The sequence below is a fragment of the Sorex araneus genome, chromosome 3 (assembly GCF_027595985.1).
Source record: "Sorex araneus isolate mSorAra2 chromosome 3, mSorAra2.pri, whole genome shotgun sequence".
NCBI lineage: Eukaryota > Metazoa > Chordata > Mammalia > Eulipotyphla > Soricidae > Sorex > Sorex araneus.
The window spans coordinates 186018205-186162383 of NC_073304.1; the positions used below are offsets into that span (position 1 = coordinate 186018205).

The 144179-nt window shown below is 43.2% G+C and overlaps 3 protein-coding genes, 1 non-coding gene and 1 pseudogene across 4 annotated transcripts in view; 3 read left to right on the plus strand and 2 right to left on the minus strand.

Annotated features, from left to right (window-relative positions):
- The first annotated feature begins 2661 nt into the window (after nt 1-2661).
- On the plus strand, nt 2662-6421 carry ASGR1 (asialoglycoprotein receptor 1). The gene is made up of 9 exons (XM_004605209.2): nt 2662-2960; nt 3220-3309; nt 4483-4599; nt 4699-4794; nt 4866-4937; nt 5440-5526; nt 5610-5761; nt 5837-5943; nt 6015-6421. The coding sequence occupies exons 2-9, from the start codon at nt 3243-3245 to the stop codon at nt 6169-6171; spliced, it is 855 nt and encodes a 284-aa protein (XP_004605266.1). The 5' UTR covers nt 2662-2960; nt 3220-3242; the 3' UTR covers nt 6172-6421.
- On the minus strand, nt 6205-69139 carry LOC129403509 (uncharacterized; annotated as a pseudogene).
- A 12364-nt stretch (nt 69140-81503) lies between these two features.
- On the plus strand, nt 81504-96579 carry LOC101545207 (asialoglycoprotein receptor 2). Its single transcript, XM_055132207.1, has 9 exons — nt 81504-81627; nt 82034-82182; nt 88469-88588; nt 88744-88839; nt 89467-89538; nt 89701-89787; nt 89872-90017; nt 95635-95735; nt 95979-96579. Exons 2-9 carry the CDS (start codon nt 82059-82061, stop codon nt 96136-96138), a joined length of 906 nt encoding a protein of 301 aa, XP_054988182.1. The 5' UTR covers nt 81504-81627; nt 82034-82058; the 3' UTR covers nt 96139-96579.
- Nucleotides 96580-126350: 29771 nt separating this feature from the next.
- Nucleotides 126351-126475, minus strand: LOC129403987 (small nucleolar RNA SNORA31). Its single transcript, XR_008629605.1, has one exon. It is a non-coding gene; the product is annotated as a small nucleolar RNA SNORA31 (small nucleolar RNA).
- A 16919-nt stretch (nt 126476-143394) lies between these two features.
- The window catches only part of LOC101545472 (C-type lectin domain containing 10A), a 2431-nt gene continuing 1646 nt past the window's right edge, over nt 143395-144179 (plus strand). Inside the window, exons 1-2 of the mRNA XM_012931897.2 lie at nt 143395-143461; nt 143868-143984. Of these exons, the coding sequence (XP_012787351.2) occupies nt 143395-143461; nt 143868-143984 (184 nt within the window). The remainder of the gene's footprint in view (nt 143462-143867; nt 143985-144179) is intronic.

Genomic DNA, 144179 nt, shown 5'->3' on the forward strand with positions numbered 1-144179 from the left:
GATTCCATGCACTGTTGCTGAACCATGCTATGGGCTGTGGGGAGCTTGGAGGAGCAGCGAGTGACCTCTGTGACAACCAGCAAAGAAATGCAGCCTCTGACTCATGCTTGCAAGGAACTGATTCTGCCAGCAACCTGACTAGACTTGGAAGAGAATTCTTTGCTTGTAGACAGCCATGTAGTTCTGCTGGCACCTTTGTTTGGCCCCAAGCATGAAACCCAGTAGACTTTTGTTTGCCCTTGGAACTGTGAGCAAATAAATGGGTGTTGTATGTTTTTATGTCTGTGGTATGTTATTAAGCAAATCAAAAATTAATATATGAAGCTTTGTCTCTGAGCACCTTACATAATTCAAAGTGCATATTAACCCCCACCCCACCCCCACCTCCTTTTCTTTAAAAATATTTTTAAATTTTGTACACCTGGTGATACCCTAGGGCTCATATGGGGTGCTGGGGATTTAACCTAGGTTGGCCATGTCCAAGGCAAGTACCCTACCCACTGTACTATCTTTCCAACACCCCCTACCCTTTTTTTAGTTTTGTTTTTGGACACAGCTGGTTGATGGTCAGGGTCTACTGCCTCTGTGCTCAGGGTTTACTCCTGGCTTCATCTAAGGCAAGCATCTTACCTTCCATACTATCTATCCAGCCCACAGTTTTTTTTTCTTTTTGGGTCACATCCGGCGATGCACAGGGGTCACTCCTGGCTCTGCACTCAGGAGTTACCCCTGGCAGTGCTCAGGGGACCATATGGGATGCTGGGAATCGAACCTGGGTCGGCCACGTGCAAGGCAAATGCTTTGCTATTGCTCCAGCTCCCCCCCCCCCATTCTTTTTTATTTATTTTTGATTTTGGGCCACACCTGGCAATGCTCAGGGGTAACTCCTTTCTGTGCTGAAGAATTACTCCTGTTGGTGCTCAGGGCACCATAGGGGATGCCGGGCATCAAACCCAGGTTAGCTGCATGCAAGGCAAATGCCTTACCTGCTGTATACGCCCTAACTCTCTGGCCCCTACCAGCCCATACTCTTAAAGGAATAAATGTAAAATGTAAGGAGGGAAAATTTTGCCAAGTGTATAAACCATTGTGGCACCATTCATCTTTTATTTTTTACTATCCCAGAATTTTTTTCTGGCATTTTTCAGGGCCCTTGCTTATAAATGAGCAGCTCGTGTTCCGTGCTTTTTGTCTTTCCCAGTGACAATCACTTCTGACCCCATTCCGCAGTTAAGGGATTTGGAGGCTATTTTCAGCTCCCTAATCAGCGACTTTGGGCAACGTGGTTATAGGGTAGAAGCCAGATTCCAAGAACATTTCATCCCAGTTTAACAAGCAGAAGAACGTACAGATTACAAGCATACAGCTTTTTCCAGTTCCACACTCCTGTGGGCAGCATCTGCCACTCTGGTGCTTCCTACTTCTTCAAGGCTAAATGGCACCCAACTGAAATGGCCCATTGGTCTGCCTGAATAAACTGAATTACACATGGTGAAGTCACAGAATGCTACACAACAGCCCAAGAGTCACCAAAATGACTGCTCACAGTCCCAGTGCCTTAACTGCCAATAGGGTGGGGACCGGGGAACATTCAAAGTAGATGAGGGCTGGGGAGGTGGATCAAAGGGCTGGTGTATCGGGTTTGCACGTGGGAGCCCTAGGTTCAATCCCCAGCACTTTGTGTTCCCCCGAATACTACGGGATGAGATTCTCAAACCAAAACAAACGTGGACTTTCCCATGTTTTGGAAGCCATTCTAGAGTATCTCATTGGGTGTGAAACTCATGACTCAAATTTAGTTTTCTCTAACATGGGAATTACGTGACCACACGTTTAGGGCCTAACAGAAGACTTTAAAACATCTTGAATATGTCCAATTTCTGAGTTAGTGTAGTTTAGAGACACACACTACTCTATAATACAGTCATCTATGAACCCCCATGGGACTGTGAGGGTAACAATCTGTATAGGTGTCTCACCATGGGATCTCATTCTGGAGACCATGTGTAGATCGTGAACTCAGTCTGCCTCCCTTCCATGCTCCCTAAATTCAGGGTAACTCAGTCAAGTCTCACCTCTAGGGCTCGTTTCTTTACTTATCAACCAGGCTGTGTGTGGATTAGGAAGCACAGAGCCTCAACACCAGCACGAGGGAGTTGAGGGGGCCAGGGAAGTCCATGAAGGTATGTGGAGGCAGAGTGAGGCGGGAAGCTAGCTCTCATGACCCTCGTACTGCTCGGAGGACTTTGTTCCCGAGGAGTGAGAGTGCTCCCCAGCAGACTGAGCTGGGGAATTTTAAGCTGGGGTTCAGATGTCAGGGTCACAGGCCCAAAAGAGGCAAGTCTAGAGATCACAGCCCTCTGATTCTAGTCAGAGGTATCTGGACACACCAACAATTCTGGGAGGGCCTGAGTACAGTGGGTGGGGCATTCGTGTTGCATGCAGTCAACCCTGGCTCCCTTGAGCTTGCCAGGAGTGATTCCTGAGCATAGAGCCAGGAATAAGCCCTGAGCACGATGGGTGAGGTTGCAAAACAAATGAAACAAAAAATTCTGGGAAATTCAGAGGCTAGAAGTGAAAGGGGAAAGAAAGAGGTGGAAATACACATTACACCCTTCCCTCCTGGCCTAAGCACCCCCAAACTGCAGTGATAAGTGATAGGCATGTAGGGGTGGGGGGAAAACAGAGGGGACTCTCTCTCCCTAGGGAACCCATCCCCCACTCCAACTCCCGCTTGTCCTCTGTATTCCAAATCCATCACTACCTCTGTTTACTGTCCAAAGTCCCGGGCACCGGATATGCCAGTTTCGACCTGCTTGGACACGCAGACTAGGGGTGGACCTGCCTCTTTACCTGTTGCCCTCTGGGGTTCTCCATACACCCCACTTTCCAGGGTGCAGCCCCTTCCTTAGTCTGGGATCTGAACAAGACCTGAGATTCAACCTTTCGATCTTCAGCAAGTAAAAGGGGAAGAAAAGTGGGGACTGAGGTGTGGGTGGGAGGGGTTGGAGGGGACCCAAAGTCCTGAGGTGTTTGTGTGTGTGTGTGTGTGTGTGTGTGTGTGTGTGTGTGTGTGTGTTTGGGGTTGTTGATGGGTTTTTGTATGTCAAGCCTGGGAATGAATCTAGGGCAAGAAGGAACTCGATGAAAGTTCCAATCACTTAGAAAGGGGTTGGACCCTGTACCCCAATCTTAGCCTTAACCCCAAACTTGACCTAGTCTCAGGTTCAGTCAGCCCTACCATGACAAAGGAGTATCAAGATCTTCAGCATCTGGACAGTGAGGAGAATGATCATCAACTCAGAAAAGGTGAGGAGATGTACCTCAACCCCCATTTCTGGAAGGTAGGTGACTCTCCCCCTTTCTCTGCTTCTGCTTCATTCAGAGGTCCCTGGATCTATATCTGGGTATATATGTAGGATAAGAGGAGACTGTTTATGTAGACCTGGGGTTTGAGCCACCCCTTGTGAGGGATGTGCAGGGGCTGCAGTCTCTCTTGCGGTGATACCTCCTGGCCTTCTTCTGCCTGCTTTCCAGGACCCTGGGGACAGCATAGAATCAGGGGTATGGGGTAACTAGAAGTTATATTCCTTGATTCTTTCTTCTTCCAACACCCCATGAGCCTTTGCTGTGTCTGTTAGCATGAAAGTGTAGCAAGTATGTGTGTACAGGGCTTATTGCAGTTCTACATTTGGTGGGGGGACGTTTGTGTGACAAGGCAGAGAGCTGGAGACTTCCTACATCATAAAGTTGCCTTCTCTTCATTGGAGAGAAGGTGTGAGCATCCCGGGCTAAGTAAAGTTCTTGGGGGGTGGGGGGTGGCAGATGCTCTTTGATGAGGGGACTGTGGGGAAGAGAGAGTGGGGAGAGTCCCCTGATTCCAACTCACAAGAAACTGGGCTCTATGGGCCCCAAGCCCATCTTCTCTCCCTACATGTGCCCGATGGGCTATGGGATTCTTGGGCGGGGGAGAAAGAAGCCTCCTTAGCGGTGCCAGGACTCCCTTCTCCACCCCCACGCCCATGCCGCTGTCTGGCTCACTCTCCTCCACCAAGTCCCAGTGACACAGTCTAGCCACTGGGTGTCAGCAAAGGCCGGGCCTGTTAGGGCTTGGGCCTGTCCAGGGTTGCTCCTGACCCTTTTCTATTTTTTTATTTTTATTTATTTATTTATTTATTTTTTTGCTTTTTGGGTCACACCCGGCAATGCACAGGGGTCATTCCTGGCTCATGCACTCAGGAATTACCCCTGGCGGTGCTCAGGGGACCATATGGGATGCTGGGATTCGAACGCGGGTCGGCCGTGTGCAAGGCAAACGCCCTACCCGCTGTGCTATCACTCCAGCCCCTCCTGACCCTTTTCTGTTTGGTCTCTGGGGTCACAAACTGCCTGGGCCAGAACAGCCTCCCCTCCTCACTGAGTACCAGAGTTCAGGCTTCTTTTTTCCTGATCCCAGCTTTCCCGCCCTGCTCTCCCCGACAGAGCCGCCTTCTTCCCGGACGCTCCTCCGGCGCCTCTGCTCCAGTACCCGGCTGCTGCTGCTCACGCTGGGCCTCAGCCTCCTACTGCTGTTGGTCATCAGTGTCATTGGATCCCAAAGTGGGTGCCCCGATGGGGGGGAGGGGAGGCGGGAGACAGGGCTGCGAGAACTGCAACGGTCGACACGGTGCCCTTTGTCCCCTCCACATCCTCTCCCAGACTCCAAGCTGGAGGAGGAACTGCAGACTCTGAAGGAGACTTTCAGCAACTTCACCAAGACCACTGAGGACGAGGTTAAGGACCTGCACATCCTGGGTAAGGGGGCTGGTGCCGAGGGGCTGTGGTGGTGCAGGCATGCTGGGCCCCTGACCCTGTCTCTTCCCCAGGAGAAAATATAGGCAGAAAGATGAAATCTTTGGAGTCACAGGTGGAGAAGCAGCAGCACAGCCTGAAAGAAGGTCAGAGAAGAAAAGGGGCCCCAGAGCAGGTTTCAGGGCCACCCAGGTTTGTGGGCGGCTCAAACTATGCCCTAGGGGGCCCAGGCTTATTGTGGCACTGTGCCGGGGCTCACCTCGGTGGCACTCAGAGGCCTCCGGGACCACATCTATTGGTGCTGGGCTGGTAGTGCGGGGTGGGGGGTGGAGAGTGGAGCCAGGGATGGAACCAGGCTCAGTGACTTGAAAGGTGTTACCTCAACCTCTGTAGTCTCTCTCTGGCCCATAGATGACAGAACCTTGCTGCTTGCCAGGGCTCCCACTGATTTTTTTTTTTTTTTTTTTTGCATTTTGGTTCACACCCGGCGACGCACAGGAGTTACTCCTGCGGTGCTCGGGGGACCACATGGGATGCTGGGAAAACCCAGGTCACCACATGGAAGGCAAACGCCCTACCCGCTGTGCTATCGCTCCAGCCCCCTCCCACTGATGTTCTTTCCCTCCGCCTCTGCCTGCATCTCCCCAGATCACTCCTCCTTACTGCTCCACGTGCAGCAGTTTGTGACTGACCTTCGAAGCCTGAACTGTCACCTGGCTGTCCTCCACGGCAATGGTGAGGGGCCCCCTACCCAGCCCTCCGGCGCGCTTCACCTCTGCAGCCTGTTAGCCCCTTTTCCTCCCTCTGCGCCCCCTCAGCCTCTGAGAAGACATGCTGCCCTGTGAGCTGGAAGGAATATGAGGGCAGCTGCTACTGGTTCTCTGTCTCTGTCAAGTCCTGGCCGGAGGCTGACAAATACTGCCGGCTGGAGAACGCCCACCTGGTGGTGATTGGCTCACTGAAAGAGCAGGTGAGGGCCCTTGTAGGCTCCGCAGGCAAACTGAAGCTCTAAGGCGAGCTCACCATCTCCCTTCTTTCTCCTCAGCAATATATCCAGAGCATTATGGGCCCTGTGGAAACCTGGATAGGCCTCACTGACCAGAACGGGCCCTGGAGGTGGGTGGACGGATCAGACTACGAGAAGGGCTACAAGTGAGTGTGCGCCTCTGCCAGCCCCCTGAGATAGGGTCTCAGGGGCTTGGCTGAGGGTTCTGGTCTCTTAGGAACTGGAAACCAGATCAGCCTGATGACTGGTACGGGCACGGGCTCGGAGGAGGGGAGGACTGCGCCCACTTGACTATCGATGGCAGATGGAACGACAACGCCTGCAAGAAGCTCCAACGCTGGGTGTGCGAGACGGCGAGGAACGGCACGGCCTAGAGCCACCTGCATTTGTGGCTATAATTTATTTCCTCAAGGATCTGCCCGGGGCCGGAGAGCCTCCTGATTGGGGCCCCCCTTCACCTTGGAGAAGTTTTCATCTAGGAGATTAGAGAAGGGAAACGATGGTGTCTGAGGAATGTCAAGTGATATTTGGAGGAGTGGAGAGTGAAACCTATGAAATTATTTTTGCAGGTTATTTTTGCCAAGTTTTTTTTTTAATTGTCAAATGGAGAGAAAATATACTAAAACTCTACCAACTGTCTGGTTATTGGGGGTTAGGAATTGGATATGAGTTGACAGGCATGTTGTATTGGTTGCCTTGGGTAAGCAACTGTGAGGTGTATCTAGGCTTTGGATTTGATTTCTAGGTTAGGACTCTGGCTTATCTACAGGTGTAAATTAGAGCAAGGCTTTCTGCTGTTTGAGTCTCAGCTGCAAAAGTATCATTAGCAAGGACTGCCCTACCTATGGCAATCTCCTTTCAAACAAAACTGATGTATTGAGGTGCTTTAAAAGCTTTGCTTGAACACTCACAGTGGGTAGGGCATTTGCCTTGCATGTGGCCGACCCGGGTTCGATTCCCAGCATCCCATATGGTCCCCGGAGCACCGCCAGGAGTAATTCCTAAGTGCATGAGCCAGGAATAACCCTGTGCAATGCTGGGTGAGACCCAAAAAGAAAAAAAAAGCTTTGCTTGAAATTCTGACATTTATTGGTTTCTGTACATGTGACACAGTGACCTGAGAAGCAGTGGCCAGAGACAGGTGGCAAATACAATGATGCAAAGATAAGCCCACAGTCAAGAAGCAACCAATATGCAGAACACCAGCGCTATGGGAAGGGAGTCCCCAACAAAATCTACAAACCAAGATGGGGTTCACAAGACCAACAGATCTTTTTCAGGGGGAGGGAAGTATACCTGATAATGCTCAGGGCTTTCTGGTTCTGTGCTTAGGGGTTGCTCCTGGCGGGGTTTTAGGGACTGTAAGTGGAGCTGTGGATTGAATCCAGTGATCTGGCTGGCATGTTGTCATGGTTGCCCTGGGCAAGGAGCTGAGACCATGAGGAGTGTCTGGGTTTTGATTTGATGCCTACGTTAAGAGTCTGGCTTACCTACAGGTGTGAGTTACAGCAAGGCAAGTGCCATACCCACTCTACTGTGGCACTGGCCCCAAGACTAACAGTTTTTACAGACATGGCATCATTAACAAAAGTTGACAAAGTATTAGCCCACAGATAATGCCTCAAGTAACTCTGAAAAAGATTTATGCTTTGACTAACAAAGTTAGAAAAAAACACAAAAGGTTATTAAAAAGTATGTAAGAGCATATACATTTCTCACCATCTTTCTAGATCACTTTGATTACAAGAAAATCAAGACGAAAAAGCCAAGTGACTTAGAAATGAATGAAACACTACATACTGAAAAGGTTATATCTCTTGTTCTGCCTCCCTTGAGGGCCCCCACATCTGTACCACCCCAACCAGTGCCTGGGGTCTACTTCTATCTCTGTACTTGGAGTTAACTCCTGTGTTTAGGAGACCCTATAGTTTGGGAGTGGAACTGAAGTCTCCTGATGCAAAGCATGAGACCAGCCCACTGAGTTATCTTTCTGGCCTCTGTGGTGTGCGTGCGTGCATGTGTGCGTGTGTGCGTGTGTGCGTGTGTGCGTGTGTGTGCGCGTGTGTGTGCGTGTGTGTGTGTGTGTGTGTGTGTGTGTGTGTGTTGCTGAGAATTGAACCAGTGCCTCACAAATGCAAGGCAAGTGCTCTACAACTGAGCAGCATCCCTATTGGTCCTGTGTGTTGTTTCCTAGGAGGAAAACATTAAAAAATAAGGCAGATGGCCAGAGAGTACTGGGGTTAAAGTGTTGACCTTGCGTGTGATCCACATGGTCATACTTGGTGGTCACAAATAAAACAAAAGCAGGGGGGAGGCTGCATTGAAGTAAACTAAATTTGACATCAGAAACTTGAAAAACAAAACTAAACAAAATATATCCCCTAAAATGGAAGGAATTTATTTCACTTTTTTGGGGGGGCCATACCTGACAATGCTCAGGCTCTGTTCTCAGAAATCACTCCTGGTGGTGCTTGGGTGACCATATGGGGATGCTGGGGATCAAACCCGGGTTGGTGATGTGCAAGTGCTTACCCACTGTACTATCATTCTGGCCCAGGAATTTATTTAATTTAATTAATTAATTATTATTTTTTTTTTTTGCTTTTTTTGGTCACACCCAGTGATGCACTGGGGTTACTCCTGGCTTTGCACTCAGAAATTACTCCTGGCACTAAATTACTCCTGGCAGTGCTCAGGGGACCATATGGGATGCTGGGGCTCGAATCTGGGGTGACTGGGTGCAAGGCAAAGGCCCTACCCACTGCACTATTGCTCTAGCCCCAGGGATTTATTTTAAAACTTAGGGCCAGAATCTTCCATAGCCGCCACCACGTCTACTCATAGCCTGCTCTTCTGATTCAATCTGATTCAATCTGACTAAATCTCCAAGGAGATGCAAGCCAAGCAACTAAAATTCATGCACACAAGAGTCCCCCCATTGAGAACTCCAGGCACCTTTGGGAAGTGGTGGGCCAAGCCTGGGGAAGCCACACCCGTTTCCCACCGCTGCTGCCATGCTGACAGTTCAACTCCACTGGGTCACCAGTAATCTCTGCAGAGACACCAAACCATGAAAATTCCAGGTACTCCTGCGTCCAGGTAAAGAACTCTGGAGTCTTCTTGGAGTGAGAGTGGGCAGCGTCCTTCTCAGCCCCTGTACTTCCTGCAGCCCTGGCAGCCACGTCCACCTCCCACAGCCATCGCCATGTCAACTCATCAACCCAGTTCTACAGATACTGAAGTTTCTGAATCTCCAAATTCCACGATTTTGAAATTCTAGTAGGAGCACACCAGATTCGATGGGAAAGTGACATAGAAGCCAACTAAAATCAGCGAATGAAAACAGTAGCAGAAGGCTCAACTAGCAACAAACAGCTCAGTAAACCCTTAGACAAGGACTTAACAACCCCATAGTGAGACATAACAATTTTCACATATTTTCTTTTACTAAAGTATTTTTGATAATTCCACTAGCCATTTAGTTGTAATAAGCAATATAAAATATTGTGTGCCTCTTAAGGGGACAGGTTTGGGTAGTTGGGAAAACGGTGGAGGAAAGGTCACTCTGGTTATAGAATTGGTGTTGGAATATCAAAAACTCATAACACCTGTACTATGAGCAACTTTGTAAACCGTGGTATTTAAATAAAATGTTTTATCTAATAAAACAAATTAATAAAAGTTAGGGCCAGAAAGATGGCTCAAAGGCCTGGAACATTACCATTGCATTGCCATTGACCCGTGGGGCTGCATGTCTTCCAAAGACCTCTGAGAGTAGCCCCAAGCACTTCTCTGTGTGTATCCCCAAAAAAACAAAGAAAAAAATTACTTGAAAATTGAAATGTAAATATGATAAACACAGAAAAATTGTTACTCTTGGTATTAGCCTTGAACATGGCTGATCTGCTTGGATCTCCAAACCCCAACAAATATGAAGAAGGGAAAATGTAAATTAAACACAGACATATACACTAAATAATATTTACTTTTTTGGTTGCAGCGATAGTACAGTGGGTAGGGTGTTTGCCTTGCATGTAGCTGACCTGGATTTCATCCCTGGTGCCCCATATGATCCCCTGAGCCTGACAGGAGTGATTCCTGAGCATAAAGCCAGGAGTAAGCCCTGAGCACAGCTGGATGTGGCTCAAAACACCCCTCCCCCCCAAAAAAAAAACTTGGGTGAGACCACACCTGGCAGTGTTCAGGGTACCATGTGGTGCCAGGGACCAAACCGGACCTTCTGCATGCAAAGTACATGTTCGGTCTTTGAACTATGGCTCTAGTCCAGAGATGTAGATTTCAAAAGGATAAATTTTACCTAAGTACAGATGTAGAAAAATTATGTAACTTTTCCATATTTGAAACAGAATAATAAAGACAGTACTTTTCCTGTTGTACTTTTTAGGTTAATTCCCAAGAAAGTTTATTTTGGGGTCAGAACTATAGTACAGTGGGCAAGGTACTAGCCTGGAACATGGCTGGTCTGCTTTGATCCCCACACCCCACATAGCCCCCCGAGCCCACCAGGAGTGATCCATTCATGCAGAGTCAGGAGTAAGTCCTGAGCACCACTGGATATGGACTTAAAATGAAAAAGAAGAAGGAGAAGGAGAAGGAAGAGAAGTTTATAATCTCAAAGCTTATAAAGAGAAAAAATGAAAATTAATTTAAAGGAAGACAAGAAAAGAGAGAAAAGTAGCAGGTAGACAAGAAAAAGAAGAAATGAAAGATTCTCTATGAATCCAAATATGTAGCAGGTTAGGTGCAATGCAAAAGACTGTATTTTCTTGTTTAAAGATGAGAAATTCCAGGCAGAAAAAAATTTAAGTTCAGGGCTGAATCGATAGCACAGCGGGTAGGGTGTTTGCCTTGCACTCGGCCGACCCGGGTTTGATCCCCGGCATCCCATATGGTTCCCCGAGCACTTCCAGGAGTAATTCCTGAGTGTATGAGCCAGGAGTAACGCTTGTGCACCACCAGATGTGACACAAAAAGCAATGAATAAATAAATAATAAAAAAATAAATGAAATTTAAGTTCATTGGGTCAGAGATAAAATATAGAGGTGGGGGCTTTCCTTGCATGAGATTGGCCCTGGTTTGAATCTGGGCACTGTATGTGGTCCCCTGAGTACCAGCAGGAGTGATCCTTGAATGCAGAATCTGGAGTAAGCCCTGAGCAGTGTGATGTTGGCCCCCAAATAAACAAACAAACAAACAAAATCCAGCCACATATTTAAGAGACACATATAAAACAGAGAGGTTTAATAAAAAAAATCAAGCAGATTTTAAAAATAAAATAATATAAATATAAAATATTTATATTATAAATATAATATTAATTATAAATATAATATAAAACATTAATTATAATATAAAATAATTTTATAAAAATAATGTTCATATAAAGCATGTTTTATAACAAAAAGTATTATTTAAAAGATAATAATAAAATAATACAAAAATATACTAATAATAAAATATTATAAATATAATATATATTATATATACTATAATATAAAATAATAAAAGTATTATTTAAAAAGGATCACTTTCTCATGACAGAAAGTTAAATATAAAGATACACCAGTGTCACTGTCACTGAATAACATTACCAAAGAATAAAACAAAAATTTTGAAGAACAGTGGGTAGTGTATTGCTTTGCATGCAGTGGATCTGGGTTTGATCCCCTGAACCACAGATGGCTCCCAAACCCTGTCAGGAGTGAGCCCTGAAGATGTTGGACACGGAGCGGGGCAGGAGCAACTCCATCATGCCTGATACCTGCTTCACATTTTGTTTTACTTAAACCTTTTTGTTTATCTTAAAACCCTGCTTCTCCCCCCCGGCCATCTGCAAGGGAAGGACAACTGGGCTGAAAACTTGGCCTTGGCAAATAGTTTCATAACCGCTATTCACTGTCTATAGAAGCCACCCAGACACAAGCAAGGTGGGTAGCTGCCAGAATGTTCTGAAAACATGTCTAGATCACCTATCTGTAACTGCTTGTTTGTACTATTTGAAAATATGTTTTCTTCTGAATTACAAAACTTGCTTTTCACTTTTTTTTTTGTTAAAATTCATAAGTGCAGGCTATGATGTTAGCGCTGACTATAAAATTTGTGGCTTTTCCCTTGTTTGGGGTCTTGCTTGGGCCTGTGTGCCTAAAAGCTTGACCCCAGCTAGCTGGCTTAAGAAACTCCACTTGTGTGTTACATTACTGGCTGAACTCTTTGTGTGGGTCGGAGAGGGGGGAATTATTGACACTGGATCCTAATAAGGACTGTCAGGTGTGACCTCAAAACAACAATAAAAATGTTTTTTGAAGTACAAGCTTCATAATAACTTATCCTTGGTTGATTCCTAGCTGCGTATGTTCTCTGAGCACTGCTGGGAGAGGGCCCTGAGCACCAACATTGGAATAATCCTTGAAGATCCTCAGGTATGGTTCCAAACTCAAAAACAAATAAGCAACAAAGTAAACAATAAAAATTAAAAGAAAAAATAGACAAATATACTTTCATAGTGAGAGATTATAATACATATATCAGTGATTGACAAATAAAACAGAGAAAAAAGTCATTATAGTTAGACCTGGGATAAGCCTCAAGCAGTAGGTTTGTTTCTAGGTGCAGAATATCCCCTCCTCCAGGCACTGCAGAATACCAGCTCTAGTGCTCACTCAGCCTATCTAGTACCTCTGGGTGTGACCCAAAAACCAAGACCAAACCAAGATCAAACCAAACCAAACCAAACCAAAAGCACTGGGAGAAGTTCATCATCTATTTGTGATAGAATCTTTTAGAATCTTTTTGACTTTTTTGGGGGGGGGTGGGGAGGAGGGAACAAACCTGGTGATGCACAGGGTTTACTCCTGGCTCTGCACTCAAGAATTACTCCTGGCTGTGCTCAGGGGACCATATGGGATTCTGGGAATCAAACCCGGGTTGGCCGCATGCAAGGCAATCACCCTACCCGCTGTGCTATCACTCCAGCTCTCAGGATCTTTTGTTGCTCTACTCAACAATAGGTCTCATTCCCCTGACCCTGAAAGAGCCTCCAATCTTTGGGAAAGATGAGTAAGGAGAGGCTGCTAAAATCTCAGGGCTGACTTTAATAGAGACGTTACTGGTGCCCACTTGAGTAAATCTATGAACAACGGGATGACAGTAATACAGTGATACTGCTCTATCCTGTTCTCATCATTTTTTAAAAAAATCACTTGAGAAAGGATGAGAAAGACTGGAAGTTGGACACATTTAGCTTACATTCCTTTGATCAGAACTAGTTCCAGGGCTGCTGTCTAATTGCAAATGTGACTCTGGAAAGTGAACTCTTTATTGTAGGTGGTCAAATTTCAGCTAAAACAAAGGATTTTTATGTAGAGCAGGAGCCTGCAAACTCTGGCCCTCACTTAACTATATAGTTTTTTTTTTTTTAGAGTTGATTTCTTTCTTTCTTTATTTTTTTTTAATTTAAATTTTATTGAATCACCATGTGGAGGGTTACAAAGTTCTCAGGATTATGTCAGTTATACAGTACTCAAACACCCTTCCCTTCACCCGTGCCCATATTCCATCACCAACCACCCCATTATACCTCCCGCCCCCCCCCGCCCCCCCCAGTCCCCGCCCTTGTAAGTGATAAGTTTCACTTCGTTTACGCTTTATCTTGGTTACAGTCCATGTTTCAACACATAATTCACTATTGTTGCTAGGGTTTCCCCCCAAAAAAGAGAAGACAGTCCCACTGTCAAGGAAGCATTTGATGGCTCTCCATTGCTGAGAATGTAGAGATATTAAGTCCCGCTGTTTGTTACATAACTTTTCTATTTTTTTCCCCCCTCGTCCCGCGCCACCGAGATCACGCCTGTTTAGTAATCACCACACTGCCTGACAAAGGGAAAACAAACCAAAAGAGATGGTTATTTCTCGTCATCAGCCGGCGTGGGGCTCTGGCTTAGTTGATAGTCTGGTAGAATGTCTGCAAGCAGTTTCTGGAACCAAAAGTAATACACTGGTATCGACCCCGGCTCAAGATTCCACCAGCGTCCCGCTGTTCCAAGTACATAATAATTTATTCCCTTGTATCCGATTCCCACGCCACCAGGTCCGTGTCAGCTTAATGGACATCATACTATGGTTAACGCCACGCCACGTTTCTTCCCGAGAAAGAAGGATATTTCTTCTCAGCCGGCGTGGAGATATGGCTTAGTTCAGTCTATAGAGATGGCTACCACTTTGGTGGCCTTCAATATTTCAGCAAAAGACTTACTATTCTTGTTAGGATTTCCCACCAAAGTCCGACCCGTTAAAAGGGAACCATTTCATATTGGTGATGATTAAATGACAATAGGTTGCGCGGCCATGGCAGCAGCCTCGTGGCTTTGAATTTCTGTATAAAGTCCAGGGAAAGTACAGCCAGAAATTACACGTTGCTACAAACTTTAACCCTATTATGGTCCCCCCAAAGTCCAACCCATTACAAAGGAACCATTTCATATTGCTGATGATTAGATGACATTAGGCTGCCGCGGCCGCGCAGTTTTGGGTTTCTATATAAAGTCCAGGGAAAATTCTGCCTAAAATTCTATCGCTACAATCTTTTACCCTTTAACAAAAAACTTAGTACTATTGTTTGGAGTTTCCCCCCACGTTAAGCCCTGCCAAAAAGGAACATTTACACGTTGCTGACAATCAAGAGATATTAGGTCGAGCGGCTGCTATTGCAGCCGCGCGGTTTGGGATTTCTATATGAAGTCCAAGGAAAATTCTTTTGGTAATTGCATCACTCGCTGGCAGCACCTGGGCCAGAAGCTCCCAGCACACAGTTTGGAGGCATTTTGGGGGCGCCGCTCGTGTCCAAAGTGGTTCAGTTGCCTCCGGGGTCGATCTTGCGCGGGGCTGCAAATTAACTATATAGTTTTATGGAAGCGTAGCCCTGATCATTTATTTATATACTATTATTACTGCTTACATGATAAAAGCCCAAAGTCTGTAAAGTTTAAAATTGACCTCCACATGATCCAGCAATTTCACTTATTAGCATCAACCCCAAGGGACCAAAATCTGTATTCAGAAAAGACATTTGTGCTTCTCTGTTCATTGTATCTATATTCACAAGGCCAAAAATCTTGAAACAACCTGAATGTCCAAGAACAGAAGATTAAGTAAAGGAACTATGGCACATATTCACAATGCAATACTACTGGGCTATGAAGAAAGACAAAACTGGCTTTTCCCCAAGCCTGTGTTCTCTCTTGAATGCATACTTCTCTCTTTCTCCCCTGAGTTTTTTTCTGGAGAAGCCCATGTGCTCTCTTGAGCACTTCTCTCTCTCTCTCTCTCTCTCTCTCTCTCTCTCTCTCTCTCTCTCTCTCTCTCTCTCCTCCCTCCTCCTCCTCTCACATCTCTCTCTATATATTTATTTCTATAAAAACTATTTTATTGGGCTGGAGCCATAGTACAGAGAGGGGTCAGGGTGATTGCCTTGCGTGCCTCTGACCCAGGTTTGATCCTTGGCACCACATATGGTCCCCTGAGCCCACAAGGGATGATCCCTGAGTGCAGAGCCAAGAAAAAGCCCTGACCACAGCCTGGTTCCCTCCAACCACACCCCTTCCCCCTGATAAAAAAAAAAAAAGAAAGAAAAAACAAGAACAAACAGGGGCTGGAGTGATAGCACAGCGGGTAGGGCGTTTGTCTTGCACGTGGCCGACCTGGGTTCAATTCTCAGCATCCCATATGGTCCCCTGAGCACGGCCAGGGGTAATTCCTGAGTGCAGAGCGAGGAGTGACCCCTGAGCATCTCTGGGTGTGATCCAAAAAGAAAAAAAAAAAGAACAAAAAGTTGTTTTGCTTCACACACACACACACACAAACACACAAAGTGAAACATGCAATTTTCTGTTACTTGGAGGATCTAGTGGAGTAGATCATGTGGAGTGAAGTCAGAAGACCCAAAAGCCAAAACCAAAACAAACAAAACAAATCTGGGTGTGGCTACAAAACCAAAACCAAAACAAACCAAAACAAACAGGAGAGGGAAAGATCCAGAATGCTCTCTCTCATGCATGGGATATAAAGAAGTAGGGTAAGGGAATAACAAATGCTCAGAGAGCCTGAAACAACAGAACCTGGGAACTGGGTCTACAGAAGTGAGCTTACAGGGGGGAGGGTCGGTGGGGGGTGGGGTCACTCCGGTGGAGTGTTTGGTACTGGAATACTATGTATGAAATCCTATCATTAACAGTATTGTAAGTTATGGTACACAAATTAAAAAAATTTTTGTGGGAATATTTTAGATTTTATTGTAATTTATAACACTAGACTTTAAGACCTGATCAAGCTAGGTATAAGGGGAATTTTATTCATTTTTAATTAAAGTTTATTTTTATTAAAACATCATGGTTTACAAAGTTTCTCATACACAATTGTTTCAGAACTACACTATTTCAACACTAATCCCACCGGCAGTGTGATCCTCCTTCACTAATGTCCCCAATTTCCCTCCCACTCCCCAGTTTGCCTCCTTAGCAGGAACATAACAAATTTAATTCATAGTTCTTACGTTTGGCTGGGACTGGAGCAATAGCACAGTGGTAGGGCGTTCGCCTTTCATGAGGCTGACCCATGTTCGATTCCTCCGCCCCTCTCGGAGAGCCCGGCAAGCTATTGAGTGTATCGTGCCTGCACGGCAGAGCCTGGCAAGCTACCCGTGGCGTATTTGATATGCCAAAAACAGTAACAATAAGTCTCACAGTGAGAGATGTTTCTGGTGCCCACTCGAACAAATTGATGAGCAACAGGATGACAGTGACAGTGACAGTTCTTACGTCATCAAAAAATGGCATGTTAGGACTGGAGAGATAGTACAGTGGGTAGGGCACATGCCTTGCACGTGGTTGACATGGGCTCTATTTCAAAAATCCTATATGGCCCTGGAGCACTTCCAGGAGTGAGTCCTGAATGCAGATCCAGGCTCAGTGCAGTGCCAGCCTGAGCTCTCACCTGCTTAGTTAATCTTTAAGTATTTAAAACTGACACAAAAATCTATTCTTAAAAATATATAGAAAGTCAGGTTGGGGGGGAAAAAAGCAAAAATCAGTAACAAGGGAGACCATATTTACCAGATGTTAAAATATATTACAAAGTTTTATTCATAAAATAGTATGATAATGATAATAAAAAATTAGGCAAATAAATGAATGAAATGCAGTAGGGACCTCAGAGAGAGAACGATGCATAACTGCAAACTTATTATTTTTTTTTCAGGAAAGACATTACTAAGAAAAACTGGTTCTCTATATGAAGAAAAAAATTCATACTTTTCACCTAATATTACATTCAAAAGTAGATGTGACTAGGTTCAATAAAAATATAGGGTCTGGAGAGAAAGCTCAAAGGGCACATTCTCTGTATGCAAGAGGCCCGGGAATTACAACGTTCCCCCAGCACTTCTGGGAGTGACCCTGAGCCTGGAGTAGCTCCTAAGCACTTCCAGGTGTGGCTCCAAAAATTTTAAAATAAATAATAGAAGAAAAATAAAAGAGACAACATTAAAAATTTTTCTTATTTTAAGGGGCCAGAGCCCCTTACAGTACAGTGGGAGGGCATTTGCCTTGTACATGGTCGATCCGGGTTCAATCCTGGTGTACCATATGGTCCCCTGAACACCATCAGGAATAATTTCTGAATGCAGAGCTAGAACTAACCCCTGAGCATCGCTGGGTGTGACTCAAAAAAAGGCAAAAAAAATTATTTAAATTTTATTTGCTTTTTTTTGGGGGGGGGTGTCACATCTAGTGGTGCTCAGGACTTACTCCTGGTTCTGAGTTAAAGATCACTTCTTGGGGGCTGGAGAGATAGCACAGAGGGTAGGGCGTTTGCCTTGCACTCAGCCGACCCGGGTTCGATTCCCAGCATCCCATATGGTCCCCTGAGCACCGCCAGGAGTAATTCCTGAATGCAGAGCCAGGAGTAACCCCTGTGCATCGCCAGGTATGACCCAAAAAGAAAAAAAAAATCCTTTCTGCTTGTAACTATCTCACGGTGGTTCAACAAAATTATTAAAAAAAAAAAATCACTCCTGGGGGCCGGAGCGATAGCACAGCAGGTAGGGCGTTTGCCTTGCACGCGGCCGACCCAGGTTCAATCCCCGGCATCCCATATGGTCCCCCAAGCACCGCCAGGAGTAATTCCTGAGTGCAAAGCCAGGAGTAACCCCTGAGCATCGCTGGGTGTGACCCAAAAAGCAAAAAAAAAAAAAAAAAAAATCACTCCTGGACTAACACTCAAGAGTAGTAGAGATAAGGACCAGGAACTCCATGGTTTGGAAACTGGCGTCACATGCTGGGGGAAAAGGCAGCTCAGATAGAGAAGGGAACACCAAGTAAAGGATGTTGGGAGGACCTGCTCGGGTTGAAAGATACATGCCGAAAGTAGACTATAGACTGAACATGTTGGCCACTCAATACCTCTGTTGCAAACCACAACACCCAAAAGGAGAGAGAACAAAAGGGAATGCCCTGCCACAGAGGTGGTGTGGGGTGGTCGGGTATGGGATGGGGGTGGTGGGAGGGATACTGGGAACATTGGTGGGGGAGAATGGGCACTGGTGGAAGGATGGGTAAGTGACCCATGTATGACTGAAATGCAAACACGAAAGTTCATAAGTTTGTAACAGTACCTCACGATGATTCACTAAAAAAAAAAAATCACTCCTGGAGGGGTTTAGGGGACTAGATGGAGTGCTGGAGTGCTGAGGATCGAATCTGGGTCAAATCCATGTGCAAAGCAAGCACCCTACCCACTGTTCTATGGCTCTGGTCCTAGACTTTTTTTTTTTAATTAGAGTAACTGAAAAACTTTGTAAATAAACCTTCCAAAGGACATACCAAAAAGCCAAAATAATTGAGCAAAATTAAAAGCATCAGCTCAGTAGCAATGTGTTGGGCTTCTAGCAAGTAACAGATGGCATGCTTGAAATGAGTAATTAGAGGATGTTTGACTAAAGAGACTATTTACAAAGGTGTGAGTGGGGATTGGGATATGGCAGGAAACAGGGCAGAGACCTAGGTCTCCTGGTACTGAGGAGTTATTAGTATCTGCAGGAACCTGCAGGCAGGGAGAAAACTACCTGGAGAGGGACTTCTGAACAGGATCTGTTGAGTCCGACAGTTCCTGTGACTTTTGCTTGTGGGAGGCTCTGGCCCTTAGCTGCTCTGCATGGATGAAGCTGGGGGAGTCAATATCCTTATCTTGCTCCTCTTCCTCACTCTGATTTTCTGACAGAGTTGAAAGTCAGAGAGCAAAAGAATACTCTGACATATCCATGTAGTTTCAATTCTGAGGTCACTGAATCTGGAAGGACAAATGGAAGACATTTTGAACAGAAGCCTAGAGGTAAAAACATAGGAAATCTATTGGCACTGAGGAGAATTTTTAGGGTCTTATGCATAGAAGACATTTTTTTTTTTTTGCTTTTTGGGTCACACCTGGCGATGCACAGGGGTTATTCCTGGCTCTGCACTCAGGAATCACCCCTGGCCGTGCTCAGGGGACCATATGGGATGCTGGGATTCGAACCCGGGTCGGCCGCGTGCAAGGCAAACGCCCTACCCGCTGTGCTATCGCTCCAGCCCCTAGAAGACAGTTTTTAAAAAATTCTTTTATTGATTCACCATGTGGAAAGTTACAAAGCTTTCAGGTTTAAGTCTCAGTTATACGATGCTCAAACACCCATCCCTTCATCAGCGCACATATTCCACCACCAAGAATCACGATATACCTCCCCCCTTCCCCCCACCTCCCCAGCCCCCCACCCTGCATGTGTAACTGGTAAATTTCACTTTACTTTCACTTTACTTTGATTACATTCAATATTTCAACAAAAAAATTCACTATTATTGATTTGGAGTTTCTCCCCCCTAAAGTCGATCTGCTGAAAAGAAAGCATTTGGTAATTTGTTTTCCATTGCTGAGAATGAAGAGATATGAGGTCAGGAGGCCGCACTAGAAGCAGCATAGTTTTGGATTTCTGTATTTTAGTATTTTAGTAACTAAGTCCAGAGAAATGTCTGCCAGGAATCGCAACATTGTAAGCTTGTACCTCTCAGCTACTTTATATTCCACATATGAGTGCGATCTTTCTATATCTGTCTCTTTCTTTCTGACTCATTTCACTCAGCATGATACTTTCCATGTTGATCCACTTATATGCAAATTTCATGACTTCATGTTTTCTGACAGCTACATAGTATTCCTTTGTGTAAATATACCAGAGTTTCTTTAGCCAATCATCTGTTTTCGGGCACTCTGTTTTTTTCCATATTGTGGCTATTGTAAACAGAGCGGCAATAAACATGGAAATGCAGATGTCATCTCTACTATACCTTTTTGCCTCTTTGAGAAATATTCCCAGGAGTGGTATTGCTGGGTCAAATGGGAGCTCAATTTCTAACTTTTTGAGAATCGTCCATATTGTTTTCCAAAAGGGCTGAACCAGTCGGCATTCCCACCAGCAATGAAGGAGAGTCCCTTTCTCCCCACATCCACGCCAACACCGGTTGCTTTTGTTTTTTGGGATGTGGGCCAGTCTCTGTGGTGTGAGATGATATCTCATTGTTGTTTTGATCTGCATCTCCCTGATGATTAGTGATGTTGAACATTTTCTCATGTGCCACTCAGCCATTCGGATTTCTTCTTTGGAAAACTTTCTGTTCATTTCATCACCCCATTTTTTGATCGGGTTGGCATTTTTCTTCTTGTGGAGTTCAACCAGTGCATTGTATATCCTTGTTATCAACCCTTTATCGGATGGGTACTGCATAAATATCCTTTCCCATTCTGTGGATTGTCTTTGTATTTTGGTCACTGTTTCTTTTGAGTTGCAGAAGCTTCTTAGTTTGAGATAGTCCCATTTATTTATCTTTGTTTTCACTTGCTTGGCCAGTGGTGTGTCATCTTTGAAGATACCTTTGGCTTCAATGTAGAAGACATGTTTGTCTTGAACTATGTCATTGTAAGTGGACAGGCACTACAAGAACTCCATCTTGTTCTCCAGAGGATATTAGATTCTTTTGCTCACCCATTCATTCTGCTTTTCTTCTGATGCTGAGAAATATTCTTGTAAACTATAAGTTTAGTGTCAAGCTAGAAGTCGATGAGGGATAAGAGAAAACAAACAAACAATAGATGTCTGATTACTGATGGCCTCACATAGGTCAGGACTTAAAATTCCACTCACAGGACCCAAGAGAGTTTAGGGGTTTAAGGTTCTTGCAACCAACCTCAGTTCAATCACCTAAAATGATCCCTGAATTTATGCGGCTTGAACAAAACAAAACAAACCCAAACATTCCCACTTTTTCTTTTTTTTTGCTTTTTGGGTCACACCCGGCGATGCACAGGGGTTACTCCTGGCTCATGCTCTCAGGAATTACTCCCGGTGGTGCTCAGGGGACCATATGGGATGCTGGGAATCGAACCCGGGTTGGCCGTGTGCAAGGCAAATGCCCTACCTGCTGTGCTATCACTCCAGCCCAAACATTCCCACTTTTGATCCTTATTCCCTGGAGGAAATTTTATGTGACCCTGGGAATATAGATATATAAACTAGGTATACAAGTCAAGCATTTAGGGAGAGAGAGAGAGAGAGAGAGAGAGAGAGAGAGAGAGAGAGAGAGAGAGAGAGAGAGAGAGAGAGAGAGAGAGAGAGAGAGAGAGAGAGAAAGAGAGAGAGAAGTGGGTAGAGCCTTGCATGCACAAAAATGGTCCAGTAAAGTTTCCTTAGAGGGAAGTGTGCTGTATTTCAATCTGGAGCCATTAAGCCCTTGTAGAAGAGAAATTACTAATGTTTGTTACCATGTTGTCAAACCCAATCAAATGTTGTGTGCTATTCTTGGTACATCAGTGGTGTAGAGTATAAGAGTTCCAGGAATTCTAAAATTTAGAATATGATTATACGGCATATCCATTCATGGATGAGGCTTGTCTGAGCCTGTGGAGAGTGGCCGTGAGGATGGTGGCGATTTAATTCTGGAGGTTTTCAGCTGCCGAAGCTCTGTTAGGGCAGGGAGAGAAACTCAATCTGTCCCCCTCTGAGTTGCCCCTGTGAGGACAGCGTGGCATGGGGGTCTGGTCATTCTATATTGCTCTTGAGGAAGACTTTAAAAGTGATTTTCCTTCCACAGAAATGCAAAGAGAATGGTTTTCCAGTTCTTGTGCTTCCTATCCCCATTAAAAAAATTGTTGTTTCTGTAATACTATGCAGGATTTTGTTAAGAATGATGTTCAGACTCTCAGCTCTGTGCTCAGTGATTGCTCCCAAGTGGTGCTCAGGGGTCTATAGTGCTGACTATTGATCCCAGGCCTCCTACATGCAAAGCTTATGCTCAACTATTTCTCTAGTTCATTTTAGCGATGTTAATTCTTCCAATCTATGAACAAGGAATATGTTTCTATTTCTTTGTATTTTTCTATTTTCTTATAATAGTGATTTATAATTTTCTTTATATAAATATTTTACCTCATTTGTTGATTCCCAGGTACTTGATTTTTTTCTCAATTGTGAATGGGAGTAAAACATTTTTTTTCTTCTCTTCAATCTCATTGTCTGCATATTGATTTTTGTAGCCCACCATTTTATTTTATTTATTTATTTTTGGTTTTGGTCACACCCAGAGTTGCTCAGGATTGACTCCTAACTTTGTGCTCAGGGATCACTCCTAGAGAGCTTGGGGGACCATGTAGGGTACTGAGGGTCGAATCTGGGTTGGTTGCATGCCAGGCAAGTACTTGTCCTACCCACTGTACTATTGCTCTGGCCCCATGTAGCCTGTCATTTTATTATATAGCTTTGTTGTCCTTGGATTTTGGTAGAGTCTCTAAGGCTTTATATAATTTCACCTGAAAATAGTGATAGTGGATGGAGCAATAGTACAGTGGGTAGGGCATTTGCCTTGCATGCAGCTGACCCTGGTTTAATCCCCGGTATCCCATATGGTTCCTAAGCACCACCTGAATAGTTTCTAAACACAGGGCCAGGAGTAACCCCTGAGCATTGCAGGTGTGGCAAAAAAAGAAAGAAAGAAAGAAAGAAAGAAAGAAAGAAAGAAAGAAAGAAAGAAAGAAAGAAAGAAAGAAAGAAAGAAAGAGTTTGATTCTTTTCCTTCTATTTTCTTTTCTTTTTTTTTTTGCTTTTTGGGTCACACCCAGCGATGCTCAGGGGTTACTCCTGGCTCTGCACTCAGGAATTACTCCTGGCAGTGCTTGGGGGACCACATGGGATGCCGGGGATTGAACCCGGGTCAGCCGCGTGCAAGGCAAACGCCCTACCCGCTGTGCTATCGCTCCGGCCCCTCCTTTTCTTTTCTTTTCTTTTCTTTTCTTTTCTTTTCTTTTCTTTTCTTTTCTTTTCTTTTCTTTTCTTTTCTTTTCTTTTCTTTTCTTTTCTTTTCTTTTCTTTTCTTTTCTTTTCTTTTCTTTTCTTTTCTTTTCTTTTCTTTTCTTTTCTTTATTTTTTGTGGAAGGGGGAGTAGGGAGCTGTTCCCAGGCAGTGCTCAGGAAGGCCTAGGGGTCCCACTGGGAATTTCTGGCAGACTGGGCTAGAGGTTCAATGCAAGGGTCCAAGGGTGTGTTGTTTCTTAGGTCCTGTAGTACTGGCGATACTTAGACCACCTTGGAATGCCTAACAGTTTTCTGTGTGCGTGGGACTAGGACTAAACCCAGGGGGAACATATGGTTCTGGAAATGTGCGGGGTGTGTGCCCTAACCTCAGTACCTTCTCACTGCCCTTAATATCTCTTTCTTGCCTAATTGCTCTCTCAGGAATTTCCAATACTATGTTGAATAATAGGATGAGAGTGTTCTTGTCTTGTGCCTGATCTTAGATGAAAGGCTTCAGTTTTTCACTATTGAGTCTGTGGGTTTGTGGACTTTTACTATCACTGTCACTGTCATCCTGTTGCTCATTGATTTGTTCGGGCGGGCACCAGTAACGTCTCTCATTGCGAGACTTATTGTTACTGTTTTTGGCATATAGTAAAAGCCCAAGCCCATAGCCCGTATATTGGATATGGGCTTTTACTATATGTAGAAAAAATTCTTTAATCCCCATTTTAATGATTTTTTAAAAAAAATGTAAATGGAGGGATGGAGCGATAGCACAGTGGGTAGGGCATTTGCCTTGCACGCGGCTGACCCGGGTTCGATTCCCAGCATCCCATATAGTCCCCTGAGCACCACCAGGAGTAATTCTTGAGTGCAGAGCCAGGAGTAACCCCTGTGCATCGCCGGGTGTGACCCAAAAAGAAAAAAAATATTGACTCACTGTGAGATAGTTACAAGCTTTCAGGGCTGGAGAGATTGAGCAATGGGTAGGCAGTGTGCTTTGCACATGACTGACCTGGGTTCAATCCTTGCACCTCAGATGGTCCCCTGAGCAACTCCAGGAGTAATTGCTGAGTGTAGAATCAGAAATAACTCCTGATCACTACCCGGTATGACCCCCCCCAAACAAACAAACAAACAAAAAAACCCAAACAAACCCTCACAAACAAACAAAAAGCAAAACAAAAAACTAAAATGTACTCAATAATCCTGATTCTGGATATATGTACAAAATAAATGAAATCAATATCTCAAACTGATATCTGCTTCCTCATGTTCATTGTGGCAGAACTTACTCAATCAAGATTTAGAACAACCTAATGTCTGTGGATGAATGAATAAAGAAAATGTGGTGCACACACACACACACACACACACACCAGAATATTATTCAGTCACAGAAGGAAGGAAATCATGGCCAGAGGAATAGTGCATGACTTAGAGTGCTGGCCTTGCAAACATATGGCCACAGATTTTTTTCTCTGATATTGCCATGTGACCCAGCAGCTCTGCAGCTTGATCTTGGAAGTTCTGCTGTTTGTGATCTCCAGTACTCAGAGCAATTTCTGGTCTTACAGCAGCCACATTGGTGTAAGCATGTCAAAGGGGCTCAGCTCTTAATTCATTCTGCAGCCAAAACTATGTGTGAGCACCTTAGCAGTAGGGCACATGTCAGGCATGTACAAGGCCTGGTTTAGATTCTTGGTGCCTGCCCCTCCCAATTACTATACTGTTCACTTGAAATTTTGCTAAGAGAGTACCTCTTAATTTCTCATCACATACTCAAAAGATGGTAACTATGTAAGGTGATGGTGTGTTAAGTTGATTGGTCAATCCCTTCATAACATTTATTTATTTATTTATTTATTTTAAATGTAGGAATACTGCTATTTATTCAGCCACTGATTAAGCTGACTGAAAGCAGACATGAACTCCACATTCATCATCATCATCATCATCATCATCATCATCATCATCATCATCATCCCGTTGATCGGCGAATTTCTCGAGTGGTCTCAGTAACGTCTCCATTTGTCCTAGCCCTGATATTTTAGAAGCCTCTCTTTAATTCGTCCTTTCCAATAGTGCCACATTGGAGGCTCTTTTAGGGTCAGGGAAATGAGACCCATCATTGTTACTGTTTTTGGCATATGAATACGCCATGGGGAGTTTTTGAGGCTCTCCCATGTGGGCCGGAAACTCTCAGTAGCTTGCCAGGTTCTCCCAGAGGGAGGAGTAGGCTAAAAGATGTCTGGGAGCTTGGTGTTATAGTCTCTGGAAGTTGGTCATTGGTGGGATTACACGGTGCCGGGGGCAGTCCCTGGGTGTGATCATCTAGCTACTGGAAAATGGGGAATCTGGGCAGAAGAGCAGGCTTGGAGGTCTCAGCCCCAGATCCCACATACCTGGGTTCCTCTGCCAGTTCCTTCATGCATGAGGCTCATCCGAACGTGTGGAGAGGGGCCTTGAGCATGGCTGTGGCTAGGCTCTGGAGGTCTTTGGCCAGGGGAGCTCTGCTTGGGGCAGGGAGGGAAACTGAGGCCCACCTACTCTGAGGAGCCCCAGGGAAGACAGTCAAGTGCGGGGGCAAGAGACTCTCTGTGTCTCTCTCTTCCAGAAGCTTGGTTTATTAGTCTCTGGATGTTGGCTGTTAGTGGGGGCACAGCGCCGGGGGCAGTCCCTGGGTGTGACCGCCTAGCTACTGGAAAATGGGGAATCTGAACTCCACATTACTTTAAAATTTTTTTAAACTTAATTTTCATAAAGTTGTTCACAATAATTATTTACATTCAACATTTCAACACCAATTCCACCACCATCACATCTTCCCACCACCATTATTTCTAATTTCCCCATCACCACTCAAGACTGCTCCATAGGCAGATGCTAAATAATTTATTTTGTATTGCTTACTATGAATAGTATAAGATATTGTGCAGTCATGAAAGCAGTGCCATGCTCCTGGAATTCTAAAATTTTTAAATATTTGGGGCCTGAAGGCATCTCTGTGGTGTGCTGTTGTTTTCTGAGATTCATTTATGAGTCTCTGAATCATGGCCCTAAATGCCTTTAAATGGCCCCAAGAGGCAGTTCTTGGTCATGACTGCCAGGGAACTGAAAGGGTGGGGATACAGGGGGAGGTCACCCATTCCTGACTCCATGAAGCCTATAGTTTTCAGTCACCAGTCCTGCATAGCTGGGTTTTTCAGAAGATTCATTCTCATGTGTGAGGGGCTCAGGACAAGCCTGTGAAGGTCAGCCATAAGTGTGATGGTGATTGGGTTCTGGAGGTTTGCAGCCACCAGGGTTCATTTGGGGCAGATGGAGGGACACACCTGCCCCTTTCTGAGGTGCTCTGGTGAAATCAGCCTGGCACAGGGTGGTGAGACATCTGTGCAGGGTGTTGCTCTTTTCTGAGATTCATTTGTGAGTCTATGAATCATGGCCATTAATGCGCTTAAATGGCCTGACTTTGATCTTTTTCAAGTTTTATTTATGGGTCTCTGAAGCAAGGCTGGTAAATGAACTTGTATTGCTGAGTCAGAGGTGTTTTGTGGGTGTGATTCCCACACAACTAACTTTTGGTTGTTTAATTTCTCAGGAAACTTGGCCCCAAGTTGTTGGGGTCTGGCCAGAGGCACAGCGGCAATTTTGGGGTATCAGGAAGCCTGAAGGAACCATCAGGCTGCTCATGCACTTGGCTCATAGGTACAGGTTGACCTGCTGGGCGGCACCACATGTCCCCTTCATAACATTTATGTATATTAAATAATCTGTGCTGGGCCAGAGGGATAGTACAGGGTTAAGGTGCTTGCATTACATGTGTCTGGCCCTGGTTTGATTCTCAGCACCACGTACACTCCTGAACACAGCCAAGAGTGAGTGAACCCTGAGCACAGAGTTATGTGGTACCAGGGATCAAACTCTGCCTTCCTGCATGCAGTAGAGCCATTGAACTATCTGATTCCATATTTAAATATATAAATATTTAAATCAACATACATACTTACATGACATATGTTCCAGATTCTCTAATGTATATATTATATGTATGCTCCAGATTCTCTAATATATATGTACATAGTTCTCTAATATATACTCATAATATATAATATATATTAAAGAATCTGGAGCATATACATAATGTATGTATCTATGCATCACTGTATCACTGTATCACTGTCGTCCCCTTGCTCAGCGATCTGCTAGAGCAGGTGCCACTAATTCATCCCTGTCACATTCAGGGTCAGGGGAATGAGGCCCATTATTGTTACTGTTTTTGGCATATTGAATATGCCACGGGTAGCTTGCCAGGCTATATATATATATATATATATATATATATATATATATCACTGTATCACTGTCATCCTGTTGTTTGTCGATTTACTCGAGTGGGCACCAGTAACATCTCTATTACACTCAGCCCTGAGATTTTAGCAGCCTCTCCTTACTCATCTTTCCCAACAATTGGAGGCTCTTTCAGGCTCAGGGGAATGAGACCTATAATTACTGTTTTTGTCGTATCGAATACGCCATGGGTAGCTTGCCAGGCTCTGCCGTGCGGGCAGGATACTCTTGGTAGTTTGCCGGCTTCTCTGAGAGGTATGTATATATCTTTTACTGTATTTGGGATATGAATACGCTGTGGGGAGCTGCCAGGCTCTTGTGGGGGCAATAGACTCATAGTAGCTTGTCAGGTTCTCCAATAAGAAGAACTAGGCTATTAGATGTCAAGGAGTATCCTGACTTCTGGGAGCTTGGTTTTATAGTCTCTGGATGTTGGTCATTGATGGGATTACTTGGAGCACGGGGGCAGTTTCTGGGTGTGACTGCCTAGCTACTGGAAAATGGGGGATGTAGGTAAAAGAGGCCCAGTCCCGATCCGAGCAGCCTTGGAGATCTCAGCCCCGCACACCTGGGTTCCTCTGCCGGTTTCTTCATGTGTAAGGCTCATCCGAACATGTGGAAAGTGGCCTTGAGCATGGCTGTAGCTGGGTTCAACTGTCGAAGCTCTGCTCAGAGAGTGTGTATATATGTATATATATATACATACACACACACACATATAATATGTATCACGATCACGATAGCCCCTTAAACACCGATTTCTCGGGCGGGCCCAGTAATATCTCATTTTGTCCTTTCCCTGAGATCTTAGAAGTCCATCTGGGCTTGGCCCTCCCAACGATGTTACACTGGGGACTCTTCAGGGTCACGGGAATGAGATCCAGCTTGTTACTGGATTTTGCATATAAATACACCATGGGAAGCTTGCAAGGCTGTCCCATGTGGGCAGGGAACTCTCAGAAGACTGCCAGTTTCTTCCAAAGGGAGAGGCAGGCTAAAGATATGGCGCGGCCGCTTGCGGCCACACGCTTCTGAGAGCTTGCTTTTAAGTCTCTGGACATTGATTGTTGATGGGATTACATACACCTAGGTTCCTCTGCCGGTACCTTCATGCATGAGGCCTGTCTGAACGTGTGGAGAGGGGCCTCCAGCATGGCTGTAGCTAGGTTCTGGTGGTCTTCGGCCGCTGGGAGCTCTGCTTGGGGTGGGGAGGGAAGCTGGAGCCCATCCCCTCCGAGGGGCCCCGGGGAAGACAACCAGGCGGGCAAGAGACTCTCTGCCATAATAATATGTATATATAATATATATTGAGAATCTGGAGCATATATACTAGATAACAAAATATAATATAATATAACATATAATATATACTAGAGAATCTGGAGCATATATAATATATGTATAGATGTATATATATTTAAATATTTTTAGGTTCAGTATATAAAAATTTCTCTAAAATATTTCAGCAACGGGATGTGGGAAATGAATAGAACAAAGAAAACTCATCATATGTTAATCTTTATGGTGAATGATGGGGACGTGTGTAGTCATTATACTATTCTCTCAACTTTTGTACAAATTTTGTTCACTAGGGCTGTATCAAAAGAAGCAGGCCTAAAGATAGGACTGAACTTAAATACTAAATCTAATAGACTTTTTATAAGTGCAGTCTGGGGAAATAATATTTTGGGTCTACAGAAAAGACTGACATTGATTTAGCAAAAATTAGAAACAAACAATAGACTTGAATAAAATATTTGCAATATTTATAAGAAGTACCTCATATTCAGAACAGAAAGAGCTGAAAATAACAAGAAAAAACATAATCTAACAGAGGAACAGGTTATTACAAACCGTTGAAACAGGTTATTGCACACAATTGTCATTACTCTTAGGTGCTCCTTCATTATGTGGATACTTGAAGGGGTAAAGGTAGCCAAAAGAGCCGCATTCTCGGCTATCATCTTCCTGGGTGGAGAAGGGAATTGAGCATACACTTTAAATATTTAAAGACTTTATTGCCAAATCCTCTCCTTCTGACCTCCTGACTCCTTTGTGAATACTTTCTAGCTCCTTCTTTATTGACTGAAGGTGCGCCATGGGTTGGACGGTTGCACGGTTGTGAAAGAGTTAGAAATTGGTGAGCATGTTTAAAGAGGGGCAGACACTGAAGCCTGAATAATCCAGGATTATTTGGCTTACAACATTACACTCATGGGCTTATCTTTGGTATGTCTGTGTCTGTACATGTATGTGTGTGCGCACACATTCTGGGCAGTGGGGTCACAGGAGGGGAAACCATATCCATCAAGATTTTGTTTCCCTGGGCTGGAGCAATAGTACAACGGGTAGGGTGTTTGCCTTGCACGTGGCCAACTCAGGTTTGATTCCTAGCATCCCATATGGTCCTCTGAGCATGGCCAGGAGTAATTCCCGAGTGCAAAGCCAAGAGTAACCCCTGTGCATTGCCGGGTGTGACCCAAAAAGAAAAAAAAATTTGTTTCCCTTATTCTGTCTGGAGCCCAAGTTAACTGTTGTTATTCCTTGCCAGCTGCTGAGAGGAAAACTACCCCATGGGTCTTATTGTTTCCTAAAGTGACATCAGGCCTGGCTGGTTCCACTGCCACCTGAGAGCCGGTCATTTGAGAGAAATGGTCTGGGAAAGGAGCTTTACTGACAACAAGCTGACACATTAGAAGATGTATTGCTGATACTTAACAGCCATTATATACATAAAATATCTGAAAGCAGATAGTCAAGATGTATATGAAAACAGCTGAAAAACTCTTGGGAAGGTCATTGAAATTTGTAGCAACTTGTTCCTGGGTAGGGATTCTCAATAGTACAGTGATGTCAAATTTCTATAGATTAATGTAAATCTAAGATTTTTTCAAATCAAATTTCTACGTAGCACTGTAGCACTGTTGTCCTGTTGTTCATCGATTTGCTCGAGCGGGCACTAGTAACGTCTCCATTGTGAGACTTGTTGTTACTGTTTTTGGCATATCGAATACACCACGGGTAGCTTGCCAGGCTCGATACTCTTGGTAGCTTGCCGGGCTCTCTGAGAGGGACGGAGGAGTCGAACCCGGGTCGGCCGCATGCAAGGCAAATGCCCTAAACGCTGTAATTCTTAAAAAGCAGTTTGACAACACAAGCCTAAATTTATCTTGAAGAATAAATGCTGGAAATGTCTGACAGGTTAGTAACTATTTAGAAAAGTAAACTTTAACAAGTAATTGAAACATACTTGACACTGGCAGAGAAATGATAGGTAAATCAAAGAGACAGAATAGACTCTAGGAACAGATCCAGGGATTTATTTATTTATGTATTTCTTTTTGCCACACCTGGAAGTGCTCAGGGGTAGTTACTCCTGGCTTTGCATTCAGGAATCACTCCTAGTAGGTTCAGGGGACCATAGGAATGTTGTGGATTGGACCCAGGTCAGCTTCACACAAGGCAAGTGACTTAAACAACTGCACTATCTCTCTGGCCCTAACTATTTTATTTCTAAATTACAGAAACCCAGTGGGAACCAGCTTGAATAGAGAAGGGAATTAGTCAGTATTGTGGAATATCTTATGTGATCTCTAAGTAGGGGCACAGCTGTATCTCAAGAATCAAAATGGGACTTGGGGCTTCGTAGGAGACCGAGGAAGTTCTTTCAAAGCAGCTGCCTCATTCTTCTCTCTTACTGATGGTTGGCTTCTTTTCTGTTCTTTAGTTCACATCCTTACCACACTTCTGAGATCTATAGTTTACATATTTATTTTTCCTTTGCCTCCATGCTTCTATTCTCATGGAAGACACTGGTTCTCTCTTAGTTGACTAAGGCCCAAGGGCTGGGTCTTCTCATGGCAGCTGCCACAGGGACCACATGGAAAGGAAGGGAATGGTGACTGAAGGATTGGAGGTGTAGGTGACAAACCAAACAACAATTATAATGCCCAAGTACATGCTTTTACAATTGGGTTGTTCCAGTCAGGATCCAAAGTTCCTGAATTGCATATGCTCAAATATACTCAGAGAGTATGTCTCTTACAGCTTTCTTATTTTGTTTTTGTTTTGGGGGCCACATCCAGTGGTGTCCAGGGTCTACTTCTGACTCTACTCAGGGTTACTTCTGGTGGTGCTTGGGGGACCGGGACCATGTGGTACTGGGAATTGAACCAAGGGCTCCCACAGGCAAAACCTGTGCTCAGTCTGTTGAACTATATTTCTAGCCCTCCTACAGATTGTAAAATCTAGAACAGATATCCTACCATCTTTAAATATAACTTATGAATTCCTTTTCTCTTAATTTTTGTTTTATTTTGGGGGGTCACACTTGGCATTGTTCAGGGACTACTCCTGACTCTGCACTCAGGAGCACTCAGAGGTACTCGGGGGAATCATATGGGATGCTGGGAATCGAACCTGCAAGGCCCTACCCACTGTACTATCACTTTGGCTCCAATTTTCTCTTAGTTTTTATTGTGATTTCTGATCATACACTTGGTTGTGGTATGCTGGAGGTTACACTTGTGGTCCTGGGATCCCAGTGTCAGTTCTGGGGATCACACTTGATTTAGAGGGCGCTGCAGGCGATAGAACTAGTGCACTAACACATGTAGAGCAGGTGCTCGAACACTGAGTACCTGGTCCCCCTTCTCACTTGTCTGCCCTCATAATTTATTTGTTGAAGCAAATGAGTGCTAAGGGATGTAATTTTGATCAAAATTAATAGTGGCATTTATTTGGTGATCTTAGGTTTGCAAGCTGGGGAGTATAAACTTAGCTTTCAATCTAAATTGTGCCCTCCTGCTTTTTTTTTTAAAGTTTTTTTTTGGGGGCGGGGGACCCAGTGATTCTCAGGACTTACTCCTGGCTCTGCATTCAGGAATCACTCCTGGTAGTGCTGGGAATGGAACCTGTGTCTGCCATGGAACTTAGAAACTTGGAACGTGTGTGTGTGTGCATGTGTGTGTGTGTTTTGGCCACACCCAGTGATGCTCAGGATGCTCAAGTGTTACTTCTGGCTCTGTGTTCAGCAATTACTCTGGCAGGATGCCAGAGATTGAACCTGGGTTGGCTGCATGTAAAATAAACACACTGTACTATTGCTCCAGCCTGAAACTTGGAATTTTCAGCTTAATCTTTCCTCTCCTGCCTCCCCTCCTGGCCTCCATAGAGGTGAGAGGGTCAAGAATGAGTTAATAATTGATTGTGGGGTCATATGGAAGCTCAACTTCTAGTTTTTGAAGGATTGTCCACATTGTTTTCCAGAAAGGCTGGACCAGTCGGCATTCCCACCAACAGTGAAGGAGCATCCCTTTTTCTCCACATCCACGCCAGCACTGGTTGCTTTTGTTCTTTTGAATGTGTGCCAGTCTCTGTGGTGTGAGATGATATCTCATTGTTGTTTTGATTTGTATCTCCCTGATGACTAGCGGTGTGGAGCATTTTTTCATGTGCCTTTTGGCCATTTGTATTTCTTTTTTGAGGAAACTTCTGTTCATTTCTTCTCCCCATTTTTTGATGGGGTTGGAGGTTTCTTTCTTATACAATTCCACTAGGAAGGCTGCTTCATGAGTGGAGGGGAGAAGGCAGATGGAATAGAGAAGGGATCACTAAGAAAATGATGGCTGGAGGAACCAGATGGGATGGGAGATGCATGCTCAAGGTAGATAATGGACCAAACATTATGACCTCTCAGTGTCTGTGTTGCAAACCATAATGCCCAAAAGTAGAGAGAGAGAGTATGGGGAATATTGTCTGCCATAGAGGTAGGGGGAGGGTGGGAAAGCGGGGTATACCAGGGATATTGGTGGTAGGGAATGTGCACTGGTAGAGGGATGGGTGTTTGATCATTGTGAGATTGTAACCCAAACATGAAAGCTTGTAACTATCTCATGATGATTCAATAAAATTAAAAAATTAAAAATAAATAAATAAAATCTTAAGAAAATAATTGATTGTGCCTACTGAAGAAGTTACTACAAAAATTCTCAAAGGACTGGACTGGGGTATGGCTCGGGTGGTAGAGCATAGGGTCCTGAGTTTAATACCCAGCACTGTGTGACCCCCATTGACCTCTCACCAGGTGTGAGCTATGACTTTTGAGTATCATTGGGTAAACATCTATAAGTGGCCCACAAATATAAATATATATATATATGTGTGTGTGTATATATATATATATATATATATATTCCCACACCTGCCAATGCTTAGGGAGTGAAGGTGTCTGAAGTGAGGACAGTCTTATGGGACTGGGCCCCTAACCCTTGGGGTCTATAGTCCAGGTAGTTAAAGGGAGTTAATGATTTTTTGATGTGTATATGGTGCTAGGAATGAATTCCAGAGCCTCACCATGCAAGGAATGGACTCTACCATGGTTAGTGCTTTGCAATGAATTGTAGGACACCTAGATCATCTAGTTGGTGTTTTCAGAATTGGAGAATGGCCTGGGGTGGAGAAAAACACACATATTTGGGTCAAAAGTTTTGTGAATAGGAGACAAAGCTTTTTTTTTTTAATTGTTAAAAATAAAACTTTAAATAAGTGGAGAGAAGATGCAGTAGAAAGTTCTGGACCACTCACTACTCATTTCAGTGACCTCATCTCTTCAAGAAATATTTGATGATAGAAATAACTTTATTTCTTATGTGCTGTATTTCTCAATTTTGAATGCCTGGAACATTACTTCTCAAAAAATGTAGTTCCAATGTTACATTTAACATGAGTAGGTTAAGAAATAGAAAATTGCTAAAGAGAAACTTTGGATATTCCTAATGTTTAAATAAAAGGTGAAGGAAACTTCATATTTTAAAGCTGAATTAAAAAAATAAAGTAAGAATCTGCGAACTTCAGGCTAGAGCAATAATACAGTGGATAAGTTGTTTGTTTTACATGTACCTGACCCAGGTTTGATCCCTGGTGCCCCATGTGGTAGCACAACTACGTGTGCCTCCACCCCCCCCCCCAACCAATAATCTGAGAGTTCTTTACTTCCCCTAAAGTGACAGGCTTTGTCATGGAATAATAAACCAATTAGTCAAAGCAATCCCAGAAAAAAAAAAGAAGATGAGAGGCTTCATTTTCTCCATCTTCAAACTGTACTATAATTAAAACAGTGTGGTACCAGAATAAGAACAGACTCTCAGATAAATGATGAATAGAACAGAGAACTCAGAGATAGATCCATAGGTATATGGACAGTAATCTTCAATAAAGGAGCAAAGAGTGGAACAAGGAAGCCCTTTCAACAATAGTGTTTGGAAAACTGGTCCAAACACATGCAAAAAGTGAATTCAGATCCTTTTCTAGTACCATGCACAAAAATTTAATCAAATGGTTTAAAGATATCTTACTGCCAGGTGTGACCCAAAAAATAAAGAAACAAAAAAATTAAATTAAACAAATAGTTTGGAGTGATAGTACAGTATATAGGGCTCTCGCTACACATGAGGCCAATCCAGATTCAATCCCTGGCACCCCATATAGGCTTGAGCCTGTCAGGTTTGATTCGTGAGAGCAGAGCCAGGAGCAAGCCCTGAGCATGGCTGGTGTGGCCTCCCCCAAAAACTTACCCCAAAATATTCACATGTTTTACTATTAAAGACCCCCCCTTTTTGGTTGTTTTTTTGTTTTTTGAGCCACTTCTGGCAGTGCTAAGGGCTTACTCCTGGAAGTGCTTGGGGGATCACATGGGATATTGAGTATCAAATCCCATTTAGCCACACATAAGGCAAATACTACCATTGTACAGTGGCTCTGACTCCAGAAATTCTCAAAAGAGCCATGGTAGGTATTTCACCTATGTGGTAAAAAATCCTTCTGTAGATAATACCTAAATGTCCCTGAACAGTAAATTGAGTCTGATGTGTCACCATTAGTTGGTTTTCTTAAAGCCCTCCAATAAAGGTACTATTTTCTAAATATCTTTAATATAGTACTTACCTGTATCACAAATTAATTCTATACTTATGTTTTTCAATTGGAGTACTTATGTTACCATTTTTTGTCAGAATAATAATAATAGATATAAATAACCCTCTGCAATCTAAAATCTACTTAAAGTACATATGAGAAACCAAAAAAAGGTTATCTTTAAAGGTTAATGAATTCAGTTTATTCCCACATAGCACATAGTAACTATGTGTACATAATAAGCTTTTAAAAATTATTATATTTTGGGGCTGGGATGACAGCACAGTGGGTAGGGCATTTAACTTGCACTTGGCCAACCTGGGTTTGATTCTCAGCATCCCATATGGTATCCTAAGCACTGCTAGGAGTTATTCTTGAGTACAGAGCCAGGAGTAACCCCTGAGCATTGCCAGGTGTGATCCAGAAAGAAAAAAATTTAATTTATAAAATTGTTCATGATGATTTGTTATATTCAATATTTCAATATATTCAATGTTTCAATATACACCAATCCCACCACCATTAAACCTTCCCATCACCATTATTTCCAATTTTTCCAACTACCACCCAAACCTGCCCCATTAGCAGGCCCTAAATGATTTATTGTTTATTACTTGTTATGATTAATTCTCTAAAGATGGTTAAAAAAAGATTCTTTAGAAGAAAGTGTGTGAAGATTATTGTACCTCACCCTAGAGCCATTAAGCCCTTGCATAACAGATTACTAAACATGTTGTTACAGATTAAGCCTTGTGTGTTAATCTTTTTTTTTTTTTTTTTGCTTTTCAGGTCACACCCAACGATGCTCAGGGGTTAATCTTGGCTCTACACTCAGGAATTACTCCTGGCAGTGCTGGGGACCATGGGATGCTGGGAATCGAACCCAGGTCACCGTGTGCAAGGCAAATGCCCTACCCGCTGTGCTATCTCTCCAGCCCCCGTGTTAATCTTTTCTTAATCGAGATTGGTTGCCTTCTACTTTACATCCATCTAATGTAGTGTGCTTTTCAAGGTATACCAGTTGTGTAGAGTATAAGATATTCTGCGGCCACATTTGTGGCTGCACACTTCAGGGATTCTAAGAATTTGATGACATGATACAGCTGGAGTTAAATTTTTAACTGGATAGTGACTTTGGGGTCTGGAAGCATCTCTGCAGCTTGTTAATCTCTTTCAAGATTTATTTATAAGTCTCTCGATCATGGCCTAGGTTAATGAGCTTATATGACATCAGAGGCAGCTCATGGGTGTGACTGCCAGACTCCCTGAAGAACAGGGGGTTAGGGGGGGTCGCCCATTCCTGACTCTGTGAGATCCTGGAGATTTCAGTCACAAAACCCACATACTTGAGTTTTCAACAGATTTGTTACTGGATGAGGCTAGTCTGAGCCTGGGAGTCTGGTCGTGAGCATGGCAGTGATTGAATTATGGAGGTTTTCAGCTGCCAAAGCTCTGTTTGGGTAGGCAAAGGACTCACTTGCCCCCTCCAGTGTGCCCTTGATGAGACAGCCTGGCACTGGGTTTGGAGGCATCTCAGCCTAAACTTTGCCCTGTCTGTATCTTTTTAAAATTATTATCAGATCTTAGATTAGTCAGGTGAGGGGTATGCTGATAAAAGAACAGGATGCCTATTTCCTCATTCATTGTCATCAAATTTATGGTAGGCCTATATTGGTTCATTGTTCTAACACACCAAAAGAAAGCCAATCTGATTTGCCAATGCAGAGAGGAAGGCACAAGGGAAAGGAAATGAAACATAGGTTTTCTGATTGAAACAAACAACTGATGTGTTCTACTACAAAAGGGATAGTGGCTTCGAGAAATGGTGCAACTGAGTGCATGATTTTTATGCAAGCAGCCTGGATTCCATCCCCAGCACTGCATGTAGTCTCCCAGCACTGCCAGGAGTGAGCTCTGAGTATAGAGCTGGGAGCAGCCCCTAAACACTGCTGGATGTGGCCAAAACTGTAGGGTATCATTGCTTTGTCCTTTCTCCCTTGCCACAAAGAGTTTAGGAATATCTGGTAATAATCCCTAAACATTTTAAAACAACATTGGTATGTCCTGTTCTCCTTGCTACAGGGAGTTTAGGTTTATCGGGTCATACCCATCAAAGTGCTCCCGAGTCACTCCCATTCCTTTGTCTATCCGTAACCACTTCTATGCTCTCTTCCCCAACCAGTTAATCAGCTTTTCCCCGAATCAGACTCTGTTAATTTGTAAGGTCAGACCTTTCTAGGACAATGAACTTGTATTGTAAGTTAATATTGCCTTGCTCCTCTCCTCGTGTCTTTTGAATAGTTTACTTTAAAACAATGTCCTTTTTGTATGGACAAAGAAAGACAGTTGTTAATATGCTTTGGTAACATGGGATTTAGTTGGCATCGAATATTATTCACTCCTGGGCATCTGCTTTCTTGACTTAAGCCTCAGCTGCCCTTACTTCCTAGCACCCCCAAAAGCAGGGTCCCAACGAGGGATGGGATGGACCCAGGGCAAGCAGTGAGTTATGTGCTACCCTGGTATCGAGATGGGCCTGGCCAAAGTGCCTAATGCTTAACTATATGTTAAGAGCTTGGTCATGGACATGTCATGTCATGATCCAAAAGTAACGATGAGACTAGGGCTCTGCTAGGGATAGGAAAGACTAATCTGGCCTGAGCATTGTAGTCTGAAATCGAGATGACCCCAGGAGAGCAATTATATAAGCTTAATGCATCTCTTGCTATGTCCATACAAAATGATTAATATTATGAATGCTTATATGTTAGTTGGACAAGGAGAGGAGAAACACACCCATGGGATTCCGCTCTTGGGTGGGTGTCCTGCTGAAAGAGAATCTGTCCTAGAAGAAGCATCCCCTGAGGGAAAGAACTTTACCCCTATTGATTGTGACCACACCTATGTGTAAGCCCCAACCCCTCATGCTTGGGGATTTAACTAGGCTGAAAGAATGGGCTGGGTGCCAGTACCAGTGCCATATCTGGAGAAGCCAGATCAAGATCTAGATCCAGAGCGAGAAGGAGAATGAAGTAGCACGGGGGAGGAAGAAGCAGAAGGAGAATCAGAGAATGGAGATGGGAATGGAATAAACTGCAACTGAGACCAACCAGCCTGGCACTCGTTCCTTCCTTCTCCTGCCTCGTCATCGCCATCAACCTCCCCGGGGTGGGGGAAGCGGCTGGAGACTACCAATGCAGGCGGCGGGAGAGATAGAGCGCCGCTGCCCTATGCCCGGTGTGGTTCCCCCCTCCTTTTTTGTGTGTTTACACACCAAACATTACTCATTCCCCCAAAAAGAGGAAAGAGGGAAAAGTAAAATAGCCTTAGGAATAATGGAAATAAAACTATCCCCTTGGGATGCCATACCAACCAGACAGCTTGGAGAAATTCCCCTTCTTATAAAAATTTTTCTTCATAAGGACACCACTCAGTTTTGCTTCCAACTTCCAGAGGTTCCTTTTAGGGGTTTTCAGATCCCTTGGTTTTCTTCATATCTATCTGTACTCATGGTCTTAAAATCTTTTAGTAGATATTTTTGCAGTGCTGAGGAATGAACTCTGTATCTCACAAATGTAAGGCAAATGCATTACCACTGAGTAAATAATTTTTGACACTCTCAGTATAATTTGCAAACAGAAGGAGAAAAATAACCTTTGATTCCTACAGTTGTTATAGCTAACTTCTAAGACTATGAAACCAGAGAGCCATCGAAGATGTCTATAATCAACAGAAGAACCACCCTGAAATTTCTCCTGAGGGCCAGATCCCGGCAGAATAAGACTACGTTGGGAACCAGAGGAACAGTACAATGAGTTAGTATTTGCCTTGTACACAGCTGACCCATGTTAATTGTCCAGCACCATATATGGTTTCTCCACTTGGAGTGATCCCTGAATGCAGAGCCAGTAGTAACCCTGAGCACAGCCAGGGGTGACCCCAAACAAAACAAACAAAAACCCTAAGACAAAGCAAAATTGTTCTGTAGCAAATTTGCAAGATCCAAAATGTTGCTCAGTTTGCTTTACTGGGTCTGCCCACCTGGGTGAGTTCATTTCTCAGGAGCGAGCAGGGACACCATGTGTCCTGTTGTACAGTCCTTCCTTACTGTCGACCTCAGTGAGTGTGAAGTATTTCTAACTATAACCGTCTGTACTCCATGTTTCCAGGCACCTTTTTCCTTCTGTCTTTCCCACCAGGCAAAACCCCAATTCTGGGTAAATTCTTTCCTCTTACCTTATTTCCACATCTGAGCAGCTGAGTGTGGTATAGGAAGCAACTCCAGTAACAACAAAACGTGACCATAAGATTGCCAACCTGACTCTAAAATTGTGACCAACTTCAAAAGAATCTTCAACATTGCCTGATATTCATTTTTGGGGGTGGGGTGGGGGAGGGATCGCACCAGCAGTGCTCAGAGTTTAGCCTTAGTTGTGCACTCAAGAATTATTCCTGGCAGTGTTTGGGGGTCAAACATCAGTTGTTATTGGCACTCAAACCCAGATCTGCTGCATGCAAGGCAATGACCCTACCCACTTTTCTATCCCTCTGGCCCTTGCCTGACTTTATTTGTTTTTTGAAGTAAAAATAGGGGTGCTGGGGGTGGGCATGGGAGAGAGAGAGAGAGAGAGAGAGCGAGAGAGAGCAAGTGAGAGAGAGAGTGAGAGAGAGAGAAGAGAGAGAGACTCAAGAAAGAGAGGGCTTCTCCAGGGTGGAGAGAGTCCCAGTTCACATCCCAGTGTTAATGTATGAAAGTCCACATCTCAGGAGGGGAGATGCAGGTGACGTATGCTCAGCTAGCATATGCGCCCCTGCCTCCCTTTTTTTTTTTTTTTTGCTTTTTGGGTCAAACCCAGCATAGCACAGGGGTACTCCTGGCTCTGCACTCAGGAAATACTCCTGGAAGTGCTGGGGGACCGTATGGGATGCTGGGAATAGAACCCGGGTTGGCTGCGTGCAAGGCAAACGCCCTACCCATTGTGCTATCACTCCAGCTCCCCTGCCTGACATTCTTAAAGATTCCATGAATCAATTCTTTTTCAAGTTTTTCAAAATGATTATTTCTAACTGTCTCCTCTATCCATCTTTCTTCACTTTCCATTGGCTTCTTATTTCAGAAAGAAAATGACAGCAGTCTGATAGAGCACACCCATTGCTCTGGGGAGCAGACCACCTAGATAACCCCCCAAAGCCATCTCCTGTCATGGCTACGGGGGGAAAGGGGAGCCTTCGTTTCCCATTCTCTTAGCAAGTAAATTAGGACAGTGTGACTGGACTCTGGGCATGAGTTCTGAACATTTTTAGGTCTAGAGTCCCTTGTTAGAACAGGACCTTCTTGCTTTTTGCTTCCTAACTGGCTGGATGAAGGGATCCTGAGAATGCCTGGTGAGGTACCACTGGACAGAGGAGCAAAGGCTGAAGGAGCTTGAGTCCCTGAGTCACATTAATTAGGAGATTTGACCTGCTTTGGACTATGATGTGAGTCAGAAACACTTTGTGATATTGAATCACCAAGATTTGCTGTTACAGGGGCTGGAGTAATAGGACAGTGTGTTAAGGTGTTTCTCTTGCATATGGTTGACCTAAGCTCTATCCCTGGCATTCCATATGGTTCCCCAAGCATGGTCAGGAATGATCCCTGAATACAGGGCCATGACTGGGTGGGACCCCCAAAACAAAGGAAAACAACTACAGAAGATTTGTTCTTACAGCAGCTCACCAGACAAATTTCCTTCCTGCCTTCAAATAAACACAATTTGCCATGTTTGTGTCTATTCACACATCTCACATTCTTTCCAGCTAACAGGGCACATTTTCTCTGCTTCTTTTTATTTGTTTTGGACAACACCTGGCAATACTTAGGGTTTATTCCTGGCTCTGTGCTTAGGAATTACTCCTGGTGGTCCTCTGGAGACTATATGGGATGCTGGGGATTGAACCTGGGTTAGCTGTGTGCAAGACAAGTGCCCTACCCACTATACTATCTCTCTGGCCCCTCTTCCTGGTCTTTTTATTTATTTTTGTATATATTTATTTATTTATTGCTCTTTGGGTCACACCTGGCAACACACAGGGGTTACTCCTGGCTTTGCACTCAGGAATTACTCCTGATGGTGCTTGGGGGACCATATGGGATGCTGGGAATCCAACCCGGGTCCGCCACATGCAAGGCAAACGCCCTACCCACTGTACTATCGCTCCAGCTCCCCCTGGTCTTTTTTTTTTTTTTTTTGGTTTTTGGGTCACACCCGGCGATGCTCAGGGGTCACTCCTGGCTCATGCTCTCAGGAATCACCCCTGGCGGTGCTCAGGGGACCATATGGGATGCTGGGATTTGAACCCGGGTCGGCCGCGTGCAAGGCAAACGCCCTACCCGCTGTGCCATCACTCCAGCCCCTCCCCCTGGTCTTTTAAAAATGAAAATTAATGTAAATCTGTAGGAAAATGTAGAGAAAAACATTTTAAAAATCCCATAAATCCAGCATCTATCTAACTTTCATCGGACAATGGGTGACTACATGATTTTATATATATATATGTGTATATATACACACATACGTATCTATCTATCTATCTATCTATCTATCTATCTATCTATCTATCTATCTATCTATAAAGGGCCCTCTCAGAGGGGGGGCAGGTTGAGTTTCCCTTCCCACCCCAAGCCCCGGCAGCCACAAACCTCCAGAACTCAGCTGCAGTCATGCTCAAGGCCACTTCTTCACATGCTCAGATGAGCCTCACGCATGAAGGAACCGACAGAGGAACCCAGGTATGCGTGACCCGTGGCTGAGATCTCCAACCCTGCTCAGATTGGGACTGGGCCTCCAACACTTAGATCCCCAGTTTTCCAGTAGCTTGGCAGTCACACCCACAAACTGCCCCCAGTAATCTCATCAATGGCCAAGATCCAGAGACTATAAAATAAAACTCCCAGAAGAGAGCAATACAGTATTTCCTGGAGCTCGTGGATTTTAACCCACTGATGTAACTAAAGTAGTAGATATTTGTTTGGTTTTAACATTCTTGCTTGTATTCTCTTACATACGGGCTTAATTTGCTCCAGAATGAAATACAACAACCTTCATACACTTCTCTCTTATTGCGGTGGGAAAATGCTCACTAGTGGGGTGGGTGTTTGAATATTATCTGTAATGAACTATTATGAACTACTTATTAGTTCATAAAATGAACTACTTTATGAAAATAAAATGTATTAAAATTGCAAAAAAACTCAGGTTAATTGAATGTAAGGTAAATTCCTTACCTGTATATTATTTTGTGGGCCCCTAAAGATTTGTGTGTGCGTGTGTGTGTGTGTGCGTGTGCATGTGTGTGTGTGTGTGTGCGTGTGCATACTTGTTTGGGCCACACGTGGCTGTGCTCAGGGCTTACTCCTGGTTCTGCACTCAGGAATTACTCCTGGTGGTGTTCAGGGGACAATATGGGGTGCTGGGGCCTTCACTCAAATTTGAATAACTTGAGTTAGCAAGGCAAGTACCCTAATTGCTGTATTATCTCTCTGACCCTTTCTCTTTGACCCTTTCTCTCTGACTCGCTTTCTTTCTTTCTTTCTTTCTTTCTTTCTTTCTTTCTTTCTTTCTTTCTTTCTTTCTTTCTTTCTTTCTTTCTTTCTTTCTTTCTTTCTTTCTTTCTTTCTTTCTTTCTTTCTTTCTTTCTTTCTTTCTTGCCACACCAGCTATGTTCTGGAGTTGCTCTGGTGGCTTTTTGCTCAGGAATTAATGTGGCACTTGGGCAGCAGGGGGGTGAGGGGGAGGGACAGATTTATGGGATGACGGGGATAAAACTGTCATCTCCTATGGATGAAGGCCCTACCTGCTATACTATAGCCCCCCATCCCTGCTCCGTCCCAAAGGTGTCTCTCTGAGACACTCCTGGAGCCCATAGTTTCTCAAGGGCTTAACTAAGGTAAAATATACCGAGTCACATTGCAATTCTCAAAGAAAATTATTTGGATGACTGAATAAAGAAACTATGGTACATATACAAAATGGAATACTACTCAGCCATAAGAAAAAATAAAGTCATGCAATTTGATGCAACATGGATGGATCTGGAGAGTATCATGTTGAGTGAAATTAGTCAGAGGAAAGGAATTGCCTTAGAATGATCTCTCTCATATGTGGGAAATAAAGAAACAGTGTAGGGGAATATCAAATGCACAAAGCTAATAGAAATGAGGAGCAGAACTTGTCTTCACTGGGAAGCTTGTCACTGAAGCAGGGGTGGAGAGGATAAATTAAGGAAGGAAACGCATGGAAGAAGGAAAAAGCCTGCTACAGAGACAGGCTGGGGGGTGGGAAGGAAACTGGGAACATTGGTGCATGGCACTGGTAAAGGGATTGGTGTTGGAACAATATAAACCTGAAACTCAATCATAAATGTTTTTCTAACTTTGCAATTCACAGTGATTTAACAACAACAACAACAACAACAACAACAAAACTGGTTTGAGACTAATCCTTTGTAAGGATATAATATCTTTTATAATTTGCATTATATACTCTGTATAATTTGTATTAACAGGTACTCTGCTTTGCTCCAAAAACATGATTTAGTTGAAATTGAGAGTATTGAATTTCTGAGGGGAAAAAAACATCTGAAGATGTTGGGTGTCCCTCAGGTTATTGAATCATCTAAGAGAAAATAGCATTGTGCGTCATAGTGGTCCAATTAGTGAAGAAAATCTATAGCACCTGTAGACAACAGCCGTCCTAGGGCACTCTTCCTCTGGTGCTCCTATTCAGGGGTCCTTCTTGTCTTTACTTGTCCACCATTCTTTGGCAACCTGGAAGAATCTGAGAAAACCTGATACTATGACATAGTTTATTTGGGGTCACACCCAGCTGTGCTCATGGCTCACTCCTGGCTCTCCACTCAGTGATCATTCCTGGCAGTGCTTGGGTGGCCATATGGAATTGTTGGGGATTGAATCTGAGTCAGCAGCATGAAAGGCAAGTGCCCTGCCCTCTGTAACATCTCTGGCCCCTCAAATGTATTTTTTGCTTCCATGTAAAGTATGGAAATATTGCATAGTTTAGCTATTCTGTAGCTCTGTTGCATCTCAGTTTTCCTTCTTATGCTTATTTAGATTGTTTTTAAGTATTGCTATTACAAATTTGGGTGATTTTTGTTTCTTCTTAAATATTTTTGAAAATTATTCATATATATATTTTTAGAAATTTTGACTATGCTGAACATTTTCAAATACATTGACTCAATGTTATTTATAGTATTGTCTATTTTTAATCTCTGCTGTATCTGGAGATATCCCTTAATTGCATTTATTTTTTTTGCTTTTTGGGTCACATCTGGTGATGCACAGGGGTTACTCCTGCCTCTGCATGTAGGAATTACTCCTGGCAGTGCTCGGGGGACCATATGGGATGGTGGGAATTGAACCTGGGTCAGTTTCATGCAAGGCAAACTTCCTACCCGCTGTGCTATCACTCCAACCCCTGGATTTTTTCTTGATAGGCATCTTCAGATACTGTTAATTTCAAAGAAACAATTTTGTCTCTGCAGATAGTCTTTGTTATATTTTTATTTTCTATCTAATTATCTTAGCTCTTAGCTTTCTTTCTTTCTTTCTTTCTTTCTTTCTTTCTTTCTTTCTTTCTTTCTTTCTTTCTTTCTTTCTTTCTTTCTTTCTTTCTTTCTTTCTTTCTTTCTTTCTTTCTTTCTTTCTTTCTTTTGCTTTCTGTGGGTTATTCTGTTCTTTTCCTATTTACTTATTTATTTGTGCATTTTTTTCCACAGCCAGTTGTGCTCAGGGGCTACTCCTGGCTCTGTGTAATGATAAGGATTGAACCTAGGCCACCTGCATTCAGTGATGTGTTTAGCCTGTTTAGCCTCTGGCCCTTTTCCTTAACCTTTGAAGAAGGATATTTGATCTTATGCTTTTCTGTTTATAGATAGTTTTCTGTTATAAATATTATAAAATTTCTACTGTATCTCCTTTTGCTGTAGCCTATGAGTTTTTTATGCATAACAAAATTGTAGTGTTATTCGATATAAATATTTGATTTTTGTTGTAATTTTTTTTTTTTTGCTTTTTGGTTCACACCCAGTGATGCACAGGGGTTACTCCTGGCTCTGCACTCAGGAATCATTCCTGGCGGTGCTCGGGGGACCATATGGGATGCTGGGAATCGAACCCGGGTCGGCCGTGTGCAAGGCAAATGCCCTACCTGCTGTACTATCCTCCAGCCCCTTTTGTTGTAATTTTTATCTGATCTAGAAGACATAAGAAATAGCCTTAAAGTTTTCATACATGGGCTGGAGAAATAGTACAGTATGTGGTACATGGCCAATTCAGTTTTGACCCCTGGCACCACGTATGGGTTCCCTGATTCCCGTCAGGAGTGGTTCCTGATCGAAGAGCTGGAAGTGTACCCTAAGCACTGCAGGGTGTGACCTAAAAGCAAGCAAAAAAACAAGTTTCATAAAGGAATGTTTCAGTTCTCTACTTGTGAATTGCTTCTTATTAATTAATTGCATTTTAGTCTGACATACATGTGATATTTTCTTTGAAATTTGTAGAGATTTGCCTTTTAGTGTATTACTGGTCAGTTTAGTGTAGATTACAACTGTGGTTGAGTAGAGTGATTAACCTTTATTTGGGCAGAGTTACATGTATAACTAGTATAAATATGTAGTTTAAATATATATAAAATTAACCTAGTGGTGTGTGTGTGTGTGTGTGTGTGTGTGTGTGTGGGTGCTGGGAATCAAACTCAGTTGCCTCACACATGAGGCAACGCTATACCGCTGAAGCATATCTTCAGCCCAAGAATTAGGACCTATATATAACCAAATTAATTTTATTTAAGAAATGCAAGGATGGCTCAGTATTATTATTACTATTCTACTATGTTTAATTTCCTTACTACATTAACAACAACATGGTACATCTGTTTTATTGCAGTGTAGGTAGATTCAAAACATCTGCAGGACGTGTCAACTTACAGTTCAGAGAACTGATGGTGTGTCATTTTATTCTTGGAAATTAAGTCCTCTGAAAGATGGTAGGACAGAAGTCAAGCAAAAGTGAATAATTAAATATGGTAGGGAGAGGAAATTTTGATTTTGGGATCTATGGATTGAAGATGGGGGTAGTTATATCATTGTTATGGTCATCCCGTTGCTCATCGATTTACTCGAGCGCACCAGTAATATCTCCATTGTGAGACTTGTTACTGTTTTTGGCATATCGAATATGCCACGGGTAGCTTGCCAGGCTCTGCCGTGTGGGCGAAATACTCTTGGTAGTTTGCCGGGATCTCTGAGAGGGGCTGAAGAATCAAACCTGGGTTGGCTGCGTGCAGTGGAAGCTATTATATATTCTTCATAAATACTCATAGTCTCTAGCACTCTGACCTCACTCACTATGTAGAATTGTGGAGTATTGTTTAAGTTATCCTGTCATTCTATTAGGCAAGCTGCTTAAAAGATGACAAGGAGGGGCCAGAGCGATAGCACAGCGGGTAGGGCGTTTGCCCTACCTGGGTTCGATCCCCGGCATCCCATATGGTTCCCCAAGCACCGCCAGGAGTAATTCCTGAGTGCAAAGCCAGGAGTAACCCCTGAGCATCGCTGGGTGTGACCCAAAAAGCAAAAAAAAAAAAAAAAGATGACAAGGAATATGGAAAATCAGCAAGTTCTAAGAGCTGAGTCCAGTGGTTTACTTCTTTTACTGTAAAATGACTCACTTGCTCAAGAGTATGCTGTGTATGAGAAATAGCACCAGATGAGACAATATAGCTGGTAAAGTGCTTCCTTTCATGCAGCCAACCCAGCACCACATAGAGTCACCCCCTGAGCCCTGCCAGAATGATCCCCGAGTACAGAACGGGCGTGTAAAACAAACAAAACAAAACAAAGCAAAACAAAGCAAAACAAACCAAAGAGTATGTTGTGTATGCCAGAAGACTAAAGAAGGTTTTCTAAAAGTGCTACTTTTAGAAAGCAGAAGAACAGACAGAACAGAACAGACAAATCTGTATGTGGAATAAGTGATTCTATACATTTGCTGTGCCCTCCATGATGTTCAATGACATTAACCTTTTAAACCACTACTAGGTAGTCAAGTGGCTGGACAGCTTTTATACTTTTTTTTTCTATATTCTGGTAGGGAAATTTTGATCTCATATTAACATTAACTGGTATAGATCACCACTGAGGCCAATTCCAGTCAACCAGTCTACACTATCAGAGCCTATTTTTATTTCTTTGACTGGGAAAGGAAATCTGGTTCCAATCAGGGGAGATCTGATTCTTTGGAATTGCTTTTACTAAATTTACATATTGTCTCACTCAGTGCAGAAGTCTGCAGATTATGTATCATCCTAACACTCTTGTGTAATGTTTTATTTTTTTTCTTTTTGGGTCACACCCAGCGATGCACAGGGGTTACTCCTGGCTCTGCATTCAGGAATTACTCCTGGCGGTGCTCAGGGGACCATATGTGATGCTGGGAGTCCAACCCAGGTTTGTTGTGTGCAAGGCAAACGCCCTACCCACTGTGCTATCGCTCCAGACCCACTCTTGTGTAATGTGGTGCTCGCCTGTTGTGTGCAACTCTGGCCCTGTATATTCCTCCTTCCTAGTGATGTCACTTACCCTGTCATGTGTAATGCTTTCCCAACACATACCTCTCTCTAGCTGTAACTACAGTTACAGGCTCCCTATACAAGTATTGTGAAAACTTTGGGGCTTGTTCAGTTTTCAGAGGAAAACTCTGCCGATCCCACTGGTGTCAAATATAATTTTTTCTAGTGTTTTCTACTCAAGCACAATTGGTATCTATGGTATTTATTTATGTATTTATGTATTTATTTGTGTGTGTGTGTGTGTGTGTGTGTGTGTGTTTGAGTTACACCTGGCAGTGTTCAGGGCATACTCCTGGTTCTGCACTCAGGGATCATTCCTGGTGGGCTTGGGGAACCATATAGGATGCTGGGGATTGAACCCGGGTGGGAGCATGCTAGGCAAGCACTCTAACTGTTGTACTGTCACTCTGGACCATCTCTTCCTTTTTTGATGGACAATTCTGCAACATGACTAACTCAGTAAGCTTAGAATCTCTAGGAAGTGCACACATATATTGGTAAATTTTGGTGGCCCACTAACCTGTTTCTCTAATCCGATGGCTCAGAGTAGACAATAGTCAAAGCCTCATGTGCGTTGTTTAGGGCTGTCTATTCAGATGTCCCTGCACCTACAGACTATCTTCTTTATTAGAGAACTGTTGTGATTGTACAGTTATTTCACTTCAAGGTGGCCCAGGAAGTAGAAAACCCAAAGGCAGACCTCTACAGTGAGAGATGTCTACATGAATACCAAGAAGGGCAGCATAGCAGGGAGGAACTAGGTCTGCGTGCCTCAGGAAGAGTTCTCCTGTTTCACCTGTGATATTCATGATCATTAGGACTGGCCTTCCTGATTGCAAGGTGCCACATCATTCAAGCCTCCAAATAGCTAAATATTAATCTAACTATCAGTGAGAGCACACTGGATTTGAGGAGGGTCAAACTATGCCAAAAAAATGTAGCCACTATCTTCAAATAATTATACAATCTACAAGAATTATACTTTTTTTTTTTTGGCTCAAAAAACAAATCTTAGGGGCCGGAGTGATAGTATACCGGGTAGGTGCTTGCCTTGCAAGTGTTCAACCTGGGTTCGATGCCTAGTACTCCACATGGTCCCTCAGGTCTACAGGAAAATACCCAAGCATAGAGCCAGAAATAAGCCCTGAGCACTGCTGGGTGTGGCCCCCAAACAAAAACAAAACAAAACAAATCTTATGTTGGACATCAGGGCCTGTGCTCATCAACTTTGTTCTGTACTCTTATGGGCTAAATTGTGTACCCCATTCCAGCCCTTTCCAAATTCATATGTTGAATATGTTGAACCACCATTTCTAACTTCAGAATGTGACCATGTTTGGAGATAAGATCTTTATTTCTCCTCCCCCCCTCCTCCTCCTCTTCCTCTTCCTCCTCCTCCTCCTCCTCCTCCTCCTCCTCCTTCTCCTCCTTCTCCTCCTCTTTCTTCCACACCTAGCAGTGCTCAGGGACTATCCCTGGTTCTTTGTTCAGGATTGCCCTCAGGTGGTGCTTGAGGGGACCATCTATGGAGCTGGGGATTCCAACTGGACTTGGTAGGATGCAAGGCAAGCACCTGAACCCCTGTACTCTCTCTCTGGTTCCTGGAGATAAGGTCTTTAAAGGTAATTAAGAGCTGGACTGATAGTACAGTGTGGGTAAAGCACTTACCTTGTATGTGGCCAACCCCTGGTTTGATCCTCTGGCTTCCCGTATGGTCCCAGAGCACCATCACGAGAGATTCCTGAATGCAGAGCCAGAAATAAGCGCGGACACTGCTGGTTGTGGCTTCCCAAACCAACACTGTCACTGTCACTGTCACCCTGTTGCTCATCGACTTGCTCAAGTGGGCACCAGTAACATCTCGATTGTGAGACTTGTTACTATTTTTGGCATATTGAATACACCACGGGTAGCTTGCCGGGCTCTCCAAGAGGGGCAGAGGAATCAAACCCGGGTCGGCCGTGTGCAGGGCGAACGCCCTACCCACTGCGCTATGTCTCCAGCCCCCAAACCAACTAACAAACAAATGAAAAAACAAATAAAACAACAACAAAAAGAGATTATTAAGCAAAACTGAGGTAATCAGTGTAGCTTTTTATCCAATATGATCGGAAGGAGAAATTGGGACACAGACACATAAATAAAGGAGATGTGACCTCACAGGAAGAAGCAGCCATATGAGCAAGGGAGCAGACACTCTCACTACTCTCTCAGGGAACCTGGGTCTGCAGATGACAATTTCATTTACTTACTTTCATTTTGAGGTCACACCTGGTGACTTAGGGGGCTACTCTCAACTCTGTTTGTGGACCTGATGGTGCTTGGGGACCACATGATGCAGGGGATTGGGGCAGGGGATGGGACTCCTGTATGCAAAGTATTCAATCAGTCCCTTGAGCCATCTCTCTGGTCCCTGCAGATGGCCTTTAATCTCAGATTTGCAGCCTTCAGGATTGTGAGAAAAATAAATTTCTCTTGTTCATGCTCCCTTATCTCTGCTGCTTTGTTACTGCAGCCCTGACAAAGAAAGATACTTTTTTTTTTTTGCGTCACCCCCGGCGATGCACAGGGGTTACTCCTGGCTCTGCGCTTGGGAATTAACCCTGGCGGTTCTCAGGGGACCATATGGGATGCTGGGAATCGAACCCGGGTCGGCTGTGTGCAAAGCAAATGCTCTAGCCGCTATGCTATCGCTCCAGCCCTACAAAGGAAGATACTTAAACCCATGTAAAGTGCACATGAGGGCCAGAGATATAGTACAGGGATTGAAGCCTGAAACCTGAACAACAGTAGGAGTAAGCTCTGAGCATTGCCAGGTAGTCCAAAAAAAAAAAAAAAAAGAAAAGAAAAGTGCACAAGCGCACGGGAGCTTTGTTGGGAACTTGGGAGGTGGCTTGGTGGCTAAAAGAATCTGCCGGGCAAATATAAGGCGTTGAGTTCAAAACCCGGCACTGCCCAAACGCACTGAGCTTAGTCCTGGCAGCTCGGTGGTCTGGAACCCCTGGTATAGCTGCATAGTACGTGACTGCATTGTAGCTAACCAGGATTTGCGGGTGCTGCGGTCAGAAGCGGAACCCATCGCCAGTATGTGTGTGAGTACCACAGCAACTCCCACTGGGCTCTTCGTGATTGTGTGTGAGCATCACAACTCACATATTCGGAACCCCAAGCAGCACCACTGTAGTATGTGACCCCTACAAGCACGGGTCCGTCTTCTTCCAGCAGTGACCCCTCCCCCTATCCCACCTTTGTCATCGAAGCCACAGCAACAAAAGAGGAGAAAAACCGCACAGGAAGCTACATCTGTCAGGTTATAAAATCACAAATTAGCCCTATAATTAGGATGACTAAGGAATAAAATGGGAATGATTAAGGAATAAAGTCGAATAAACATCTAGCACGATTTGTACATCTGAATCCCTCTTTTTTTGTTTGTTTTGGTTTGGGGCTTACACCTGGCAGAGTTCAGGGCTTACTTCTGCATCTGGTGGGCTCCCGCGACCATGCCGAGTGCGGGGTGGGGGGATGGGGGGTGGGATCAAATCCAGATCTCCCCAGTGGAAGGCGAGGGCCCTACCAGCTGTACTGCACTATCTTTCCAGCCCCTGCAGGGAATCCCAATTTAATTAACTTCCTCACCCAAGAAGCATAAAATGAGATCCCCGCTTTGGAAGAGACACTCCCTAGAGTTTAGAGTGAAGGTGGCCCGCCCTTCAGGGGTCCTGGCCCCACAGCGACGCTTTCTAGGCCGCCCAGCCCAGAACTGTCCCTCTGGGCGAGCTCCTCCCCGCTGGCTCAGGTCTCTGAACTATCCGCAATCCTCAGTCCAAGAGGCAGAGGAGGATTTCAGCATCAAACAAGCGCTTGTTGTATTTTTAGAGGTTTGTCCTTATGTAGAAAAGTTCCTGAGGTGAAAGGATCAAAGTTCAGCAGGCAGATTTTTTTTTCCCCCCCAAACTGTGGTTTAGATTTGGTTGTCCTCTTTCCCCGCCTGGGGCACCATCTGACATTCTCAGCTTTGCCCACTGCAGGGCAGAACTTGTTGCTTTTGGGCAAGAAAAAAACAACACTTTACAAACCTAAAATACAAAAATCAGTGCTTTCAGACTCAGCCCAACTACAACAACAGTTTTTCTTTTAACAGCTGAGTTCTTTTTTTTTTTTTGATACTGTTTTCCTCTTGTTAAGGAACATTGAGATATATTGCTTCTTTCAACAGTATCCACAATATACGTCAATGTTCCTTTACAAGAGGAAGTTGCTTGATTGAACAATAAGGTTTGTTGTTCAAGGGCGGCACTAAATTCTTAAGCACATCAAACCTGCTGAGTGTATTTCTATTGCAAACATTCAAGGACCTTAAAGGACAGTGTCATGTTTTCACTAGGGAAACAAAAGCTTAGGTTTGTTTTAGGAACAAATGAGCTCTTCATTATCAGCATTTTATGGCTTAGGGCTTGTGAAGTGCACATTTAAGAACAAATTAGGGTGGATGTGACACAGAGGCAGGAGTGGGCAGTAATGGTGGGGTGAAGAAACTGCATCCCAAGACCATGAATGTCAACATCATAATATTATCTTAACTATGACAAAAAATTTAAAAATTGGCCAAAGGTTGAAAAACAAACAAACAAACAAACAAACAAACTAGGGAACCAGAGCCTTGACACTGCTGACTCCAGTTGATTCCCAGCACTATGAACAACAGTCTCCCAATGGCGGCCAGGAATAACCCCTGAGCATAGGAGTAGTTATAGGAGTGGGCTGGAGCAATAGCACAGCAGGTAGGGCATTTGCCTTGCACGCTGCTGACCCGGGTTCAATTCCTCTGTCCCTCTTGGAGAGCTTGGCAAGCTACCGAGAGTATCTCACCCGCATGACAGAGCCTGGCAAGCTACCTGTGGCTTATTGGATATGCCAAAAACAGTCACAACAAGTCTTACAATGGAGACGTTACTGGTGCCTGCTCGAGCAAATCGATGAGCAACGGAATGACAGTGACAGTGACATAGGAGTAGCTCCAGAGCACCATCAGGTATGACCCACACCCTTACCTCCCACTACCCCACAAAAAAGAACAAAATAATAAATAGAAACATTTAAAATAAATTCCTTGCTAACTAGACTTCAAAATAACAAATTTAATATGATTTCCAATGTAGAAATGTGGATTTTTTTTTTTGTGTGTGTGTGTTATTTAGCTGTATGTTTAAGATAAATGTTGTCTATTTATTTATTTATTTTTCTTTTTGGGTCACACCTGGCAATGCACAGGGGTTACTCCTGGCTCTGCACTCAGGAATTACCCCTGGCTGTGCTCAGGGGACCATATGGGATGCTGGGATTTGAACCCGGGTCGGCCGCGTGCTATCTCTCCAGCCCCAAATGTTGTCTCTTTAAATCAAGATTTGATCTTGGGATGGAGTGATAGAACAGTGGGTAGGGCTGTTGCCTTGCCCATGGCTGAGCTGAGTGTAATCTGGCATCCTATATGACCTGCTAGGATTGATATCTGAGCTAGGAACCAGAAGTAAATCCTGAGTATCACCGAGTGGACTCCAAAACAAAAACAAACAAACATCTTGCCATTTGTGACAACATGGATGAAACATGAGGACATCATGTTAAGTTGAAAGAAAAAAAAAGCAAAACAACAACAAAATAAACTCAGATACAGAGAAGAATTGGGTGTTTGTCAAAGGTAGAGGTGGGGTAGGGTAAGGGTGTGGGGTGAGAAACAAGAGAAATGGGGAAGATGATTAAAAGGTGCACACTTAGAGTTATAAAAGAAATCTTTTGGGGATGTTATATTTATGTGCATAGTTTAAAAGTTGATAAGAGAATAGGCAATAAATGTAGCACTGTAGCACTGTTGTCCCGTTGTTCATCGATTTGCTCGAGCGGACACCAGTAACGTCTCCATTGTGAGACTTCTTGTTATTGTTTTTGGCATATCAAATATGCCACAGGAAGCTTGCCATGCTCTGCCATGCAGATGGGATACTCTCGGTAGCTTGCCAGACTCTCCAAGAGGGAATGTATCTTAAGAAAAAGTTATTATGGGGCTGGAGCAATAGCACAGCGGGTAGGGCGCTTGTCTTGCATGCGGCTGACCCAGGCTGACCCAGGTTCGATTCCCAGCATCCCATATGGTCCCCTGAGCACCGCCAGGAGTAATTCCTGAGTGCAGAGCCAGGAGTAACCCCTTGTGCATCACCAGGTGTGACCCAAAAAGCAAAAAAAAAAAAGTTATTATAATACATTATAACAGATGTTAATTAGACTTACTGTGATTATTTTGCAAGATATCTAAATATCAAATCATTATGCTATGCCCTTTCTTTAAATTTAAATTTTATTTTATTTTTATAGAGTAGTTCACAATATTTGATTACATTTAATATTTGAACACCAATCCCACCATCAATATAACTTCCTATCACCATATTTTGGATGTTTCCATCCTGAACCCCAACCCCTGCCCCAAAGCAGAACTGAAATAATTTATTTTGTATTGTTTGTTATGAATAAACTGCTGAAAATGCTCCAAAAAGTTTTCCTTAGAGGAGAGTGTGTGAAGATTGTTGTATTTCACCCAGGGCCATTAAGCCCTTCTATAAGAGATTACTAATATGTTATTAAGGGTTGAGCCTTGTGTGCTTATACATATATGTCTGTAAAAATATATTTCCCTCTAAGATTTGTTGCCTTCTACTTTAAACCCCATAAAATGTGGTGTGCTACTCTTGGAGTATGAACGGTGTGAGGTATGAGATGTCGGCCAGGGTCCAGGAATAGGTTCACTCATGGGTGAGGCTTGGCTTGAGCATGTGGAGAGTGGCCTTGAGCATGGTGGAGGTTGAGTTCTGGAGGTTTTTTTCAGCTGCTGGGACTGGCTCTGTTGGGGCAGGAAGGGGTCTCATCTGGCCCCCTACGGGGCACCCCAAATGAAACAGCCTGGCACAGAGTCCAGCACCATGGCTATGGCAGTCTTTTTATGCTTTCTTTCGAGACAGAAGGACAATGAGTCTCTGGATTGTGGCCAATGATGAGATTATTTGGTGCCAGCCAGAAGTGGCTTGTGGGTGTGACTGCCAAGTTGCTGGAAATGTGGGGGACATGGCAGAGGTCACTCATTCCCAGTTCCGTTGAACTGGAGTTTTCTGTCACAAGTCTCACATACCTGGATTTTCTGCAGATTCACTTGTGGGTGAGGCTCGGACCCGAGCATGTGGAGAGAGGCCATGAGATGCTATACCTTTAAAATCAACACCAAGTAATATGTTAGCCACACTTTAATTAGAAAGCAAGGTTAAGGGAGTGGGAAGATAACTCGTAGAGCACAGGCCCAGTATTGCAGAGTAGGGGGCAATAATGAGTTTTCTGGAAATAATAAAACTAAGAAAAAATTATCTAGCCATGATGTAGCCCAAAGGCGTAAAGACCACATCCCTTTGAGATGCAAACCCTCAGCTCTTTGGGAGTGAAGAAAATGAGCTAACACCTAGATACAGAACCTGACTCAGCTCCCAGAGAAGGGTGGGCACCTCAGAAAGGGAGCTGTTTCAAGAGAACCTAAAGGTCCTGATAAGAATACAAAAACAGAAAAAAATCATCAAGAGTCAAAGGCTTTTCTCTTTGACAATGTGCCAGCAATAGACCTAAATGGGGGCAGTTTGTAAGAAGCCTCACGATAAAACCAATTTTATAAAGGCATGTGGGGCTTATTCTCTACTGTGGAGATTCATCTACATCTTGAACTGATATACACGCTCTGTCCAGAAGTTCCTGCTCTCTCTTAAACATGTAGTTTTCTCTCTTGAACATATTTCTGTTTTTCTCCCCTCACATTTCTCAAAACAAATTTCTTTAAGTAGAATTATAAAATAATTCACTAATTCATCTTCTCCTGAAATTCTTTTCTGCAAGGGAAGATGATGGGCCTGGAAAACCTAGGCAGTGATTAGAGATGACTTTCCTTTTCCTGCAAACAACAAAATTCCTCATTCCTTCTTGAGGCCATTGCTCCCCCAGGAACTGGGATAGTGGGGAGCGATTCGTGCACCACACACACCAAATGAATGTGAGATGCAGTGAATAGCTACTTTGTGAGGCTGGTGGGACATTAGCTTTCCTGCCACACAGATCACTTGCTTAAGGTCACTCATCTGTAGCCTATTGGAGATTAGACTGTAATCCTGGTTCTTCTCTTCCACATCAATGCTTCTGAGCTTCTCTGTATCATATGAAGGAGGGGAGACAAAATCTCGATACCTGCATGTATGGCTCCACCAATTTGAAGTATAACTAAAGCTACCTCCATTTTTTATGCTCAAAATTATTGTTCAAGTTTCATCAAATTAGGAAGTAACCCTTTGTTCAAGTTTTTGAGAATTATTGGAGACAGGTAGTTAAAAAGGGCCTGATCTACTTCCACATACCTTGCAGAGAGAGAACCAGAGGGTGTCATCAATCCATAACAGGCTCCTTTCTCTCTTTTTAAAAATTTTAGGCTGTACCTAGGGGTGCTCAGAGACTACTCCTGATTCAGTGTTTCAGGATCACTCCTGGCAATACCAAGGGACTATGTGATACCTGGGCCTGAACCAGGAGTGTCTATAGCAAGGCCTGTGTTCCAGCCCAGGCTCTGCTTTCTATTTCCTTGCTGTTTCTGCCACTACCCCCAGATGGTGCTTCCAAAAACAGGTAGTGTGCAGCCATGCCCCTCATGGCTGCGCTGCTGTTCATCAGCACTTATTATCAGAAAATGCAAAACTAACAATTAGATAACCTCTCACACCAGTGAAAATGGCACATACAAAAAAGTCTGGAAAGAACCAGTATTCGAGGAGATGTGGTAAAATAGGAGACACAATTGGTGGGGTTGTTGTTTGTTTCAGTCCCTGTGGGAATAGGATGGAGAATCCTCCAGAGAAGTAAAACTAATGTTCCATATCATCTGGGGTTTCCACTTCTAGACATCTAACCCCCAAACACAAAACTATTAACTTGAAAATATATATCCACACCTATATTCAATGGAGTACCTGATACAGAAACAATACGAAAGTCCAATGACAAATGACTAAATGAAGATGACTGTATAGACAATAGAATAATGTGCAGCTATAAAAAAAAAGATGAAGTCTTTTGGTTTGTTGTAACTTGGATAGAACTGAAGGGTATCATGTTAAGTAAAATAAGTCAAGGAAGGACTAATCACAGATGATCTCACTCATCTATGGTAGAGGGAAGTGTTTTATCAGGAGAGTGATGCTAAAAGGTGGTTAGATGAGAAACCCTACCAGCAACAATACTATACGTCACAATGCAAACATTTATATTAAAAAAAAGCACCTCTCTCAAGGCTGACTGGTGGGTAGGAGGCAGACAGGTGGTGGGAGGGCTTTGGTGGAGGCACCTGGACACTGGTAAAGGGATTGATGTTGAAATATTGTATGCCTAAAATCCAGTCATGAATAACTATAATTTAAGGGCCAGAGTGAGAGTATAGGAGGTTGGCTGCTCAACCTGAGTTAAATTCCCCTGCATCCCACAAGGAATCCTGAGCATTGCCAGGAGTAACTCCTGAATGCAGAGCCTGGAGTAACTAACCCTTGACCATCATTCATTGTGGCCTAAAAAAAAAAATCAAAACAAAAACCAAAATAACTTTGTAATTTCCTGGTGATTAAATAAAAAAGATAGTATCTAATGATGACAAATCTTTTACCTTATATTACAAAACTTTGTATTACAAAAGTGGGGTAGAGGAGGGTGAGGTGAATTAGAAGTGATATAAGGATGGTGGTAGGGGGTCCTGTAACTATGTACATCAAAACCATTAAAGTTTGCAATCATATGACTTAAACTACAATTTAAAAAATCAAGTGCAATATTAAAAGTGAATTAGAAGAGGGCCTGGAGTGATAGTACAGAAGGTAGGGTGTTTTCCTTGTATGTGGCCAACCGGGTTTATCCCTGGCATCCCATATGGTCCCCCAAGCATTGCCAGAAGTGATTTCTGAATGCAGGTCCAGGAATTACCCTTGAGTATTGCTGAGTGTGGCCCCAAGACAAAACAAAACAAAAGTGAGTTAGATGAGAGGCCTGAGTGATAAGGAGTTTGCCTTGCGTGCAACTGACCCAGGTTCAATCCCTATACCACATATAGTCTCCTGAACACTGCCAGGAGTAAGCTCTGAGACACAGAAACAGGAGTAAGCCCTGTGCACCACCAGGTATGGTGCCAGAACAAAAGCAAAAATTAAGCAAAAAACAAAACAAAGCAAAAAATCCCCCCAAACCTAAAAACCAAATGCCAAAAATGAATCAGAAAAAAAGCTATTGTGGGGATGGGTGTGATGCTGGTGGACCCATGGAGTAACTTATGTGAAGCAGAGAGGAGAGAGATGGCCACTTTCTCCTGATCTACCTCTTCTGCCCCAGGATCGGCTGGGAAGGCTAGAACTGATAAAGTCTGTGATTACCCCCTGCATGGCATGGACATAGAGCCTTTCCAACACCAGTAGGTAACTGTCAAGCCACACCTGATGTCCACTTGTTTTGTGTCATTCAGGATTCCCACCACCAAATTTCTCAGGGAGTCATAGATTTAGTCTGCAGTGAAAAATTGCTCTTTGCAGAAAAGAATTCCAGGAGGAATTAAAAGCAGTGAAGTGAAAATAGATTTTATTTGGAGGTGTTTTGAGGAAAAGGAGGGGAGAAAAAGAGAGGAGAGAGAGAGAGAAAGAGAGAGACAGAGACAGAGAGACAGAGACAGAGACAGAGAGACAGAGACAGAGACAGAGAGAGAGAGAGAGAGAGAGAGAGAGAGAGAGAGAGAGAGAGAGAGAGAGAGAGAGAGAGAGAGAGAGAAATGTGCTCAAGAGAGAATGCAGGCTTCTCCACAGGCAGAGAAACATATCTCAAGAAGGAAGATGTGGGCAGCACATGTGCTCAGGCTAGGCCATGACACAAGGACACAAGCAGTACATGGGCTCAGGCAGCATATGTGCTTCTTCCTTTGTTCAAGCTGGCTTTTGAAGGGTTTTTCCCAAGCTGCCCAACGTGGGCCTTTCTACCTAGGTAAGAGTCTATAGCTAGGGTGGTTGCCAAAGGAGTAGAGTTGGAATTGGTAGATGGTCTTCTTTGAAATTCATTTCTAGGCCTTTGTTCTGAGCCTTCTCTGGTCTGTGCTAGTACCACGAATATCTTTTCAGGCCATTATTCCTGTGTTCACAAGGTGGGTCCTGAGAATCTTAGGGCTAGATGGTTTTTACTTTCCAGGAATTCCATTGCCTTGGGGACCCTTCCCTAGCTCCCTGCCTTCCTCAGGTGGAAGGCAACCAACTAGTCGTGGAAAGGGCCACAAGCAGGAATATTGGGGTCTGGTGTGGGTGAAGTGTAATTGTGGGGCTGTGGGGGATGGGTGCAACCTGGGGGATCAATCCAGGAGGGAATCAGGAGGTAGGGAACCACCTCTTCCCCCCAATATTCCTCACAGACTAAACACGTTTCAGATGTGTGGGTAGTTTACATGCAGGACTACCAGGAGGAGGACAGCTCACTGGGGTCTGGCATAGGGATCCTATTGTTCAAGGAGAGCCAGAGTGTAGAGGCCTCAGTCATAAGAGCAGCTCAACCCTTTCAGGCATGTGGGCAGAATGGGACTCAGGCAGCCCTTCACCACGTCTTCCTCAGGGAGCAGGCAAGTAGGGCATTTGGGCACTTTTGACCAAGAAACGTTTTGTTCTGCATGGGTCCCTGGAGCTCAGCCCCTGTTCTCAGCACAATTAGTTTAACAAAAAAATCAAGGCAGAGGGGCTGGAGCAATAGCACAGCGGGTAGGGCATTTGCCTTGCTAGCGGCCAACCCGGGTTCGATTCCTAGCATCCCATATGGCCCCCTGAGCACCACAGGGGTAATTCCTGAGTGCAGAGCCAGGAGTAACCTCTGTGTGTTGCCGGGTGTGGCCCAAAAAGCAAAACAACAACAAAAAAACCCAAGGTAGACCTTTGGGTTAAAATAATTGCTGTAAAGTTAGGATTGGTGAAGAGGGCTGGCTTCTAACCTGTAGATGAACAGTTGTGAGCATTTGCAGAGGCAGCTGGTTAAGCCTGTGGGCTTTCGAGACACCTGCAGGGCGCTGGGAGAGGCCCAGAGGTAGGTGGTTTGCTGTGGCAGTGCCTGAATAGGGCCGTCACTGCTGCCGTGCCTGGAGAAACCCTCAGTGGGAGAGGACAGCTCTGTCTAGCAGCATGTCCACCTGCCTTTTCCTTATTTTACTGAGAGAGAAGAGAGGAGAAAGTCTGGTAGACGCTGTAGAGTACAAGAAAGCACTTCCGTGTCAAGTCAAACCTTAGAGGGCCCTTTCTAGGGAGTGCTCATCAACCTGGGGCTTATACACAGTTATCCTGGTTTCTGAACCAGAGTTAATAGGTCTGAGAAATAATCGGAGAGACACTACCGCCTTCTGATGCTTAATAGCCTGAACAGTCTCAGGAGTCTGCGAACCTTTACCAACTCTAAAATTTATGTCACTGCAACTAGAAAACGTGTAGTATAGAAGAATTTTATGAAAGAAAAATAATAGGAGAAAATGCCAAATTGCGTCCAGGCATTGGTTTGTTGAAAACTTTGGTTTCTTGCAAGACTGTAAGAATAATCTCTTTACTATACTGTTTCACTTAAACTATAGGGAAGTAGGTTGGTGAGAGGCCCAAGTCCTTGTAGACTAATGCATTGGGCAGCTGTGACCACAAGGTGGTGCTACCACACTGAATGTGGGAACAAAGTCCTCTAGCTAAATGGTTAAAGAGAGCAAAGACTAAAATGGCTTTTAATGCATATAAAAAAAATTTAAAAAATATATTTTTGGGAGGCATACATGGAAGCTCTCAGGAAACCATATATGCAGTGTGGGGTATAAAACCATGGTAGACTGTATGCAGGGCTGGCACCTTATTCCCTATACTATTTCTCTATTTCCTATATTAAAAAAATTATAAGGGTTATAGGGACCTGAAACATTTTATTTTATGCTTTTAAAAATGTATATTTTCAGATAAAGCCCCAGAGGTTCTGAGGTTGGGCATGTGAATCTATTTAATAAGATCTTTGGATGAATCTGACGCTTGTGACCCCAGAATATCCCTGGAGAAATGTTATTCCCAGTTAACACTCGTCCTGGTTCTTTTTTTTTTTGAGGCTTGCATAAGAAATTCTAAGTATAGGGCACACAGAAGGTTCATAATAAATTAAAGCGACTACTACCATTACTGGTGTAAAATTTTAAAACTATACTTAAAAAAAAACTGATTTAAAAAACACTGATTTGGGGCTGGAGAAATAGCACAGAGGGTAGGGTGTTTGCCTTGCACTCGGCCGACCCGGGTTCTATTCCCAGCATCCCATATGGTCCCCCGAGCACTGCCAGGGGGTGATTCCTGAGTGCAGAGCCAGGAGTAACCCCTGTGTATCGCCGGGTGTGACCCCCCAAAAAAAGCAAAAAAAAAAAAACCCACTGATTTAATGGTCCAGAGAAATAGTAGAGAGATTAAGACATTTGCCCTGCATATGGCCAACCTTGGGTCGATTCTTGGCATTGCATATGGTGTCCCAGATTTTCTAGGAGTAATCCCGAAGCCAGATCTAGGACTAAGTTTTGACTATCATCAAGTATGATGCAAAAACCAAATCTATCTATCTATTTATCTATCTATCTATCTATCTATCTATCTTCATTCACACCTGATGATACTTGGAGCTTACTTCTCACTCAATGCTCAAGGATCATTCCTAGAAGGGCTTGGGGGACCATGTGGGATGCTGGGGATTGAACCTGGGTCAGCTGCATGCACAGCTCCTCAAAACAATATATTCTTCATTTTTTTTTTGTTTTTTGAGTCATATCCAGCAATGCTCAGGGGTTACTCCTGGTTCTGCACTCAGGAATTACTCCTGATGGTGCTCAGGGGACCCTATGGGATGCTGGGGGTCAAACCCAGGTCGGCCTCATGCAAAGTAAGTGCCTTACCCTCTATACTATCTCTCCAACTCCATGAAGAAGTTTTTGATAATTCAATTAGCCATTTAGCCATATTTATTGCTCAGTAATGAGCAATATAAAATTATTTTGCACCTGCTAAGGGGGCAGACTTTGGGGGTTGTTGGGAAAATGAGGACAATGATGGACCAGAAGGTCACTCTGGTGGTAGGATTGGTGTTGGTACGGTACACTGAATTCCCATAACAGCTGCATGAACAACTTTGTGGGGGTTTTTTTGGTGTTTTTTTTTCCTTTTTGGATCACACCCAGCATTGCACAGGGGTACTCCTGACTCTGCACTCAGGAATTACTCCTGGCGGTGCTTGGGGGGACCATATGGGATTCTGGGAATCAAACCCGAGTCGGCCGTGTGCCCCTGCATGAACAACTTTGTAAATCATGGTATTTAAATAAAGTATTTTTGCTTTTGTTTTCAGTGGCCCTCAGCAAAAGCAAAAATACTCTAGTAAAAGGAAATTTGTGAAAATTGTTATATCACACCATGGGGTCATTAAGTACTTGTCTGAGGGATTACTAAACTGTTTGTTGCTAGCTGACCCTTCTGTGTTATTGTTTTTGTTTATTGAGCTTAGTTGGCTTCTATATTACTTTTCCATCTAGTTTGGTGTGCTCCAACCAGACATCTGCATACTACAGGAACTTTAGGAGCTGTAGAACTGGGCTATCAGTTTACATGGTAGTAACTGTGGGTTGTGGTTGTGACTGGGGGAGTACAGGGGAGGCTGCTGCCCCACTCAGGGAAGATCCCAGAGTTCTCAGCGTGGAAACTGATGCACCTGGGGAACCAGAGAGGGAGTAGTACAGTGCATGAGGCACTTGCCTTACATGCGGAAGGTCTGGGTTCAAGCTCCAGAGTCCCATATGGTGCCCCCAGCCAGGCAGGCATGATTCCTGAGTGCAGAGCCAGGAGTAGCCCCTGAGCACCACTGGGTGTGCTCCCCAAACAAAAACAAAAAAGCAAAAATAAAGCTGGTCCACTGTGAGTTCAAAAAGTGGGGGTGCTCTATGCGTGTGTTCAGTGGCTGAGAACACACGTGTGTTCAGTGCCTCCCCAGTCCCCCCAGTCTTCCCAGCAGAGGAACAAAGTGATGGGGAACCACAGACTGGTGGTCAAAATGGCCCGTTTAGTGCAGAGTTGCTAACAGACTTAAAGAACATTTGAAGGGGTTCAAGCTATTGAACTGCATGTAGGTGTGATTAATCATTTACAGAGGAAAAGCGTTTCAGCAGAGGCAATTCCCTTGGGGGAATTAACTCAAGGAGATGCTCTGTCTCCCAGGGACATCTATATTGCTTTTTCTCTTTCCCTTTAGTTGTACTTATTAAACAATGAAGCTCACGTCTTAGTAATACTTGCAGTTATTTGAATAAACACAATAAGAGATATAGATTCCAAAACTTAGTTCTCTGGGCTACAAGGGCAAGTTAGGCTTTTACCGTAAATACCAGACTAAGTCCTCATGCCAATTCAGCTTGTCCTTCCCCATGGGAGTCCTGTCTCTTAGTCATAACAGCTTGCATCAAGACTGTTTCTATGCTTTCTAGACTGTCCCATTTTGATGTCGAAGTAGTTTTGCTTCTCATCCTGTGTTTATCCCAGTCCCACTCGAGATCTCCCTTTGTGGGGTGTTAGGAACTGCGGCAACTGGAGCCTGAGTCAAGTAATTATGATAGATATCCAGGAGTCATCAACTTCCAAATATTAGGAACATAGCATTAATGGTCTTTCTGTGTTTAAGTAAAGAACATTGCTCTATAGTAAAATATAGAAAGGCTATAGGGGAAATAGAAAAGCAGGCACCAATACGCAGCACTTCAAATACAAAGCACAGAATTATCAGAAAGTTTTCGCTTATAAGTGATCAAGACTGGCTTAGGGAGCTGTGACAATGAGAGGTAAAATACAAAGGGAAAATTAAAGATAATCTTGAACTAAATTAGGGATGTTAGCAAGAGCATGATAAGCTTCTCTAAGAGGAGGAAAAGGGGAATTCACTGATGAAGCCTAAAACACTTAGGGTTAATATCCAACAACTAACCAACAAAAATATCCACAAAAACTCCAGTCCTCACTCTCTATTGTTTCTAATAGAACAGCTTTGTTTTGTCTGATTTTCATTTTATTTACTTTTGCCTGATTTTGTAAGTGGAACTGTGCAGTATGTACTCTTTTGAGTCTGCCTTTTTTCAGTCATCATTGACTGTGAAATTTACCCAAATTGTTGCATATGGTTCAGGATGGGTCATTCTCATGCATGATAATGTCTCATTATGTGATGCACTCCAATTTGCTTTTGTTCACATTTAAAAAATACTGTGATTTATAAAATTGTTGATAGTTGAATTTTAGGCATATAATATTTTGAGCATTCTAATTTGTTTATTCATTCTACTACTGACAGACATTTGGGTGGTAACCCATTTTGACTTGAACATTACAAAGAGTACTGTTAGGAACATTGTACAAAGTTGGTAAACACTGTTGCAATCTCTAGGATGAGAATTCCTGGGCTGTGTGTTTGTTTCAGTGGATGTTATTATACAGGCTTCTGTGTCATCACCGTGAGACTGGGAAGTCTGTGGCTCTCTCTTGCTGCCTGTGTTCGGTGGTCTTGGGGTTGCTCCCCTCCCCTGCCTGCAGTGGCTGGGCTGCCAATAAACGTATGAAGGAGGGAACAGGGACGCCAGGTTGGTTGATGATCAATTGCCATTTATTCCATTCTGCACCCCCCAAGCCTGTTGCAGTCTCATTAAGCCCCTCATTCTAGTCTCACTCTGCCCCTCATTCCCATCTCCTCCTGTCCCCCATGCTCATCTCTCTGCGCTCCATCTTGCAGCCCTTTTTTCTCTCTAGTCTCTCTCAAAATTCCCCCACATTGGGGTAGCCACCAGACCTCCGGTCCCATAGCACAATCAACATATGAAATCCCTTCCTCCCTCAAGGACAAAATGACCACTTAGGGTATTTTTCTCCTTTCCTTAGTCCAATAACTTAATTAACATCTTAATGAACATCTTAATTCTACTTCTTAATATTAGTTATTTTGTATGGACACAATAAGAGGTATATTAAGCGTGTAGGGTGGTAAGATGTGATCTCAGGTTTTGTTTTTTTTTTAATTTTTGGGCCATACCTGGGGGTGCTCAGGGGTTCCTCCTGGCTCTGCACTCAAGAATCACTCCTGGCGGTGCTCAGGGGATCATATGGGATGCTGGGGATTGAACCTGGGTTGGCACATGCAAGGCAAGCACTTTATCCACTATACTATCTCTCTAGCCCTCAAGGGTTTTTTGAGGTCTGAAACAAATAGCACATGCTCCACAGATGAATAAGATCAGGCGAAGAGCTCTCTTGAGGATCTCTGCTTGAAATTCTGAAGTAAAATAGTTCTATTGAAGGAGGATACTAATTTTAAGGACAACAGTGGCACTCCACTCAAGAGAAAGAGAAAAAAAAGAAAAAGAAATTCCTAAAGCAGAGGAAATTCATATCTTAAAGAAGTACATGTGTGACACTGGAGGTGGTGTGGTGGTTCTGTAAAGAACTCTTTCTCAATTTTTTTTTTTTGGCTACACAACCTAGTGCTCAGGATGTATTCCTGACTCTGTGCTTAGGGATCACTCCTGGGGGCCCAGGATTCAACTGGATTGGCGGTGTGCAAGGCTAGTACTCTACCCTCTGTACTATCTCTCTAGTCCCTCAACTTAAGAATTTTGTTTTGTTTGTCTATTAGTTTTGTTTCTTTATCCTCATATGTACATAAAATTTTATAAAATTGGGCTGGAGCAATAGCACAGTGGCAGGGTGTTTGCCTTGCATGGGGCAGACCCAGATTCTATTCCTCCTCCCCTCTTGGAGAGCCCCGCAGGCTACTGAGAGTATCTTGCCTGCATGGCAGAACCTGGCAAGCTACCTGTGGCACATTCAATATGCCAAAAACTGTAACAGCAAGTCTCAAAATGAAGATGTTACTGGTGCCCACTCGAGCAAATTGATGAGCAATGGGATGACAGTAACAGTGACATAAAATCATGTCTTATTTGACTATTTTCACTTATCTTACTATACTCTACATCCATCCGTGTTGTCATACATGCAAGGTAAGAGCTCCACTGAATTATGTTCCCCCCTATGGTTATTTTAATTGTGTTAATTCTTCTAATTCATGATCATGGGACAGAATATTGAGGTAAGTTTCTTCTATCCTAATTTTGTTGAGTTTCTATCATGAACAGGTGTTGAAATTTTTAAAATTCTATGAAGAGCTTTTTTTTTTACAACAGTACAGTATAATTTAAAAAGGTTTCCCCATTTTTCAAATTGAGGCACCATTTATAATACTGTTAATGAGAAATTCAGGCACATATTATTCAGAGTATTGAATCCTATAAAAAGCTTTCTCTGGGGACTGGAGAAGTAGTAGAGGGTAGGGTAGTTGCCTTGCACACAGCTGACCAGGATTCAATCCCCAGCACTTTGTATTGCCCCCCCCCCCCCAACACCACCAGAATGAGTCCTGAGTGCAGGGCCAGGAGCACTACACCCTGGGCACTGCTGGGTGTGGCCCAAAGCCAAAACAAAAAAATCCTCATTAACTTGTATCACTTGTATCACTTGTCATCCCGTTGATCCTCGATTTGCTTGAGTGGGCAGGTAACGTCTCCATTTGTCTCTGTCACGTGCTAGTGTAGCCCAATGATATCTGTTCGTGGCAGTCACACGGTCTTTTGACGTCCCGTGGAATCCAGTCGGTAACAGCTCTAGTCCAGCAGTCATCTCTGAATGGCATTACATGTCTGGCCCATCTGATTTTTGATGCCTTTGCAAATAAGACAGCGTCCTTGATTCTTGACCATCGACGGAGGTCGGAACTCTCACTTGAGTGAAATGTGATACTCCTAGCATACCTCTTTCGATTCATCTTTGGGATACCCAAATAGCATTCTCATCCTGTTTTCATAGGGCCCAGGTGTCTGAGGCGTATGTTAGTGCAGGAAGAACGGTGGAATCAAAAAGATGTGCCTGGAGCTGGAGGTTCTTCGTTTTCTTAACCACATCTTCGATGCTCTTGAAGGCGTTCCACGCTGCTCTGTTCCTCTTGTGCAGTTCTGGCACCACGTCGTTTCTCATGTTGAGTTCTTGACCCAGGTACACATAGCTGCTGCATTCAGAGATGTTCATTCCATTGAGAGCAAATGGAACATCAGAGACTAGTTCGTTTTTCATAAACATCATTTTGCTGAGATTCAGCTGCAGTCTGACCTTTCCACACTCGTGGTTGAAATTGAGCAGCATTTGTGCCACTTGGCTAATGTTTGATGTTATGAGAATGATGTCATCAGTGAAGCGGAGGTGGCATAGTTGCCGATTGTCTATCTTCACTCCCATTCCTTCCCATTCCAGCCATCACATGATTTTCTCGAGGGTGGCACTGAAGAGTTTTGGTGAAATGGTATCACTCTGCCCAACCCCTCTCTTTACGACAATAATCACTTATTTGTAGAATGGTGAGATCCTGGTGGTGAATCCGTAATACAGCTCATGGAGGATCTTGATGTACTAAGTTTGAACTCCCAGTTTGGCTAGGGCTTCAATGACTGCTTCAATCTCAACAGAATCGAAGGCCTTCTTTAAATCAGTGAACATTAGACAGAGCAGCATCTTGCACTCACATGAAACTTCAATGAGTTTGGTCACCGTGTGGATATGGTCAATGGTGCTGAATCCTTTTTTGGATCCTGGCTTGCTCGCATGGTTGTTCTGCCTATTCTATTCAAAATGACTCAAGTGAACAACTTATAGACGATGGATAACAGACAGATTGGGCAATAGTTGCTGATGTCGTGGATGTCTCCTTTCTTGTATAACAGAATGGTCCTGCTGGTTTTCCATTGGGACAGAACCTTGCATTCTGACAGGTAGCATGTGAAGAGCTGAGCCAGTGTATTGACAAAAACTGGTGGCAGATTCTTCAGGTGTTCAGGTCTGACCATGTCTGGACCGGATGCTGTACACCTCTTTACCAACGAAATGGTGTGTTGGATTTCGGAAGGGATAACATTGGGAACGACATATCCATCCTGCGGAATTTGGTATGTGGGCAGGTGGACGTGGCTGTTGAAGAGATCCGAGTAGAAGTCGTGAATAATCCTCTCCATTGCCTTTCTGGAAGATGTGATAGATCCATCGGGACTTCGAAGGGCAGTCATCTTGGTCTTGTAGTTGGTGAAGGACAGGTGAGTGTTGCAAATACTTTTCCTAGCTTCTGCCACATCAGCCAACACTGCTGCTCTTCTCTCTTTGAGGTCTTCCTTTATCGCTTCTCTGCACAGCTTTGCTAGCTCGGACGTTAGCTTGTAGTTGCCTGAACTCGTACCAAACCATGTTTGCCAATGAGCTTGAGAGTTTCTGAAGACAGGTGTCTGTTTGTGGTTTTCTCATTCTTGGCATTTTTCGCGCAATCATGGAGGTGATGAACCAGTCGATTGTATTTCTCATTGATGTTGTCAAAGACGGCATCTTCCCACATTGCCACAATAGTGCCAAAGAGCCCCCAGTTGGTGGTCATTCTGGGAATTCTCCTCTTAAACTTAAACTTTGTAGTCCTTTCTCCCTGCTCTGTGAAGTAGAATTTTGCTTGAAGGAGACGGTGGTCTGATCCCGTTTGGAATTTTGGGATAACAGCGACATCAGTCAGGCAAAACCTTCGATTGAATATGATGTGGTCAATTTTGTTGTGGAACTGTCCACCGGGAGACTCCCATGTCCAACGTTTAAATTCGGCCTTCTGGAACAGTGAGTTACCATGGGTGGTCTTGGTCGACATGATGAACTCAGACGGTCTCTCACCCTGTTTGTTTCATTCTAGACCATGGGATCCAACGTGGAGTTCTTCGGGCGACCTTCTCGGTCCTATCTTGGCATTAAAATCACCAACAATGATCTTGTAGAAGGTGTGGTCTTTATAGAACTTCTCCAGCTCCATGTAGAACTTCTCAATTTCTTCTTCTTTGTAGTTGGCCGTTGGTGAGTAGACTACGAAGATAGAAACTTCCAGCAGTGAGCCACATCTATTCAAGCATAATTGTCCGATTCGGGATGTTAGGCATTCAAATGAATCAATGCTCAAGGCCAAGTTTGTGTTGACAAGGCCATCGACACCACCGACACCTCTGTTGTTGAATGTTTTGAGGAACAACACTCTGTATTGCTCCCCAGCCCCACCAGAGATGAGTCCTGAGTGCAGGGCCAGGAGCACTACATTCTGGGCACTGCTGGGTGTGGCCCAAAGCCAAAACCAAAATCCTCATTAACATTTTTCAAGAATGAAAATCTTTCTCTGAAACTATTGACATATAGTTGCTATATTTTACTTGTTGATGTGTTGTAGCACACTGATTGATTGACTTGTATCAGGGTGTATTTTTATTATTATTATTTTTTTATGATGGAGGGAACTCCTGGTGTGGCTTGGGGAACTGTACTTTGCTGGGGACCAAACCTATAGCTTCCACATGCAGAGAATGTTTTCTTTCTTTTTCTTTTATCTTTTTTTTGGTCACACCAGACAATGTTCGGGATTACTCCTGGCTCTGCACTTAGGAATTTCTCCTGGTGGTGCTTGGGGGACCATATAGGATTCCAGGGATTGAAACTGTGTCTTCCGTGTGCAAGGCAAATGCCCTCCCCACTATACTATCACTCTGACTCCCAGAGAATATATTGTAACTCTTTGCGTGATCTCTCTGGCCACTAGTGTATTATACTTTTGATATATTGTAGAAACCTACAATTTTTAAACACTACAATTAAAAATTTTAAATTGTACAATTTAAACTTACAATTTACAATTTAAAATTTTAAACACTACAATTTAAAAATTAAAAAAAAATAGAAACAAGTTCACAATATTTGATTTAATATTTAATATTTGAACACCAATCCCACCACCATTACACTTTCCCACCACCACATTTCGGATGTTTCCATTGGAACTCCAACCCCTGCCCCAAAGCAGAACCTAAATAATTTATTTTATATTGTTTCTTATGAAAAACTGCTGAAAATGCTCCAAAAAAATTTCCCTAGAGGAAAAAGTGTCAAGATTTTTGCATTTCACCCAGGGGCCATTAAGCCCTTCTATAAGAGATCACTAACATGTTGTTGAAGGTTGAAACTTGTGTGCTTATATATATACACGTATATATATACGTGTATATGTATGTGTATATATATGTATATATGTATCTGTAAAAAAAATTTCCCTGTAAGATTGGTTGCCTCCTACTTTAAATCCATTCAGATGTGGTGTGGTACTCTTGGAGTATGGGTGGTGTGAGGTATGAGTTGTCAAGGCTATGTAGTCCAGAAATAGTTCACTTCTGGATGAGGCTTGGCCTGAGCTTGTCAAGAGCGGCCATGAACATGGTGGAGGTTGGGTTCTGTAGGTTTTCGGCTGCTGGGGGTGAAATAGTCTGGTGCGGGGTCTGGAGTTCACTACAGTTTTGTTGAGTATCTCTACATCTGTGTTTATGGGATATTGATTGGTTAGTTTTTGTCATTAATACTGTATAGAAGCTATTAGGAATAATTTCCATTTCTTTTTTCTTTAAATTTTTTATTGAATCATCATGTGGAAATTTACAAAGCATTCAGGCTTAAGTCTCAGTTATACAATAGTCAAACACCCATCCCTTTACCAGTGCACATACCCCACCACCGAGAACCCCAGTATACCTCCCCTCCCACGCCACCCCCCCCGCCTGTGTAGCTGATAATTTTCACTTTAATTTCTCTTTACTTTGATTACATTCAATATTTCCACAAAAAACTCACTATTATTGTTTGGAGTTTCCCCCCCAAAATCAGACCTGCTGAAAAGGAAGCATTTGATAATTTGTTTTCCATTGCTGAAAATGAAGAGATATGATGTTCTGGATTTCTGTATTTTAGTATTTTGGTAACTAAGTCCAGGGAAATTTCTGCCAAAAATTGCATCATTGCAAGCTTGTACCTCTCTTTAGTGGTCCTTATAAGATGCCAGTGGTCACGCCTTTCCCCTCTCCCCAAACCTTTCCCCTCCTTGGGTGGCATGGGGCCGCAGCTTAGTTCACAATCTAGAGACATTTCTGCAAGCTGCTGGTATCAAAAGTAGTTTAGCTGGCTTCCGGGATCATGGTCATCCAGCAATGGAGAGGCCGCTCACATCTTGGTGGAGAGCAGCGCCGGTCTTCCATTTCTTTAAGTTTTTGGAAGCATTGAGACATAAAGGTAATAGATACTTTCCGAAGGTTTGTTATGAACTTATTAGTTAACCTATCTGAACCTGGGTTTTTCTTTTTTTTTTTTTTTTGGTAAGGAATGATTTATTTTCCTGTTACTATGAGATGCTAGAAATGGAACTGTAACATCCTGTAGATTTTAAATATCTACCTTCAGTCAAGAATCTCTTTCTTTTTTTTATTTATTTATTTTTATTTTTTAAATTTATTTATTTTTAATTAGAGAATCACCGTGAGGGTACAGTTACAGATTTATACACTTTTGTGCTTATACTTCCCTCATACAAAGTTTGGGAACCCATCCCTTCACCAGTGCCCATTCTCCACCACCCGTAAACCCAGTGTCCCTCCCACCCTCCCCAATCCCATCTCCCCCCCACCCCACCCTGCCACTGTGGCAAGGCATTCCCTTCTGTTTTCTCTCTCTAATTAGCTGTTGTGGAACCTGGGTTTTTCTTTGCTGGGGTAGGTTTTTTGTTTTTGAGTGTCACTATGCTATATGGGCCACATCCAATATGTTCAGGGGCTGTTCAGGGGTCACTCCTGGCAGCGCTTGGGAGACCACATGTTGTGCAAAGGATTGAACCAGGGTCAAATGAGGCTGAAGGAGATTTTTGATTACTGTTTTAGTTTTGTTACTAGTAGTTGGTCTGTTCAGGTTTTCTATTCTTCTGGTCTTTCTTGAGAGGATGTATGATTTAGAAAAGCTTCTAAAAATTTTCACCTCTACAGTTTTTTTTTTCAGTTTTTCACATCTACAGAATTTTTCCAGTTCTGTCACATAAAGTTATACAGAATATATCAGTATCATACAGTATTTGTGTTTGAAATATCTATTGTAACTTATCTTCTTTCATTTGTGATCTGATTTATTAGAATTTCTCTTTTTCTTTGAGTCCAACTAAAGGTTTGTTAATCTCATACATTCTCTTGAAAAAAACAGCTCTTGGTTTCATTGATCTTTTGTATTGTTTTGTTGACCTCTATATCATTAATTTATTTTATTTTATTTTTATTTTTTTTCCTTTTTTTTTTTTTTGGTCACACCCAGCGATACACAGGAGTCACTCCTGGCTCTGCACTCAGGAATTACCCCTGGCGGTACTCAGGGGACCATATGGGATGCTGGGAATCGAACCTGGGTTGGCCGCGTGCCAGGCAAGCGCCCTACCCGCTGTGCTATTACTCCAGTCCCTATTTTATTTTATTATTATTTTTTGCTTTTTGGGTCACACCTGGCGATGCACAGGGGTTACTCCTGGCTCTGCATTCAGGAATTACTCCTGGCGGTGCTCAGGGGACCATATGGGATGCTTGGAATCGAACTAGGGTTGGCCGCATGCAAGGCACACGCCCTACCTGCTGTGCTATGGCTCCAGCCCCTATATCATTAATTTCTACACTTGTTTTTATTACTTCTTTTACTTTACTTACTATTGGTTTTATTTGTTGTTCTTTTTTTTTTTTCGGGGGGGTGGGTGTGAAGGTTAGGTTACTTATTTAACTTTTTTTTTTTTGTTTCCTGATACAAGCTTGTGTTGCTATGAACTTCCCTCTTAGAACAGTTTCTGAGCATTGCTTTTGCTGAGGGTTTGATAACTGTTTCTTCATTATCTTGCATTTTGAGAAATATTATTTATTTATTTTTTGATCCAGCGGTTGTTCAGTAGAATATTGGTTAGTCTTCAAATGCTTGAGTTTCCCTGCTTAGTCTCCTTATGTCTAATCTTTCCTTCATAGATATGGTCTGAAAATAAATGTGACATGATTTATATTGTCCTGACTTTGTGGATACTTGTTTTGCATCCAAGCATGTAGTTCATGTTGGAGAATGTTCCATGTGCACTGAGAAGAATGTGTATCTGCCTTTTGTGGGTGGAGAACCTTGCACAATTCTATAAACCTCAGCTCTTCCATTTCCTCATTTTGACTTTTATTTCCTTATTGATTTTTTGGGGGTCTGTTTGATCTGTCCGGTGAAGTGGAGTGTTAAAGTCTCCTACTACTATTATATTATTGTTGATATATCTCCTCTGATCTATTTGTAAGTTTCTTCTTCTTCTTCTTCTTTTTATTTTCCCACAAACTCTGAAAATATTTTATGTAAGAGAAGGGAAAAGAAATGGAAAAAAGTGCAGAAAAATTCCAGGATTATGGTGGTGGTGGAGTATCCTTAAAAAGGAAGAAAAAAAGAGAGTAAACGGCAGAGGGCGAATTTCAGAGAAAGGCAGAACCTTTTTACACTTTCTTAGGGGGGAGGGGACGGCAGTGCTCAGGGGTTACTACTGGTTCTGCACTCAGGAATTACTCTTGGTGGGCTTCGGGGACCACCTGGGGTGCCAATCATCAAACCAGGGTCTGTTGCGTACAAGGTAAGTGCCCACGGCGATGCACAGGGGTTACTCCTCCTGGCTCTGCACTCAGGAGTTACCCCTGGTGGTGCTCAGGGGACCATATGGGATGCTGGGAATCGAACCTGGGTCAGACGTGTGCAAGGCAAACGCCCTACCCGCTGTGCTATTGCTCCACCCCCACCCCTTTTTCTTATACCATTTTTAACAAAGGGCAGTGGGTAAGCTTTTTCTATTGAGTTTAAAGTAGACGGGTTGGGCCAGAGAGATAGTACACCAGGTAGAATGCTTGCCTTGCATGTAGCTGACCTGGGTTCAATCCTTAGCCTCCTGTAGCATCCTCAATTACCCCAGCACCACTAGAAATAACCTCTGATCATCAGTGGGTGTGGCCCCCAAACAAAAGAAAACAAAAGTAGGGGGTCTACAAAGCAGGGGTAGGATGTTGAGATAATTTTATTCTAGTCTATTGGTCATTCGGTCATCAGGCACACCTAGACCCTTCCTATTAATAGTTGCTTTAAGAACTTTGCTGCTCCTTTATATAGATTGACGAGTTAAGTCCTCTTGATGTATTGAACCCCTAAACAATATATAATGTCTATTGTTACCTTTTACCTTCTTTAGTTTGAACTTGATCTTTTTCTATAACAAGTATGACTTGCCTTATTTTTCTTTCTTTTTCTTGCTACCACTTGCCTATATGATTTTTCCCAATCTTTCACTCTGAGCCTGAGATATTATGAAAATTCAAATATGTCTTTTTAAAATTTTTAAAAATTTTGGGCTGGAGCGATAGCACAGCGGGTAAGGCATTTGCCTTTCACGCGGCAGACTCGGGTTTAATTCCCAGCATACCATATGGTCCCCTGAGCACCGCCAGGAATAATTCCTGAGTGCTGAGCCAGGAGTAACCCCTGTGCATCACCAGGTGTGACCCAAAAAGCAAAAACAATTTTTTTAAAAAATTTTATAAGGTGGTTCACAATATTTGATTATAGTTAATACCAAACACCAATCCCACCACCATTACACCTTCTCACGACCAAATTTGGGATGTTTCCATCCCAAGCCCCAATCTGTCCCAAAGCACAATCGAAATGATATATTTTGTATTGTCTGTTATGGAAAACCATCTTATGATGGTCCAGGAATACATTCACTCATACGTGAGGCTCGGCTCGAGTGTGGGGAATGGCCTTGAGCATGGCAGCAAATAGTCTTTTTAAGTAATAGGAGCTTTGATTTTGTATCCTGATTCATTCAGTCATATTTTGCCTTTTGATGAAGGATTTTTTAAAAAAAAATTTAGAGGTACTGCTATTTATTCAGCCATTGATTAAGCTGATTGTACTGTGCATGAACTCCACATTATTTTTTTTAAATGAATCACCGTGAAATACAGTTGCAAAGTTTTCATGTTCCGAGATTCAGCCGTACAATGATTGAACACACATCCCTCCACCAGTGCACACTTTTCATTGCCAGTGTCCCCAGTATATCCCCCACCCCATCCCAGTCCTCACCCTGCGTCCATGGCACACAATTTCCCCAATACTCTCTCTCTACTTTGGGGCATTATGTTTTGCTCAAATTTTCCCACCACCATTCTAGCCTGCCTTCCAGGGGCAGATGCTAGATCACTTATTGTCTCTTGCTCATTTTGAGTATCATGGGTGCTGTGGCCTTGTGCTTCTGGAATTCTAGATTGTAAATGGTTGGGTTCCAGAGACATTTCTGTAGGGCACTAATCCATTTTGGGATTCAACTGGGCGACTCTGAACCAGGGCTGTTGGTGCGCTAAGATGGCAGCTGGGGTCACATTGTGGGCATGACAGCCAGGCCGATGAGCAGGTGGGAAGCTGGGGAGGGACATCCCCGTGCCTCTGCTGCCATGTGGTATGGAGATTTATTCCTGGACCCTGCATACCTGAACCTTGCTAGTGGAAGCTCTTGGTTGCTGGATTCCATCTGGAGTAGGCAGGGAGACTGCACCTGTTCCATTTGGGATGCCCCAATGAACTTGGCTTGGTATGGGGCCTGGAGAGATCTCCGGCTCTGTGGTGTGTTCAGGGACTTGCTGCTGTGTCTCTGGCTTTTGATCTCTTTCGAGATTTATTTATGGGTCTCTGAAGCAAGGCCAGTAATAGAGTTTACAGGTGGCGGTGGACTTGGTTCTTGGGGGTGACTGCCAGTGCTTCCATGTGTATTGAGAAGTGGGGGAAGGTAGCCCACCCCAATTCTGTGAAAACCTGGAGATTTCAGTCACAAATCCCGCATACCCGAATTTTTAGGAGATTATATCTTGGTGAGGTCCATCCTGAGATGGTGGAGTCAGGCTGGGGGAATAGCGGTGATTGTATCCAAGATTGTGGAAGCAAGCCACTACTGGGGGCTCTGCTTGGGCAGGCACAGGCCAGCCTGCCCCCCTCCGACTTGCCCCAGTATGTTCAGCCATGCACGGGTCCTAGGAGAACTGTGGCTTTTGATCTTTTTCGCGATTTATCTAAGGATTTCTGAAATAAGGCCAATAAATGAGCTTGTATTGCTGAGCCAGAGGTGGTTTGTGGGCATAGCTCCCACATACCTAACTCTCAGCCATTTAATTTCTTGGTAAACTTGGTCCCAAGTTGTTGGGGTCTGGCCAAAAGCACAGTGACAGTTTTGGGGTACCAGGAAGCCTAAAGGCACCACCAGACTGCTAATGCATTTGTCCCGCAGGTACCAGTTGACCTGTTGGCAGCACCATATCCCCTCGATGAAGGATTTTAGTTGATTGACATTTAGAGAAATTATCGACAAAAAAGGAATTTTCTGCCATTTTATGAGCATTTTGCTTTTTTGTCTTCATTTCTTTGGTTTTTCCTTATTTTCTATGCTTTAATTTTGATATCAGTGTACTGATCAGCTTTCTTCAGCCGCTTCTTGTTAGTTTCTTCTTCTTTTTTCCTTTTTTTTTTTTTTTTAGCATCGTCAATGCTTAGGAGCTACTCCTGGCTATGCACTCAGGGATTACTCCTGGTGGTACTCAGAGGACCATGTGGGATGCCAAGGATCAAACCTTTATCTGTTGCATGCAAGGCAGGTAGGTGCCTTACCTGCTGCTCTATCGCTTTGGCCCTTTGACAAATTTATTTCTCTCTCTTTTTTGGGGGCTGGCGGGGGTTGGGATCACATCCAGTGGTTCTCAGGACTTTAGTACTGCATTCAGGGATCACTCCTGGCAGGTCTTGGGGGGCCATATGGGATGCTGGGGGATGAACCCAAGTCTGGATGAATTCCAGCCCTCTTCCTCTCTTTTAAATTTTCTGCCTCTCCCTGTTATCTTTGGTGTTGGTATTATAATAATTAGGGGGTACACACAAGTCTGGTTGTGGTGCTCAGACACTTTTATCTGTTGTCTTTTCTTATATTCTTTGTCTCTTCTTTAGTTGTAGTATTGCACACATGCTTGCTAAGGTCACAGTTTTATCTGAGGTACTTAAGTCTGGTTGTGATGCTTGTTGAAAGTCCCTGAAATGCTCATATATGTGCTTGCCAGACGTTGCACACCCAGGCTGTGGTGCTTGCATACTTTTTTCATTATGATGCTCACTGGGATACACTTCGTTTTTGTGTGCTTACACTATCTGTGGTCCTGCCAGAAATCGCTTGTGTTACCAGGGTAGCAGACAGATAACAGAGCTGTAACTTCAGGGTTGTTCTTGGTGCTGGGGGACACCAGGGATTTTAAATTATGACCATAAGCTTGACAACAGGTATGATAAGTCCCTGTGCTATTCTCTGGGCTTCGTGTGTGTGTGTGTGTGTGTGTGTATGTGTGAAGTTTTATTTAGGAAATATGAGAGAGAGACAGAGAGGGAGAGGGAGAGAGAGCGAGAGAGAGAGCAAGCAAGAGAGAGAGAGAGAGAGAGAGAGAGAGAAGGAAGAGAAATTATGCACCCTGAGATGAGATGTGGGCAACTCCAGAATAGAAATTGTTTCATTGTGAGTGACTTGAGTAAGGTGGGGAGTGAGGGAAGTAGCCTTGAAAAAATAGTCCTCCACCTTTCTCTACTAACCTCGGCCTCAGCTACCTGGGAAAATTCCTGGCGTGGCACAGGACTGGTGAACTCTGTTCCAAGGCCCTACATGGCACGGATGCTCATGTCTCACCAACCCCATGAGGCAGCTATCAAGCTGTGCCTGAAGCCCACTTGTTCTGCCCAAAGGGAGAACTGGTTCCACCATCTGAGTTCTTGGGGAGCTGTGGACTCAGGCTTGAGTGAGGAATTGCTCTTTGCAAGAAATGGAAATTCAGCCCTAATCTTGGCACAGGTGTTCCAGGTTTCCCTTGCAGAAAACAATTTTAGGAAGAGGAGAAATAATGAAGCAAAGTAGGTTGTTTTTTTTTTTTTTGCCACACCATAGTGTTCAGGGATTACTCCTGGCTCTGTGCTTATGTATCACTTCTAGGGCTTAGGAAACCAGATGGGATGCTGGGGATCATACTTGGGTCTGCTGCATGCAAGGTAAAAGCCCTACCCACTGTAATATCTTGCCAATCTCCTTGGACTTTTGATTCCTTCCAGCCATGTGACTGAATCCTTTGGGGTTTTTTGTTTGTTTGCTTTTGGGCCACACCTGGTGATGCTGAGGAGTCACTTTTGGCTCTGCACTCAGGAATTACTCCTCCTGGCTTAGAGAACCATATGGAATGCTGGGGATTGAACCCAGGTCTGCTGTGGGCAAGGCAAATGCCCTACCTGTTGTACTTTGCTCCAGCCCCACGTCTGCTTTTATTATGCCTGGTGCTGTGTGAGGGCTAGGGAAAATGATCTGAGTCTGAGATGGCCCGAGTGATGGATAGGAGCTCATGCTTGCCCCAGACAGAGTTAGAGCCTGAACGTATGGGCCTGGAGGCCCACTGGTGATTTCTTTCACTCATACCCTATAGTAGCTACAATACTGAGGCCTAGTAGACCAGGTCTCTGATCCCAAGTTGCTGGTGTCTCAAAGCAATTATGAAGCTGAAATCTGGCTGACTGGAATAGTGATTAGGAATTGTGGTCTGTGTACTTCAGAGGGCAAGGATTTAGACTACAGATGTCCCATGGTGCCTGAACCCTTACCACTTAGTTAAGGACTATGTGGCACTGGGGGCTTTACATTGTCAGAACCTCAAGTTCTCAATCTTCCTTGTGTTGTCAAAGGGAATATGTGGATTAGTGACTACTAATGCCTATCTAAGTGAAAATGCTTTGAAAGACAGGGACTGTTTACTAGCAGAGGAAACTGGATTGGCCAGTACTGAGTCTGTTGACTTGGCAAGCAAGGGTTCATCCCCAATGAGTCTGCTTTTTTATTTGCCTCGGATGGGAAGGGCTTACCTCAGGAATGTTGATCCTCAGCCAAACCACTAGTAGCAACAAGGACACTGCAGTTCTTGCTCTAACTCAAGTTTCCAGTTTTCAGTTCCTTGGTTGAGAGGGTATGAAAACAGAACTGTCTGGGAACTGAGAGTACTCCGTGTAATACCCCTCGCCCACTCATTTTCCTGGGCCTTTGAGGCCTGCAGTTGGGAGATCTGTTGATCCTGAGTAGATGCTACTCTGCTCTCCCTCAACTTCTAGCTCTGCTGCTTCAGCTACTTGTAATTCCACAGGGGAGTCCCTCTCCCGGGGCCTGCCAAAATTCAGCGATGTTTTCTGTTGAAACTTCTGTAGGAGTCTCCTTAGCTTCCAAATCTGCTATTGCTAGTTCCACAGCGGAAAGTCTCCCAAACATGGTAGCTGGGTTCTCTGGTAAACCTTAACAGTGGGGCTCTTGCTGATGATTCTATATTTAATTCTATATTTGATACAGTCTCTTGGGGGGGAGCTTCTAGCAGCACTCAATTACATATTCATAAGAAATGCTGCACCAGGGCTGCGATGAAGGCTCAAAGGAGTGCAGCACACACTTTGCATGGAGGACCCCCAGGTTCAATTTTTTTTTTTAGCTTTTTGGGTCACACCCGGCAGTGCACAGGGGTTACTCCTGGCTCTGCACTCAGGAATTACTCCTGGTGGTGCTCAGGGGACCATATGGAATGCTAGGAATTGAACCCGGGTTGTCCAAGTGCAAGGCAAACACCCTACCCGCTGTGCTATCGCTCCAGCCCCCAGGTTCAATTCTTGACACTGCATGGTACCCTAAGCACTGCCAGGAGTGACGCCACAATCACTGAGTCAGAAAAATTCTGGAGCACCACTGGGCATGACTTCAAAACAAAACAAAACAGAACAAAACAAAACAGAACAACAAACAAAAACAAGGCACAGAACCTTAATGTCTTCCTCAAAGGCCTTATCTTCAGGACTTGACAGATTATATGGTGCTTGCCTTGGACACAGCAGATGTAAGTTCAATCCTTGGCACCTATATGGTCCCCTTGGGCCCTGCCAGGAGTGATATTATTTTATTGGGTGGGGGTGGGGTGCATATCCAGTGATGTTCAGAGCTTACTCCTGGCTCTGCCATCAGGGATCACTCCAGAGGCTTTAGGGAACCATGTGAGGTGCCAGAGATCAAACCCAGATTAGCTGCCTGCAAGGCAACTGCCCTACCTGCTGAACCATTGCAATAGCCTTCAGGAGTGATCTTTGAGCACAGAGCCAAGAATAAGCACTGAACACTGCCAGGTGTGGTCCCAAAACCAAAACAAACCAACCCCCTCACCACCACCACACACACACACACACACACACACAAACAAAAACAGCCAAAGGACTTATCTCCAAATGCCATGACCAGCAAATTAAGACTTTGACACATGAACTTCGGGCAGCTTCATAAGAGGGTTTCTGCCTGTGTTCGATAGCCCAAGTTTGATGAGGCCAAGGAAACTAGGGACAAGAACTATTTTCTTAATAAAACATTGTTAGTGTGATGTGTAGAGAGATAATAATGCTCCTCAGTTAATGAACCTTCTTCACCAGACTGGGAGGAATCCCTCTGTAATTCTGCATTAGTCTCAATTTTCCTGTTCTCTATCACTCTACCAGGAGAAAAAGTGGCTACTTCATATTCCTGTGAAAATGGGGACAATGAAATTCCCTCTTTTCCCTGTGTCCTGGTGGGGGGTTGCTGGAGATAGCATCTATAGATATTAGGAACAGTGACTGGGCAGAGAGGCAAAGGTTCATGTTGTCTGTGCCATGGAAGGGGGGGTGCGTAGGAGAATTCCTCCTGCAAGTTCTTTAGTATATTTCCCTTTCTGAAAATTCTGGTAATTGAGGGGTTTTACATTCAGGATTGTGAAACCAGCCAGGCAGGAAGCTGGGGCTCAAACGCCAGGCCTGAATTGGGCAAGTGCAGAGATCAGATTCCTCTGATCCTGGTCAGGGGTGTTTAGACACACCAACGATTCTGGGAAATCCAGAGGCAGGGAGTGAAGTGCAGAGAGGGAAACCGGTTGGGGTTGGGGGGACAGAAAATGGAATCTCTCACTCCTGTCTGGGCCCTCTTCAAACTGTTCTGAAGAGTGAAGTGACAAGCCTGCGCGGGTGGGCACCAGACAAAAAGACCCCTTCTCTGGGAAGAATAGACACAATGCCATCCCCCACTCCCGCTTTGCCTGCTAGAGTTCCAAGTCCATTTCTATTTCTATTTACTGTCCAAAGTTCTGGGAACAGGAGATGTCAGGTTAATATCATCCGGACAGTCAGACACATGGACTCAGGATCCTGAGAGGTACCAGCTTTCTTCCGTTCTCTCTTCACCTAGCACCACCTGCCCCTCTTCTATCATTTCAGCGTCTCCTTTGCCCTGGGCCAGAGCTGCCTGAGGGACCTAGGGTCAACCCTCCACCCTGTAACAAGGTAAAGTAACCCTGTAACTACAGCTGCAGAGGCAGGTGGGACTGAAAAGACTTGGGATTAAGAAGACCCTTGTATAGGAATGATGGGGACCAGATGGGAAGGGGTGTGTGTGTGTGTGTGTGTGTGTGTGTGTGTGTGTCCATGGGAATGTGGAGGGAAGGTGTTTGATCATACTAAGGCCTAAGTAGACTCCTGAGAAGGCACAGGAAACACTGTACAAAACAAAGGTACAGGTGTTTCATACTCTAGTCCCCAAACTCTCTTTCAAACTCAGACTTGAACCAAGCCTTCACCCTGACCTACTTAGACCCTAAATTCAACTCCATCATCAGTCTCCATATGGATTAGCATCTTAGAGCAAACATCAGCTCAAACTCAGCCTAAGAGCTGCTCAACCTAATCCCAGATTCAGCTCTTGCCCCAGAGCCAGCATGGATAAGGACTTCCAAGACATCCAGCAGCTGGATCCTGAGGAAAGCAACTACGAGCTTGATGGAGGGGAACTGCCAAGCACTCCTGGGCGCCATGCTAGGAGAGAGGCCCCAGACTGGAAAGGCAAGTATCCAGTTTCCAAGGTTTTACTTCACTTCTCTATGGTTCCTGATGACTATTTTCCACTGTGTCGTCTGTCGTCTTTACTTTATGCCCAGACTCCTCTAGATTTGAGGCACTTGACATCTTTCCTTGCCCCCAACCCCACCTTCTTCTCCATTGCCCAAGACCCAAGAAAAGAATGTGTGCTCAGAAGTAAGGGAATAATGAAAGTTGGGGGTGACAACCCCCTGCCTTTCCTGAGTAATATATGTTGTGCAAAATTGTGTGTGTGTTTGTGTGTGTAAGCATGCAAGTGGTGTGTGCACGCAAGGGAACAGAGGGAAAGATAGATAGAGAGGGAGAGGGAGAGAGAGAGAGAGAGAGAGAGAGAGAGGGAGGGAGGGAGGGAGGGAGGGAGGGAGGGAGGGAGGGAGGGAGGGAGAGGTTAAACGGGCACAGAGAGACCCTGTAAAAATTCCTGCTTCTTCCAAACTCCCTGCCCAATCTTCTAGGCTGCAGGGCAGGGACTAGGGGTGTCAGATTGTGTCAGAGAGAGGTTTGGTGAAGACAGGATATGCTGGACTCGGGAGCTGGGGAGGGGTTTTTCTTACCATGGGCTGGGAGGAGACCCTCACAATGCTGAGGCCGGCAGACCTGGCAGACTGCTGTTGTGGTTTGTGTAGGGGGGCAGTGTCGTCAGTAGAGACCTTTTACCAGGGGGTAGGCAACGCAGATGTGTCATTCCCCTCTGCAGCGTTCACATTATGTCAGTTGGGTGTATGAAAAATGATTTTGGATTTTCTTCGATCTTCTGTGGTAGAGAGGATTCAAAGTTGAAGCAGGAGGTTTGGTGAGAGTCCACCAGGACTCATGGGTGAGGGAACTCACCCCAAAGGACTGAGGGACAGTATATTAGGGGGTATCAGTTGTTTCCTGCCTCCAGCAGCCTCTTTCTCCTGGGATATCACATGAGCATCTTTCACATGCCCACTGGGTACCATCAACCTTCCATTCTTCTTGCATTTTAGCCTGTGATTTTCAGCAAATAGGTGAATGTTCTGCCACTGTTTCCTCAATTATTATTATTATTTTATATATTATATAATAATATAAGTATATTATTATTATTATTATTATTAGATTTTGGGTCACAGCTGGTGATGCTTAGGAGTTACTCTCAGCTCTACACTCAAGATCACTTCCCTGGTGGTAGTGTTCAGGGGACCATATATATAGGAATGCTGGGGATTGAACCCAGGTGGGCTATGTGCAAGGCAAGCTTACCTTAACCACTATACTATCTCTCCAGCCCCTCAAATATTATTTTCTGTCTTTCCCCTCTCCCATTTCTTTCTTTCTTTTTCTTTTTCTTTTTGGGTCACACCCAGCAATGCTCAGGGGTTACTCCTGGCTCTGCACTCAGGAATTATTCCTGGCAGTGCTTGAGGGACCATATGGGATGTGGGGGATTGAACCCAGGTCGGCTGCGTGCAAGGCAAATGTTCTACCCACTGTACTATGGCTCCTACCTCTCTCCTCTTTCATTTCTGTCTTTAAGGTAACTCCTCTTTCCTCATGCATAGATAATCTTGTTTTCATACACTGCATACAGTGTATGGTTCTTTTAGACATTGTAGTTTCTATGTCTACAGGTTCAACCTGGAACTTATAAATATCTTTTAATACTCATACATTGAACACATAAACACATTTATAACATCTTTTAATGTCATTGTTTGCTAATTCTAGGCCCTAAGTTAGTTTTTTTTTTTTTTTTGCTTTTTGGGTCACACCCAGCGATGCTTAGGGGTTACTCCTGGCTCTGCACTCAGGAATTACTCCTGGCAGTGCTCGGGGGACCATATGGGATGCTGGGGATTGAACCTGGTTTGGCCGCTCACAAGGCAAACACCCTCCCCTCTGTGCTATCGCTCCAGCCCCTAAGTTAGTTTTGATGTTTCTTCTTATATGAGTTGGGTTTTCCTGCTTCCTTCTTGTTAAACAACCTTTGACTGAATACCAGACATTGGGAGCTTGAACTTGCTGGAACTGGACATATTTGTATTTCTCTAAATACTCTTGAGTTTTGTTTTGGGATGCACCTAAGTAATTTGGAATGAATTTAATTCCTGTGGAACTTTTTTTTTTTTTTTTTTGCTTTTTGGGTCACACCCGGCGATGCACAGGGGTCACTCCTGGCTCATGCACTCAGGAATCACCCCTGGCGGTGCTCAGGGGACCATATGGGATGCTGGGAATCGAACCCGGGTTGGCCGCGTGCAAGGCAAACGCCCTACCCGCTGTGCTATCACTTCAGCCCCTCCTGTGGAACTTTTATAAAATATGTTAGGTGACTCTAGAGCTCTCTAAGACAAGACCTTCTTTTGTGCTCTATGATTCTTTGGTACTCTATGATTCTATCGGGATGAATTTTCCAGACTGGCTGGTGAGAATAGATCCTGTTCCTGATCCTGTATGAGTACCAGATATTGTTCCCTGACCTGGGCAGTTTATTTTTCTTATGATCTTGGTTCGTTTTCCCTGCAGGTATGTTCTACTAAGCACTCTGCTGATTGCTTAAGGGGAACCTTCTGCAGAGCTGCCTCCTTGCAACTCTCTCCTCTCTGACACTCTGTATTGTGAAACCTGAGCATCTTGGTCTATTCAGACCCTCAGCTTCATCTCTTTAGCAGAGGGAGTCCTCTGGGACTTCCCTTTTCTGTGCTGGTGTGAGGACTGTTCTTGACTAGGGCAGTGATAGCGCTTATCTCCTGGGGTTCCTGTCAATACAAGTCCAGTGTCCTAAAAATGATCGCTTCTTATCACTCTCTGATTTTTGTTTCAGTTGTTTCTGGGAAGGGTAATCTAGTAGGTAAACTTGCCTACACAGTACTTGACATGATTTCTTTCATTTCATTATCAGGACAATCTAATCAGATGGTTACTATTTTTACTCCCATTGTTTTTATTAATTACTTTTTGCTTTTTGGGTCACGCCTGGCAATATTCAGGGGTAACTCTTGGCTCTGTACTCAAGAATTACTCCTGGTGGTGCATATGGGATGCCTGGGATCAAACCTGGGTTGGCCGCATGCAAGACGAATGTCCTCCCTGCTATATTATCACTCAGGTCCCCCATTGCTTTTTATTGTGGTCAGAACACTTAATGTGAAACATTTCCTTGTAACAGTTTAAAATAATTTTAATGTAAGCAACATTGTTTATCACATTTATATAGGTTTCAGGTATACATTATTATAAGTTGACTCTTCATATACTACATTACAATGATCACTAAAAGTCTAATTTCCATCCAATCACTGTATTACTGTCACTGTCATCTCATTGTTCATCGATTTGCTTGAGCAGGCACCAGTAATGTCACCATTCGTCCCAGCCCTGAGATTTTAGCAGCCTCTCCTTATTCATCTTTCCCAATGATTGGAGGCTCATTCAGGGCCAGGGAATGAGACCTGTACTGTTACTGTTTTTGGCATATTGAATATGTCACGGGGAGCTTGCCAGGCTCTCTCGTGCGGGCGGGATACTCTATTTTTTTTTTAATTTTAATTTTTTAAAAAATTTTATCACCATGTGGAAAGTTACAGAGTTCTCAGGTTTATGTCTCAGTTATACCGTATTCAAACACCATCCCTTCACCAGTGCCCATATTCCACCACCAAAATCCCCGGTATACCCCCCGCCCCCCACCCCAACTGTATAACTGATGAATTTCACTTTATTTTCTCTTCACCTTGATTACATTCCATATTTCAACACAAAACTCACTATTGTTGTGGGAGTTATATCCCCAAACAAGATAACCCTAATAAGGAGGCAATTGATAATTAGTTTTCCATTAAAAGATTGTATGTTTTCAGGTTTTAGAAAAGGTCGCGGCCGCGCGGCTCGGATGTGTCCCAGTCCCGAATCCTGGAGCCGTGTTAGTTGCTGCTCAGTGTCGCCAGGGTTCCATCTGGAGAAGGTGTGCTGGCGGCACCTCCTCCTTTCGGCCCCCCAGTGTTGCTGGCCCCGATTCGGGTCCGGAGCATTGTCCGGGCCGCATTGCTCACCAGAATGCCTGCCGCTTCTCTGTGGATTGTGGCATCAAGATGGCGCCGAGGGTGGGTCGAGGGCGTGACTTCCGGTGGCTGGGACCACTTGGAGTTTTGGGCTGGCGCCGGTGGGCGGGATACTCTTGGTAGCTTGCCCGGCTCTCCCAGAAAGATATATATATATATGTATATATACAAATACATATATATGTATATTTCACTTTGTGATGATGTGTCCAGCTGTGCACTCCAGGAATATGTTCACTCATGCGTGAGGAAAGCAGCCTGGAGCGTGGCGGCGGTTGGGTAGTGGAGGTCGGCTGCCGGGGCTGGGTCCCTTGGGGTGGGAAGGGCTCTCACCCGCCCCCCTCTGGGGCACGCCAAGTGAAAATTTTATTCATGTATGCATTTTAAGATGAGAAAATAAGTCTTTTACAAGAAATGCTGAGAGGCTCTTCAGAAAATAAAATTTATTTATTTAAATTTTGTTCAGGTCACCATGTTCACCAGAATTGTGGGAGGGCCCATATGGTACTGGATGTCAAACCCAGGACCTTACATATGCAAGGTATATGCTCTACCACTTGGGCACATCCACAGCCCTTACCTATGTTAACAGCACCTCACTGTTAACTTCAGACATTCTTGGGCTGCAGATCACTATAACTTACTCATTTGCATTACTGAATCTTTTTTACCTGTTGAAATCCCATTTTCCCTCCCAAGTGCCTGAAAATCACCATTGTACTCTCTGTTTTTAGGTGTTTGAATTTAAAGTAACATTCTTCAGGTAAGTGGATGTAGAAAATAGAGGCACCAGGAAGTTGAACATTATGTCCATGATCTCAGCTCGTTTAACAGCACAACTGAATTCATCCATGGGGAGTCTTGGGTTAGGGTGAAAGCACAGGGACATTGCTGAGCTGACCCAGAATGACCAGGTTGGGAAGTAGAATAAGGACCCACTGTATGGACAGTATCACAGACAGAAATCAGGGGATCAGCCATGGGTGTTGAAGACTAGTTTAGGAGAAGCTTCTGGAAACAGAAACAGAGGGGTTAGGATAGTAATGTGAAGGGAGAGTTTAAGCTAGGTGATACTATGCTCAGAGTGGAGAGTGGGAGTAGTTAAGTGCTGAAGATAAGGGGGGAAAGAAAGATCCTGAGTGTAGCTGTAGAGGAGGAATGGGGGGGTCAGAGATCAAGAGCCCTGGGTGATCACTAGCTGGAGCGCATCCAACTCAGAACGGTGACAGGAAGTGACTTGGGGAGAATTGTGGGTTCTTAGTACTTAGAATACTGAGTATTATCAACACTCAGATATCCGTGAGTCTCCGTGTGATGCAATGAGAAGACTGGAGTACTGGGATCCGAGACAAAGAAATGAATAAGCATTTTATTCTGAGGTGGTTGGTCCAAAAGTGGGAACTCAGACTTGGAGGATTGACTCAGGGAGGAGGCTAGCTCCATTAAAACAAAGATGTGAGTGTATGGGAGAATATGTGCATGAGATGGTCTATGAATGTGTGCCATGGTTTGTGTGTAAGAACAAGTGTTGAAGAGAATGTGTATTTGTGAGAGTAAACTAGAAATATGTGTATGTGGCCAAGTGTATTGTGAGTGTGAGAATGTGTGTGTGAGAGAGAGAGAGAGAAAGAGAGAGAGAGAAAGAGAGAGAGGTAAGCTTCTGCTGAACTGAGGGGAGAGAGAGGTTCTTATGAAATGTATAGTGGCTAAGGAAGAGAATCTGGAGTGGAATAAGGGGTTCTGGGACAAGAGCTGAGCAAAGTGGGTGAGGAAGCCCTGCTTAAGGGACTTGGAATATATCCCTGGGGACTGGTCTGTAGTGAGTGATTTGTGATTTGAACTTAACTTTCCAGTAGAACTGAGGAAGGTTGTTCCTGTTTTGGACTTATCGAAGGATTCAGACGTAGGTTAAGAACACAGGGCTGAGCCTCTAAGAACCCCAGGTCTAAGATGGAAGGTTTGCACACAGAGGTATTATGTGCTTTGTGTGTGTTGTATGTCCACCCGTATGTTACGGGTGTGTGCATCTAGAATGTTTTCAAGTGGAGGTGAGCGTGCAAATGCATGTGCAATGTCAGAATGCCAAGTCAAAGCCCAGTCACTGAGCCCCCTCCCCGCTGGTTATGCCCTTTGCTTTATTTCCATTGTGTACTCTCTAGCTCCCCTGTCCTGGATACTACTCTGTATCCTTCATGCCTTCCCTCCTGACGCCCCTTTTCTTGCAGGGATGTTTCCACCCCAGCCTCCGCTGTGTCAGCGCCTCTGCTCAAGTCATAGCCTCAGCCTGTTCATCCTGGGCTTTAACATTGTCCTGCTGGTGGCCATCTGCGTGATCGCGTCCCGAAGTGAGGGGCCAGGGGCCAAAGAGGGATGGGTCCATGACAGAGGAGAGGAGTGAGGTGCTGCATCAAACATGGGGAGGCAGTGAGAGGGACAGGTGGAACTCTCATATGGGATATGACCTCACCACTTTGTCCTTTTCCCTTTGTCTCCTGACAAGAAGCCCAGCTGCAAGTGGAGTTGTGGACCCTGAAAGAAAAGTTTGGCAACTTCTCCTCTAGTACCCTGATGGAGATGGAGTCTCTAAGCTTCCATAGTGAGTAGCATCTCCTGAGGGCAGGGCAGCCTGGGACTCCCATTTATCAGCAAGTTTGGGGACCTCCATGCTGAGTGCCCATGCAGGATCTGGAGCAGGTCACCCTCTCTGAGAAACTGGGCAGCATTTTAGAAATGCTAAGCTTGGGTTGAGGGACCTGATGGATGGAGTTAAGAAGTCAAAGAGGATGGAGGTGGGTGATGGGCTGAGGGAAGAGAACCGGTGACCCAAGGAGGTGAGGGGACCAGGAGGTGAGGGTGTCAGGAGGGAAGTGATGGAGGGTGGGCTAGAGAAAGAAATGAGTAGACAGGCAGGCCTCATGAACAGCTTGGTGGTTTATTTGGATAAAATGGGGACTGACGGAAGGGCTCTGACAGGGGAGTGACATGGGCTTCAGAAAGTGACAACACAGGAAACTTCAGAGTTGGGGGATCCAGAGTCTGTGACATCCCAGGTCAAGAAGAAGGCAGACCTTTCTGCACCCAGTGGTGGGAGGAGAGAGGGATGGTCAGGAGACAGAGTGGTTGCAAACCATTTTTTAGCTTTCCATTTATTTATCTATTTAATTTTTTTAAAGTTGAATCATTGTGAGATAGACCCTTACAATAGCTTTTCATTTATTTCCAGGAGGCAGCCCAAGAAGCAAGGTGACATCTCTGGAAACCAAGTTGGAGAAACTACTGAAGGAGTTGAAAGCAGGTTAGGAGTGAAAGCGTGTGTGTGTTTGTGTGTGTGTGTGTGTGTGTGTGTGTGTGTGTATGTGTTGCCCAGCAAAGGTTGAAGTCCTATTCCTGGTCATGGTGTCAGTGGCATGCGCACTGCTGACGTCATAACATCATTATCCATTACTTTTTCTCCTAGACCACAGTACTCTGCTTGACCATCTGAAGCATTTCTCAGTTGATCTGAGCACCCTGTCTTGTCAAATGACATTCTTACGGAGCAACGGTAGGCACAGGGAGGTCTCCAGCTCCCTTGTTCCTGTCTCCTCCAGCAGAATTTAACCTTCTTCTGTTCTTGTCCTCCCTTCAGGCACAAAATGCTGCCCAGTTAACTGGATAGAATATAAAGGCAGTTGTTACTGGTTCTCTCACACTGGGAGCACCTGGCCTGAGGCTGAGAACTACTGCCAGCTGGAGAAAGCCCATCTGGCGGTAGTCAATTCCGAAGAAAAGCAGGTGAGCAGAGCCTTCCCAGTGCAGGCAAAATCACAGAAATGTAATCCTGTAGTTCGTAGGCTTCTTTATCAAGAATTTTTTTTCTTTTAGTAACCTAAGGAAAACTCCAATGCAGAAGTCTGTGGGGTAGAAGCTAGCTCAACAGGCTGACACAGGCTTTGCATGCAAAAGGCCTGGGTTTGATTCCTGCACTGCATGGTTCTTTAAACATCACCAGGAAGGACCACTGAGCACAGATCAGGGAGTATCCCCCTGGCACGTGGTATGGCCCCAGAACCAAAACCAAGCAAACAAAAAACTAGAAGTCTGGTAGGAATTCAGGAGTTAATGGTTCTCTTTCCTTCAATTCTAAGAGGAGGGAAATTTGCCCAAGTCAGAGCTTTGGCAAAGGTACAGGAGCCAGGTGAGCAGGTGATGAAGAATTTATCACAGAAAGTGAGACTGTATCTACTAAAGGGCCAGGGAGATAGCTCAAGGGCTGGAGCCCCTGCTCTGTCCGTTGGAGTCCTGGGATTGATGCCTGGCACTGCATAATCTCACAGCTCCACAGGTAGTGAGTCCTGAGACCCAATCCAGGAGAAGCACAAAATATTGCTGGATGTGGTCCTCTGGGAAAAAAAAAGAAATCAAATGAGTATTTCTCTCTAATAAGTGAATGAATCTCATTCACATTTAATTTAATTGTACTTTCCATCCTAATCTTATCTTTGTTTTATGTGCTTGCTTTTGTTTTCTTGCATTTGTTATGTGAGACATATTCATTTAGTTTTCTCTTCACAAGTATTTGGACTGGGTATAATTTATTTTCAGTTATATTTGTGATTAGTTTCATCAACTTAAAGGGTAGACTGAAAATTACTTCAAAAATAAAAGTTGGAGGGGGGTCAGATAAGTGGTCCAATGAGTAAGGCAATTGCCTTGCATGTGGCTGACCTGGAGTTTGATCCTCAGTGTCCCATAATGATCCCACATGTACCCTGACAAGAGTGATTCCTGAGCACAGAGACAAGAAAAGTCTTGTGTATCACAGAGTGCCAAAAAACCAAACAAATAAACAAAAAATTTGGACCATGGAATTTGTTCAATTGGTTGAGAGTAGGTAAGGCCCTAAGTTCTATCTTTACCACCACATGATCCCCCCAAAACTACCAGGTATAACCCTTGTAGCCCTGAACATTGCCTGAGCACTAAGAGGTATGGCCATGGTGACCTCCAATAGTGCTCGTCTAAACCCCAGGCTTGTCTGGTTGAACAGTGAACTATCAGGCCCAACTACTGGCCAACAAGAATCATGGGGTACAGCTCCTGGGCCTGAAGGGGCAGTGTTGAGGGTAGCTCTTATAAAAAATCAAAGTATGAGAAAACAAATGTCTATTTCTCCACATGCCCTCAATTTTGTTTTCAAAGTTGAGATATAATTAATATATTACATAGTGTAGGGTTTTTGTTGTTGTTGTTGTTTTGGGGCCACACCCAACAGTGCTCAGAGATGACCCTTCGCTCTGTACTCAGGGATCACTCCTAGCAGGGCTCAGAGGATCATATGTGGTATTGGGGATAGAATCTGGTTTGGCTACTTAGATGACAAATGCCCTACCAGCGGTTCTATTTCTCTGGCCTCAATGTAGTATAAGTTTGAGTATGCAAAGTGTTAGCTTGAGAGATGTGTGTGTGTGTGTGTGTGTGTGTGTGTGTGTGTGTGTACCCATAAGTGCTTAAGGATCACTCCTGACAGTTTTCGGGGAACCACATATGGTGCCAGGGATTGAAACCAGCTTGACTACATATAAGACAAGTGCTCTACCTGCTGTACTATCTCTCCAGCCCCTATGTATTCAAATATTGCAATATAATTACTATATAGCATTAGATAGCACCTTAACTACATCACTACAATTAACATCTTTTTTTTTTTGGTTTTTGGGTCACACCTGGCGATGCACAGGGGTTACTCCTGGCTCATGCACTCAGGAATCACTCCTGGCGGGGCTCAGGGGACCATATGGGATGCTGGGAATCGAACCCGGGTCGACCGCGTGCAAGGCAAACGCCCTACCTGCTGTGCTATCGCTCCAGCCCTCAATTAACATCTTTTTAAAAAAAATTTTTATTAGTGAATCACTGTGAGGTACAGTTACAAACTTATGAACTTTCATGTTTGCATTTCGTTTACATCCCTCCACCAGTGCCCATTCTCCTCCACCAATGTTTCCAGTATCCCTCCCACCACTCCCACCCCAACCCCCACCATCCCACCCTGCCTCTGCAGCAGGGCATTCCCTTTTGTTCTCTCTCATGTTGGATGTTGTAGTTTTCAATAGAGGTACTGAGTGGCCATCATGTTCGGTCTATAATCTACTTTTGGCACGCAGCTTTCAACCCGAGTGGGTCCTTCCAACATTCTCTACTAGGTGTTCCTTTCTCTATCTCATCTGCTTTTCCCCCAGCATGTGAGGCCAGTTTCCAAACTGTGGGGCAGACCTCCTGGTTCTTATCTCTACTACTCTTGGGTGTTAGTCTCCCATTCTGCTACTTTATATTCCACAGATAAGTGCGATCTTTCTATGTCTCTTTCTTTCTGACTTATTTAACTTAACATGATACTTTCCATGTTGATCCACTTATATGCAAATTTCATGACTTCATCTTTTCTAACAGCTGCATAGTATATTCCATTGTGTAGATGTACCAAAGTTTCTTTAACCAGTCATCTGTTTTTGGGCACTCCAGTTATTTCCAGATTTTTGAATTAACATATCTTTTGTGTTGAGAACAATTAGTTTCTCTAGTTTATTAGTGGGCTGGAAAGATAGCACAGTGGTTGGGTGTTCGCCTTTCACGAGGCTGACCCAAGTTCGATTCCTCCACCCCTCTTGGAGAGTCAGGCAAGCTACCGAGAGTATCGAGCCCGAGTGGCAGAACCTGGCAAACTACCCGTGAGTGTTGGATATGCCAAAAACAGTAACAATAAGTCTCTCAATGAGAGACGTTACTGGTGCCTGCTCGAACAAATCGATGAACAACGGGATGGCAGTGACAGTGAAGTGACAGTCTATTAGTCACTTCACTGTCACTGCCATCCCGTTGTTGGCTGGAGCGATAGCACAGCGGGTAGGGAGTTTGCCTTGCACGCCGCCGACCCAGGTTCGATTCCTCTGCCCCTCTTGGAGAGCCTGTCATGCTACCGAGAGTGTCTCGCCCAAACGGCGGAGCCTGGCAAGTTACCTGTGGCATATTCAATATGCCAAAAATAGTAACAACAAGTCTCACAATGGAGATGTTACTGGTGCCCACTCGAGCAAATCGATGAGCAATGGGATGACAGTGACAGTCTACTAGTAACTTTGTTCTGATGGCAGGGAGTCCTTTAAAATAAAGTTATGTTTTCGGGGCTGAAGCGATAGCACATCGGGTAAGGTGTTTGCCTTGGATGTGGCCAACCCGGGTTCGACTCCCAGCATCCCATATGGTCCCCTGAGCAATGCCAGGAGCGATTCCTGAGTGCAGAGCCAGGAGTACCCCCTGTGCATTGCCATGTATGACTCAAAAAGCAAAGCAAACAAACAAAAACAAAAAGAAAAAAAACAGAAAAACTTACATTTTCTAAAATTTTGGAAGATATTTTTGGGAAGCCACACCCAGTGGGACACACCTAGTGGTGCTTAAGGCTTACTCCTGCTCTGTGCTCAGGCATGACTCCTAGCAGGTCTCAGAGATCATAAGTGCTGCAGGAGATGAAACCAGGGTTTAGCCATGTGCAAGGCAAGTGACCTGCCTCCTGTCTTCAACTTCTAGGAAAAAAGAAATGATGGGGGCGGGGGGATGTTTGAGCCACACCTAGTGGTGCTCAGGGCTTACTCCTGGCTCTACCCTCAGGGATCACTCCTGATGGGCTCAGGGGAACCCTGAGGGTGAAGAGATTAAACCCAGGTTGTCTATCTGCAAGGCTGTATTACTGTTCTGACCCCTAGAAAAAAGTCTTCATGTCGGAGAGCCCGGCAAGCTACTGAGAGTATCTTGCCCACATGGTGGAGCCTGGCAAGCTACCTGTGGTGTATTAGATATGCCAAAAACAGTAACAATAAGTCTCACAATGGAGATGTTACTGGTGTCTGCTCGAGCAAATAGATGAACAATGGGATGACAGTGACAGTGGCAGTCATATTGCTAAGTGTTTTTCTTTCTTGTCATGTTATCTTTTCTTCTGGACCACCTTTTCCAGAATCACCATTGTCTATCTTCCCAGTCATCATCTTGTGTCTATTTACTTCCATCTTTATCTCTTTTCCTATCAATTCTTTTTTTACTCCTATATTCTGTACCTCAGATGTGGTGTTTTTTTTCCCTGCTGAGTAACTCTTTTCCATTTATTTGCTTATTTATTATTTATTTTTGATTTTTGTGACTCACCAGCTGTATTCAGGGCTTCTCCCTGGCTTTGCACTCAGGGATTATTCCTAGGGGAGATTGGGGGATCATATGTAGTACCAGGGATTTAACCCAGGTTAAATGACTGTGTATAAAGCAAGTGCTTTATCTCAGTACTATCTCTACAGCCCTTGTTATTTATTTATTTATTTATATATTTATTGGAACACACCTTTTGGTGCTCAGGGCTTCCTCTTGGTGTTCAGGGATGTTAAGGGATCATTCCTGGTGGTGCTCAGGGAACCATATGGGGTGTAGGGGATCAAACCCAAGTTTGCTGCATGCAAGGCAACTGCCTTACCTGTTATACTATCTCTCTGGCCCTGACAACTGTTCAAGGAAGCTGTTAAGTGTGCATTTTTGTTAACCCATCTTTATTTCCTCCATAAACAGGTGATCACATCCTCTCACAGCCAGCTTTCCAACCTGTAGACATAAAGCCCCCAAATAGCCAGAATTATAAGAGAAAGTCACTTGGAGGTGCAGTTACCTACAAAGCATGTGTACGAGTCCTGGGGAGCTCTCAGATTTTTTTCAGTCCAATCTTGCATCAGGAATTGGTTGTTTCTCCCACTCAGAACAAGATTATTTTATTTAATCCTCAGCATGACTGAAAGACCTCACCTAATCAAGTGATAAAAAGATTCTGGGATATCTGAGCTTGGAAACTTGGGGTCTGATAAGACTCTGAAATGACAGCTACACTATAGAGAAGGAGCAGGGGCAGATGTACTACAAGAACCTTGGTGGGTTCTGAGATCAATGTGGGTCACAGGTGGAGGGCCAGGAATCTGAGTTGACAGTCACAAGAACAGGGAAAAGCCCTGAATTCTGGGAACAGCTGTGAGCTGGAGAAAGAGTGACTAGCTCAGGGCGCAGTAATCATGAAATTAGGCACTGAATTGACTCTTAGATGCTACCTATTCTCAGGTGCCTCATTAGGGCATCCTACTTAGAGGTTTTGTGAGGGTTAAATAAAATATTCTTTGTAAGACCCTAAGTATGAGGTCTAGTACAACAAATGTTCACTAAATAGCTATGGTTACAGAAGGAAAAGCAAAGATCAAATTGAATTAGGAGCTGATGCTTTAGCCTAAGGATAGATCGGTCTGGGGAAGACTGAGGGGAACAACTAATGCTGGCATGGCGGTATTAGGGACTAGAACCTATCTTCCTGTCTATTTTCCAGAAATTTATCGTACAACACACAAATTCCTTCGATTACTGGATAGGTCTCACTGAGAGTAATGACTCCTGGAAATGGGTGGATGGCACAAACTATAAGTACGAGTAAGTCACACCCCTTTGTTAATGTTAATTTGGCCTGGGGACAGCATCTGGCTTTCAATCCAAATATTCATCCATTTCAAATATCCCTTTCCTCTCTCCTACCTCCCAGAATCCCAACCTCCAAAACTGCAGTTTTTGCTCCATGAGCACACCCTCCATCACATCTGTGCTTTTATGAGGCTGGGATGCATGTGACGTGAATGAAGGGGGGTTTATAACTTAAGCTTTTTCCCACTTTCTTAGGCACTGGGCTCCATTTCAGCCAGATGGCTGGAAAGGGCGTGAGGTGGATTCTTCACATGAGCTCTGTGTTGAAATTCGATGGGATGGCTTTTGGAATGATGATTTATGCCTGCAGACATATCGCTGGGTGTGTGAGATGAAGTCTAATTTTACCCGCTAGGAGCCCCGACCTCCAGTAGGTATCATCCAACATGAGTTTCATCCCAGCACTGATCCCAACTTTTCTATTGGTAAATTTGAAGAAAGAAAGAGGAATACAGTGAGAAGCAGGGAGAAGGTCTGATAAAAGAGAGAATGGAATGGTTTAAGAATCTCAGACCTTTGCGGGAGATTGCCTCATAGCTGGAAGACTGTTTCATGAGCGGAGGGGAGAAGGCAGATGGAACAGAGAAGGGATCACTAAGAAAATGATGGCTGGAGGAATCAGTTGGGATGGGAGATGCATGCTGAAAGTAGATAATGGACCAAACATGATGACCTCTCAGTGTCTGTGTTGCAAACTATAATGCCCAAAAGTAGAGAGAGAGAGTATGGGGAATATTGTCTGCCTTAGAGGCAGGGGGAGGGGGGAAAGGGGGGCATACCCGGGATATTGGTGGTGGAGAATGTACACTGGTGGAGGGATGGGTGTTTGATTATTGTGAGATTGTAACCCAAACATGAAAGCTTGTAACTATCTCACGGTGATTCAATAAAATTAAAAAAAAATATTTTTTAAAAAAGAAAAGAATCTCAGACCCTTGCCTGTTGAGATCTCACTTCTTTTTTGCTATTCATTGTCACTGTCTTCATTTTCAATCTTTTCATTGGAGCAGAAAGAGAAGAAACAAACACTTTTGTGTGGACTGGGTTTTGGGAACTAGGGAAATGTGGGAGTGAAAAGAAAAGGGAGGAAACAGGGGTTGGTTAAAATTTTCTGTCGACAGCTGGGACTGGAGCAATAATACTGGGGCCGAGCAGAGTTCGATCCCTGGCACCTCATGTTCAGGGGACTAAGCCCTGAACACTGCTAGGTGTGGCACCAAAAGGGAAAAAAAATTCTAGACAGCTGCTTTGGGATAGTCCCATGAGGCACAGGTCTGGGAGAAGGAAGAGGCTTCAAATCACAACATTCAGTGGAAAGCACTAGAGGAGGGTGGAGAGGAGCCAGTTGGGTTAGTGCCAGACAGAGTGCAGGTGCGGCACTCCCCACATCCTGAGGAATTCCTGCAAGAAGCAACATTCCCTGTGGTGATGATCTCCAGGAGAGATTCCATGGAGCAGCGCTTCTTCACTGTCATTAGGGAACTGGGGGTTAGACCTGCAAACACCAGTGAAAAATGTCTTCTAAGTTAAGGTACAGGGGAAGACACTTTCTGATCATTTTAACATGGCTATTAAAAAAAAAACCCAAACAGATCTAAACATTCAGCTTAAACTGTCACTAATAACTTCAATACTGAGTAAACATCACCTTCTAAACTAGATGCAAAACTCAGGTCAGAGCATTTGCCTTGCAAGTTCCCAGCTTAGGACAGGTCCTGAAAGACACAAGAGGACAATTTTTTTAAAATGACAAATACCAAATTCTTTTTGGGACACCTGGGCGATGCTCAGGGATTACTCCTGGCTCTGATTCAGGAATCACCCTGGGTGGACTCTAGGAACTATATGGGATTGAATCTGGGTTAATCACATGCAAGTCAAGCACCCTACCCACTGTACTATTGCTCAGGCCCTGACAAGTGTCAAGTTCTGCAAGTGGTTTGACAGTCTAGGAAACCATAAGAACCAATGACTCAATTTTCAATGAGTCCAAAGCCTCACTCAGATGGTACAATTTCAATTGAGGGCAATAGGCTCAAGACCTAGGAAGAACTATTGGTTCAGTTTGGGTCTTAAAGCAGGAAAAAAGGCAGTTTTCCCATCTGGTTCAGGCAGGAAGAGCTCTTATACTTTGGGATTTGGGGAGGCGGTGGGGGAGGGGTCATCTATTTAATCTATTCAAGTCTTCAACTGATTGGGTATGGTTTACAAAAGTTGTGAAGGATATCTACTTTACTCGGCAGCCACCTAAAAACACATCCATAATGTCTAAACAATATCTGACCATCTTTTTTTTTTTTTCTTTTTGGGTCACACCTGGCGATGCACAGGGGTCACTCCTGGCTCATGCACTCAGGAATCACCCCTGGCGGTGCTCAGGGGACCATATGGGATGCTGAGATTCGAACCCGGGTTGGCCGCGTGCAAGGCAAATGCCCTACCCGCTGTGCTATCGCTCCAGCCCCAATATCTGACCATCTTGATCCCCAGTTAAGTTCATACAATATGAAATATTATTGGGTTCTTGTCAGAATGTTTCCTGTATACATATCTATATGCAATACTACATAATGTGATATTCTTACTTTTTTCACTTTAGAGTGTCTTATAGACATTGATCAAATTAATGCTACTCCTAATGGATTTTACCTCATTGACTAGAACAGGGATGGAAAATTTCAAAGTATGGATGTGCTGTGTGTTAATCATTCTGTGCTGAGGACAGATAAGTAGTTGCTATGTTTTGTTTGCATTCACATAAAACTTCAAGCAAGTTTTTATTCTAAGCAAGGCAAAGAACTTGCAATTACTATAGTACCAACACATGTGATTTAAAGTGTGGGTTGGAGAGATAGTACAGTGGGTAAGGCACTTGCCTTGCACTTGGACAGCTTGGGTTCGATCCCCGGCATCCTATATGGTCCCCTGAGTACTGCCGGGAGTAATTCCTGAGTGCAGAGCTAGGAGCATTGCTGGGTATGACACAAAAAGCAAATAAAAAAAAAAAAAGAAGAAGTAAGTCTGGGCACCACCAAGTGTGATCCAAAAATTCAAAACTCTACTCTCAGTGGAAACCAAGTAATTTCCCCCCATAGTTTATAAAGGGAAACAAATTATATCTTTTCTTTTCCTCCTGTAACCATAGCTGTTTTAGTGAACATTTGTTATACTAGACCTCATACCTAGGGTCTTAAAAAGATTATTTACAAGATCCTTAATATATACCTGAGAATAGGTAGTATCCAAGAGTCAGTCCAGTGCCTAAATTCATGATTACTGTGACCTGACCTGACCACTCCTCCAACTCACAGAAGTAAGAGAGAGAGAGGTCACTGTTTCCTCTAGCAAGTGTCTTGTTTCTTACTGATGTTAGGTGCATGCTCAGCTTCCACCTTCTGGCCCACCAAGGACCATGAGTGCCCAATGGGTGACAAAGGTAAATAACTTCTGGAAGCCATTTTGGTGCTGGTGGGCTAACCCTGAGAGTACATGGTGTTACTGCAAATGGCAAATTGATGTTCCTACTAATCTCTAGTTTCCTGAGATTTTTGAGATCTTTGTATCTTGACTTCTTAGTTGTATAAGAAAACAAAGAAAGGCATTTGTCACAGAGGGATATGTGAAGGAGGGAAAGCTGGAGTGGAAAGTGACTGATCACCTAACTGAGTGGAGCCCAAGTTTATAAAGGAAATAAACTTAAGTACATTCTATGGTTGTAAACAGAACATCTGTTAAACTAAGATTATCCTTGAAAGAGGAAAAAATTGTGGGAGTCAATAGCTTCCTATAATAATAAAAATAAAACTTATATAATATTTTAGAAGTGATTTGCCACTGTAATTTATAAAAAGCCTTAATGAACGCTAAAGAGGAGAGGTTATTAAAGATTTTAAATCATAATATAATTAAAATTACATACAAAGAAAAAATAGGAACAAAGTGAGTCTTTTGTAAATGAAGAGATGTTTTCCCATATAAAAATTCAAATCACTGTATCACTGCCATCCTGTCGTTTGTCGATTCACTTGAGTGGGCACCAGTAATGTCTCTATTCCTCCCAGCCCTGAGATTTTAGCAGCCTCTCCTTACTCATCTTTTCCAATGACTGGACAATTGGAGGCTCTTTCAGAGTCAGGGGAATGAGACCTATTGTTACTGTTTTGGGCATATTGAATAAGCCACGGGTAGCTTGCCAGGCTCTGGGCTCTGAATAAAATATATAGTCTCTTATTATTTCAGTGGGAATTGGACCACACCCAGCATTGCCCAGGATTTACTCCTGGTTCTGTGCTCAGGGTCACTCCTTTTTGTGCTTAAGAGACCATATTGGTGCTGGGAACTGAACTGAGATCACCTGCATGAAAGGGAAGTGTTCTGGAGTCCACAAGACAGTTCAAAGAAGCTTCCATAATTAATCCTCCCAATAGCTTCCAGTTTCCAGTCATCCAACCTTACTTTGTGTATTGTACTGTTTAAGTACTTTCTGCACATGATCTACTACAATCTTGAGCAAAAGCCCCAAAACCTGGATCCATTGTTATTCCTACCTGGTAGATAAAGAAGCCAAAGGTAAGAAAGGTACTTTAATTGCTCAAAGTATAAGTGAGAGAGGCAGAGATGGAATTTGAAATAAATCTTTTTGACTTTGTATTGTTCATTTCTGTTTTTTGGTCACAACCAGCAGTGCTCAGGGCTCACTCCAGGCTCTGTACTTAGGAATCAAGCCTGACAGGGCTAGAGGACCATATGTGGTGTGAGAAATTGAACTCAGTCAGCAACAGGCCAGGCAAGCGCCATGTGACTATACTATCTCTCTGATCCCATTAATCCGTTTGACTTTGTGACCTTGTCCTGTTAACCAAAATATTCAACTGCAGCACTGTAGCACTATCATCCCATTGTTCATCGATTTGTTCGAGCGGGCACCAATAATGGCTCCATTGTAAGACTTGTTGTTACTATTTTTTGGTATATCAAAAATGCCATTGGGAGCTTGCTAGGCTCTGCCGTGCGGGTGGGATACTCTCTGAGAGGGACAGAGGAATAGAACCTGGGTCAGCCTCGTGCAAGGCAAATGCCCTACCCGCTGTGCTAAATCACAAGGGAGGTTTGAAGGTTAACCTGAAGCAAAAATTCTAAATTTTTACAACCGTTAAACTATTCCCTATTTCTATAATTCTGTAATCATTAGAAAATTGTATAAATGGAATCTTACAGTTTGTAGTCCGTTAGGATCAGCTTTCCTCAAACCCTCCACCCCACTTTATTCCCTGAAGATCCATTCATTTATTTTTTTATGTAGGATTATTGCTATTTATTCAGCCACTGATTTAGCTCCAAGTGCACTGATTGAAGCAGGTATGAACTCCGCAGTACTTAAAAAATTTTTTTATAAAGTTGTTCATAATAATTGTTCACGTTCAATATTTCAACACCACCAAAAAAAAAGAAAAAAAAGAATATTTCAACACCAATCTCATCACCATTACTTTGAATCTTCCCACCACCACCCCAGCCTGCCCCTAGGCAGCTGCTAAGTAATTTATTTTGCATTGCTTGTCATGAATAGTATGAGGTGTCATGCGGCTGAGAAGGTGGCTGCGTGCTCGTGGAATTCTAAAATTTTTAAATAATTGAGGTCTAGGTATATCTGTGCGTGCTGCTCTCTTCCAAGATTCATTTGTGAGTCTCTAAATCATGGCCGTTAATGTGCTTAAATGGTGCCCAGAGGCAGTTCTTGGGCATGACTGCCAGGAGACTGGAAGGGCAGGGAGATGTGGGGAGGTCACCCATTCCTGATTCCATGAAGCCTGGAGTTTTCACTCACTGGTTCCGCATATCTGGGTTTTTCAGCGGATTTATTCTCATGCATGGGAGGCTCGGGATGAGCCTGTGAAGGTCAGTCGTAAGTGTGGCTGTGATTGGGTTGTGGAGGTTTGTGGCTGCTGGGGTTCCTTTGGGGGCAAGCAGAGAGACATACCTACACTCCTCTGAGGTGTCCTGATGGAATCAGCCTAGTGTGGGTTGGAGCCTCTGCAGCGTGCTGTTCTCTTCTGAGATTCAATTGTGAGTCTCTGAATCATGACTATTAATGCACTTAAATGGCCTGCTTTTGATCTCTTTAGAGATTTATTTATGGGTCTCTGAAACAAGGCCGATAAATGAGCTTGTATAGCTGAGCCGGTGGTGGTTTGTGGGTGTGATTCCCACATACCTAAATTTTGGCCATTTAATTTCTTGGGAAACTTGGCCCCAAGTTGTTGGGGTATGGCCAAGGGCACAGTGGCAATTTTGGGGTATCAGGAAGCCTGAAGTCACAATCAGGCTGCTGAAGCACTCGCCCCCTGAAGATTCATTTAACTTGTTGCCATATGTCAGTAGTTCATTCTTTATATTGTTGAGCCAAATAACATGGGATAGCTGTACCATGGTTTGTCGAATCATGTTCTCCCGGAAGGATATTTGTGTTAGTTTGTTGGTTGCAGGTTTTAGCTATTACAAATAAAGTTGATATGACATTCATGTACAACTTTTTGTATGATTATATATTTTTGCTGCTTTGGCATAAATACCCAAGAATACAATTGCTGAGTCAGTGCTTAAGCTAGTGCATAAGCTTAGTTTTAGAAGAAGCATCCAAACTGTTTACCAGGGTGGTTGTACTGTGGGTTTTTATTTTTTTAATTTTATTGAATCACCGTGAGATAGTTACAAGCTTTCATGTTTGGGTTACAATCTTGTATAAGAAAAAAAGCTTCCAACCCCATCAAAAAATGAGGGAGAAGAAATGAACGGAAGTTTCCTCAAAAAAGAAATACAAATGGCCAAAAGGCACATGAAAAAATGCTCTACATCGTTAGTCATCAGGGAGATGCAAATCAAAACAACAATGAGATATCATCTCACACCACAGATACTGGCACACATTCAAAAGAACAAAAGCAACCAGTGCTGGCATGGACGTGGGGGAAAAGGGACACTCGTTCACTATTGGTGGGAATGCCAACTGGTACAGCCTTTCTGGAAAACAATGTGGTTGTACTGTTTTATACCAGCAATGTTTGAATGATCCAGTTTGTCTTTTTCCTCATTTAAATTTTGTTTCTCATTTTATTTATTTTGACTGGAGCGATAGCACAGCGGGTAGGGCATTTGCCTTGCGTGCGGCTGACCTCTGGGTTCGATTCCTTTGTTCCTCTTGGAGAAGAAACTGGATCATTCTTGGGGAATGAGGACTCCACATATGTTAAGTCTTGCTGATCTTTCTTGGGAAAAATATAATAAAAAAGCACCGATGATAGGAATTTGTTCAAGAGACTGAGTGTTCAAGGTTGGGTACAAAATGTCAGATGGAGGAAATGGAAGTTGTTCCACTGCCTTTATCTGTCATGAATCACTGAGGAACATAGCTCCTCTCAGGACCTGCCTTAAATCTTCCAAAAAGAGGTTACCCATGCTCCATGGACAGTTGTCCTTCGATATTCCAGAAACAAAGTTTCTCTATTCCTTGCTCCTAGCACAGCAGGTAGGGCGTTTGGCTTGCACGCAGCCGACCCGGGTTCAATTCCTCCATTCCTTCTGGAGAGCCTGGCAAACTACCGAGAGTATCTCGCCAGCACAGCAGAGCCTGGCAAGCTACCTGTGGCATATTCGATATTCCAAAAACAGTAACAAGTCTCACAATGGAGACGTTACTGATGCCTGCTCGAGCAAATCGATGCACAATGGGACAATGGTGCTACAGTGCTATTTAATTTATTTATTATAATTTTTTTATTTTATAAAGTGGTTGCCAATATTTCATTACATTTAATATTTAAACACCAATCCCACCACCATATATCAGATATTTCCATCCTGAACCCCATTTCCTACCCCAAAGCAGAACCAAAATAATATATTTTGTATTGTTTGTTAAGACAAACCACTGAATTGAATTTTGTTTCTGTCAATATTTTTTAAAAATTAGCTTAATGTAATCCCATTTGTTTATCTCTGTTTCTACTTGATTACTTAGTTCCGTGTCATCTTTGAAGATACCTTTAGCTTCAATATCGTGAAGGGTTTTGCCGACCTTGTCTTTGATGTACCTTATAGATTGTGGTCTGATGTTGAGGTCTTTAATCCATTTTGATCTGAGTTTTGTGCATGGTGTTAGGTTGATGTCTAAGCCCATTTTTTTGCATATGGCTGTCCAGTTATGCCAGCACCATTTGTTGAAGAGGCTTTCCTTGTTCCATTTCACATTTCTTGCCCCCTTATCAAGGATCAGGTGATCATATATTTTGGGTTGCATGTAGGAATATTCCATCCTGTTCCATTGATCAGTGGCTCTGCCTTTGTTCCAGTACCATGCTGTTTTAATTGTTAGTGTACTGCTGGTGGGAATGTCGACTGGTTCAGCCCTTTTGGAAAACAATATGGTCCATTCTCAAAAAATTAGAAATTGAGCTTCCATTTGACCCAGCAATACCACTCCTGGGAATATACCCCGGAAAAGCAAAAAAGTATAATCAAAATGACATCTGCACCTGTATGTTTATCGCAGCACAGTTTACAATAGCCAGAATCTGGAAAAAAACCGAATGCCCAAGAACAGATGACTGGCTAAAAAACCTTTGATACATCTACACAATGGAATACTATGCAGCTGTTAGAAAGCATAAAGTCATGAAATTTGCATATAAGTGGATCAACATGGGAAGCATCATGTTGAGTGAAATGAGTCAGAAAGAAAGAGACAGACACAGAAAGATTGCACTCATATGTGGAATATAAAGTAGCAGAGAGGTACGAGCTAGCAATGATGCAACCTCTGGCAAAAAGCCCTCTGGACTTAGTCACTAAAATACTAAAATACAGAAATCTGGAACCTCACGGCCACTACTGTGGCCACACGACCTCATATCTCCTCATTCTCAGCAATGGAAAACAAATTATCAAATGCTTCTTTTCCAGCAAGTCCGACTCTGGGGGGGAAACTCCAAACAATAATAGTGACTTTTTTTGTTTGTATGTAATCAAAGTAAAGAGAAAGTAAAGTGAAACTTACCAACTACACAGGTGGGGGGTTGGGTGGCGGGGTGGGGGTTGGGGGAGGTTTACTGTGTTTCTTGGTGGTGGAATACATGCACTGGTGAAGGGATGGGTGTTCGAGCATTATGTAACTGAGACTTAAGCCTGAAAGCTTTGTAACTTTCAACATGGTGATTCAATAAAGAAAATAAATTAATTTAAAAAATTAGCCAGAGACCAGAGCCTCTGTACAGCAGGCAATGTATTTGCCTTGTTTGTGACTAACCTGGCTTGATCCCTGGCACCCCATATGTTTGCCTGTGCACTAGCTAGGAGTGATCTTTAAGTCACAGAGCTAGGAGTAGTCCCTGAGCACCACCAAGTGTGGCCCCAAAACAAACAATATTTTTGCTAAACTGATGGGTGTATAGAGATCTAGTACTGTGGTTTTAGTTTATATTTCACTAATGATGTTTTTCATCTTTCCACTTCCTTATTTTCCATCTATATATCTTCTGGGGGGCATATCACTACATATCTTTTGCTCGTCTTCTTTCTTTCTTTCTTTCTTTCTTTCTTTCTTTCTTTCTTTCTTTCTTTCTTTCTTTCTTTCTTTCTTTCTTTCTTTCTTTCTTTCTTTCTATCTCTCTCTCTCTCTTTCTTTCTTTCTCTTTTTTTGGGAAAAAAATGCTTGAGGGAATGGATATTCCTAGGAGAATTCTTCATATATTTCAGATATTTGTCTTTAGTTGGAGGTGCAGTTTACAAATATCTTCTCTCTCTTTTTTTTTCTTTTTGGGTCACACCTGGTGACACACAGGGGTCACTCCCGGCTCTGCACTCAAGAATTACCCCTGGCGGTGCTCAGGGGACCATATGGGATGCTGGGAACCGAACCCAGGTTGGCCGTGTGCAAGGCAAACGCCCCACCTGCTGTGCTATCACTCCAGCCCTACAAATATGTTCTCAAATTTCATGGCTAGTCTTTTCTTTTCACAAAACCCCTTTCCAAAAAGATTAACATCCTCAATAAAATCTTGGGAAAACCAATTAAAGAACTGAGAAAAGTGGACTGGAGAGATAGGTGGGCTCAATGAGATAAGTGAAGGCTCTGCATGCAAGAGGCCTGGCACCTGGCACCACATAGTCCCTGGCTCAGAGTTGGGAGTATCCCGCCCCCCACCTCCAGCAATGCTGGGTGTGGCTCCTCCCCTGCTCTTCAAAAAAAAAAAAGAACTGAGAAAAGTGACATAACTGTATGAAATAGGAGACTAAGTGGCACATTTCCTGTTTTTGTAAAAATTTGGTTAGATTTCCCCAAACTGAGAATGATTGTTGAATAGTGCCCATACATTTAAAATCGAGAGGATCTTGAGAATGGTGAAATAAAGAAGATATTGGTTAAATACCACAAACTTCCAGTTGTAAGATTAAAAATCTGGGGAATCTAATGTACATCACTCTAAGAATAACCCAGTAATCACCTATCACCTATCATTCCATTGCTCATCGATTTGCTTGAGTGGGCGCCAGTAACATCTCCATTTGTTCCTGTCGCGTGCTAGTGTAGCCGAATGGCATCTGCTCGCTCCAGAAACACAAAGAGCATCAAACTGTTCATTTGGGGTCTTAAAAATTTTTTTCTTTATCTTTTTTTAAAACATTTTTTTTTATTAATTCACTGTGAGGTACAGTAACAAAAATCTCACGTTTGAACTTTGATCATATGGACATCTAACACCCATCGCTTCCAGCACCAAAATCCCCAGATTCCCTCACCCTATTCCACACCTTCCCCTGCCTGTATGGCAGACAATTTGCAAAGTATTCTTTCTCTACTTTAGTTACCTGTAATATTTCAAGACCAGTCATACCACCCCACATACCTGCTGAAAATACAATGTAAGGCAATGTGTTTTGTATGCTTGTTATGGATATAATATAATATCGCGCGGCCCAAGAGCAGCCGTGCACCCAAGGAATTTTAAGATTTTAATAGTTAGGGTATGAAGAAATCGCTGCCGTAAGTTGCTCAGGTCTGAGATTCATCTGTGTGTCTCTGGATCGTGGCCACATGGGAGCTTAAGTAGACAATGGGCAGATGTGACATCATTTTGATGTCCCATTGGGGTGGGGGGAAGGTTGTTCAAGGTCTTGACAAAGAAGTCTGCCCATCTCATAGGTGGGCAGCTAGGCATTCTTTTGAAGTCCTGTGGAATCCAGTCGGTAACAGCTCTAGTCCAGCAATCGTCTCCAAATCGCATTATGTGTCAGCCCGTCTGATTTTTTGACACCTTGGCAAATGAGACAGTATCCCTGATCCTCGATCATTGACGGAGATCAGAACTCTGGATTCCTTCTCTCACTTGAGTGAAACATGATACTCCAAGCATAGTTCTTTCCATTCCTCTTTGGGAGATCCTAATAGCATTCTCATCCTGTTTTCGTAGGGCCCAAGTCTCTGAGGTGTATGTTAATGCAGGAAGAACAGTGGAGTCAAAAAGATCTGCCTGCTGCAAAAGATACGGTGACCAGAATACAGAGACAATCTACAGAATGGGAAAGGATATTCACCCAATGCCCATCTGATAAGGGGTTGATATCAAGAGTATATAAGGCACTCGTTGAACTCTACAAGAAAAAATGCTCTTCATCACCAATCATCAAGGAGATGCAGATAAAAACAACTATGAGATACCACCTCACACCACAGAGAATGGCACACATCCAAAAGAACAAAAGCAACCACTGTTGGAGGGGATGTGGGGAGAAAGGAACCCTTCTACACTGTTGGTGGGAATGCCGACTGGTTCAGCCCTTCTGGAAAACAATATGGATGCTCCTCAAAAAAATTAGAAATTGATCTCTCATTTGACCCAGCAATACCACTTCTGGGAATATATCCTGGAGAAGCAAAAAAGTATAGTTGAAATGACATCTGCACTTATATGTTCATCGCAGCACTGTTTACAATAGCCAGAACCTGTAAAAAACCCGAGTGCCTGAGAACAGATGACTGATTAAAGAAACTTTGGTACATCTACACAATGGAATACTATGCTGCTGTTAGAAAAGATGAAGTCATGAATTTTGCATATAAGTGGATCAACATGGAAAGTATCATGCTAAGTGAAATGAATCAGAAAGAGAGAGACAGGCATAGAAAGATTGTGCTCAATTGTGGAATATAAAATAACAGAGTAGAAGACTAACACCCAAGAATAGTAGAAAAAAGTACCAGGAGGTTGGCTCCATGGCATGGAAGCTGGCCTTACATGCTGGGGGAAAAGGCAGTTCAGATAGAGAAGGGAACATCAAGTAAACTGGTTGGAGGACCTGCTCGGGAGGGGAGATGCGTGCTGAAAGTAGACTATAGATTGAACACAATGGCCACTCAATACCCCTGTTACAGACCACAACACCCAAAAGGAGAGAGAAAACAAAAGGGAATGCCCTGCCACAGAGCGGGGGGGTGGGTAAGGAGGGATGGGATTGGGGGGGTTCACTGGTGGTGGAGAATGGACACTGGTGGAGGCATGGGTACTCGAACATTGTATAAAGGAAACACAAGTACGAAAATGTGCAAATCTGTTATTGTACCCTCATGGTGATTCACTAATTAAAAAAATTTTTTAAAAAAGATATGCCCAAAGCCGGAGTTTCTTTGTCCTCTTAACAACATTTTTGATGCTCTTGAAGGCATTCCATACCTACCGCTCTCTTCCTCCTTTACGGCTCTGTTGAGTTCTAGACCTAGGTACACATAACTGCTGCATTTAGAGATGTTCATTCCATTGAAAGCAAATGGAGCATCAGAAACTAGTCCATTTCTCTTGAACATTGTCTTCGTGAGATTCAGCTGCAGTCCGACCTTTCCACACTCACGATCAAAGTCGGCCAGCATTCGTGCTGCTTGGCTAATGTTTGGTGTTATTGGAATGATGCTAATATCATTCCATCAGCGAAGTGGAAGTGGTGTAGTTGCTGACTATCTATCTTCACTCCCATTCCTTCCCATTCCAGTTGTCGCATGATGTTCTCGAGGGTGGCACTGAAGAGTTTCAGAGAAATGGTATCACCCTGCCAAACATCTTTCTTTAAGTCGGTGATCACTTCCTTGTAGAATGGTGAGATCCTGGTGGTGAATCTGTAATCTGTCAGCATGCAGCTCAATAATATTATATCATGTTCTTGGATGTTTATTAAGGTAGATCCTAAATGCTCTCACCCAAAAGATAAATTGTAACTAGGTAACAGGATGGATTAATAGCTGATACTATGGTGCCAATGTTTTTAAATTTATAATTGTATCAACTCTTTGTGAACTTTAAACTCACACAATGTTATGTGTCAGTTGTATCTTAATAAAACTATAAAAAAATAGGAGAGGAGTTAGGCACACGATGTCAGGATTTAACAAGGCAAAACAATCAACCATAGTTCTTTCCAGGACCTGTAAAAGAAGAGTTAAGGGAAATATTCCAACAGAATTCTTAGATATATTGAGATATTTAACTCTTTCTCCATATGGGGAAGGGGAATGCTTCCCTATACCCACTTAGCCATATGGTGGTGGAGTGCAAATGGTACCACTGTAGAGAATGGGGATGTCTTCAAGGGGGTAGCATAGGCATCTATGACCAGGTTGGATTATAGACACTGATCAGACAGACCTATGACTGCTATTAGAAAGGGCAAGAAGAGTTCTGGAGAATATTGTAGATGGATCCTCAGTTTCATGAACATAAATAATTTTTTTGGCAGGAGTTTGAAGACAAAATTCTGGGCCAGAGCTGTCTTATCCATCAGTTAATCATGTTTGATTAGTTGATTTGATTGTCTGCCAAGGAACCTATGAGCTTTTTGGGTCCTGTAAATGTCAAGCTTGAGCTTCCAGAGAGCTGGAGTGATAGCACAGTGGTAGGGCATTCGCCTTTCATGCAGCCGACCCGTGTTCAATTCCTCTGCCCCTCTCGGAGAGCCTGGCAAGCTACCGAGAGTATCGCGCCCACACAGCAGAGCCTGGCAAGCTACCCGTGGTGTATTGGATATGCCAAAAACAGTAACAATAAGTCTCACAATGAGAGACGTTACTGGTGCCTGCTCGAGCAAATCGATGAGCAATGGGATGACAGTGACAGTGACAGAGCTTCCAGAAAAGACATGGCTTAAGAGTAGCAGAGTGAGGCATACATAGATTGTGGAAAGCATCAAGGAAGCAACTGGGAAGCTGCACTTAGAACTTGCCATCTTGTCCCCTTTGAACTGCATCTGCCACCCAGATAGGCCCCAGTTCAGCCCTGGGAGGCCCTGGAAGGCCCCAAAATAACTCAGAAAGCCCTGGCTAGTTCTGGAAGAGTCCATGCTCAGTCTTCTTCACATCTCAGCAAGCATAAACTGATATCCTAACTCTAGTAACCTAATCAAACAACCACAAATAACACTTTCAGATTGCAAAAGTCACAAATGGGAAAGAATACAGAACCCCACCATGCTTAGTGAATGCAGATGGTACCCCTGAAAATCCAGTCAGTAATAACCAGCTATATAACCTCTCTGACAAGAACTTTAGACAGGAAATGCTGAGGATGTTTAAGGAGCTCAAAGAAACAAAGCAATGAACAACCAATCAAACACAAGAGGATATAAAAGCAGAAACTAGAAAACCACAAGTAGAAATGACAGAACTAAGGAATTTTATAGATAAAATGAAAAACTCACTGAAGGCTTGAGAGTAGCTAAGGACAAAATCAGTGAGCTCCAATGTAGGAAACCTCCAGAAAAAAACAGAAGGTGGAAAAAAGACTCAAAATAAATGAACTGTAGACAAGACAACTGTGGGTGAATTCAAGAGGAAAAACATAAGACTCAGGGTCCTGGGGGCCAGGAAGACAACCCTGAGGAAGAAGCAACAGTTAAAGACATCGTTATTGAGAAGTTCCCAGAGCTGAAGAATGCATGCACCCAAATCCAGGAGACCTGAAAGGTACCAGCTGAAAGATATACACAAATAAAAATACTCCAAGACACATCCTAATCAGAATGATGAAAACCATAGAAACAGAATACTGAAAGCAGCAAGAATAAGGAAGGAAATTGCGTACTAAAGAGTGACCATAAGAGTTAGTATCAATAGGAGGAAATCAAACTTAGATGGAAATAAATTACTTCAACTCTGCTTTGGGGCAGGGATTGGGGTTTGGGTTGGAAACACCCAAAATATGGTGGTGGGAAGATGTAGTAGGATTGGTGTTTGAATATTAAATGTAATCAAATATTGTCAACTACTTTATAAAATAAAAAAAATTTAAAAGAGTCAGTATCTATATTGCAAACCATAATGCCCAAAAGTAGAGAGAGAGTATGGGGGAAATTGTCTGCCATAGAGTCAGTAGGGCTGGGATGGGGAAGGGGAATACACGGGACATTGTTGGTGGAAAATGTGCACGGGTGGAGGGATGGGTGTTTGATCATTTTATGACTGAAACTCAAACATGAAAGCTTCGTATCTGTATCTCACAGTGATTCAAATAAAAAAAAAAGAAGAAAAAAAAAGTCACAGCAGATGGGGTGTGGTGCCGCCAGCAGATCAACCTGTACCCACAGGGTGAGAGCATCAGCAACCCTATGGTGCCTTCAGGCTTCCTGATACCCCCAAATTGCCACTGTGCCTCTGGCCAGACCCCAACAAATTGGTATTAAGTTTCCTGAGAAATTAAATGACCAGAAATGAGGTATGTGTGAGCCACATCCACAAACCACCTCCAGCTCAGTTATACAAGGTAATTCATTGGCTTTGTTTTAGAGACCATAAATAAATCTTGAAAGAGATCAAAGTCATAGTTAACATATGGGGGGGATGGCGGGTCAGCCTGGTGCCCATCCAAGCAGAGCCCCCAGCAGCTGCTTATTCCACAACCCAAAATCGCTGCCATGCCCCTCCCCGACAAGACCCCACTGTTTCAGGATGGGCTTCACTGAAATATAATTTGCTGAAAATTCAGGTAATCACATCCAGACCCCAAAGCTGCCACCCAGTTAAGAAAGTTACTCCAGGGGGGTATAGTACCGCCAGCAGGTCAACCTGTACATGAGGGGCGAGTGCATCAGCAGCCTGATGGTGCCTTCAGACTTCCAGATACCCCAAAATTGCTGCTGTGCCTTTGGCTAGATCCCAACAACTTGGAGCTAAGTTTACCAAGAAATTTAATGGCCAAAAGTTAGGTATGTGGGAGCCCCACCCACAAACCACCTCCAGCTCAGCTATATAAGCTCATTTATTTGTCTTATTTCAGAGACCCATAAATCTCAAAAGAAGTCAAAAGGCACAGTTAGGAACAGTAGTGCGGAGGTAAGAGGGAACCTGTGACTGAGATTTCCAAGCCCGCTTGAATTGGGACTGGGCCTCCTCCCCCCAGGTCCCCAGTTTTCTGGTAGCTTGGCAGTCACACCCACAAAGTGCCCATGGCGCCATGTAATCTCATCAATGACCAAGACCCAGAGACTATAAACTTAGCTCCTGGAAGAGAGCACTGCCGAATGTCCTGACCCCGCACCAGGCTGTCTTCACCAGGGCACCTTGGAGGCAGGCGGGTTGAGTTTCCCTCTCTATCCCAAACAGAACCCTGGCAGCTGAAAACCTCTAGAACCCAACCGCAGCCATGCCCAAGGCCTACACATGCTCGGACATGCCTCACCCAAGAGGGGCTGAGCCTCACCCAAGAGGGGATGAACCTCACCCAAGAATGGACCAGCAGGAAAACCCAGGTATGCAGGAACCCGTGACTGAAATCTCCAAGCCTGCTCGGACTGGGACTGGGCCTTGCCCCCCAGGTTTCCAGTTTTCCAGTAGCTTGGCAGTCATACCAACAAATTGCCCATGGTGACATGTAATCTCATCAACGGCCAAGACCCAGAGACTATAAACTGAAGCTCCCAAAAAATAACAACACAGAATTTCCTGGACATTATATTCTATCCATGGCAAGCAATACAAAATAAATCATCTAGCATTGCTTTTTTGGCAGGTTTGAGTGGTGGTGGGACTGGTGTTAAAATATCGAATGTAACCAAAGTAGAGAGAGAGTATGGGGGAAATCATCTGCCACACAGGCAGGGGAAGGGTTGGAACAGGGGGTGGAGGGAATACTGGGGATTTTTGTGGTGGAAAATGTGCACTTGGTGAAGGGATGGGTGTTTGATGATTGTATGACCAAAGGTCAAACATGAAGGCTTTGTAACTGTATCTCATGGTGAATCAATAAAAAAGGGGAAAATAATAAAATAATAAAGTAAAATTAACATTATAAACCTAAAAAAAGTAATGTGGAGTTCATGCCCAATTCAATCAGCTTAATCAATGGCTGAATAAATAGCAGTACTCCTACATTAAAAAAAAAAAGAAAGCTACTCCAGCCTTACCTTCCTGATAAAAATACTGAATGCCCTGAACAAATACCACAACCTCCTAGCACTTGTATTGCAAACCATAATGCACAAAAGGAAAAGGAGAGAGAGATAGAGAGAGAGAGAGAGAGAGAGTGAGAGCGAGCAAGAAGGAAAGTGCCTCCCATAGAGGGAGGCTGGGGGTGGGGGTGGGGTGTTGGGTGATGGTGGGGGGGGATGGGGACATTGGTGGTGGGAAATGTACACTGGTGGAGGGATGGGTGTTGGATAACTGTATGACTAAAACCCAATCATGAACAGTTTTGTAATTTATTGAATAGCTCATGGATATTCAACAAAAAAATTAAAATAAAAAGTCACAGTAGAGGGGCTGGAACAATCGTACAGCAGGTAGGGTGCCTGCCTTGCATACGGCCAACCTGGTTTTGATCTCTGGCATTCCATATGGTCCCCTGAGCTGGGAGTAATTCCTGAGTGCATAAACAGGATTAACCCCTGAGCATCACTGGGTGTGACCCCAAAATTACACTCCCCCCAAAAAAAAGTCACAGCCGACTTATCAAATGATACCCCCTGGGCCAAAGACAATGAGGGGGACATAGTAAAATTCAATGAAATTAATGCCTCACCAAGAATACTTCACCCAGCCAGAATCTTATTCAGTTTGAAGAAACAATACACAACTTCACGAATATACAACAGCTCAGGCACTTCATAGATTCAAAAACAACTTTACAAGAAGAACTGAAGTGGCTACTTTAAAGCAAGACAAACTTTATAGACAGACCAAACTTCTTTAACTTCTTTGTATAGAAAGATGGTACAAAACTCCATGACAATAATCTCTCTCAAGGCCAGCAATCTAAATATACCAGTTAAGAGACACAGAGTTGGGGCTGGAGTGATAGCACAGTGGGTGCTATCACATTTGCCTTGCACGCGGCTGACCCGGGTTCAAATCCCAGCATCCCATATGGTCCCCTGAGCACCGCCAGGACTAATTCCTGAGTGCAGAACCAGGAGTAACCCCTGTGCATCGCCAGGTGTGACCCAAAAACCAAAAAAAAAAAAAAAGAGAGACACAGAGTTGTCATCTTCTTCCTCTTCCTCTTTCTCCTCCTCCTTCTCCTTCTCCTTATTTTTCTCTGTGCTCAAGGATCACTTCTGGCAGGGCTTGGGGGATTCTATGGAATGCTGGGAATTAGATCTGAGTCAGCCATAAGCAAGGCAAATGTCTTACCTGCTGTACTATCTTTCTGGCCCCAATCTTGCTTATTCATTTGAAAAAACTTGCTCCTGATTTCACTGACCTTTAATACTATTTTCTTGTCCTACTTATTATTGTCTTCCTCCTACTTATTTTGTGTTTCATTTATTGTTCTTTTTCTAGTTTCTTGAAATGTGAGGTTATGTTATTTTTTGAGCTATTCCTTATTGCTTGATGAAAGCTTGTATTGCTATAAAATTCACTCTTAGCCTTTACTATCTCCCATAAGTTCTAATAACTTGTGTCCTAATTCTTATCCATTTGAGGAATCATTTTTTTTCCTCTTTGACACCAATGATTATTCAATAGTATGTTTACTTATTTTCCAAATATTTGAGCTCTTTCTAGCTTTCTTTTTTTGGGGGGCATACCCTGTGGTACTCAGGGATACTTCCAGCTTGTTTCTTGGGGGTTGCTCCTGGCAGTGTTCAGGGGATCATAAAAGATGCTTGGTATCAAATTTAGACCTCCTGTGCTTGCTCTAGTCTCTGAAGCTGTCTTTCTAGCTCCAGACTTTCTTTTTGTGGTTAATTTCCAACTTCACAGCATTGTGACCTAAAGAGACTTAATTTCTATTAATATAACTTACATATACTTGCGTGTGTCCTCATGAGTTCTATTCTGAAAATGTTTCATGTGACTGGAGAGAATGGTATTTAGCTTTCGGTGGAGGGTGTATAAAGCCTTGTACATATCCATTTCCATACACATCTCCTTCTCTTCCAGTTCCTCATATTCTTCTTGTTTTCTCATTGTTTTTCTGTCTAGGTGACCTGTACAATGATGAAAGTAGAGTGTAGGGTGTTAAAAAGTCTCCAACTACTATTGTATTGCCATCAGTATAGCATGTCAGGTCAATTGGTAGTTGTTTTAAGTATTTTGTTGACCTTTCATTTGATACATAGGAGTTAATTCCTCTTGATGCATTTATCTTATTTTATTTTAATTTTTTTGTTTTTTTGTTTTGGGCCCACACCCAGTGGTGCTCAGGGCTTACTCCTAGTTCAGGAATCACTCCTGACAGGCTTGGGGGGAACATATGTGGTACAGGGTATCAAAGCCAGGATGATTGAGTACAAGGTTAGCATCCTGTACCTTTACTATAGCTCTGGTCCAGTGTATTGATCCTTAACCAGCATGCAATGTACCTCCCTATCTTTTGCTACCTTTTTTAGTTAGAATGCTATTTGGTCCCATACAAATATGTACAGCCCTGTATTTTTTAGGCTACCATTTGCCTTTTACTCTGAACTTGTGTTTATCAGAGTTCAAATATGTCTTTTGTAAGCAGCAAAAGGTTGGATTGACATCTATGACAAAGCTCTGGTGACTTTATAATAATTTTACCATACTACTGGGTGGTTCTATTTATTCATACCTATCCCAACAACAAAAAAGCATTGATTTGAAAATATATATGTTCACTGAAATGCAATGATGAGTAGTCAGATTTGGAAACAACTCAAATCACAATGACGGATGAGTGGATAAATAAAGGGTGGTGTATATATTCAATGGAATACTGCTCAGCTATGAAAGATATATAATTCTAAAGTTTGCTGCAAGTTAGATAGAATTTTGAGGGTGTTATGCTAAGAGAAGTGAGTCAGAAAGAAATAGACAGATAATCTCATTCATATGTAGCATATAAAGGAACAAAGCGAAGTAATAGTATCCAGTGAAAATAAACCCTTGGACTTTAACAGCATAACTGAGTTTAACAATGATGTGTGTGTGTGTGTGTGTGTGTGTGTGTGTATGTGTGTGTGTGTATGGGGACAGGAAGGACAAAGATTGGGAATGAGGTGAAAATAGAGGACTAGAAGTGACATAAGGACACTGGTGAAGGTCTTTGGTACTTTGAGAGTACTGGTGGTGTGTTAACTGTACTCTGAAGGCGTAAGCACTAACACTGTTGAAACCATGTTAACTTAATTTGTAATAAACATTTTTCAAAGTCAAAGATTTTATTTTATTGTTTACTTATTTTTTGCTTTTTGGGTCACACCTGGCGATGCACAGGGGTTACTCCTGGCTCATTCACTCAGGAATTACTCCTGGCAGTGCTTGGGGGACCATATGGGATGCTGGGGATTGAACCCAGGTCGGCCGTGTGCAAGGCAAACACCCTACTCGCTGTACTATCGCTCCAACCCCAAAGTCAGAGATTTTAAATAGGCAAAAAAAAAATCCAAACACAGTACAAAACAATTTTCAAAACTGGGACTCTGGCGTACTTTCACCTTTGTACACAGTCATTGAATAATGGCTGCCTTTTTTTTTTTGGCATTTGACTGATCCCAATTTGATTTCAGAGCATTTCCAGTGGTCACTCCTGAGCACAGAGTCATGAATAGCTCCTGAGCATGGTCAGGAGGTGACGGATGTGACCCAAACCAAAAATATCACACTCCATCCACTGACTGAAGAAGAAATGAATACTTTTTGCTCTTGTATGCCCAGATGAAGCATGCCTGAGCTTGAGAGCAACATCGTTGGGAACAGACACTGGTGCTAACTTAACAATAAATTCTCAGTAGAATCCAGTGCACATGAGAGAATATAGGAAGCTAAAAGGCTATGAGTGAAGCCTTGGCAGTGTCTGCGGTAATATAGTCTATCACAGACCTTCTGAGTCAAGATTACATAAAGCTTTGGTAGGATTAAAGTTTTTTATCGAGATAAATTTTTTTTACAGTCTGAGCTTGAATTTTGGGGCCTAAAATTAAGACTAACATATAGCTGAATACACAGGAAGAAAATTCTGTTGTATGTTTAATAACTTTGAACCAACATAGTATATGATGCCTTTTATTTAGGCTCAGGAGATTCTTTTTCTAGTTTGTTCAGAATTTTAATTTTTTTGTTTTTACTTTTGGACCACACCTGGCAATGCTCAGTGCTCTCATGGTGTTTAGGGAACCATATGTGCAACCAGAAATTGCACCTGAGTCAGCTTCCTACAAGATAAACACCCTATCTATCTCTCCAACCCTAAGATTTTTAAATCTTATCCAATATTCATTATGAATTTGTTAATATAGATACATGGATTTTCTACTTTTATTATTAGTATGATAAATTATATTGATTCATTTGTGTATATTGTATTTTTATTAAAAAAATTTTGGGCACACCCACCTGTGTTATGGGCTTAATCCTGGCTCTGCAGTCTGGGTCACTGATGGCAGGCTCAGGGATGCTAGGGATTAGACCCCTTTCAGATAAAAGAAAGGCAAGCACTTTTTTTTTTTCTTTCTGGGTCACATCAGCAATGCACAGGGGTTACTCCTGGCTCTGCACTCAGGAATTACTCCTGGTGGTGCTTGGGGGGGAGGGGAACCATATGGGATGCTGGGAATCGAACCCGGGTTGACCGCGTGCAAGGCAAACGCCCTACCCACTGTGCTATCGTTACAGCCTGCAAGCACTTTCCTTGCTGTACTATCTCTCCAGTTACTGTAACTATTTTTAAAACTTGCAGACCTGGAACAAATCTCAGTTGATTTTTAATTTCAAATATTTACTTTTTAGTTATATCACTTTTTTTATTGGTAGCTCTTTATAGCTTCTTTGCTATAAAGAATCTCTATTTTAATGTCTTACAATTTCTTTGCTAAGAAACTCTATTTTAATGTCTATTTCAAGATTTATTGATTATTTGTCATGCATTTAAATAACATCTGCTTTAGGGGGCTGGAGCAATAGCACAGCGGGTAGGGCGTTTGCCTTGCACGCGGTCGACCCGGGTTCGATTCCCAGCATCCCATATGGTCCCCTGAGCACCGCCAGGAGTAATTCCGGAGTGCAGAGCCAGGAGTAACCCCTGTGCATCACTGGGTGTGACCCAAAAAGCAAATAAATAAATAAATAAATAAATAACATCTGCTTTAAATCAGAGAATTTCCACATCTTGACTTTAGTATCTATTGCCTTTTAATACCTGGGATAAACTTTGAATAATTCTTCCTACATCAAATAATTTTATAATTTATTCTTGACATTTTGAGCATTAAACATGATATTCTGAGTCTTCTTTAAACTATGTTAGGTATCTTTTATTAGGCAATAGAGCTGGTTAGGTTCAGGCCAAAACTTCTAGCCCATGTCTGTAGACTATAGTCCCAATGTCAGTTCAGTTCTAAGGCCCTTTAGGTTTCTAAGATTAAGGCTTTAAGATTCTATTAGACATTTATTTGTTTTGGTCCATACCTTATGGTACCCAGGGGCTATACTCATCTTTGTGCTCACTTTTGGTGGCACTCAGGGTTCCATGCTATGCTATGCTAGCGGTTAAATATGGCTGCCTTAATGCAAAATATGCACTCAGCCCTTTGAGCTAACTTCCAGGATCTCTCTTAAGTCTTTCTAGTGGTCTTTATACTGACTATGTCCTTCAGTAATCATTTTGGGGTCTGCTAGAATTTTTCCATTAGTTCAGGTTTCAGAGTCTTTGGTATGCTGGTAGCACTGTAGCACTGTTGTCCCGTTGTTCATCGATTTGCTCAGGTGGGCACCAGTAACGTCTCCACTGTGAGAATTGTTACTGTTATTGGCATATTGAATACGCCACAGGTAGCTTGCCGGGCTCTCTGAGAGGGACGGAGGCTTTTGGGGCGACCTCTAGTCGCCTTTATAGGTGTTCCCAGCCTACCTAGTGTAAGGTCGACTGGCATGTTGAAACGATCTGCACACTGACAAACACACACCTGCCTGTGTTTCTGGGCAGCACCTGGGACATCTGTGGCCTCAGGTTGATCTCCTTGAGGTTGATGAAGTGCGCCCAGAGATTGTTGAGCAGCTGGCAGAGCAGGAGGGTCTGTGCCTGGTTGAATATCTTTGCTGAGTCCCAGGTCACCCAGTGGTTGGCTGACAGCATTACAATAGTTATTCTCTAAACATTCATCACTATATATGAAACAACACCAGTGAATGTTCCAGTAGCTTTTCTTCCTTGGTAGGTATTGATAAGATGATTCTGAAATGTACATGAAAAGCAATAAACTTGACATTTTCCAATTATGGAAAAAAACAGTCAAATTGGAAAATGTACTATTTGACTTCAAGACTTAGTAAAGAGCAAGGCTAGAGCAAAAACTCACAGTTGCACTTGTCTGGCTGAAAACTCTGGGATGCCCTCAGGAGGGGAGAGACCAATACCCTGCCATGTTGAAGTGTTGGTAGCCATACTCATAGCCCAACAGTTGTGGCCATGCTAATGGCCAGACTCTACTGCCTCATGACTGAAGTCTGCAGAGAGATGACAAAGTGCCAAAAATTTCAGGTTCACTGTTTTCTTTTGGTTGGGAACTCTGGGGTCTTCTTGGAGTGGGGACAGGTAGCCTCTCTCGACATCCTGTACTTCTGGAATCCCTGGAACCCAGAGCCACATCCCACAACTGCCACTATGTAATTCAGTGCCCAGTTAAATGTTCTGGATTTTCTGGAGTGCATGGCTGCAAAATCTCTCCAAACTCTCCAATACTGACTTTCCAGTAGGAGCACACCAAGTTAGATGGGAAAGTAACAGAAACCAACCAACTCAGTAAGCAAAAACATTAACACATAAAGGCTCAATTATCAAAAACAGCTTAGTTAATCCTTAGACAAGGACTTAATGTCTCCATGGTGAGAGGCAAAAATTTTCATAAATTTTCTTTTACTGAAGCATTTTTTGATAATGTCATGTCATTTAGTTGTAAGAAGCAATGTAAAATAAATTATCTTGGGCCTGCTACAGGGGCAGGCTTGGGGGATGGTTGGGAAAATGGGGACACTGGTGGTGGGATTGGTCTTCGAATGTTGAATGCCTGTAACAAATGCATTATGAACAAATTTGTAAACGACAGTGTTTGAGTAAGATGTAAAAAAAATGGGTCTAGAGAGATGGTGCAGTGGATGAGGCATTTGCCTTGCACACACTTAACTTAAGTTCTATCCCTAGCACCCTTTCCCTTAAGGAAATTAAAAAATAAGACATAAGGCCAAAGCAGTTAAGTATGGTGTGGTATGTGTGTTATGTGCAAGGCACATAAAATTTCAAAATCTGAAAATAATAATTGTTGCAAAGATGAATAATAATTCTCATATATTACTTTTGTAAAGGCAAAAACAAAACAAACAAAAAGAAAATCAAAACGACACCTGAACAAAACCCCATAATGTTATTGTTGTATATCATTCAAAGCGGCCAAGTGACAATACAGAGAAAATCAACTTAGCTAAAGGAGATGGTACTAAAGAAGTAGTACTCTCAAATAGCATTAATAGGATTGTAAACTGTTACAGTCACTTTGAAGAACTATTTTGGCAGTATGAAAGACATAAATTATTTAGTACCTGGTAGGTAAAAGGGAAATGTGACAAATATTTATCCAAACACACATACAAGTGTTAGTAGTAATTTTATTTAAAACAGTGAAAATAAATAAAATGTTGTGTGTTGCTGGTTGAATAATGTGCCACACTTATGAAATGGGTCACTATGCACCAGTGAGAATTAACAAGTACAACGTTATGAAACATAAAAGTTTACAAATGTGTTAAGTACAAATGAGTTTACAAATGTGTTAAGTGCAAAAAAGAAAAAAAACAGAAGGAAACAAAACTAAGAAACAAAAGAGAGGGAAAGAGTACTATAGTCTTGCATGGAAGTATTTATAAATAGTTCAAAAACAGACAAAATTATTCTATGGTGTTTGAAATCAGCATAGTACACTGAGAGGATGTAAATCACTGGTACCAAGGGTTTCTGCAGTGTTGCTAAATAACTGATGTAATCAGTTTTGGATTATTCTAGAAACATGAATTTATAACCCAGAAAACTGAACAAACACTTAAATTTCTTTGTGAAAACTTAAGTGAGGGTGAATGTCACCAGTTGAGATTAAATTTGACTCTAAGTTGGATTCCAGTCTCCACCCCCACCCCACCAATCTATTGGATTTAAATAGATGAAGATTCTGTTGCCAAAACATCTTTCTCAGGATCCTGCCTTTTACCATCAGAAATGTCAACCTTTCTGTTGGAGTAAATTCTAAATGTGAGAAATATTAGGGAATGGTGGGAAATCAGAGAACACTGCTAATGTCAGAATAATAGATTCTTTTTTTGCATTTCGGGTCACACCTGGCGATGCACAGTGGTTACTCCTGACTCTGCACTCAGGAATTACTTCTGGCAGTGCTCAGGGGACCATATGGAATGCTGGGAATCGACCCGGGTCAGCTGCATGCAAGGCAAACGCCATACCCTCCAGCCCCCCAGAATAATAGATTCTTTTCTTTTTTAAAATTTTTAATTGAATTACCATGTGAAAAGTTACAAAGATTTCAGGCTTAAGTCTCAGTGATATAATGCTCAAACACCCATCCCTTTACCAGTGCCCATGTTCCACCAAGAACTCCAGTATACCTCCCACCCCCACCCCCCACCTGTGTAGCTGACAATTTTCACTTTACTTTCTTTTTACTTTGATTACATTCAATATTTCAACATAAAACTCACTATTATTACTTGGAATTTTCCCCCCAGAATCGAACCTGCTGAAAAGGTAGCATTTAATAATTTGTTTTCCCTTGCTGAGAATGAAGAGATATGTTTTGGATATCTGTATTTTAGCAACTAAGTCCAGGGAAGTTTCTGCCCAAAATTGCATCATTGCAAGCTCATACCTCTGTGTAGTGGGCCTTATAAGATGGCGGTCGCCACGCTGCCCCTCGCCCCCCAAAAAGGAAAGCCCAGAGAGACAAACCTTTCCCCTCCTGGGACGGCATGGGGCCGTGGCTTAGTTCACAGTCTGGAGACATTTCTGCAAGAAGCTGCTGGTGCCGAGAGTAGTTAGATGGCCTCTGAGATCATGGGTGTTCAACAACAGAGGGGCAACACATGTCCCAATGTGCTGTTTTATTATTTCATGTGATAGTTAAAAATGAGAATAATAGATTCTTTTTTTTTTTTTTGCTTTTTTTTGGGGGTCGCACCTGGCGATGCACAGGAATTACTCCTGGCTGTGTACTCAGGAATCACCCCTGGCGGTGCTCAGGGGACCATATGGGATGCTGGGATTCAAACCTGGGTCGGCCAAGTGCAAGACAAACACCCTACCCGCTGTGCTATCACTCCAGCTCCGAGAATAATAGATTCTTAATGGGTCTTATTGTTAATCCCTGTAGACATAGCTGAATTCAAATTGAATTTACTTTTAAAACCTTTCCTAAAATTACTTGAAACTAAGTCTTTTGTTAAAACTACCCCTAAAGTTTGGCAAATTGTCTAATATATATTTATCATTTTGAAAGAACTGTTATACATACATTTATTTTAGTTTTAATTACTTATAATAAGCTTTATTACATTATTATATATTATTATAATAAGCTTTCCCATAGCCATGACACTGGACTCTGCGCTAGGCTGTTTTCACTTAGGGCGCCCCAGAGGGGGGCGGGTGAGAACCCTCCCTGCCCCAAGGGACCCAGTCCCAGCAGCTGATCCCTACTACCCAACCGCCTCCAAGCTCCAAGCCGTTTTCTGGATCGCGCAGCCATGACACATTATAAGATACTTCCTACCCATTTTCCATAATTACCACACCATATTTTTAATTTTTTAATTTTTTTAAAATTAATTTATTCTTTTATTGAATCACCATGTGGAAAGTTACAAAGCTTTCAGGTTTAAGTCTCAGTCATACAATGCTCAAACACCCATCCCGTCACCAGTGCCCATATTCCACCACCAGGAATCACAGTATACCTCCCCCCACCTCCCCAGCCCCCCACCCTGCCTGTGTAACTGATAAATTTCACTTTACTTTCACTTTACTTTGATTACATTCAATATTTCAACCAAAAAGTCACTATTATTGTTTGGAGTTTCTTCCCCCTAAAGTCAGACCTGCTGAAAAGGAAGCATTCGATAATTTGTTTTCCATTGCTGAGAATGAAGAGATATGAGGTTGAGTGGCTGCACTGGCGGCCACACGGTTTTGGATTTCTGTATTTTAGTATTTGAGTAACTAAGTCCAGAGAAATACCTGCCAGAAATTGCATCATTGCAAGCTTGTACCTCTCAGCTGCTTTATATTCCACATATGAGTGCAATCTTTCTATGTCTGTCTCATTTCACTCAGCATACTTTCCATGTTGATCCACTTATATGCAAATTTTATGACTTCATGTTTTCTGACAGCTACATAGTACTCCATTGTGTAATTTTACCAGAGTTTCTTTAACCAGTCATCTGTTTTTGGGCACTGTGGTTTTTTCCATATTGTGGCTATTGTAAACAGTGTGGCAATGAACATAGAAATGCAGATGTCATCTCTACCATACCTTTTTGCCTCTCTCTGGGATATATTCCCAGGAGTGGTATTGCTGGGTCAAAAGGAAGCTCAATTTCTAATTTTTTGAGAATTGTCCATATTGTTTTCCAAAAGGGCTGGACCAGTCGGCATTCCCACCAGCAATGAAGGAGAGTCCCTTTCTCCCCACATCCACGCCAACACTGGTTGCTTTTGTTTTTTGGGATGTGGGCCAGTCTCTGTGGACCACACCATATTTGATGGAGTTCAGACAGTAGGCAACAAATCATAGAGTAACATACATATTATATCTATATACCTACATACATATATGTGTGTAGATATATCTATATCTGTCTCTCTATATATGTATATACATATATATATACATATATATATATATATTTTTTTTGGAGAGCCCAGCAAGCTCCCAACAGTATCCTGCCCTCACGGGCAGAACCTGACAAGCTACCCATGGTGTATTCAATATGCCTAAAACAGTAAGGATAGGTCTCATTTCCCTGACCCTGAAAGAGCCTCCAATAGTTGGGAAAGATGAGTAAGGAGAGGCTGCTAAAATCTCAGGGCTGGAAAGAATAGAGACGTTACTGTTCCTCGCTTGAGTAAATCGATGAACAACATAGCAGTGATAGATTGATCACTGTCACTGTCATTGTCACTGTCATCCTCTTGCTCATCGATTTGCTCAAATGGGCACCAGTAACGTCTCTCATTGTGAGACTTATTGTTACTGTTTTTGGCATATCCAATATGCCACAGGTAGCTTGCCAGGCTCTGCCGTGGGGGCGCGATACTCTCGGTAGCTCGCTGGGCTCTCCGAGAGGGGCGGAGAAATCGAACAGGGGTCGGCCGCGTGAAAAGCGAATGCCCTACCGCTGTGCTATCGCTCCAGCCTGATACAGTGATAATAAGCTTTAATTAAAGAGTTATGATAATTTCTAAACCTAAAATATAACAAAGCCCTTTTTTCAAATCAACCAAGTGTTAAATCGAAATAATGAGATAGAAGATATTATTGAATATTAGCAAGAATTTATAGCTTTGTCTAAATGAATACCCTTATATCACGATTAGTTGATATGGGGCTGGAGCAATAGCACAGCGATTAGGGCATTTGCCTTGCATGTGGCTGACCTGGGTTCAATTCCCAGTGTCCTATATGGTCCCCCGAGCACCACGGGGAGCAATTCCTGAGTGCAGGGCCAGGACTAATCCCTGAGCATCTCCGGGTGTGACCAGAAAAGAAAAAAAAAGATTAGTTGGTAATATCTCTTATAGTAATTTAGTAATATCTATGCAATTAAAAATAGATTTATTTACCCTTCCCTTCCATTCTTGTTGTAGTTACTGCAATGACTTTAGTTGTTGTGCGTGTGCACACTTTGCTGCATGGTGGGTATTGCACACTGCTGCAGCGAACCTACCAGCGATGCATTTGGGCAGCATGGGGGATCAAACTCATAGTCTCATTAGTAAGACTTTTAGCCATTGAGCATACCCCAAGATTCTCTGAAGTCTTCATTCTTTTAAATTTAAAAAACAACATTTTTCCCCATGAAGCTTTTAATCAAAAGGCAGTTAACAATAGCATAGGAAAGACATCAAGATGCCTTTCTTTCTCTCTTTCTCTCTTTCTCTTTCTCTCTCTTTCTTTCTTTCTTTCTTTCTTTCTTTCTTTCTTTCTTTCTTTCTTTCTTTCTTTCTTTCTTTCTTTCTTTCTTTCTTTCTTTCTTTCTTTCTTTCTTTCTTTCTTTCTTTCTTTCTATTGAATCACTGTGGGATATCCTTACAAGCTTTCATGTTTTAGTTTCAATCATACAATGATCAAACACCCATCCCTCTACCAGTGCACATTCTCCACCACCAATGTCCCCAGTATACCCCCCTTTTCCAACCCTTCCCCTGCCTCCATGGCAGACAATTTCCCCCATACTCTCTCTCTAATTTTGGGCATGATGGTTTGCAATACAGATACTGAGAGGGTATCATGTTTGGTCCTTTACCTACTTTCAGCACACATCTACCATCCCTAACAATTCCTCCAGCCACCATTGTCTTAGTGATCCCTCCTCTATTCCAACTGCCTTCTCCACCAGCCCATGAGACAAGCTTCCAACTATAAGGTAATATTCCTGGTCTTTGTATCTACTGTCCTTAAGTGTCAGTCTCATGTTATGTTATTTTATATTTCACAAATGAGTGCAGTCCTTCTAGTGTGTCCCCCTCTTTCTGACTCATTTCACTTAGCATGATACTCTCCATGACCATCCACTTATAAGCAAATTTCATGACTTCGTCTCTCCTAACAGCTAAATAGTATTCCATTGTGTAGATGTACCAAAGTTCAAGATGCCTTTTTAAAGTAGGAACATGCTACAGAGAAAAGTTGTAAAAAAAAAAGTTTCCCTACTTATGTGTATGTATCCTCTGAAAAACACACATCTAATTTTTATCTCTCGTCTTAGGGTACAAATATGGAGAAAATTTCTCATTTTTCTATCTTTCTCTGATCTCTCAGGTTAAGCTAACAATAGCCATACGCTTCAATTAATTAATTTATAGTTATTTTCCCCTGGCTGCCACAAAGACAGACAAAAATTGCTGAAATTTTTTCCCTTTTGATCCTAGCGCAAATCATTGAACAACAGCAAATTGTTTGAAGTCTATCGATGGATGCAGTGGCATATACTTTAAGTCAGTGGTCAACATAAGTGTTATGGTACACAATCTCTGTACCATAGCCACATCCACAACTAAGGAACAGAGGAGAGTAGTGCTTCCTCTCATCCAACATTTAATAATTTGTAATCCTAATAAGGAATTTTGTTCTTCATCAACACATTCTGGGATCATCAGATGTTTTGTTTTTGTTTTGGCGCCCATCAGTGATGCTCAGAGCTTACTCCCGGCTCTGCCCTCAGGAATCACTCCTGGCGGGGCTTGGGGGACCATATGGGGTGCTGGGGATTAAGCCCAGGTCAGCGACATGCAAGGCAAGCACCCTACCTGCTGTACTGTCACTCCAGTCCTTGGGATCATTGGATTTTTGCAGATCTAGTGTTCAAGGAAAGGACTTACCTTCCAGAGGAAGACAGGTTGGGTTCTGCTTAAGTTTAAAGATGAAATTGGCTACTGGGTGATTTGGTGTCCTCATAATACTTACTAGCTATGGGGTGGAGATAATAGTGCTTTAGAAGGATTATGACTTCTTATTAAGAAGGGAAATGGTTGTGCTGCTTCAAAACGGTAGTAAAAAAAAGATTAAGTTTACAGAAGTTTTTGTTTTTGTTTTGGTGAAGCAAAGTAGGTTTTATTAAAACTTATTTAGAAAGATATGAGGGGAGAGTTAGAGGGAGAAGTTCATGTTTTATTCATTTTAAAGTTGTTCACAATGATTTATTCCATTCAATATTCCAACACTAATCCTACCACCATTACACCTTCCCACCACCATTCTTTCCAATTTTCCCAACCACCACCCAGGCCTACCCCAGTAGCAGGCCCTAAATGATTTATCTTGTATTGTTTGTTATGATTAATTCACTAAAAATGATCAACATAGGGGCTGGAGTGATAGCACAGCGGGTAGGGCGTTTGCCTTGCACGCGGCCGACCCGGGTTCGAATCCCAGCATCCCATATGGTCCCCTGAGCACCGCCAGGGGTAATTCCTGAGTGCATGAGCCAGGAATGATCCCTGTGCATTGCCGGGTGTGACCCAAAAAGCAAAAAAAAAAAAAAAAAAAAAAATGATCAACATAGATATCCTTAGAAGAAAGTGCATGAAGATTGTTAAATCTCACCCTGGAGCTATTAAGTCCTTCTATAAGATATTACTAACATGATGTTACAGGTTAAGCCTTGTGTGTTAATATTTTCTTTTTAAATTTTTAATGAATCACCATGAGGTACAGTTACAGACTTACAAACTTTCATGCTTACATTTCAGTCATACAATGATCTAGTACCCATCCCTCCACCAGTGCCCATTCTCCAGCACAATTGCTCCCAGTATCCCTTCCATCACCCCCACTCCATTCCCCCACTACCTCTGTGACAGGCACATTCCCTTTTCCTCTCTCTCCTTTTGGATGTTATGGTTTGCAATACAGGTATTAGGTGGCCATAATGTTTGGTCTATAGTCTACTTTCAGCATGCATCTCCCATCCTGAGCGAGCCCTCCAAGCATTCTTTAGTTGGTGGTCCTTTCTCTATCACAGCTGCCTTTTCCCCCAGTATGTGAGGCCAGCTTCCAAGCGGTGGAGCAATCCTCCTGGTCCTTATCTCTACTATCCTTGGGTGTTAGTCTCCCATTATGTTAATTTATACCTACAAATAAATGCATTCCTTCTATGTCTGTCCCCCTCTTTCTGACTCATTTCAATAAGCATGATATTCTCCATGTCGATCCACTTATATGCAAATTTCACAACTTTATCTTTTTTTAAATTTTATTATATTGAGTCACTGTGAAAAAAAATACAAAGCTTTCAGGTATAAGTCTCAGTCATATAATGATTGAAACCCTATCCCTTCACCAGTGCATATGTTCCACCACCAAGGACCCCAATATGCCCCCCTCCCACCCAGCCCCCACCTAAGTAGCTAATGATCTTCATTTTATTATCTATAATTTGAATACATTCAATATTTCAATAGAGAACTCACTATTATTGTTTGGAATTTCCCCCCAACAATCAGGCCTGCTGAAAAGGCATCATTTAATAATTTCTTTTCATTGCTGAGAATGAAGATTCTCAGCAGTTTTGGATTTCTGATGTTTTAGTTCAGTTCACAGTCTAGATGCATTTCTGTAAGAAGCCGCTCTGGGTGCCAAAATGGATGAGAAGACCTCTTGGATCATAGTCTTTAGGAGCAGAGGGTCTGTTTCGAAAGCAGTAGCTCCAGATCTTATCTGGGCTGAGGGCATGCCGGTACCGTCCCCTTCCCATGATCACCTAAGAGCCACAACATTGCAAAGTTCCTACCTCTGGGCGGAAGTCTTAGGGGGTGGCTCTCGCCATGTGGATGATGCCACTGTTGCCATTTTCCGCGCAGAAAAACAGGGTGGAGAGGGAAAATCTCTCCCCGGGCGGCACATAGTCGTAGTACAGCTCACAGTCTAGATGCATTTCTGTAAGAAGCCACTCTGGGTGCCAAAATGGGTTAGAAGACCTCTTGGATCATAGTCTTTAGGAGCAGAAGGTCTCAACTTTATCTTTTCTAACGGCATAGTATTTCCTTGTGTAAATGTACCAGAGTTTCTTTAACCAGCCATCTGTTCTCAGGCACTCGCTTTTTTCCCAGATTCTGGCTATTGTAAACAGTGCTGCAATAAACATACAAGTGCAGATATCATATCTACTGTATTTCTTTGCATCTCCAGGATATATTCCCAGAAGTGGTATTGCTCGGTCAAATGGGAGCTCAATTTCCAATTTTTTGAGAAACGTCCATATTGTTTTCTAAAAGAGCTGGACCAGTCGGCATTCCCACCAGCAGTGAAGGAGAATCCCCTTCTCCCCACATCCGTGCCAACACCGGTTGCTTTTGTTCTTTTGGAGGTGTGCCAGTCTCTCTGGTGTGAAATGATATTTCATTGTTATTTTAATTGCATCTCCCTGATGATTAGTGATGAAGAGCATTTTTTCATGTGCCTTTTGGCCATTTGGACTTCTTTGAGAAAGTTTCTGTTCATTTCATCTCCCCATTTTCTGATTGGGGTGGATGTTTTCTTCTTGTAGAGTTCAGCCAGTGCCTTGTATATCCTTGATATTAACCCCTTATCAGATGGGTATTGGGTGAAAATCCTTTCCCATTCTGTAGACTGTCTTCGTATTCTGGTCACTGTTTCTTTTGAGGTACAGAAGCTTCTTAGTTTAAGATAGTCCCATTTGTTTATCTCTGTTTCCATTTGCTTGGTTAGTGGCGTTTCATCTTTGAAGATACCTTTAGCTTTGATGTCATGGCAAGGGGAAAATTTATAGTTCTGCAAGCATTTCTCAGGAAGGAAGAAATGGCCCACATAAATAACTTATAGCTCAAGATCTTAGAAAAGGACCAACAAAAGGAACCCAAACCAGGCAGAAAGAAATAAATAATAAAACTTAGAGCAGAAATTAACGACATGGAAACCAAAAAAACAATCTGAAAGATCAATGAAATCAAGAGCTGGTTCTTTAAGAAAATTAACAAGATTAATAAGCCACTATCAAGACTCACAAAGAAAGAGAGAGAACCCTAATAAACTGAATCAGAAATGAAAAGGGGTACATTACCACAGAAACCAAAGAAATTCAAAAGACCATCAGAGACTACTTTGAAAGTCTGTATGCCACAAAACAAGAGAACCTAGAAGAAATGGATAAATTTCTGAATTCCTATAATCTCCCAAGGCTGAACCAAGAAGATTTGGAATACCTGGATAGACCTATTACTATCAAGGAAATTGAAACAGTAATCAAGAGTCCTCCCAAAAACAAAAGCCCAGGTCCAGATGGATTCACTAGCGAATTCTTCCAAATATTTAAAGAGAACCTATTGCCAGTTCTTATCAAGCTTTTCCAGGAAATCGAAGAAACAGAAACACTCCCAAATAGTATCTAAGAGGAACATATCTCCCTAATACCAAAAACAAACAAAGACACCACAAAAAAAGAAAATTACAGGTTGATATCCTTGATGAACATGGATGCAAAGATCCTCAACAAAATATTAGCAAATAGAATCCAACAACTCATCAAAAAGATCATACACCATGACCAAGTGGGACTCATCCCAGGCTTGCAAGGATGGTTTAACATTCGGAAGTCAATCAACATAATCCATCATATCCATAAAAGATAAAGGCCAGGGGCTGGAGCGATAGCACAGCGGGTAGGGCGTTTGCCTTGCATGCGGCCGACCCCGGTTCTAATCCCAGCATCCCATATGGTCCCCTGAGCACCGCCAGGGGTAAATTCCTGAGTGAAGAGCCAGGAGTAACCCCTGTGCATCGCCGGGTGTGACCCAAAAACCAAAAAAAAAAAGATAAAGGCCATATGATCATATCAATATATGCAGAGAAAGCATTTGACAAGATCCAGCACCCATTTATAATGAAAACTTTCACCAAAATGGGCATTGAAGGAACGTTCCTCAATATAGTCCAAGCCATCCACTACAAGCCTATGGCAAGCATTATCTTCAATGGGGAAAAACTAAGAGCCTTCCCTCTAAGATCAGGGACAAGACAAGGATGCCTATTCTTACCACTTCTATTCAATATAGTACTGAAAGTACTTGCAATATTGGTTAGGCAAGAAAAAGATATTAAGGGCATCTTTATAGGAAAGGAAGAAATCAAGCTCTCACTATTTGCAAATGATATGATACTATGTTTAGAGAACCCTAATGCCTCTACCAAGAAGCTTCTAGAAACAATAGACTTGTGTAGTAAAGTTGCAAACTAAAAAAATCAATACCCAAAAGTCCATGGCTTTCCTATGTGCAAATAATGAGAGAGAAGAAAGTGATATAAAAAAAAGCAATCCTGCTCACAATCATTCCTCAGAAAATCAAGTGCCTTGGAATCAACTTAACTAAGGAGGTAAAGGACCTGTACAAAGAAAACTACAAAATGCTACTTCAAGAAATAAAAGAAGGCCTGAGTAAATGGAAACACCTCCCCACCCTGCTCATGGATTGCGAGAATTAACACCGTCAAAATGGCAATATTCCCCGAAACATTATACGGATTCAATGCGATCCCTATAACATGACATTCTTCAAAGAAATTGATCAAACACTCCTGAAATTCATTTGGAACAACAAACCCCTGTGAATAGCTAAAGCAATTCTTGGGGGGGAAAAGTTGAGAGGCGGGACTGGAGCGATAGTACAGTGGGTCGGGCATTTGCCTTGCATGTGACCAACCCGGGTTCGATCCCCAGCATCCCATATGGTCCCCTGAGCACCGCCAGGAGTAATTCCTGAGTGCAGAGCCAGGAGTAACCCCAGAGCATCAGCGGGTGCGACCCAAAAAGAAAAAAAAGTTGGGAGGCATCACCTTCCCCAACCTCAAACTCTACTATAAAGCGGTAATGATTAAAACAGCATGGTATTGGAACAAAGGCAGATCCACAGACCAATGGAACAGGGTTGAATATCCTTACACACACCCTCAAATATATGATCATCTAATATTTGATAAGGGAATGTGAAATGGAGCAAGGAAAACCTCTTTAACAAATGGTGCTGGCAAAACTGGACAGCTACATGTAAAATAAATGGGCTCAGACCTTTATCTAACACCATGCACAAAAGTCAGATCAAAGTGAATTAAAGACCTCAATATCAGACCAGAATCCATAAGGTACATTGAAGAAAAGGTCAGAAGTACATGTTTGAGAGAGAACAAAGGCTTCTCTAGAGTGAAAATAAGCAAAGAAACATACAAACAAGAGAGACATAATTAAGGGAGAACACGGGCTTGAGAGCAATCCCTGAGTGCAGTTCCTGAGATTCTTCGGAATGTCACATAACTCCCATGTTCAAAAAGAGAAAGATCAACAGTGAATTGTGGTGTATCTATTAACACTGGACCAATAAGAATTTTGGTGTTATGCAAGTGAAGTTTTGGGTCATCCCATCAGATTAAGAAATCCTGACTAGGGGGCTGGAGTGATAGCACAGCAGGTACGGTGTTTGCCTTGCACGCGGCCGATCCGGGTTTGAATCCCAGCATCCCATATGGCCCCCTGAGCACCGCCAGCGGTGATTCCTGAGTGCATGAGCCAGGAGTGACCCCTGTGCATTGCCGGGTGTAACCCAAAAAGAACACACACAAAATAAAAGAAATCCTGACTAGCTGAGGTGCTGGGAGAGGATAAGGTGTCATGAAAAAGGTGATAGATGATGGACGCTTTGATTAACAATTGTGAAACAATACTCAGCTAAAACAAAATCTAGGAAGGAAAAGGTTAATTGTAAAGAAGTGCCAAGGGAATCATACCTCAGAAGGAAAGACTTAACAAACAAAACCACAGTAGGTAGCCAAAGGAAAGTTTTGAAAGATTATCAGCACCAATAAGTTTTTTCCCCCCACACCTGACAGTACTTTGGACTGACTCCTGGCAGGGTCTGGAGTCCATATTGGGGAGCTGGGTATTGGACCCAGGTTGGTTGAATAGAAGGCAAATGCCCTACCGACTGTACTATTGCTCCAGTCCTTTGAAGCCTAAAACACTTAGGGTTGATATTCAACAGCTAACAAGTTTTTAAAGAAAAATTCTATAATTGTCAGAGATAATAAAATTTAAAAATTAATGTAGCTTATGCAATAAAGTTATAATAGTGTTTAAGTTTAAAGTATTGATGTACAAAGTGACTGTACACCAATGACAAAGTTTCCAGGACACTCTGTCAAGGGACTAGATAGATAAAGAAGATGGACAGGGTGAGTATTTTGGGGGGATTTTTTATTTGCTTGTGTTTTGTTTTTGGTGAAGCAAGATAGTTTTTATTGAAACTTATTTAGAAAATCATGAAGGAGAAAAAGAGAGAAGGATGAGTTTGAAAGAGAATACAGGTTTTTCCAGAGTGAAAATAGACAAGCAAAGAAACATTAAGAAAAGCAAGAGAGATGCATGTTCAATAGAAAATACAGTCTTGAAGAGCAAGTCGGGATCAGTAGTTTATGGGCTCTTTAAACCCAGAATATTGGTGCCCAGAGGCAGAATGCTGTTGTGATGAGGTGTGTGTGTGTGTGTGTGTGTGTGTGTGTGTGTGTGTGTGCTGTGTTTGCTCTGTCTCTGCTCCCTGAAGAATCTCCCCTTGAGAAAGCCCATTATAAAGATATTCCTTCCAATATACTAAGATCCTCAGTTTCATAAAAGTCTAGGCTGGATAGGTTAAGATAGGCATATGACCAAAGAATGTTCTTCTTCTTCTGATTATGATGATTACTGGTCTAAGCAATAAATATTGTACCTGAAGGACAGTTGTGATATTCAGTCTATGAGGCTGTTAACTTCCTGACCTCGTTCTTTTTCTCTCTTATTTCTTTTAATCCATGTGACCTGGCATCCGTGCTTCAGGCCTATTCATCAGGGCCTGTTCCTGACAACCTTCCACCATAGGAGACACTGTTCTTGTGGAGACACTGTTCCTGTGGTGGAGACACAAGAACAGTGTCTCCTACGGTCCAGTTTTCATTCCCCACCATTTCTTCCCCACTGTTGATTGACAGTTTTAGTTTTGGTGCCTATAGTTACCTCCCCTTACCACCACCAACATGCCCTAGACCCTGCCACTATGCCCTTGTGTTACTTCTGGTTTTTATCTTTCTGCTCATGATGGCAAAACAGCACTTCTCTCACATGAGTATCATATTCACAAAAGGTCACAGAGCATCTTTAGTGTCAGCATTTCAAAAGTGGGAGATAAAGTTGTTTTTCTTAGGCTGTCAGCAATTTACAGGAAATCCTCAGAGTTTAACTTATTTTGGCGACCAGAAGAGATCTGTTTTTCAGTAAAACATAAAATTTATCAGAAAAGTCCTACCAACTCTATTCTTACATATTCAGAACCAGAACACTTCTCACCATTTCCATGTACATACCACCACCATATCTCACCTGGGTATTACAGTAGTACTTTGTCTGAATTCTTTCTTTCTTCCCTTGTTCCCTTTAATAAAAATTTTGACTTTTCATAACACAAAAATCAAACTGTTGCAGTTAACATATGTCAAGTTATTATTCCTTTGGTCTGACCCTTCTAAACTCTATTTTTTTATAAGTGAGAACAAGAACCTGTAAGGGCCTGAAAAAAACTGGTCTTCCCGGGGCGGGAGCAATAGCACAGCCTGTAGGGCATTTGTCTTGCACGCGACCAACCCGGGTTCAATTCCCAGCATCCTATATGGTCCCTTGAGCACTGCCAGGGGTAATTCCTGAGTGCAGAGCCAGGAGCAACCCCTGTGCATTGCCGGGTGTGACCCCAAAAAGCAAAAACAACAACAAAAAAAACTGGCCCTTCCTTACTTTCCTTGAGCTTTTTTATTCCTTGTTAGAGCAATGCTCTGTATTTTACTTTCTCTGGTAAATGGATGATCCTTGCATACACCAGGCAGTCTCCCACAAAGGACCTTTCTATTTGTTATGCCATCTGTCTGGAATACTCCTTTATCTTGGAGCTCCTCCATGAATTTGTCCCCTACTATTTCAGATTTTGTTTTTTTGTTTGTTTTATGTTTGTTTGTTCTGGGGTCGCTATCTCTCCAGCCACCACACTACTTTAGACTTTTACTCAGATCTACTTCCCAGTAAGATCTGTCTTGATACCATGTTCTTGATGACATACTAAATATTAGCCATATTGGGGCAGAGAGAGGACAGTAGGTGGGGCACTTGCTTTGCATGCAGACAACTGGGGTTCAATCCCTGTTACTCCATATGGTCCCCCAGGCCATCCCAGGAGTGATCTCTGTGCAGAGCCAGGAATAATCCCTAAGCACCACTGGATGTGGCCCAAAAACCAAAAAACTAACAACAAAAACTTTTGCCTTATCTCTTCTTTCTGCTATACTTGTCTCCACCTACCATCATGTGACATTACATATACCTTAATAACTTTATTTATTATTAATTTATTATTTTAAATTTATTTTTATCTTAATTTATTTTTATCTTTCATCCTCTAGAACATAAGCACTATGAAGTCAGTTTTGTGTGTGTGTGTGTGTGTCTGTTCACTTCTCAGGTATTTCTCTTCTCAAGTAGAGCACCTGACAGATTATAGACCTCAATAAGTTTGGGGCTGGAGCACTGCAGGTAGGGTATTTGCTTTGCATGTGGCCAACCCAGGTTCGATTCCCAGCATCCCATATGGTCCCCCGAGCACTGCCAGGAGTGATTCCTGAGTGCAGAGCCAGGAATAACCCCTGAGCATCGCTGGGACTGACCCAAAAAGAAAAAAAATTGCTTGCTATTGAATGGAAGAACAGTGCATGTAAAAATGGATGGAGAAACAAACTGCTCTATTTGTGGAAAAAATTGCAGAAGTGTGGATTGTGCCCAAATTCATGCGTGAATACAATGCAGTGCTATAGTAGACACAGAGATGAGCTAACAGATGAGCTACCCCCTTTAGGAAACTAATTCTCTGCAATGAGTAATATGATCTGTGTATCACTTCCTCTCTAGCTTACAACGTTGCTGGAATGGCCTGAGTCTGGTGACTATATAAAGTAGGGTTAGAAAAGGCCCCTTTTCAGCCCAGGGCTGGACAACTCCAACAGACAGCTCAGTTTAAATTCCCAGAACTCCAGTTGGGTGGGCTGAAGTTTAGGGGTCTTCATAGCTGTCTTCCTCCTGCCTACTCCACCTTCTTTCATAACTTTTCCTCTGCCTTCTCCACCTTCTTTCTAGTTCATTTTACAGGTACTTAATCCTTGTGAATAACCTGCAACCCAACTTTAGTCTTACCATTGGCTTTCCAAACCCAAACCTGTGACAAATACTGATCAAAATATCAAATAACACAGTGTTGGAGAGATATCACAAAAGGTAAGACACTTGCCTTGCTTGCAGCTGACCCAGGTTCAATCCTCATATGTTCCCTGAGCCCCTCCAGGAGTGATCTTTGAGCACAGAGCCAGGAGTAAGACCTGAGAACCACTGTGTGTAGCTCTCAAACCAAAAACAGACACACAAATAAAATAACAAAACTAGAAAAATTTTATCAGTGAGAAAATGCTTAATAAATAATGGTATATACTAGTGAAATGAGATAAAAAAGCAAAAAAATGAGTTGATATAGAGAAATTTTCTTGATATATTGAAATCTGAATGGGAATAAAGCAAGTTGTAGAAAACAGTTGTATTTATATAGAAAATACAGTGTAGGAACTAATGCAGTGGTAGGTTGCCCACAGCTACAGTCATGTTGACTTACCCACACTGCCCTGCTGTACAACTAAATCTCTGAGAAGATGCATGCCAAACAGTTAAAATTCATGGACATGCCACCGGACTCTGAGCCAGGCTGTTTCACTTGGGGCGCCCCAGAGAGGGGCAGGTGAGAGCCTTCCCTGCCTCGAGGGACCCAGCCCCGGCAGCCTAAAACACTTTCAGAACCCAACCGCCACCATGCTCAAGGCCGTTCCCCACACGCTCAGGCCGAACCTCACATATGAGTGAAGTCTTACAGAACCCAGGTAATGCGGAACTTTGTGACCTTAGACTCTGGGCTCAATGTGACTGGGAGCGGAGATCCTCTGCCCGTTTCCCCCAGTCTCCAGCAACCCAGGTGTCACACCCATAAATCTCCTTCTGCTGGTGCCAGATAATCTCGTTATCAGCCATCATCCAGATAACACGGATCTTTCTCCTGGAAGGGAGCATAACATGAAGCCTGCCAAAGCCATGCCACCCAGGCTGTTTCACTCGGGGTGCCCCAGAGGGGGATGGGTGAGGGTCCGTCTCAAGGGTCCCAGCCCCAGCAACCGAACACCTCCAGAACCCAACTGCCTCCATGCTTAAGGTCATTCCCCACATGCTCAGGCCGAGCCTCACTCATGAGTGAACATGTTCTTGGATCATACAACACATCATAAGACACTCCCTATCCTTTCTCCATTAAGTACCACATCACATTTGATGGGGGTCAGATAGTAGACAACAAATCATAAAGGGAAATATATATACATATATATATATGAAAGCTCACATACTCAACCTTTAACAACATCTTAGTATATCCTAAAGAACATCTTAATGACCTCTGTCAAAATAGAATAATCTTCACACTGTTTCCTATATAAATATTTTTGTAAGTATTTTCAGCTGTTTTTCATAACAGACAATACAAAATATATTATTTTGGTTGTGCTTTGGGACAGGGATCATCTGAGCTTGAGATGGAAACATCCCAAATTTGGTGGTGGGAAGGTGTAATGGTGGTGGAATTGGTGTTTGAATACTAAATGTAATCAAATATTGTGAACTACCTTATAAAGTAAAAAAAAGAAAAAATTCATGGACACACTGGTCCAGGCTGAGAACTCCGGGTTGCCCTGGGTGGAGAGGTGAGTCCTTGCCCTGCAGAAGCCCTGACAACCGTACCCACAACCCAGTCCTGCAACCACACCAATGATTGAACTCTACAACTTCACTAATACTTTTTACAGAGACACCAAACTGCAAAAAATCAGGTACTCCTGGTGTCCAGGTTGAGAACTCTGGGGTCTTTTCAACTCATTGGCCAGACTATTGATCACAAAATGTCTGGATACTTCCCAACTTGTCAATACGGACATTCTAGTAGGAGCACACCAAATTACATGGGAAAGTAGTATAGAAGCCAACTAAACAAAAACAATAACACTGAAGGTTCAGTTACAACAGTTTAGTAAATCCTTGGACAACACATCCTTAACCACACAATGGTGTGATAAAATAATTTTCACATATTTTCTTTTACTGAAGTATTTTTGATAATTCCTTTAGCCATTTAGTTGCAACAAGCAATATAAAATAAATTATTGTGTGCCTGCTTTGGGGGCAGGCTTGGAGGTAAGTGGGGACAGTGGTGGAGGAATGCTCACTTTGGCAGTGGAATTGGTGTTCAAACACTGAAAGCCCACAACAACCATAGTATGAACAATTTTGTAAACCACAGTGTTTATTTGTTTTTTGTTTTTTTGTTTGTTTCTTTTTGGGTCACACCGGTGATGCACAGGGGTTACTCCTGGCTCTTCACTCAGGAATTACCCCTGGCGGTGCTCAGGGGACCATTTGGGATGCTGGGATTAGAACCCGGGTCGGCCGTGCAAGGCAAACGCCCTACCCACTGTGCTATCGCTCCAGCCCCAACCACAGTGTTTAAATAAAGTATCTGACGTACAGAAAAATTTACCAGTGGGAGCTTAGCTAAGAATCCCCACTAAGGTCCCTAGAGTCTCTGGAGCACCACTTGGGAGCACACCCTGAAAAAAAAAAACCAGTAAAACAAAATAAAACCTTAGAAAAAATAAAAGAAAATATAGTGTATTTACCCTTCCTCCTTTCCTTCTTCTTTCCTCCCTTCCTTCTTCCCTTCTGCCCTTCTTTCTCACACTTTCTTCCTGCCTCCTTCCCTCTCTTCCTGCCTCCTTCCCTCTCCCTCTTTCTTTCTTTCTTTCTTTCTTTCTTTCTTTCTTTCTTTCTTTCTTTCTTTCTTTCTTTCTTTCTTTCTTTCTTTCTTTCTTTCTTTCTTTCTTTCTTTCTTTCTTTCTTTCTTTCTTTCTTTCTTCCTTCCTTCCTTCCTTCCTTCCTTCCTTTCCTTTCCTTTCCTTTCCTTTCCTTTCCTTTCCTTTCCTTTCCTTTCCTTTCCTTTCCTTTCCTTTCCTTTCCTTTCCTTTCCTGTATCTTTCAAGGTTTAGGACTACTCCTTGTTCTGTGCCCAGGAGTCATCCTGGGGACCATATGGTGTCAGGAATTGCACTAGCATCTTCCCTTCCCTTCCCTTCCCTTCCCTTCCCTTCCCTTCCCTTCCCTTCCCTTCCCTTCCCTTCCCTTCCCTTCCCTTCCCTTCCCTTCCCTTCCCTTCCCTTCCCTCCTCTACCCCTCTCCTTCCCTTCCCTTCCCTTCCCTTCCCTTCCCTTCCCTTCCCTTCCCTTCCCTTCCCCTTCCCTTCCCTTCCCTCCTCTACCCCTCTCCTTCCCTTCCCTTCCCTTCCCTTCCCTTCCCTTCCCTTCCCTTCCCTTCCCTTCCCTTCCCTTCCCTTCCCTTCCCTTCCCTTCCCTTCCCTTCCCTTCCCTTCCCTCCTCTCCCCTTCCCTCCTCTACCCCTCTCCTTCCCTCCCTTCCTTTCTTGACGATGCTCAGGGCTTACTCCTGCTCAGCACTCAGGAATTACTCTTTTTATTTTTTATTTTTTGTTGTAAACTGTGAACTTTTAAGTTTGTTTTCAAGATCTTTGAGAACATTTCCTTATGAACTCTAAAAAATATATAGCACCTTATGACGTAAAGGAGTTGTATGGAGGGGGGAGCAGATGCCAGAGGCAAATCAGTTCAAGTCAGTAAGTTCCTATTCAATCTTTAACTAAAACTGTTTCATCAAGTGCATAAATCTTTTTTACATTTTATGGTGACAAGAATAATAAAATTCATATAAACCCAAGAAGAAAAGAGAATAATGTAAAAATCTCCAAAGTGGTGTTCAGGAACTTAGCAACGTGTGCTTTATGAGCAGAAGGGTTCAAAGCTAATAAGCAAAACATTCTTTTTATTTTACTTCTCGTTTTGTCAATTTTATTTTATTTTTTTAAAAATTGAATCACCATGAGATACAGTTACAAAGCGTTCAAGATTGAATTTCAGTCATACAATGATCAAACACCCATCCCTCCACACCCATCCCTCCACCAGTACACATTTTCCACCACCAATGTCCCCAATATCCCTTCCGCCACTGCCACCCCATCCTACCCACTGCCTCTGTGGCCGGCACCTTCCTTATTACTATCTCTTTACGTATGGGCATCATGGTTTGCGATACAGATAGTGAGAGGCCACCATATTTGGCCCTTAGTCTACTTTCAGCACACATCTTCCATCCCGAGTGATCCCACCAACCATCATTGAGTTAGTGGTCTCTCCTCCATGCCAACTGCCTTCTCCCTGGCACTTGAGGCAGGCTTCCAAACCATGGAGTGGTTCCTGAATCTTGAAGGTCCTCAGATCTGTGGACTGAACCTGGGTTGGCCTCAAGCAAAGCAAGTGCTCTATCCACTGTACTATCTTTCTAGCCCCTCAACCAGAGTTTTCTGCATGCAAAATATGTGTTGCCACTCACCGGGCTATCTCTCAGCACCCCCTTGTCTATCTTTCCAATGTAGGCAGGTATATAGGGAAAGACCCTGACAATGAAACTCAGGTCAACAAAACTTCTGGGAGGAAAATTCCAAGACTAATCCACCCTGAGGATACCACCTTGAGCAGCAACGACACTGAGGAGATTGTCCCCATGAAGAAAATTCCTTGAGTACCCTCGGAACTCTCCCTTAATCTGACTAACTTTAGTGATTCAGCCCAGGGAAGACCATCACCATTCCACAACCCCACCCCCCAAATCTCCTTAGCAATGGGCTTTCACCTAGGTAGAAGTCCTACATGGGGGAAGGTTGGAGAAACCCTATAAAGGCCACCTTGAACAAAGGAGGAACATGCATATGTTGCCCGAGCCTATGTGCCCAAGCACATGTGTCACCTGCATCTCCCCTCTTAAGATGTGTACTTTCATGCTTTTGTGTCTAATGCTGGGATGTGTCTAGGGACTCTCTTCGACCTTGGAGAAGACCACATTCTCTCTGAGTGCATTACTTTCTCTCACTCTCTCCCCCCTCCATACCTTCAAAAACCCTCCAAATAAAATCTGTTTACTTCACTACTTGTCTACTCCTGAAATTCCTTTCTGCAAGGTGAGACAAGCACCCAGAACCCTGGGTCCCGGATGGCAGAAGTGGACGTGGAGAAAGTGACCGTCTTTCTCCTCTCTGCTTCACATAAGCCACCTGTGGGACCCACCGACATAATTTCAAGACATAAAGGAACTTTGTACTTAAAAAAGATGTGTATAATCAATTCAGAGAAGCTTTCTTAGAAGGAATTACTGGATGAAATAGTATCCCTTTTGTGAAGACAGCACATGTGAAGAAAATAAAGTAGGGCTTTATTGCAGCACTTAAATTGAATTATGTGAACATTTACCACATCATGAGCAAGTCATGTTCTGAGTTTCAGTCCATCCATCAAAATACCTCTTAAATTTCTCATGGGAATTGAATGGTTAATTCAGGACAGGTTTCTATCATAATTTCAACACAGCTTTATTTATTTTATTTTGGGGCTACTACACTCAGTGATGCTCAGGCACTGCTCCTGGGTCTTGCTCTCAAAAATTATTCCTGGTGGTGCTTGGGAAACCCTATGGCATGCTGGATCAAACTCTGGTTGGTCACGTGCAAGACAAGCGCCTTACCCACTGTACTATCTCTCCAGCTCCCCAATACATATTTGGATTTTATGAATTTTGATCCGTTTCAGTCTCCTCCCCTCTCACTTCAACCGAAAAAATTCACCCACTCTGTTACCTACTTCCCTCAAACTGAATATAATTTAGCCAGTGGGGAACTTGATGACTGAAGCTTAGGTTCCTGTCACACATGATTGAACAAAAGCAAAGAAATGGGCTCCTTTGGACCTGAATTTGCAACAATAGACACTAATAATTCTTAGAAATTCAGATGTAGGAAATGAAATAGTATAGTTTTGTTTTTCCCCTTCCTGGTACTGCTATCTCACAAATAGTTTTTTTTTTAAAAAAAGGAAGTCAGAGAGCTGAAAAAGTCATAAGTGGAGTAGACAAATCCTGGAGGAGGGGCTGGAGTGATAGCACAAGTGGGTAGGACATTTGCCACCAACCCGGATACGATTCTCAGCATCCCATATGGTCCCCTGAGACTGCCAGGAGTAATTCCTGAGTGCATAGCCAGTAGTAACCTCTGTGCATAGCTGGGTGTGACCCAAAAAGCAAAAAAAAATCCTGGAGGAGGAGAGCAAAACTCACGTCATATCCAACACCCCCTGCATACATAATTTCTGCCCTTTCCTTATTTGTTGTCCAAATTGAGGAAACAGGATATCACAGATTATAGATCTGCACTCCCAGACATAAACATCAAGACAACTGTTTACTTATGTGGATTCTTCATCAGCCATCTCTACCCCAAGTCTCCAGAACTGAGGATTTTCCAACTCTGGTCCTTGCTGCACGAGGATACTAAGAATCTTTGCCCCCTGAATTTCCACAGGTAAGGGGCTAGAATGCAGGTTCTGCTAAGGGGACAGGGCAGGATGTGAGAGGAAGCAGAGAGTAGAAACTGGGTCTCAAGTGTGACTAAATGAAAAGAAATATAAAGGGACATCTTGGGGCATTGACTACTAAGTGGAGATTTCAGATTCTTCCCTCACCGGACTGAACTAAACATCATGATTTGCACCCACAACTTCAGTCATAAATTGAGATTTAAACCAAATCCCATCACTAGTCTATTCATAGAGCTCTATCCTGCAATACTAATCCCACTGCTAACTCCTGATGTTCCTTAACCCCAGAGTCAACTAGAATCTTAACAGCAGTGTCAATTGCAAAGCTGGATCTCAATTCTACTTCCAACTTTGGTACCAGGCATAGGTTCAATTTCACCCATGAAGTTCATACATGAGTACAGACTCAAATCCAAGTGGTGACAACCCTCAATTCCAGCCCCTATATTTGACCAATTTAACAAGACATTGAACTACACTCTATTTCTACTTTCAATGGAAAACTCAGCACAACCCCAATTCAAATCCCATTCCTGACCCCGCTTCTAATCTTAGATACAATCCCAGTTCTATTCCGAGACCTAGTTTTAAACCCAGGTGCCTTCTTAGTCTGAAACTCATCTCTTGCCTCTGCTCTGGCCCTGACCTCAGTTCTAACCTGCTTCCAGCCTCTCCCTTTCTCCCAGAAGCCTGGCCACTAGCCTTGTCTCTCCTTCAGCTCTTACAGCTTCCTTGTTGGTGCAAGCATGTCACTAAAGTATGAAAATTTCCAAGACTTGGAGAGCGAGGAGAGAAGAGATCGCTTTAGGAATGGTAAGAGTAAAAGATGTTTCTTCCTAAAACAAATTTAGGAAGATTTCTGCTATCATTTCATGTCTGTAACTGTATCCTGAGCTCTGATGATTATCTCCAAGTGCTTAAATAACACCATCATGCCCTGTTTCTGTATTGTGTAACCATGTGTAACTGTGTGTGTGTATGTGTGTGTGTTCCGGGGGTGGAGATCCATATAACTGAGGACTTGGTGACTGAAGACTTGTGCTGCTTATGATGAGTGAAACACTAAGATGTTCCCTATCCCACAGTTAGTTTTGCCCAGGCTTCCCCAGCATCACCTGAGTAAGCCTTCATCTCTGACAGGTCCCTGTGGCCCTCTCCTTCTCCCCTGTCTCTCTCATGCACTGGACCTTGCTGGCCCTGACGTGTTCTCCTCTTGTAGGGCTGCCTCCTCCCCAGTCTTTCCTGCAGCGTCTCTGCTCCGGCCCCCGCCTAGTCCTGCTCAGCTTGGGCCTCAGTCTTCTTCTATTGGTTGCCAGCAGTGTTATTGGATTCAAAAGTAAGTCACAGGATGGGCAGGAGAAATTATGGAGCACCATGGTGAGGGTGATAGGAGATAGTGATGGACCAGATTAGCAGAAGATGCTGTAGCTTATTAGCTGGTAATGCAGTCAAATGACAAATCTGCAAGTCTTGGTTTCCTCACGTGCAATGCTGAATATCAATTTCACCTTCCCCTTTGGATTTAGTTGCT

Bases quoted from the DNA above. Each gene is read 5' to 3' on its own strand.
- LOC101545207 (XM_055132207.1), top strand. From the start codon at position 82,059: ATGGATAAGGACTTCCAAGACATCCAGCAGCTGGATCCTGAGGAAAGC. The intron at 89,539-89,700 runs GTTAGGAGTGAA...TTTTTCTCCTAG, and splicing joins ACTGAAGGAGTTGAAAGCAG to ACCACAGTACTCTGCTTGAC. The intron at 90,018-95,634 runs GTGAGCAGAGCC...TCTATTTTCCAG, and splicing joins TCAATTCCGAAGAAAAGCAG to AAATTTATCGTACAACACAC.
- ASGR1 (XM_004605209.2), top strand. From the start codon at position 3,243: ATGACAAAGGAGTATCAAGATCTTCAGCATCTGGACAGTGAGGAGAAT. The intron at 4,600-4,698 runs GTGGGTGCCCCG...ATCCTCTCCCAG, and splicing joins CAGTGTCATTGGATCCCAAA to ACTCCAAGCTGGAGGAGGAA. The intron at 4,795-4,865 runs GTAAGGGGGCTG...TCTCTTCCCCAG, and splicing joins TAAGGACCTGCACATCCTGG to GAGAAAATATAGGCAGAAAG.